The sequence below is a fragment of the Martes martes genome, assembly GCF_963455335.1.
Source record: "Martes martes genome assembly, chromosome: 11".
Taxonomy (NCBI): domain Eukaryota; kingdom Metazoa; phylum Chordata; class Mammalia; order Carnivora; family Mustelidae; genus Martes; species Martes martes.
Genome location: NC_137899.1, coordinates 62,580,958 through 62,717,255, shown reverse-complemented (window position 1 = coordinate 62,717,255; position 136,298 = coordinate 62,580,958). Strand labels below are relative to the sequence as shown.

The window sequence follows — 136,298 nt, the reverse complement described above, 5'->3', positions numbered from 1 at the left end:
TTAAAAAAGGGGGGAGGGGTGGGAGAAAATCCTGTCACTTGCTATTATGAGGATGAGCCTTAAGGACACATGCTAAGTGACATAAGCCAGTCTCAAAAAGGTCTTGTTCAGATGTAGCCTGACAGCATCTGCTCATGGCAAAATGACCATCTCTGATTTTTGCAGCCAGGTACTTAACCTAGCAAGCTCATCTAGGTGAGGACATGACGTTAAGTGAGGATCTGGCAGGAAGAGTTGACTCACTCAAACAAGGTAACTGAGGAGAGTTTAATGAAGGGACCATTAACAGAGATGTAAACAGGTTCAGGGAGTGGCCCCCCTCCACCTGGACCCCACTGAAGTCCCCACCCTTTATATGAACTTATGCCCCAGCCTCTCTCTGCTCCATCCTAGTTCAGGTGGCCCATCTTTAGTCCCTCTGGATGTGGAGGTGTGGGCTCTGCCAGTGGTTGGCAGTCCCAGTGAACAGGAAACTTACCTGGGGAACTTTTAAAATACATTGGTGTCTGGCCCTACCCCCAGAAGTTCTAATTTAATGGGTCTCGGGGGCAGCCTGGGCATTGTTGCTGTTTAAAAGCTCTTGGGAGATTCCAGCAAGCCCACATCAATTATTTCTGACTCTCAGGGGTATAGAACTGGGTACGTCTTTGAATCTCCCCAGTATAGCCAGAGCCAAGAAGCTCTGTTCTGTTTTCTATCAAAATCTCTTGCTTTGGCATAAACTCGGGGCTCAGTTGTCATCAGACCTTCCTTTCAATGTGGATTTCAGAAATAAAATAAATAATTCAGTTTAAAAACTAAGCATTGATTAATTTCATCCTAATAACACTACTGGGGGCATTGTCAGTATCTCTGGCCAGAGCAGAGTCAAAAACAAGGGAGTAGAGAAAAGCAACATCCATATTTCAGAGCAGCATTATGCACAGTAGCCAAAAGGCAGAAACACCCTAAGTGTTCACCGACAAACAAATGGATAAGCAGAGCGTGATATGTGCATAAATGGAATACTACTCAGCCTTGAAAAGGAAAGAGAATCTGACACACGCTACAACATGGATGAGCCTTGAGGACATCACGCTAAGTGACATAAACCAGCCACAGAAGGACAAATACTCTTTGACTCCACTTATATGAGGGACTTAGCATCACCAAATGCCTAGGGACAAAATATAAGAGTGGTGGCCAGGGGCTGGGGAGAGGGGAAAATGGGGGAATTGTTCAATGGGCATAGAGTCTCAGTATTGTAATATGAAAGGAGTTCTAAAGATTGGTTGCACAGCAATGTATTTAATGGCACGCCTAAAAATGATTAGGATGTTAAATTTCATCTGTACATTATCACAATTGAAGAACTTTTTAAAAGCAGGAATATTTAAATAGTTCACATTGTTCCTTCGTACACACAGACGAGAAAAACACCTCAGTCTTCCTCCTGCTCCAGCCCCTGGGCTCACTCAGGATACTGGGAAAGCAAATCTTACCATCTTCCTTCCTAATCCGGCCTGGTGGAAAGACCCCACTGGGCCTAAGAATATGAACTCACTGGAAAAGATAAACAATGCAGACTCCTGCTAATTCACCATGTGGTCAGTGAGGGTGTCCAGAGCGAGGGACTCAGCTGTCCAGAACCAAGCCAACAAGGACTCCATCATGGATGGGACCACCTGGGGCAGGGCTCAATAGAGGAGGAAGAGAAAAGTGGGAGTAAAACTTCTCTGCGTAGTAAGGTAGAAGGAAGCAGGTGTCATTTCCACACATACTACTGTACGAAAGTGTTCTTTGTTAACGTGGATTCCCCACTGGACTGTCTCTGAGCAGTGTGTATCCTGTAAGCTGCATATGAGGGCTTCTGGCCAAGAGTCACCCGCAGCGGGACTGGAGGATCCCAGGGGAAAGGAGGCACTATGAAGTCACCTGGCCCCAGGTGATGAAGTTTTAGAATATAAGTGAGGTTTGGTGGGGTGAGGTCCAGAGCTGAAGACCAAGAAAGAACTCTTGAGATGTCTTTGGTGCAAAATGGTGGTTTATTAAAGCATGGGGACAGGACCCGTGGCCAGAAAGAGTTGCTGCCCCATGATCCCAAGGAGTGGCTTGTTATACACTCAGGAGTTGGGAAAGTGAGGACAAAAGGGGTGTTCAGAAGGGCTGTCATATGGTAAAGAAGACTGTCAGGATACTGGAAGCCTAGTTATTGTCCAGCCAAGCTGTGTTTTGTTTGTTTGTTTTCTCTAATGAGGTACTAACATGAGGACAGTTGGGAGTTTCCTGGTGGAATGTCACATTCCTACTATCACACATCCTTTGTCAATGAGCTTTAGGCTTAGAAGAAATTCAACTTGATTTACATTTCCTTCCACCTCAGCCTCCCTCAATTTTATGGAGGGGAGGCCAATGTTAGGGCTTTAGGAACTGAGTTATGGGTTTCTGGAAGTTAGCCTATTGTAAATCACTAGGACATGTGTAAACTGAGGGAGGTTCCTGTCCTGCAGGACTGTGATCTCTACTAGTGAACCATTTGCTCTTCCTGTAGGGCAGCCAGCAGTTCCTGAGGAATGTCACAGATGTCACAGGGACGTGGGGGTAGGGTGCCAGCTTCTGTTCTGTCCTTAGTTAGCCTTTTGCTCCCACATCACAGGGAAGAGAGCTCACAAGGTCTGAGAGACGGGGAGCAAGCCCACCCTGGGCTCTTCTGTTGGAGCTCTTTGATGACCCGATTCTAAACTAAACTCACCCCCAGAGAAAGGGATTGCTGTGGTTTCCTGTGTTCCACCGGGATATTCAGAGCAACACCGGGCTGTGTATGCTTCCCTGGGTGGCCTACAGAACTGAAGAGGAGGGTTCAATTTGAGAAACCCAAAGTGAGGCTAGAGCTCACCATGCCCATGAGAGGACTCTTATATAGCATTTGATATTTCCCCCCTTTTTAAAATTTACGTATTTTTATTTTTAAAACATTTTTATTTATTTATTTGACAGAGAGAGCACAAGCAGGGGTAGCATCAGAGGGAGGGGGAGAAGCAGGCTCCCTGCTGAGCAGGGAGCCAGAAGTGGGGCTCAATCCCAGGACCCTGAGATCATGACACGACCCAAAAGCAGATGCTTAACCGACTGAGTCACCCAGTTTTCCTCTTCTGATTCTAGGAATAATAGTTAACATCTAGTTTTCAGACGCTTTTTCTGCTGTGAAAATCGACAAAGACCAACAAATGAGATCATTTATTCGGGGCTTGCTACAGCAAAGGAGTCAGCCTCCAGCACACATTTTGGCAGAGACTCAAAGGCAGGCAGAGAAGTGGGAAGGCTTTATCACAGAACGAGGGAAGGGCTGTGGCCGCCGCGACTGGAGGCTGTGGGCATGTGGGAGCTGTAGGCCGCTAAATAGAAGTGGGGTATTTTATGTGAGTGGTCAGGAATGTATATTTGCTTTCTCTGGAAAAATGAGGGGCAAGAATTAGGGAGGCTGTCAGTTACTAATAAAGTGCTGACCCTTTGGACCTGATTGTTCCAGGGGTTATTGCTTGACTTCCAGGACTGGTTGTTGGAGAGAGAGGTCTGACTTCTACAAAGACATAGAGAGTAGACTGGCTCCCTGGGCTGGTTGCTGCAGGGGCGTAGGTTAGAGGTCTCTTGGTATATGTGGTCTGGTCATTGTCCATTTGTATAATCAGTCTCTCGCTGCCAAACCTTGAAGTGTCTCGGCCTGACAGGCTAGTGATGGTGGATCGCAGGAATCCGAAAGGCTGGGCAATCATAGCAAGTGCAGCTTTCTTTGCTTCCCCTCTGCTCAGGCCAGTGTGGCAATGGCCATATCAGATCAAGGGGGCCAGGGGGCCACAAGCTCCAGGCGTGGCCACTACCAAGGCCATAAGCAAGGAGTGGCAGGTAACCACAGGGAAGTCCCCTCCACAGTGTGAACTGGCTCAGGAGTCACGTGAGAACCCTTTCCCAAATCTGTAAGAGGAAGGTCAACTTGACAACAGAAGGAAGCACTCCAGTTCCCCTGTGTGTAGCAGGTAAGGGAATTCCCAGAGAGCACAACCCTTTGATAATATCCCTAGTACCCCTGAGTTGTTATTTCACAGTTTGCCCTTGAAAGTGATGTCAAGCGGCACCTGGGTGACTCAATGTATTAAGTGTCTGCCTGTTCAGCTCAGGTCATGATCCCAGATTCCTGGGATGGAGTCCCGTATCAGGCTCCTTGCTCAGCGGGGGAGCATCTCCCTCTCCCGCTCCCCCTGCTTGTGCTCTCTCTCTGTCAAATAAATAAATAAAATCCTTAAAAAAGAAGCAGAAATATCTACATAAAAAAAGAAAAAGAGGGGCACCTGGGTGGCTCAGTGGGTTAAAGCCTCTGCCTTCGGCTCAGGTCATGATCTCAGGGTCCTGGGATCGAGCCCCGAGTCAGGCTCTCTGCTCAGCGGGGAGTCTGCTTCCCTTCCTCTCTCTGCCTACCTCTCTGCCTACTTGTGATCTCTGTCTGTTAAATAAATAAATAAAATCTTTAAAAAAAAAAGAAAGAAAGAAAGAAAGAAAAAGAAACTGATGTCAATCAATCAATCTGTCCTAGCATCAAATTTATAAATAGCCTCTTTGCCTCCCCTCTCCCACCATCGGCTAGGCCCACGCTCTAACTAGAAATCTTCAGAGGTGTCTCTGAGAATCATTCTCAGGCACCTGAACCCCTAATATTTGGTTTATGATTCTCATATGGCTTCTGGATTACTGTATGGTTTGCTGTATTCATGTTTAGTTCTCTTTTATTTTATTCATTTATTTGACAGACAGAGATCACAAGTAGGCAGAGAAGCAGGCAGAGATAGAGGGGGAGAAGCAGGCTCCCACCGAGCAGAGAGCCCAATGCGGGGCTCGATCCCAGAACCCCGGGACCATGACCTGAGCTGAAGGCAGAGGCTTTAACCCACTGAGCCACCCAGGCGCCCCATGTTTACTTCTCTTAACGTCCCCCAGAATATAAGCTGTCTTCACCACCTGCGGTGCTGGTGCAGGCTGCTGATCCGTGTCTCTGTGATGGATGACACATTCCTTCTCCCATTATGTACTGAGAGGCTTTTTCCTGCCAAAGCAGAAGATAGGTGCTGGAGGACACAAAGACAGGACAGCCACTGCCCACTGGCCTCAGGGTGTGAGAAAAGCAGCCAAGTAATTAAAGACAATGTAGTAAGTGCCAAGCAAAAGAATGGAATAAAGTAGCTTGGGAACACAAATAAAGAAGTGACTTGCTTTGACAAGTAAATTAGGTCTCACTGGAAGACTGAAGACTTAACTGTTTGAAGGGTGAGTGGAGGTTTTCCATGCAGAAAAGGAGTAAGACCTTCAGGTGGAGGGAGAGGTTTGGGAATGTGGAGTAGCCAGCATCTGGGGACGGCGGATGGGTGGATGAGGGCTGGTGGAGATGGAGCTGCTCATGTCCACAGGGACCACACTGTAAAGGGTCTTGTTTGCCGTTTTTTTTTCTTTGAGATTTTTATTTATTTATTTGTCAGAGAGAGAGAGAGAGCACAAACAGGGGAAGTGGCAGGCAGACGGAGAAGCAGGCTTCCCTGCTGAGCAGGGAGCCCAGCGACCCTGTGACTGGCAACCTGAGTCCAGGGCAGACGCTTAACGGACTGAGCCACCCAGGTGTCCCTTGCGTGCCATTTTTATAAGGCATTTGAATTTCATTCTAGTGGCAACATGGAGTCTAGGCAGGCTGCTAAGCAGAGAAATGTGAAACATCTGTGTTCTGTTATAATTTTGGTATCTGTGTGGCAGATGGCTGCGGATGCCCGGTTAAGAGACTACAGACTGTGGGGGCGCCTGGGTGGCTCAGTCAATTGGGTGTCTGCCTTCGACTCAGGTTATGATCCTGGAGTGGGGGGATCGAGCCTGCATCAGGATCCCTGTTCAACAGGAAATCTGCTTCTCCCACTGCCCCTTCCCCCACTCATGTTCTCTCTCTCCTTACTCTCTCTCTCAAATAAACACAATTTTTAAAAAGAGAGAGAGAGATTGAGCCTGCAGATTTTAAGGACCTGAACTAGGACAAATGATGAGGGTAGAAAGGGGGATTGGGTTTAAGTGGTATTAAGAAAGCAGAATTAGTGGGGCTTGGGAAGATGATATAGTTTTGGAATGTTGGTGAGGTCCAGAGCCCACAGCCAAGAAAGAATTCTTGCTCCCTTTTTGGTGCAAAGAGGTGATTTTATGAAAGCATGGGGACAGGATGTGGGCAGAAGAGCTGCACTGGGGTTGTAAGGAATGGCTGATTATATACTTGGGGGGAGTTGGGGGAGGTAAGGAAAAAGGGAGTTTTTAAAAAGGACTTTGAGGGGCACCTGGGTGGTTCAGTGGGTTAAGCCTCTGCCTTCGGCTCAGGTCATGATCTCAGGGTCCTGGGATCGAGCCCTGCGTCGTCGTCGTCGTCGTCGTCGTCGTCGTCGTCGTCGTCGTCGATGTCGGGCTCTCTGCTCAGCAGGGAGCCTGCTTCCTCCTCTCTCTGCCTGCTTCTCTGCCTACTTGTGATCTCCATCTCTCAAATAAATAAACAAAATGTTAAAAAAAAAAAAAAAAAGAAGAAGAAGAAGACCTAAAAAAAAAAAAAAAGGACTTTGATATGCTAAAGAAGACTGTTGGCATCCTGCAGGCCTTGCTGTTGTCAAGCTAAGGTTGTTTTACCTTCTAGCAGGGATTTAACATTAAGACCATCAGGAGCTTCCTGGAGGGACACTATACTCTGCCTGTTTCAAGTATTTGTCCGTGCACTGCAGGTTATAAGGACATTTCCTACGTTTCCTGCTGCCTTTGTTTCCCACATTAGAGAGAGTGAAATAGAAAATTGGGGGTGCTAGACTTTTAGCTTAGACACCCGGATTCGTGATAAGGAATTGAGAGGTTCAGTCCTGGGGCGCCTGGGTGGCTCAGTTGGTTAACAGGGTCTGCCTTCACCTCGGGTCATGATCTCAGGGTCCTGGGATTGAGCCCTGCATCAGGCTCCCAGGTCAGCAGGAAGCCTGCTTCTCCCTGTCTTCCTGCTGCTCCCCTTGCTTGTGCTCTCTAGCTCTCTCTGTCAAATAAAATAAATGAAATCTTAAAAACAATAATAATAATTGAGAGATTCAGTCCTGGCTCGCCATGGACACGCCCAGGGAAGCGTACCAGTGGCCATTACAGAGGAGAGCACACCATGGGCATGCCATAGCCAAAATCACAAGGTGTCTCTGAAAAATCTGTAAGTCACTGAAAATCCCTTCTGCTCCTGAGGTGCAAACAGCTCTCCTTGGTAGTCTTTGGGCAGTCAGCTTGCCAAAAGGCAAAAGGGAAGTCTAACGATATCCCCTCCAGTGTGGTGTTTGCTTTGATATACCCTGCGCTGCCTTTGTTCCGTGATGGTCTGGGCTTGATTGGCCTCCCACATGTATGAGTAAATATTCACTGTGAGAAATGTCTCTCGATTATGCTTTGATAGTTACTTCTGGAATCTCCATCGAGATCAGCCCACCTTTGTTCTCCGCTGGAGCCTATATGTGGCATCTCTTCTGGACACCTTGAATTGATGCTGAATTGTCTCCCCTGAGCCTCTCTGGAGGGCCTCTTTGGGTGGCCGTTAAGATTTGTGACTCTTGCATGCTTAACCCAGTTTCTGAACAATTCTGGCTCCACAGCGGCTGGTTTTTTGTTGTTTTTTCCATTGGTGGAAGAAAAGCTGGTGCTTAAACCTTAATTATCTGATCTCTGTCAAGTGGCAAATGACTGGGAGCCTGGTGTCTCTTTGTCTTTTTTTGTTCCTGTTTTTCTTGAAGATTCTATTTGGGAAACCACTATGTATGCCTTGAGATCACAAGACAATGGTTTAATCAAGCACTTGCCACCCTCAACTATGAAGTTGAAGATTCAGTTATGTCATATCCAACACAGTTGACTTATTGTATTGTTTGACTATTAATAGGATCCTTTGTGTTCTTTGTCTTATGCTCTGTATTTAGTTTTGCCAGTTCTCTGAGTATCTATAAATGAAAAAAGCCTTGCTCCTCCTTGCAAAGGAAGGAAATATTTTCTTCTTTAAGCCGTCTGTTAATAAGTATATTTCCTTTGTATTTGTGGAAATTAAAAAAAAAAAAAAAAGAAATTTTTTTTTAAGCAGTCTCCACTCCTAGAGTAGAGCCCAACATGGGGCTTGAACTCACAACCCTGAGATCAAGACCTGAGCTGGGGGGAAAAAAAAAAAAAAGACCTGAGCTGGGGTCCTAAGTCGGATGTTTAACTGACTGAGCCACCCAGGCAACCCCATGTATTTGTAGAAATCTTTTTAAGCAGCTTTATTGAGAGGTTATTCACATATCATGAACTTCATTCATTTAAAGCATAAAATTGAGTAGGTTTTAGTATAGCCCGAGCTGTGTAGCCAGCCCCACACTTTCAGAAGATATTTATCACCCCAAAAAGAAACCCTATACTCTTTAGCAGTACTCCCGTCTTTCCCCACAACAGCTGTACCCCCCACCCCCACCACAAGTCCTAGGCAACCACTGATCTACTTTCTCTATATATAGATTTCCCTAATCTGGACATTTCCTATAAATGGAATCATGCAATATGTGGTATATCACTGGCATCTTTCACTCAACATAATGTTTTCAGGGTTCATCCATATCGTAACACATATCAGTACTTTATTTCTTTTAATAACCAAACGATGCTCCATTGTATGGATATACCACATTTTGTTTAGTCATTCATCAGTCCATGAGGATTTGGGTTGTTTCCACTTTGGGGCTATTATGAATAATGATGCTATGAACATTTGTATATAAATTTTTCTGTAGACATGTGTTTTCATTTCTCTTGGGAATATGCCAAGGAGTGGAATTGCTGGGTCATATGGTAACTCTATGTTTAACTTTTTTGAGGAACTGCCAAATTGTTTTCTAAAGTGGCTGCACCATTTCCATCTCCATCTGTGGAGTATGAGGGTTCCAATTTCTGCCTATCCTCCTCAATACTTATTACTGTCTTTTTGACAATCCCAGTGCTATGCAGTGGTATCTCATTGTATTTGGCATTTCTCTGATGGCTACCGATGTTGGTCAGATATATGATTAGCAAGTAGTTTCTCCCATTCTTTGGATTTTCTTTTCACTTTCTTGATGGTGTCCTTTGAAAAGCAAAAGGTTTTAATTCTGATGAAATCTATTTTTTTTTCCTTTTCACTTGTCCTTTTGATGTCACATTTAAGGAGGCTTTGCCTAACCTAAAGTAATGAGGACCTGTTCTTATGTTTCTATCTAAGAATGTTAGGGTTTTCACCCTTACATTTAAGTCTTTGACCATTTTGAGGTGATTTTTGTATGTGATGTGAGAAGAGTCTAACTTCATTCTTTTGCATGTGGATATCTAGTTGTTGTAGCACCATTTACTGAAAAGCCTATTCTTTCCCACATTGAATTATCTTGGTACCCTTTGTTGAAAATCAAATAACTATAAGTACAAGCATTTGTTCCTGGACTCTCACTTTATTGATCTGTATGTTTTTCTTTATGCCACAACCACACTGTCATTGCTTTGTAGTAAGTTCTGAAATTGGAATGTGTGAATCCTCTGATTTTATTCCTTTTTTTTTCCCCAAATTGTTTTGGCCATTCACACCAGCATCCCAGAAGTCCCATCAGATAGCTTTTTTTTTTTTTTTGGTTGTTAATTATTAGAGATTAATTAGCCACAAGTTTTTTTTGTCATTTGTGAACACCATAGTTTATATCTAATTCAAACCGGTGTATTTTCTATCAAAGGGAAGGGAAATGTACACAGAGAAAAAAGAAACAATTGAAACTTTTTTCATGACTTAAACAATAAAGATATCTAATTGAGGAGCTCAGTCGGTTAAGCATCTGCCTTCGGCTCAGGTCACAATCCCAGGGTCCTGGGTTTGAGCCCTAAATCAGGCTCTCCCTCTCCCTCTGCCTGCCGCTCTACCTGCTTGTGCGCTCTCTCTCTGTCTCTCTCTCTCTGTCAAGTAAATAAATAAAGTCTTAAAAAAAAAAAAAAGAACTGATAGCAACTGTATAAATATACTGAACGTGTGTTTTGGGAGTGCAGATGGAAGTAGGAATGATTGCGTTTTGGCTTGTCAGAGCTTCATGACATCCCAAGAAATTGTAAAGATTCTGAGTACAAGGCTCTATCTTCTTTCATTCCCCACTGAAAGAAATAGGGAAGTTCAATAGAAATACCTGCAAATGACCAATGTCAAGGTATGAGGGAATTCATATCTCAAAAACTCTTCTAACAGTTATCTAGCCTCCCTGACAGTTTGATAAGATACTTTCAATGTATGGCTATGTGATGATTAATTTTTTTCAATTTACAGGGTGTTTGGGGATGAAATTAACAATTAAATCTGGATTACCCTCCAAAATGTGGGGAGGGCTCACCCATTCCGTGGAAGAACAGAACAGAACAAAAAGACCAGCCTCCTGAGTGAGAAGGAATTCACCAGCAGACTGTCTTTGGGCTTCATCTGCACCATCCGCTCTCCTGGTTCTCCAGCCTTCTGGCCCATACTGAAGATTTGGACTTGCCAGCCTCCATAACAGTGTAAGCCAATTCCTTATAATAAGTCTCTCTCTATATATACACATACCATTGGTTTGTTTCTCTGGAGAACCCTAATGAATAAAAGGTATAAATAATTTGGAAACAAATGGATTGGTATATCTTTGCCTACCTCCAGAGGGAATTTACAGATTGCATTATAAAACACCTTAAAATTAAAGGTGTTTCTGTTTTGATTGGCTTGTAGAAGCTAATTATCTTTTTTATTAAAGTGTAATTTGCATACCATGCTTCGGCTTTGGGAGGGGCAGGGGCTTCCTTCTTAGCTTTCAGTGCCATCTTCGTAAAAGGAGGTCTTTCATCTACTCTGAGTTTATTTTTGTGTATGGTATAAGAAAGTGGCCCAGTTTCTTTTTTCTTTTTTTTTTTTTTGCATGTATCTGTTCAGTTTCCTCACCATCATTTGCTGAAGTGACTGTCTTTTTCCCATTGTATATTCTTGCCTCCTGTGTCATAGATTAATCTACCGTATAAGCATGGGTTTATGTCTGGACTCTCTATCCCGTTCCATTGATCTATGTGTTCATTCTTATGCCAGTACCATAGTGTTTTGATTACTACAGCTACGTGGTATAACTTGAAATCTGGGATCTTTTGTGGTTCCATACAAATTTCAGGATTATTTGTTCTAGTTCTCTGAAAAATGCTATTGGTATTTTGACAGGGATTGCATTAAATCTGTAGATTGCTTTGGGTACTATGGATATTTTAACAAGATTGCTTCTTCCAATCCATGAGCATAGAACCAGAAACTTATATTCTTTCATGTAAATATAGAATTCAAGAAAAGAAAAATATTTCATTCTGTATGCTGTATGTCTACGGACTTGGCTATTTTGATTTTAAAACAGTAATATGGGGGCTTAGTCAGTTAAGCATCTGCCTTCAGCTCAGGTCATGATCCTGGGGCCCTGGGATTGAGTCCCACATCGGGCTTCCTGCTCTGCAGGGAGCCTACTTCTCCCTTTGCCTCTGCCTCCCTCTCTCTGTCTCTCATGAATAAATGAATAAAAAATCTTTAAAAAAATAAAAAAGTAAAAACGGTAGTATGTTTTCTGTTTTTAACAAGGAAAAAAATAATGGTAGCTAATATTCTAACTTTTACAAGACCTGGAAAGTCTTACTAATCTGAACTTCCTAAATCATTTACTAGTCTTGCTCTTCAGATAAACTTATTTACTAATTAATTGACAATATAAAAAGGTTAGGAAATACATATGCCCAGCTACACTGAGTTATATTGGATCTTTTTTAAAGTTTTGTTTTTAAGAATTTTAAACAATGTTAAAACCTGTTTATAATGAATTACTCCACTTCCACTAAAATTCGTAATATCACCTCTCTGACAATATTTGATGGCAACAATGATCGTATTATTCTATAGCCTCAGCTTAAATCATAATACCAAGATCCTAAATTGACTTTGAGATCTTGGACTAATGGAATCAACTAACAAATTGCCTTTCGATGCCCAATTTCTTAACAGATCAAAATTTCAAAAGTAAAGAATATAAAAACAAGCAAGCATAGTTTTAATATATCTGCTGCTGCTTCCTACTTTTATTCTTTAGAGAATGACCATCAGTTAGTAGATTAATAAGTGATATACCAATGCCTTCGGGTCATATTAGCATGCATGATACCATCTGCGACAGTAAGGACTTGCAGAATGAATGAATGTGGAACCTGTGTTTACAGCACACAGCCAGGTGTCCTTGTAGAGCGAGGGTCTGCTAAGCTACTTGAGTATGGCACAGTGTGCCCAGTTACTTCCCTTCCAATTTTCTCTGCACCTGAGAGGGAACAGAAGTTAGTTTCTTTGGTTAAAAGCTCATAAAATGGGGCGCCTGAGTGGCTCAGAGGGTTAAGCCTCTGCCTTTGGCTCAGGTCATGGTCCCAGGGTCCTGGGATCGAGCCCTGCATCGGGCTCTCTGCTCAGTGGGGAGCCTGCTTCTCCCTCTCTCTCTGCCTGCTGCTCTGCCTACTTGTAATCTCTCTCTGTCAAATAAATAAATAAAACCTTTTTAAAAAATTAAAAAAAATAAAAGCTCATAAAATGAGTACCTACATAGTATTTGCAAAGAGATACAAATATGTAAGGTGATGGGTGTGCTTTATTGGGTTTTCAAGGAAATTGCTGTAGTTTTATTATGATGGTAAATTCAATGAGGTGTATGTTTTATCTTGGAAAGCTATAAATTTATCACTTAACTATATGTGTATGTGTAAACATACATATCTAAAGTCATGTGAATTTATAAACAGTTTGCGAAGGATTAAAAAATAGTTCAGAAAAAGATGATCTTTGAATATCCTTTATTTCACTTTTACTATGCTTCAGGATCATTTTTTAAACAAAAGTTCTTCACTTCTGAGAAAGTTAGGATTCTTAGGAATTATCGTTGCTTTTTCCTGTTTTAATTGTAAATTGTCCACCTGACAGAGATTGTTATAATTTTCCTATTTTTAGACACCTATTATTTGTGCTCTTATCTTTAAGTATGTTCGTATCTTATCTGATAACTCTTTTATTTCCCATATTCAAGCTCTAATTCAAAACAGTAACGCTGTTAAGATATCTGCAATCTTGACACTCTTCGGGTGACTACTGAGTCGCACCATCTTTTGTCTCTTTACCTTTTCAAAGAGAGATACTAGAGAAAATCAGAAATGTTTGCCTTTTCTATATTTCTCTTAGCCAAGTCACTACAAGAGCTACCTAAAACACATGTTCTAGAGCCCTCCTTTGAGAACCAGATGTTACATAGGCCTTTTCCTTTCCTGAGCAGAACTATACCAACTTCTGACTTTCGGCAACCTGACCATGCTAAATCATTTGCATTATTTGTACAGAAAAAGCTACACAAAAGCTAAAAACACATTGCAAGCCTAAGGCCCACCTTGGATAGGTTTCTGTACCTTGTTTCTTGGTGTAGCTAAGACAGTTAAACCTCAGCAGGAATTGTTCTAGCTCTATTTCTCACCCACTGCCCTCATCAAATTTGTCCTTCGAATCTAATTGCTTCAAAATAATTCACAACAGTTATCTGGATTTTTTTTTAATTATCTGCATTTTACCTATGACATTTTTTCATTGTCCACTTCCCATGTAATTGTCAAGTACCGCTCCAACCTCAGTAATCCAGTCTAAGGAAACCCATCTAATAACTCCCCCTCTTAATAAAACTGAATCCTGGGGCACCTGGGTGTCTCAGTGGGTCAAAGCCTCCGCCTTCTGCTCAGGTCATGATCCCAGGATCCTGGAATAGAGCCCCACATTGGGCTCTCTGCTCAGCATGGAGCCTGCTTCCTCCTCTCTCTGCCTGCCTCTCTGCCTACTTGTCATCTCTGTCTGTCAAATAAATAAATAAAATCTTTAAAAAAAAAAAAAACTGAATCCCATGACTACTGAAACGCTCTTCAGACTCTTAGCATTCCGCCTCCTGACTGATACTCTCTCGGCCAGTGCGGATGTATTATTTTTTCACAGTTCTGATTTTTTAAATGATCAAAGTACGTTCTGTGCCACATAGATTGTAACTCTCTGCCTCTTAACAAGAACATGCCATCCCTTTAAAGATTTAAGAATTCAAAACACCCTGATAGTAGATATGCCTTTGGATCATTCACGATCTCAGCATGTTTTGAAAGCAATTGGGTTTTCTGACTTCCTTGGGCACCTGAATCAAAGATGGAAAATGAATTAATAACTAACTACAGACAAGATAACCCCTGAAAGAAATATTATTTTTAAGATTCTATTAAAAATACTGCTTAACTATGACTACAAATACATACTAATAACATGTTTGAAGCTAAAGGAAGCGCCCTAGCCATCTTCTATGCAAAACAAACAGCCCTTACTGACTTTTCCCACGATTGTTATTATAGGGAGAGCTACTTAATATGATTTCATCAATCCAGAAGGATTTATTTGAATACAATGATCTGTCTCTAGAGAAGGAAAAAAGATCCTATCAAAACTCTGGGGCAGAGCTTTGGGTGTTGGACTTCCCATTATGGCCACCTGGTGGCTCCCAAGTACACCTGCAAACCTTTATTACATCGGTTACAGGGACACATCTGCAAGGCCAAAGATCAATTTATCTACAATGCAAAAATATGGTTGGGGAAGTTTTACCTGAGGCCCAATAGGTGACTGAAACTTCCTTTGTCTATAAGCATCAAAATCCAGGAAAAACTGTAAAGAAGGGGCAAAGTTCAGAATCCCACCTATAGATTCACTTAAACATTTACAAGTGTATTCATTCTTTTTTTACATTTTATTTTTTTTTCAGATTTTACTTATTTATTTGAGAGAGAGAGAACAGGCTGGGGGTGCTGCAGAGGGAGAAGGAGAAGCAGGCTTCCACAGGGAGCTGGACATGGGGCCTGATCCTACAACCCTGGGATCATGACATGAGCCAAAGGCAGATGCTTAGCTGACTGAGCCACCCAGGTGCCCCACAAGTGGATTCATTCTATTCCCCAAGGGATAAAATTTTAAATATGTTTCAGTAATAGACTTTTCTTTCAATTTTTCTTATTGGGACAAACGCTTTATTCTGCTAAAAGGACAATACTATGATTTAAAAAAAACAAACGGGATTTTGTTTTTTCTACCTGAAAGGAGGAGCTTACAATTTCTATACTTAAGGATCTATGTACAGTCTTCAAATAAAATGGAAACTTTATTGTCCATTTGATCCCCAAAGTTCTAGAAGGGTAAAACTAACTAATGATTTTTAAAATCAAAACTTGAAATTCCTGGAAGAGCTTAACCTTTCTTGACCTTAAAGATTAAGATATAATCTGATAGTAATGTGATGTGCACTACAAAAAACCTCAAACTTTCATCATGGGAAATTCATTTAAGAAGACCCATAAGAGGGGCACCTGGCTCAGTCAGTAGAGTATGTGACTCTTTTTTTTTTTAATTTTTTATTTATTTGAGAGAGAGAGAGAGCGTGAGAGAGAGAGAGAGAGCATGAGAGGGGAGGGGGGTCAGATGAAGAAGCAGACTCCCTGCTGAGCAGGGAGCCTGATGCAGGACTTGATCCTGGGACTCCAGGATCATGACCTGAGCCAAAGGAAGTTGGTTAACCACCTGAGCCACCCAGGCACCCAGCATGTAACTCTTGATCACAGGGGTTGTGAGTTCAAGCCCCACGTTGGGCATAGTTTACTTAAAAAGAAAAAGAAGAATAAGATTGATGAGGCTCAGATTGACTCCTTCTCCAACAGTCTTTGCCATGTTAAAATCCAATCTTGTCAGCTATTGTCAAAACTAATACCATGTACTCAATCACATGCCCAGAAGGTGTGAGCTGCACTTGGAAAATGACAACATCAGATACATTCCTACATGATATAAAACCAGGAAACTGGGTATACTGAGAAGGACACCAAGCCATCAGCCTTGGAGAGGTCATATCACAGACTTTGAACCGCCAGTTGCTCTTAAACTCTAGGGTATAAACTCGTGGATTCATGATTCCCACTGTAAATGTGCTCAGGATTCTACAACCCGGATATCCAGTCCTACTGGAGATATATAGCCCTGAGGCTTAGTAAAAGGCTTTTAGAAGCACGCAACTCTGGAAATAGATAGCTACTCCAAGATTTACAAATCAAAATGATGATATGAGGTGTAGACAGTTTCTACCCAAGGCTTCCAGATTAAGATCTGTGGTTAGGACTCATATTTTGTTATTTGTATCCTCCTTTATTATTTATATGCTCTCCTTAGTGGGGGTCAAAGGGTGAGATTATAAAATAACTGCCATAGTCCTGTTTGCTTTTCCTTCAGATATCTTCTTTTCCATGAACTCTTCGAACGCCCTAATTCACCTATCTCAAACAATTGCAATGGCTGCCAATTTTAATAATGGTTGGATTTGCCAATGGGTTTAGACTCCTCTAATAGGACTCCCTAACATATCTCTATATCTTAACTGAACCCTTAGCCTCTAACCACTAGCGGCTGTTACTGAAATCTACATAAGCCTCAAAGGAATTCAAGGAACAGGAGGGATAATAATAATAATAATAATAATAGACAGGAGACTCATTTGACTGGTTTAGTCTAAGCCCATTAGGAAACTTGGTTACAAACTGGGTTTCAAATGCTTTTTATTTGTGATTGTTCTCATACTTTGTGAGCTCCTCCATGTCTGATATCCAGTTACTTAAATATTAGTCTGAACTATTACCTCAAGGCAACATCCAGTGGGTGATATTGCATCAGGAAGACACTGAAATCTTCATGGTCAGCCATGGTCCTGGGTCTAAGTTTGACCACAAGAAGGGAGTGAGTAATTACAGTGAGAGAAGTGGGACAGTCCTAGCTTAACTATGGTATAGATACCAAAAGAAGGACATCAGCAGCCATTACCAAAAATGAATATACTTCCTACCTAGTCCACAGCTGAAATCTCAGGATTTCTGGGGGGAGAAAAATCACAAATAACAAATTGTCCTGGTAATAATGCAGTCTGCTTGGGTGCAAATTGCCCCCTTGTTTTAGCCAATTAGTATGCTTAAGTTCAAAACAAAACAAAAAGCTTTCTCATTGTTCCACCAACTAAGGGTTCCTGTTTTGCCTCTTTGGTGACAATCTATATATGACTAGATCTCCCCGGTATGAGTAAAGGTCAGCTGTGCTTTAATCTACATGTCTGTGGGGGGAAAAAAAAGAAAAGAAAAAGAAAAGAAATTAAACTGCGTGTCTGTGAGATATTCTTTGGTAGTGATGATGTCAACATCCAAGATAGGCAATAAAAGCAGGACAGATAGAGATGCAAGGCGGTGGGGGGGGTGGGGTTGGGGAGAGGTAGGAAAAGAAAAAATGAAAGATGGGATTGGGAGGGAGACAAACCATAAAAGACTCAATCTCAAGAAACAGACTGAGGGTTGCTGGGGGGAGGGGGGACGGGAGAGGGTGGTGGGGAAATGGACATTGGGGAGGGTATGTGCTATGATGAGTGCTGTGAAATGTGTAAACCTGGCGATTCACAGACCTATACCCCTGGGGATAAAAATACATTATATGTTTATTAAAATAAAAAAATAAAAAAAAAACAGGACAGATAGTCTGGAAAGGGGTTAGGGGTCAGCACATGCAGAGTTTGTGGTACTCGTAAGACACACAGAAGATAAGTAATTAATTAAAAGGGAAGATAAGGCTGGAGAAGAAATAAGGAAGTTTTTTTTAAAAGATTTTATTTATTTATTTGACAGACAGAGATCACAAGTAGACAGAGGGGGGCAAGAAGCAGGCTCCCTGCTGAGTAGAGAACCTGACATGGGGCTTGATCCCAGACCTGAGATCATGACCTGAGCCCAAAGCAGAGGCTTAACCCACTGAGCCACCCAGGCGCCCCAAGAAATTAGGGGTTATTAACATAAAAGTGGTATGGGAGATATTTTAAAGTAGATTACCTGCAATGCAGAAGGAAAAAGTTAATCACAACCAAATTATCTATACTGTCATTTAAGGGTTTATCTGAGGAAGAAGAGTCAATGAAGAAGACTGCATAGAGCTGTCAGAGGGGGAGGATGGAAGCCTGATGTCTGTGGCACAGGAGCAGAAACTTTCCAGAAGGGAATGGGCATGGTATGAAATGTGAAGAAAGGTGAAGAAATTGATTTACCAAATACAAAGTACAATTGACTTTAAGACAACCTGCCCATAGAAATGTGAATGTTATGTGTGTTAGAATGATGAAATACAGCAGAATGTGGGCTGAAAAGAAAGCACTGGATTTGGAAATTAGGAAGGCATCGCTTGCCTTAGAGAAATCCCTTTTGTGAAATTGGTAACTGCAGAACAACGGCTATGAGCTGGCACAAAAGGGAGGTGTAGAAGTAGGGACAGCACGCTGACCGCTATTTTGAGAAATTGTGATGGGAAGATGTGATGAAACTGGAGATAAGGCAGAGTTTAGAGGGCGGTAATGTTTGTATAAGGAGGAATGGAGCCTGTTTGAAAGCAAAGGAGAAAAAGCTGTTGGAGAGGTAGAGATGAAAGTTCCATGCAAGGCAGTGTAGAATAGATTAGTGGAAGGACGCACAGCTATGGAGTCAGTCTGGGCTGGATTTAAATAGTAACTTCTCTATTTACTAGCTGTCTGACATTGGGCATCTCACTTAAGCCTTCTGAGCTGGGGTCTTCTCATTTGTAAAAATGGAGTAATCATTCCCCTACCTCATGTGGTTGTATGTACTAAGTGAGATTACCCACATACAGTGCTTAGCACAGTAGCCAGGAAATAGCAAATGCTCCATAAATGGGATCTACTATTAAGAGATTAAAAGAGAGCATAACTGATTAGTCAAATCCAGATGGGAAATGACAGAATCACACTTACAGGTGGATGAATTAGCCCTGAAAAGGAAGAGGGATCCCTCTGTGCTGGTTCTAAAAGATGGCCACAAATTCTTTGATACCCCTTCCCTCAAAATATAGAGGCTAATTCCCCTCCTCTTGAGTGTAAGTGTACTTAGTAACTCTAATAGAATGAGGTGGAAGTGACAATGTGCAACTTTTGAAAGGAAGTATAAAAGGCATTGCAGTGTTTCCCATACTCATTCTCTTAGATCATTCAATCTGGCAGAAGCCAGCTGATATTTCATGAAAACATGCAAGCAAGCAACCCTGTGGAAAGGCTCACGTGGCCAGGAACCGAGGTTTCCTGCTAACAGCCACATGAAAGATTCATCTGGGAAGTTGGTCCTCCAGACCCAGTCAAGCTTTCAGATGAATGCAGCCCTAGTTGATATTTTGACTGTATGAAAGACCTAAGCCAGACCATCCCAGCTAAGCTGCTTTTAAATTCCTGACTCATGGAAACTGAGATAATGAATGTTTATTCTTTTAAGCTATAAATTTTAAGATTGTTACACAGCAATTTGTTACTACCTCTTTCTCTGAGTCAGAAGGAAATTGAAGAATGACAAGTGAGGACATGCATGATAGGGAAAAGGAGAGAAAGTAGACAGTCTCTCTTTTCTCTGTAAATTAAACTATGAGGGCTGTTACTTGCTGAGCATACAGTGGCTTGACAAGACTGGCAGGAGGTTGAAAGTCATGCAGAAAACAGGAAAGGAAATCAACTAGGAACACATATAAGATTGATGGTTTTCTTTTGTGCTTGTCTTCCTTTATGCCAAACCCAAACACAGAATCACACTTGCTACTGGAACTAAATCAGACTCCACGTAATGACCCTTCATCTCAAGTGTGACATTCAGAGGCATTATAGCCTGTCTGGGCCAGCCCCAGAGACTGCCATGTGGGCAAACTGCTGACAAGCAAGTTCAAGGCTCAGAATGGCTCAGGTTGATCTTGGAAAAATACTCCCTGCTGTCAAGAAAGATTTGCAGCAGCTATGTAGGGCTGAGCACATTATTTATGAAGAGAGAGAAAGAGAGAGTATCAGAGGAAGTATTCTAAGAGAAAAATCAACAAGCGTTATATATTCTGCAATAAGAATATTGCAGTATGGGGAAACACATAGTCTTTTAAAAAATGTCTCATTTGCATTATTCTTTCCTTCTCACTCCAGTGCCTCCACCTCCCTCTTTCTCTCAACCCTAATTATTAGCAGGGGAGCCCTGGGAATTCTCCTCGTTTAGCCAGCCTTCAATCTTATCTAAGGTTATACCATTTTATAGACCTGCTATCTTTAAAACTCTAAGGTCCACTAGGAATGGAGTCACTGGTCTCCTTGCAGAATGATATGTCCTGCTCTCTTTGGGAGCTTAACTTCTCTCTGCACTGATTCTGTTTGCAAATTGGGATGCTAAAACATTCCTGCAGAACTGGTGCCTTTTCTATCATACACGATCGAGTCCATTCATTCATTCATTCATTCATCCTTTCACTCACTCAGTGATTTAGTTATTTAGCAACTCATTGCTGCAAGCCTACTCAATAATGGGACAGGCACTCACTACGTGTTGGGAGTAAAAAGATGAATGTTGCGGTTTTAAGGAGGACCAAAATGGCCTACTGGCCCATACTAAGCACTCTGTAAATAAGTGCTGAATGTGTAATGATTCTCACACTCTGTGGGCATCTAGCCTAGTAGGGGAAAGCATGTTGACAAATGATTGATTAAAATAAAATGGTCATAGTGCAAGAGTAAAGGAATCAATCAAATGTTATAAACACTGAAGATTGAATCTAGCTAGAAGTTAAGGATGGCTTGATACAGGAAACAACCCTAGCTTGATCTTAAAGAACAAATAAGAGTTTTCCAGGAAAGCAGGAAAAGTCTTTGCAGGCAGACTGAAACGCCACACAGGGCTTATTTTTAGTTTCTTTCACTCCAGCCCAATCCTACTTTGCTAATGTAAATATTAACCCATATTTTGCTAGGTTTCAGTCTTTTGACTTTACTTTTGCTTTTGTTCCCTTAGTCAACGATCACTTGGCAAAGTAAGATTCAAAACAGTTCTACAGAAGACACTAATTTTGACAGAGTGAATGAAATTAATTCAAGAAAAGAAGGACGTATTCTAAGTTTCTTCCTGAGAAATATTTTCATTTCTAAGCCAGATGGAAGATACTCTTCTTAAAAATGGTCTCCCTGTTATCTCCAAACCTTCCTCTCTGACACCTGGCTGATGATTCTGGAAGCACCCCTGTTCCACGCCACACCAGTGTTCATTGCCATTTGCTCACTTTGGAGAACATCAGGTATTGTACACACTAAACCGGATTGGCAGATGGACTTGCAGCAGCCAAATGCATTAAATCTAATGTGTCATTATCAATTCATTAGTGATTTTATATATTGAAAAAATCCTTAATTGCATGACAGCTTAGAAAATCATATTACACCAGGGAGTAGAATTTGCTAAGCCAACGGGTTTCTCCAAATGGGAATTTAGAAAGAACTCTTATTTGCAACAGGAAACATGAATCAGTACTGACACTTACTAAAATGTTTTAATGAGTAAGCTCAAGCATTTTGTTTCAAGTAGCTACTGGCCTAACAAGACCTGCCATTGTTATCAATGGTAATTAGGTACATTTCCATGAAGTTGTCTAACCTGTTTTATTAAGCCTGTAAACTTCTTTGACAATCTTCAAGGAACTAAGAAGGAACAAAATAAGAAAGGTGGGAAAGAGAAAGAGCCAAGGAGCTGAATCTTTTTCCAGTCTGAGAATTTTGGACACATCACTTTTGCTTTCAGCCTTGCAATCAAATTCTTATTTTCACCAGCATGCAACTAGCTTTGCATTTAACAGAAGTGGATGGTTGATGGGTATTTTTATACATGACTCTGCAGTTTCAGATTATCAGGTATCTTCAATCTCTCGTTATCAGGTGTCAAGCCAGCAAAGGGATGGACCATTTCCATGAGTCAATCACCCACCAAACCAGGCAGTGGCAAAACAGAACAGTATGAAGATTTAGAATCATCCATTTCTAGCTCACACCATTGCTTATCTTCAATTTTCTGGATGACTTAGGGTTTTATTTAGTATGATTCTTCAAAAACTTAATAGTCATCCTAAACAAATCAAGGTCAGCCTATCAACACAGAGCAGCATTTTCCACACTCTGAGTAATATGCTTTCCACATCCAGGGGGTTCTATGACTCAAGAGGTGTGGGAAAGTCAGGACAAACATGTCACCAGGTTTCTTCATTACAGGCATTGTCAGATTCCTTCATGTGGTAATAGACATCTTGAATCTCTAAGAGGACATACAGAATATACTGTTTTCCAGCTCATTTGACTACAAAGCTGCTTTTGGACGGAGTGCCATCTAATGGGGCCATGTCCCAAGCATCATTCTTTGGGAATTGTTGCTGTTTAAGTATAACTGTTATTCTTGAATACCCCCTTATTGTTAATAGAGCACCAGACACTGTAAGGAGACACCAGGAAAGGGGCAGCATATTAGTAATGATTGATTTTCCCTTCCCACAACTTCCACCAAGCACCTACTGGAGGCAAAGTTTCTGCCATCATCCCTTGAAAATAGTAAGGGTATCACATTCCTTCCGTGAATGTATATGGGAACAGGAATGACCTGTCAGGAGACACATCAAATCTGTTAAACTCCTCACCCTCACCTCAAATCAGAGGAACTCGATGTCCTATTACCCACCAACATTTTTTTTTTTTGCCCCCCATCCCTACTCCTTTATCCACCAACATTCTACTGTCACTTCTCATAGTATCGATAAGAAACCCTGGAAAATAATGGGAGTTTTTTGTTGTTGTTGTTGTATTAAGGTGAAATTAACATAATCTAATATTAACCATCTCAAAGTGAATAACCCAGTGTCATGTAGTACATTCACAATGCTGTGCAACCACCACCTCTTTCCAGTTCCAAGCCATTTTCATCACCGAAATAATACCCTGTACCCATTAAGTAGTCATGCCTCTTCCCCCTAGCCCCTGGTAACCCCCAATCAAATTTCTGTTTCTGTGGGTTTACCAATTCTGGATATTTCATATAAATGGAGTCATACAGTTGTGACCTTTTATGTCAGGCTCCTTTCAGTTACCATAATGGATTTTTTAGGTTCATCCATGGTATAGCACGTTATCAGTACTTTATTCCCTTTTTTATGGCTGAATAATATTCCATTGTATGGATAGACCATCTTTTATTTTTCCATTCACCAGCTGATAGACTTTGGGTTATTTCCATCTCTGGGCTGTCGTGAGTGCTGCTGTGAATATCAGTGCACAAGTATTTGTTTCAGTCCCTGTTTTCAGTTTGTTTGGTTATATACCTAAGAGTGGAATTATTGGATCATGGAAATAAAATTCTAAAGCATATGGATTATTTTTTTAAGATTTTATTTGTTTATTTGACAGAGAAAGACACAGCGAGAGAGGGAACCCAAGGAGGGGGAGTGAGAGAGAGTGAAGCAGGCTCCCCATCGAGCAGGGAGCTACTTGGGGCTCCATCCCAGGACCCTGGAATCATGACCTGAGCTGAAGGCAAAGGACGGGGAGTGAGAGAGAGTGAAGCAGGCTCCCCATCGAGCAGGGGAGCTACTTGGGGCTCCATCCCAGGACCCTGGAATCATGACCTGAGCTGAAGGCAGATGCTTAACAATTAAGCCACCAAGGCACCCTGCGTATGGATTCTAATAAAATTCATATGACTTAGCTAACTTGAGACAGCTTTTAATGCATCTAAAAAAAACATATAAAATGTACTGTCAGGAAGCTTAGAGGATGGCTTGCTGAAGCAAGTTTCTTGTGCACATAGAACATACCTATTTCTGGGGCACCTGGGTGGCTCAGTGGGTTAAAGCCTCTGCCTTCGGCTCAGGTCATGATTCCAGGGTCCTGGGATCGAGCCCCGCATCGGGCTCTCTGCTCAGCAGGGAGCCTGCTCCCCGCTCCCCCACTCTCTGCCTGCCTCTCTGCCTACTTGTGATTTCTGTCTGTCAAATAAATAAATAAAATCTTTAAAAAAAAAAAAAAGAACATACATATTTCTCCCATGAACAACTGTCATTTTCAGTGAGCCATCTGACTTTCTGTTACTCAGCTATCTAGAGTTTCTGTTGTCTTCTCCGCCAGTAAGCGTTTAACAAAGACAATAAATAGAGATGCCTTTTGGGAGCTCTATTATTGGGATGTGTTGTATTCATGTGAAAGCAGAATATAATGAAGAAAAAAGGTTGACACCAGCACTAGATCAGCTATTCTGGAAAGATTTCCAAACATCCAGAGTTGTTTTATAGTCAAGTAAAACACTTCATTTGAGTATATGTCTCTGAGAAGGGTTCATTGTTGATTAAATATTGTTGAATAGACTGAAAACATGAAATCGAAGCGCATTAATTAAACAGAGAATTCAAGTATAGTTCTCACTTTCCATAAATGTTTCCAAATGCTTAGTTAGACTAGGCCTCATTCCAAAGCCATTCTTCCTATGGGGACATGGAGAAAGCCTTGGCTCTCATCTAATTATTATACACAATATTAAGAATTTACTGAGTTTGAATTTCCAGGAAGAAAAGAATGAGGTCTATCACCAAGGGAAATATTGGGATTCTCACTTCAGTAAATCTACACTCTAAAGTGTTATTGCTTATATTACAACTATTATTGGCAGTAGAAACGTGGCAATATTCTTCCTTTATGTTTTAATTATAGTTGAACTTAAGGTGTTATAAATAATATGGACATATAAACAGAGAGATGAATATATTAATTATGATTCTGTTTGTCAGACTTTAACATTAATGGTAGTGAATCTTGGGATTGGTACATCTTGATCTAATGTAGCTATGGTAAATGACATAGAGATAGATGAATTGCTATAGTTCCAGAACCTCCTGGAAGGGACTTAGGGTTGGCAGTAGGATCTAGCAGGTCATTGTCCTCAAATATATGTGTGGCCTTCTCCTAAACCAGACTGGGAAAATATTCTGGGTCTTGTATCTACTGGCATCTCATAGGGCAAAGAAGGACTATCCAGATAGACACACTGAGATTCTGCCCTTGCAGGCCTCTCAGAATGGGGTTGTACCCTTCCACGGAGCAAGCTGACCTGCTCTGGCCTAATTATCTGATGTGTTGAGAGGCAGACCCACTTGGGAATGTGTTCGCTGGGACTGCTTTTATTTTGGACAGCGTATTTAGTCATCACCCTCTTTTTACCCTCCTGACATTACATCTCCAGATATAGCTTAAAATTCCATAGGATATTAATTTAATAATATATGTATTTTTAAATACTAAAAGTAATACAAGAATGCATGCTCAAACATGGGGGGAAAAACATGAAGAATACAGAATGAAGAAAATGAAAGCTCTTTGTCCAACCTGCTCCCCTATTCCCCCCGCCCCAAGTCCCTTTCCCTTCCCACAGTTAGCAGTTTGGTGCCTGCTTTCCAAAGCACTAAAAAACTATTGGAACCACTTTCCAGGGTTAATCTCAAAACAAGAAGACAGATTATCTGTCAAATACCCTGAGAAATTACTGCCTACCAGAATTTTACTCTCTTTTTTCCCCCAGAACACATCTGATTTAATATATTCTGGCATGCTTCTCAGTCATGTGGCCATGAGCTGGGAGAACATATAAATATAAATACCACTATGGCTAATAAAATGTATGCAGAATACTGTATGTTAAAGCACAAGTATGAATTTTTAAATCCTAAATCAGAGTTAAAGGACAAATGCCTCTCAGTAAGTCAAGGAAAGTTGGGGGGGGGGGAATCGTAGAGAAAAAAGGGTTTGGGAGTCTCTGTGAAGGGTAGGGGAGATTTTGACTCTGATTGGATTAATCAGCAAATATTTATCATTCATATATGCTGTGGTAAGCACTGTAGGTGTAAAGAAAGATAAGGTATAGTCCCTGTTTCCAAAGGGCTTAGCATCAGTGGGAAATCAGACTGGCGAAATAGAATGGAATCAGGTAAGAAAAAGCTTTCACAAGTGCTTGAACTTGATAAAGTAATAGACAACAGCCAGCTTCACAAGGTTTCTGCACAAAGGAGTGATATGATAAAAGGAAATTAAAAAAATATGTCTTTGGGGTCACCGGGGTGGCTCAGTCGGTTAAATATCTGCCTCCACCTCGGGTCATGATCCTGGGATCCCAAGGTGCTGGGATTGAGCCCTGTTTCAGCTCCCTGCTGGGCGGGGAGTCTGCTTCTCCCTCTCCCTCTGCCCCCTTCCTCCCTACTCACGTGTGCGCTTGCTCGCTCTCTCTCCCTCTCTCTCTCTCTCTCCCTCTCTTTCAAATAAATAAATAAATAAATAGGAAAAAATATGTCTTTGGGGTGCCTAGGTGACTCAGTCGGTTAAGTGTCCGACTTTTGGTTTTGGCTTGGGTCATGATTTCAGTGTCGTGAGATTGAGCCATGCATCAGGCTCCACACTGAGCAGGGAGTCTTGCTTAAGATTCTCTCTCTCTCTCCCTGTGACTCTCCCCATCCCCCCACCACTCTCCATCCCTTCACTTCCATTCTGTAACTACTGCCTTAGCTCTGACTTTTAGGTCCTAGCCTATTGCAATGAACTTGTGTCAGTACTCAACCATCTCCCCATCCTACTTCCTCCCAGGCCACCCTACTCACAGCCACAAGAATGTTTCTAAAGGTACAAGAGGGCCCCTTTCTGTTCAGAGGTAAAAAATGTCTCCCCTTTGGCCACCAAATAGTCTGAGCTTTTTGGTGCGAAATTCAAGACCCTCCCATAAATTCTGCTGGTCTCCTTCCAGACTTGTCTCCCATTCCCTAATATGAACCTATTACTCCACCAAAATTGGACTACTTACTATTCCCCAAACCCGTTTCTGTGCTGTCCTCATATGATCACCCACCCTTACCCCATCTCCAGAGAAAAGCAGAGTCAGAGAAAATAGCTAGGAGGCTTTTGCAATAATCCACATGTGGGCTGATGCCACCAGGGAGAGGGTAATGAGTGTGAGAATGCACAGGAGAGCTGATGGCAGCAGATCTTCCTTGATTTTTCACAGGGTTTGAAAGAAAAGAGATGAGTCAAAGGTAACTCATTTTAGGTTTGAGGCAGCAAACACAGTTCCTTCTCCATAACTGTTTATTCTTCACTGTTGCAGTTGTTTGAGGTTTGTATTTATTTCATATTGCCTGTGTAAGCTGGGACGACTTATAATTAGATTTCTCTATACTTTAGGTCTAATATATATTTATTTAAAATAATACAGGCAGAGCACAGTACTTTGGGAGCTAGAAGTCTTCAAGACACACTCTAAAATACCGTTGTGGGACTAAATAAGCCACATTTCACATAACCTATGTGCATTGAATAGAATCTTTCACTTCGTTATCAGTGTGGTTTGGAATATAAGGCTTATTATATAAGACTATCTCAAGAAAACGAAAGTGAGAAATTCAGCTGGATCTGGGTAACGGCTGGAGCCAGGCACCTCAATGAGCTCAGGCCTTGGATTTCTCTAGCTCCATTTTCTTCTTAGGTGGGGTCTGCTTTCTTCTCAGTCACTCATTCCCATCCCATCTGACACAGCTCTGAGACCACGAGGCTTTACAATTTGAGAAGTTGGGGAGTCAGTACAGAGGAATGACTCTAGAATCAGAGGGCTTGACTGTTAAACTAGGTTATGTCATTGCTAGCTACATAACCTGGGGCTAGTGAGTTAACCTACTGCAACTCAGTTTCTTCAACTGTAAAATGAGAATAATATTAGTACCTGTCTCCATAGGGCTATTTTCAGGATTAAATGAGTTAATATATATGAGTTAAGATTGGTGCCTGGCATTTGGTTAAGTGCTCAGTGAATGTTAACTATTAACCAAGCTATGGTTAAATTTGGAAGAACAAAGACCCTTGCTGTCTACTGCCTTAGCCAACAGGGGTCAGTACACAGCAAGCTACACAGCTAAATAAAATGCTTAATGGGCATAAAGAGATTTTCAGTTGTCTGAGGAAACATCAGGGCTTCAGAAAATTTTTGTGAAATGGTGTTGAGAAAAATCAGTAACCATAAAATTAGTCAATTAGTGAGAACCATAGGAAGAGAAAGAAAGTCAAAATAATAAAAATAAATACATTTAGAATGTCTAAAAGCAATTTAAAATGCAGAAGGACATTTTAAGTGGGAATGCTCAAAAGCAGAGGCCTTGAGAATTCATGACGCAATAGAACATTATCTTGCCAACAAGAGCAACTTGGTCACTGAAGTAACCAAGTACGTAGTTCAAGTTCTACCTTGATGTTTGAGGGATGGGAGACGTTATAAACATCCTATTTTCTGATTACATAACAACAGTGTTATTGCTTATTGAGTGCTCACTGTATGCCAAGTGCTTTACACACATTACCATACTTCTTTGACTTTTTAACTTGAAAATGTTGAAATATATAGAAGATAGAATAATAAAATGAATATCCATATACACATCAATCAATTGAGCATTGAATACTTCCCATATTTTAATTTTTTCTAAATTAAATATCAGGGGCTCCTGGGTGACTCAGTGGGTTAAAGCCTCTGCCTTCGGCTCAGGTCACGATTCCAAGGTCGTGGAATCAAGCCCTGCATCGGCTCTCTGCTCAGTAGGGAGCCTGCTTCTCCCTCTTTCTCTCTCTACTTGCCTCTCTGCCTACTTGTGATCTGTCTGTCAAATAAATAAATAAAATCTTTAAGAAAAAAAATATAGATATCAAACATTTTACCCCAAAATACATTAATATGTACATCTAAAAATAGAGACATTTTTCAACATCAGCACATGCTATTATCATACCTAATAAAAAAAGCAATTGTTTAATATCATCTCATGCCTTAGTTCATATTCAGATTTAATTGTGCCCCAAATATCTTTTATATCTGGTTTATTGAACCAGAACCAAGGACAAGCCATTGCATGTAGTTACTATGTCTCTCAGGTATCTTTTAATATGGAACAGCCTGCCCTGTCCAGTTTTTTTGTTTGTTTCTTTTCGTTTGTTTGTTTGTTTTGTAACTACACTGACTTAATTTAAGAGACAGCCATTTGTTCTTCATGATGTCCCACCACTTGTTCAGAATTTTTCTGATTGTTTCCTCTTGGTGTCATTTTATTCTATCCTTGTAGTTCCTGCTTGAGCTTAATGATACAGAAGTGAAAGAGTGTGGAGAACAATACTTCACAGACAATACTGGGGCTTCCTCTTATATCATATCAGGAGGCACATAATGTCCGATTGATCCACTTTAGTGATTATAAGATTGATCTAGTTTAAGATGGGAGGGACCAGATTCCTTCACTGTCATATTTTTCTTCTGACTACAGCTAGCAATCCCTGGGGGATAATTTGGCCCTTGGAAAGTATTCTGTTCCCTGTCACCCTTTCATCACACAGTTTCATTGATGATCCTGGCATGAATCAGTTATTTAATTAGGGGCTACAAGATGGTGATATTCGAATTCTACCATTCATCTTACATTATTTAGCTGGCATACTTTTGTAAAGAGAACCACTTCCTCATCAACTGGGGCTATTTGGTTACCTTGAAATACAGCTGTAAGTAGGAGGACAGAATAAATGTTTAATTTATTTTCTTAAATTACAACTTTTCAGGGTAAAGAGTTGCTGTAACAGTCACCATAACAAATGAGGCTTTTAAAAATTGTTTTTTATATATGGTTTACTCTTTTGGTGGGACTTTTATGTTTAACATTTTCAGTCAATTGCAGTCATTATTTTTGGTACTCAAATTGTTCTAAATTTGGCCAGTGGTCATTTCTTCAAGCTGGCTCCCATGTCCTTTTGAAAGGACCTCGTTTTTCTTGGATACTTCCAGGCTTTACTGCCACAAGATGTTCCAAGCGCTCCTAGTCATTCCTAGCTTCTGACCCGGCATAAACCATTTCTCCAAGGAGCCCTGGGCCCTTTTAGTGGAGAGTGGTATTTGGATATCAAAATCTAGGTGCCAGGGATAACCACTCCCCTGAGTTCAAATTAATATTTTCATTTCAAAGTTAACAGTACAAGGTTTTATTTCTTGTTTTTATATTTTCTTATCTCATTTTACATTGGAGTTTTTGTACCTAATAACATTAACAAAATTATTCTTTAAATACTTAAAACCAACCCTATGAGATAGGGGATCATAAGTTATATGACTGTGATCATAATTTATGTTAAAATCGCTTTTTACAAGGAGGAAAGCGATGAGAGGTGCCCGAGCTTACGTGGCTAGTAAATGGCAGCGCCCGGATTTGAAGCCGGCACGCTACTTCATCCGGAGAGTCCCAGTCATTTCGCAGGGTCGTCACCGAGGTGATCAGGGCTGAGGGTGAGAGAACCAGCCTAAGGAGGGAATTGGCCCGTCGTGACCGACTGCTTCAAACCGGGAGGGCAGGGCGGGGGTGCGCTCCCTAACGAACACGAAGCATGAACCACACATGCACCTCCCGAAGATGAGAAAACCTGTTTAGGACCCACGCGGCGCAACCCCCAAAACGAACCCACTGGTCTTGACCCGCCTCCTATGCGTAGTGCCCGCCCACCCGCCAATCATACGGAGCCTTGAGCGTGGGGGCGGGATAACAGGAGCATGTCCAATGAGGAATCGGCTCCCAGTCGCCTCACGACTGAGTATTTCAGAGTCCTAATTGGAGAGCGAAGAGGAGGTGGCGGGATTAGCCAATCATAAGGGGAGACTCAGGGACCGGCAGCCAATCAGAAGAGTGGTCGCAGCCGACTCGCCCAGCCCACGCTTCCCGCCTTTCCGCTAACTCCAGAGACACCCGCTCGTCAGTCGCCGGAGTTAGGACAGTCGCAGTCTTCTCAGAGTCGTACAGCCGACCCCGGGGCCGCGCGGGTGTCGGGTGGAACATGGCGAACTCGGGCTGTGAGGACCTCCGAGGCCAGGAAGAGGAGAGTTTTCTGTACTTCGCCTACGGTAGCAATCTGCTGACCGAGCGGATCCACCTCCGAAACCCGTCGGCCGCGTTCTGCTGCGTGGCCCGCCTGCAGGTCAGTGCTGCCCGCGCGCGGCCCCTGCAGCGGCGGGTCCACCCTGCGGACAGGGGACAGGATTTCGAGAAGTCGCTTTCTCGGGGCCGGGAATGCGCCTCTTGCTGACAGGAGCACGTCGGGCTGTCTTCTCTGTCTGGCTTCTGCCCTCCTGGGCAAGCCCGCCCGGCAGCTATGCGCCCCTGGGCCGCCCTGAGCCCCCTGCTGACTTTCCCCGGGAGACTCGTTCTGCCCAGATCTGGCCACCACTCTTGCCCACCGACTTAGAAGAGAGTCCGTTGCTCTCTCTTCCCTATCACACCTTCGCTGCAAGGCTTGTCAGCTGGAGTCTGAAACTCTGTTCACCTGTTTTTCGCTCCTGATGGGAGAGGTCCTGAAGGCTCCGCGTCGGAATTATAGTAAGGGCCGAGCTCAGTTAAGTCAGACGACTGGATGAACCATAACCCGTCTTGGTAAAAGTCATTGCTCTTCAGGGGCGCCTGGCTGGCTCGGTCGGAGGACCTTGTGACCCTTGGTCTCAGGCCCAGAGTTCGAGCCACACCTTGGGTATAGAGATTACTTAAATAAATAAAAACTTAAAAATAATTGCTCTTCGGTACAATCCGTTCATTACTTTGGTAGATTTTTTTCCATGTAGGTACAGAAGTGATAGACTTAAGTAGGCTGCCTTGAGGACCTGTCCAGGTCTATAGGAGGGACAGCCCCCAAAATGATGTAGAAAACCTTTTGACATTGCTGAATTAGACAGACATGGTCTCTGCTGTCCTTATCAGGGTTCTTAGTTGCAAGCAACAGAAAGTGGCTGATTTAAGCAGGAAATGAATGTGTTGAAAGGCTGTTAGAGGACTCACAGAATGACCACAGAACTGATAAACAGAGGCAATATCACAGACAGAACCAGCCTAGGAGGCCACTGGGGCATCACTGCTGAACTTGGTAAATATGGACACTAAGTTGTGCATTACTGACCCTGCCTTCTCTGGACCTTGCCTGCTACTATCAGTACACCCCTGCAGTTCCTGAAACCGGGATGTAGCCACCACCTCCAGGGTGTAGTTTCTGCTGTCCTTGGGCACTAGCTTCTAATTCGGAGTCCCAGGTGGGTGTCCTGGTTGGCTAACTCTTGGCCACATGCCCATGCCCTGACTGCAAGCAAAGCTGAGAGAACCAACTGCTGGCATTTGAAGCCTCAAAAATGGAGTTGGGGTCTAGCACTTTCTAGACTCCTAAGGTAGGGAATTGCCCAAATGTGGAAAAGAAGTTAGGATGCGTATAGTTGGGACAAGTGGAAGAGCTATCAAGCAAATGATTACTGAGTTTCAGATATGGTGAATTTAAAAAGGAGACATGTTGTACCTTCCTCTCAGTTTTGCTGTGACCCTAAAACTGCTCCAAAAAAAAGTGAAGTCTTGGGGTGCCTGGGTGGCTTGGTTGTTGTTAACTGTCTGTCTTCTGCCCAGGTCATGATCCCAGGGTCCTGGGATCGAGCCTCATATCAAGCTTCCTGCTCAGCGGGGGGCCTGCTTCTCCCTCTCCCACTCCCCCTGCTTGTGCTTGCTCACACTCTCTCTCTCTATGTCAGGTAAATAAATAAAATATTAAAAAAAAAAAAAAAGTGAAGTCTTTACCCCTAAAAAAGAGGAGATCTACAAAGTACTATGGGAATGTATGATTTGGGGTCCTGACTTAAGAGCTTAGTAAAGCTCTTCCTGAAAATAATGACTTTTAAGCTGAGACCTGAATGATTGGGCAGGGGGAGACAAAGAAAAGAGAAGGAACAGCATGTACAAATGACCTCAGGAAAGAAGCTGGATCATCCAGCTGCTGTGGCTGGAGTTTAGTGTTGAGGAGGATATAGCTTGACAACTAAAGAGGTAGTGAAGGACTGCATGCTACAGGACCACAGAAGCCAAAAAAGAGCAATGAAAAGATCCATTGCAGAATTTAAGCAAAGGAAAAATTAGATTTACAACTTTGAAAGCTCATTCTGGTTGCTATGGAAAATGGGTTGGAAGGGAAGACAACAGTGGATGTGGGGAGCTTTTGTAGTAATCCATGCTAAAGATAATGGCACCTTGAAATGGAGTGGTAGCAGTGGAGGGTAGATGGGTTGGGGAGATATTTAGGAAATAACAATGTTAGGCTTTGGTAACTGCTTGTGAAGGGAGGATGAGGTAACAGGGGTGACTAAGGTTTTTGGTGCAATAAGGTGGATGATGGTGATATTTGTAAAAAGAGGAGAATCAGTTTTGGAGGGAAAATCAAGCTCAGCTTAAACATACTGAGTTCGGATGCTTGTTACACATCCAAGTGAGCAGAAAAACATTAGTGAGCATTTATTAAGTACTCACTGTGTGGTAGGTCCTGTTCTAAGCACTTTTGAAGTTTAGGAGAGAGAGCTGGGTTGGATTAAAAGATGATTGAAATATTGGATGATATTTGAAGTCATCGGAGGGGATAGATTGTCTTGAGCAAATTGCTGATGAACAAGAAAAGGGGCCTAAACTAAGCCCTTAGAAACTCTACCATTTAAACACCAGGTATGGTGGAGGAGTTAGAAAGGGAATTGAGATCAGGGAATAGTCTGAAAGTCAGGAAGGAGGCAGATCAAGACAGGGTGGTTAACTATGTCAGAAGAAGGTGAAAAGTGGATCAGGAGGAGGAATGAAAACTGTCTGTTGGATTTAGCAGTAGACAACCAGTACCTCATGTGGTTGTGACTTTTTATCAGCTCTCATGATGTCCTGCCAGGGCTACATGCTCCTAGAATATACAGTATTCTATACTGTATATAGTATACCAATTGAAAATACTGGTCACTCAGACCAACCTTTTTCCTGAAATGTCTGACATTTGAAGAAAATAAAGGTGACAGGGATAAAATATAAACCTTAGATTTAGTATCTAGTCCAACCTTTTTTATTTTATTATTAAGGAAACTAAGCTCTGGAAAGATGGAAAGAAATTTTCTATACCAAATAGCCAAGTAAGGGTTTTTAATCTTCCCCAGGATTCTCTCCTCTGATTACCCATCTCTATAGGGAAGAAGCTAAGCTAGAAATCTGGCTCCGTTATTTATTCATTGAGAGACCTTAGGCAAGTTGCTTAATCTTTATAAGCCACAGTTTTTCTTGTTATTAAATGGGTATAATAAAGTTGTTGACAGGATAAAAATGAGAGTCCATATAAAGCTCATAGTGCAGTTATAGAACCTAGTCATGTACTAGCGTTAGCTGCTCTTATATTTATTATAGATACAATAGTATAATTCATGAATGTTAGATTAACGTTAGTAAGTATACAGATCACCCTCAAATGGTGGCTCCTTGGGGCGCCTGGGTGGCTCAGTGGGTTAAAGCCTCTGCCTTTGGCTCAGTCATGATCCTGGCTGTCCTGGGATCGAGCCCTGCACTGGGCTGTCTGCTCAGCAGGGAGCCTGCTTCCTCCTCTCTCTCTCTGCCTGCCTCTCTGCCTACTTGTGATCTCTGTCAAATAAATAAAATCTTAAAAAAAAAAAAATGGTGGCTCCTTGAGGGCAAACATGGTAATATATGCTAGTAGGATACTCTACATACATAAAAGTAGATTAGGAGTGCCTGGGTGGCTCAGTCGTTAAGAATCTGCCTGCGGCTTATGGGCTCAGGTCATGATCCCAGGATCCTGGGATTGAGCCTGGCATCCGGCTCCCTGCTCAACAGGAAGCCTGCTTTTCCCTCTCCCACTCCCCCTGCTTGTGTTCCCTCTCTCACTGACTCTCTGTCAAATAAAATAAATAAAATCTTAAAAAAAAAAAAAAGGTAGGTCATAACCCCTATGTAGCTACCCAGCTTCAACAACTATGTGTATATACTGTGGTTGCCTCTAAGTTAAAATCTGTGTGAGTAGGTAGACTGCGAAGCAATTTTTAAAAATGAAAATACTTACATTAAGGCATTGGGATTACGGGCTTTTGTAAATCTTGTTTATGGATGCATATTATATATTCAATATACATTTCATTTTTTAAAATATGAAAGAATATAGTCCTTGAGATCTGGGTCGTTGTTTATCTTTGTATTTTTTACAGCTTCTTATTCAGAGAAGGAATTCAAAGTTTATGTCTTAACTACATGGAGTTCAAGGTAAATTTTTTTATTTTGAAGAGGGAAATTTTGGTTCAAGTAGATATTGATCGTATCATTTTGGTTTCCTTTGTAGGATTATAAGCTTGACTTTGGCAATTCCCAAGGCAAAACAAGTGAAACTTGGCATGGAGGTATAGCCACCATTTTTCAAAGTCCTGGCGATGAAGTATGGGGAGTAGTATGGAAAATGAACAAAAGCAATTTGAGTTCTCTGGATAAGTAGGTGGCTTCTAATTATAAATTAAACAATAACTGATTCAGAAAGTGGATCATATGCAAAGATGTGTATATATACGTCTTTCAAGACCATATACTACATTCTTTATACTTCAGAGTTAACATGAAAGGTATAATGTGCATATACTGAGGGGGAAAAAAACCTACGGGTGCCTGACTGGCTCAGTCTGTAGAGCATGCAACTCTTGATCTCAAGGTTGTGAGTTCAAGCCCCACACTGGGCATAGAGCCTATATTTAAAAAAAAAAAAAACACAAAAACAAAACTAGAAGGGTCATATATTCCAGTTGAGATTTGGGGGATGTTTATAATCTCTCCTTTTTGTTCTTTCTTTTTTTTTTTTAAGATTTATTTATTTGACAGAGAGGGAGAGACAGTGAAAGGAAATACAAGCAGGGGAGTGAGAGATGGAGAAGCAGGCTTCCCACTGAGCAGGGAGCCCAACGCGGGGGCTCGAGCCCAGAACCCTGGGATCATGACCTGAGCCAAAGGCAGGTGCTTAACAATTGAGCCACCCAGGTGCCCCTATAATCTCTCCTGTAAGAAAACGGAGTCTTTATTTTTGTTATTTTTTTATTAAAAAAAAAATCTTTGTAGTTTCATATTGTGAAAAGGCATGAAGATGTTTGTAATTGTTGCATCTTTCTGTTGGTTTCAAAAGCAGTTCAGTTTTTATTAGAGTCAGTTTTTAAAAAAATAATTCTTTAAGGCAGCAGTTGAAAAACTAATAATTTGTAAAAACTTTGACAACATGTTAGAAATGTCTTGATACTTTTTAAAACAGAACTCTTAAGATCTGTGTGGCAGAGCATGTATACAAGGAAGTTGGCAGAAAAGAATAGGGCTTGAGAAGAACATATTATCTGATATGTCCCTGGTGAATGAGAGTGAGCCATTCTCTCTACTTATCTCCGGATGGATAGTCTCTTGTTGTCAGAATACATAGTCATTTTTTTTGTAGCCTAGAGAGCAATGTTGAGGGGTACAAAGATTGAAATAACTATATTCAAGCATGGGTTTAAATAGGATAAATACTGAGGTCTATTAGAAGTATACAAGGAATACTAAATCTGAGGCTTTCCAAATGAAATGCTAAGTTTACTTTTGACATGGTAGTATTTATAATATGTTCTACCATATCCCAAAATACATAGGGAGCAAGTACATCCATATATTGTTAAATTTTTTAGCCCAGTAAACTAACTTGGCTAAGTCAAATATGGTTAAAATTTGGCTGTTCTGGTTTCAGGCAAGAAGGGGTTGAAAGTGGAACATACATCCCAATAGAAGTTAATGTTTATACTCAAGAAGGAAAAGGAATAACCTGTCGAAGTTATCAGATGAAAAATTATGAGAGTGCTCCCCCATCTCCCCAGTATAAAAAGGTAAGCAACTTACAAAGACTATTGGTGGTTCCTTTTTAATTTTCACTGAGCTAAACTAAAAACTATCTTGTTTTAAAAAGGCTTAGTGTGCATTAAATTCTACATGAACACTTCAGTCTTTTTTGCCTGCCCTACCCCTTGAACACTTTACTTTAATCAAAGTGTTTTTAATGCAAATATGATAGTTATTTACTAACACGCAAATTGAGAAATGTTCAGATTTATTTGTAATGATAGACCCATGTTCCTAAAGCAGATTTATTTAAAAAGACTCTGGAAATCGGGCGCCTGGGTGGCTCAGTGGGTTAAAGCCTCTGTCTTCAGCTCAGGTCATGATCCCAGAGTCCTGGGATCAAGCCCCGCATCGGGCTCTCTGCTCAGTGGAGAACCTGCTCCCCCCGCGCCGCACCGCCCCTCCCCCCGCCCCCGCTGCCCTCTCTGCCTGTCTCTCTGCCTATTCATGATCTCTGTTTGTGAAATAAATAAATAAAATCTTAAAAAAAAAAAAAAGACTCTGGAAATCTATTTGAGCCATAATTCTAGATATGTGTTTTCTTTCCTCAAGTAGAAAATAACATGTATGCATGCATTTTTAGTGGATTTATTCTTTTTTTTTTATAAACATATAATGTATTTTTATCCCCAGGGGTACAGGTCTGTGAATCGCCAGGTTTACACACTTCATAGCACTCACCATAGCACATACCCTCCCCAATGTCCATAACCCCATTCCCCTCTCCCGACCCCCCTCCCCCCAGCAACCCTCAGTTTGTTTTGTGAGATTAAGAGTCACTTATGGTTTGTCTCCCTCCCGATCCCATCTTGTTTCATTTATTCTTTTCCTACCCCCCAAGCCCCCCATGTTGCATCTTCGTGGATTTATTCTATACATAGGCTTTTGTAATCATTTTTTCTCCACAAGACAGTATTTCATAACACCAAATTCATTTTTATGGGGGAAAAATATATTACCTATTGCTGAAATGTTTTCCATCCCTAGATAGAGGGAAAAGAGTCATGCTGTCTTTCAAAGTCAGAGATACCACTCCCACAAGCATAGGAAAAAGATGTGGGATAGAAACCCCAACATCCCTTTTTAGAAATCCAAATTTAGGTACTTTGGAAGGCCTAATCAGGACATGGCACATGGAGTGGATGACCCAGTTCCTGGGCCAAATTTGGAATTTTTCTAGTATGGAACCTAGAGGAGTTAGCCTAGTATGGGTCTGGGAAGCACCACTGAGCACAGCTGCCATGTATTACCTCATTTCCCATCAGAGGTAGAGTAAACTCCCAGGTTAAACTAAAACTTCTCCCTATAAACTTTACTTTTTTTTTTAAAAGAATGGTGTTTTTTCTTACTAGATCATGCCAGTTCTCTACAATAAGTTTTTGTCTTACTATAAAAAATTTTAAATTAGAATGACTAGAATAAAAAACACAAGAAATAACAAATGTTAGCAAGGATGTGGAGAAAAAGGAACCCTGATGTGATGCCGGTGGGAATGCAAGCTGGTGCAGGCACTGTGAAAAACAGTGTGGAGGAGCCTCAAAAAATTAAAAATAGAGCTACCCTATGATGCAGTAATCACACTACTGGGTATTTACCCAAAGAAAATGAACACATTAATTTGAAAAGGTGTATGCACCCCTATGTTTACTGCAGCATTATATACAACAGCTAAGATATGGAAGCAGCCTAAGTGTCCATCCATAGTTATGGCTAAATAAGATATGGTGTGTGGGTATTTATATACACATACATACATACAATGGAATATTATTCAGCCATAAAAAGAGAATGAGATCTTGCTATTGACAGCAACATGGATGGACCTAGAAGGTATCATAGTAAGTGAAATAAATCAGAAAGGCAAATATCATATGATTTCATTTGTATGTGGAATAATGAACAGACAAAAATAAATGAACAGACAAAAAAATACTTGACTCTTAAATACAGAGAAAAACTGGTGGTTATCAGAGGGAAGGTGAGTGGGAGGGATGAAATAGGTGAAGGGGATTAAGACCACACTTACCATGATGAACACTGAGTAATGTAAAGAATTGTTAAATCATTATATTGCACACCTAAAACTAATATAACACTATGTTAATTATACTTCAATTTTTAAAAATATTTTAAACCATATTATTGAGTAAAATTGATACTCCATGAGAATGTATCATGTGGATTTGAAAACTCTGCACGTTCATGCTCACCATGAGAGGAATGGCTGTCTCTATTTTGTTCTATAATTGTTTATTCTAGAGTTATCTGAAAGCTAACATTTCATGCTTTGATACTGCACATAAAATTGTGGTATATTAATTATGTTCCTAATTAAAAGGTGTTTTTTGTTTATTTTAACCACTTTTAGGTCATTTGCCTGGGTGCAAAAGAAAATGGTTTGCCACTGGAGTATCAGAAGAAGTTAAATGCAATAGAACCAAATGACTACAAAGGAGAAGTCTCAGAAGAAATTGAAGACATTATCAAAAAGGGAGAAACAAAAGCTCATTAGGACATAATATTTTAGACAGAAATATAAATTATAATAGAAAATACAGATACTCTCTGTATGTGCTAATATATTTTTAACATTTAGAAAAGAGATCTGAGGTATCTCTATATTTAATATATTTTCAACAGTGCTCTGAAGGGATATCTTACTTAGGTGACTCCTTGTTTTCAGACTAAAAAGAAACTGGATTAAAAATTAGATAATTGAGGGGTGCCTAGGTGGCTCAGTTAAGCGTCTATCTTCTGCTCAGGTCATGATCCCAGGGTCCTGGGATGGAGCCCAACATTGGGCTTCCTGCTCAACGGAAAGCCTGCTTCTCCCTCTGCCTGCTGCTCTGCCTACTTGTGCACACTCTCGCTCTCTCTCTCTCTGTCAAATAAATATATCAAATCTTAATTAAAAAGAAAAGATAATTGAAAAGGAGGCCATCAGGCATTAGAATGCATGACAAATGGATGAGGACACTCCTTCCGTGGACACTTAAAGTTATTTTCAGGAGTGGAGTGTATTCTTGTTCTGTGACAAAGGAGAGATTTGCAACTTAATGATCATGCTGGTGAGTTGCTCTGCTCTGGGATTTTTTTTAATCAGCGTAAGAGCAAGCAAACTGCAGAGACAGTTGATAATTTTTTTAAATTTAAAAATGGCATACTGTTCTTAGAGAAATAAATGTGTTTGTGGTTTAACCTGTATTCCCTACTAAAGTACTGTATATCACTTTCTTAAGAGACTCCTATCTGAGTCTGGTGTTGACTACACAGTCCGTACTAGAGGATTCTTGCACCGATGCTGGAACCAGACAGCCTTGGATCAGTTGTCAGTTCTACCGCATACTAGCTGAGAGACCTTGGGTTTCCTGAGTTTGTGCCTCAGTTTGCTCATCTATAGAGTGAGGGCAGTTGAAACACCTATGTCTTGGGATTATTTTGAGGAGTAAATACATGTAATAAGCTTAGAACAGAGCCTGGCACATAATAAGTATTAGAAGTCACCAATGTTCTTATTGAAGATTTGAGTTTCTACAGAGCCATCTTAAAGGATCTTAAAATAGAAGAGTTATGATGATGAGGGGAAAATGTTTTATGGAAGCTCCAGTTTGACTCTTGGCTTCTTAAATTTATTTCCTGAACAAATGGAGGAAAGAAGAGTCAAGACTAAAACAGCACCAGTTATCAAAAAATCAGATCTCTGGAATGCAGTGAGAATGCAGAGAGAAAACTGGATTTTAGAAACAGGTTATTGGAATGAAGTGTGCTAGCTACTGAAACATAAAGATTTGGTTTGTTCTCTTGGGAAAAATAACCAAAGAACTTTTCAGCTACAGCTGTTGAAGTGAGACTGAACCATAGACTTCAGGTTAGATCATGTTTTATAGCTGTTACGCCTTACTGTTCTGAGGTACACCCTCTAATATCCTAGTTTTCTCCAGTTACTAACTCCTCCCAAGAAGACCAATTTGTCAGTACCCAGAACTCAGTTACGGTAAGATAGTGAGCAAAGCTCAGTTTAAAAATAGAATATTCTCATAATCTATCTCACCCACCTAAAATGACAACTTTCATTAAGGAATTTAAAACGCTAACAGTAAAACCTTCATGTCTGGCCTTTTAATGAAAATCTGGTAGTCATGAGGAATACTGTTTCTCTAGTCGTGTTCAAGGTAGTACTACCAAATGTCATATGCAGGGAATTTGCATTTCTACTAGGGATTTTAGCCCTATAACCACAATACCACCAACTGGATAAACTGTAACAATTTTATGAAAAGCATTTCTGGGCTTGCAAGAAAATAAGGAAAATCTTCAAGATATACAAGTCCCTTTCCCACAAAAAGAAAAAGATAAATTTCCCAGCACTGGTAAACAAGTGACACCTACATCTTTGGGAACACATGCCAATAATAGCCCTGGAATTTGACTACTCACCCTTGAGCAATCCCACTGCAGGACAGGAAGACAACCTGAAAATTCTGTATGAAACGGACCCTTGAACAGAACCAAAAAGGTCTCTAGTAAGCCTTGTAACTTCCAGCAGAGGCAAATGCAAATTCTCTCTGAAGAAAGCAATCCTAATTTAGGTCTTCAGAATGTCTACCTGAAAATTCAAAAGCTAATAATAAGGAAAATGGTACATCATAACAGAAAAAAAAAAAAAAACCCAAGGTTTTGAGATACTGAAATGATCAAAAACAGTATTCAGTAAGTATATATGGAGACTTTGACTTCTGGAAAGATGGAGTAGGCCTACTCTTATTCCTTCTGTTAACTACAACTAAAATCCCTGAACATTATGTATAAAACAAGACTCTGAAAAGGGAGAAAAAGCAGACTAGCCGGGGACAAGACACAACATGGTACTGAATTCCCTGGGTTTTCTCTTGCCTCCTACATCTCAGACTTGTAGCTGAGAAAGCCAGCAATCTGAAAGCACCAATGAGCACAGACAAGGAAAACCTACTCTGTAGTAAAAGGACTAGGAAATGGACACTCTAGCAAGACAAAACTTACAGAGAATAAGTGTTCTCCACCCAAACACCACAAAGAAAAATTATGGACCTCCCCCCAGCCCCTACATCTACCCATGCTAGGAAAGGTCAAGAGGGGAGCCTAGACTTCCATTCTCACCAGGCTGTAGCAGGGCATCCTAACACTGTCCCCTACCACAACTGTCAGTGCAGTGTCAGAATAGGCTGAGTAAGGAGCCACCCAGCAGTAATCGGCCCTGTCTCTCCCCTGCTCCCCATAGTGTCAGTGGAAACCATGCAAGGACCCTGGTTTAAACTGCCCATCAGTCATTAACAAGGTGCCTCCCCCTCTGCTGGGGTGGTGTCAGAGGTCAAGTCATAAGTCAAACTTGTATCACCACCCAGTGGTAAAAATGCCACCCTTCCCTGTTATATCAGTGGACACCATATAGTGGGCAGTGCTAAGACTTTCCTACTCCTCCTAGGAATGGGGAAAGTACCAGTGGAGGCTTTCTGGGGGGAGAGGGGGTTGTTGGAACTCCCACCTCCACCCAAGTTCCTTGGCAGTAGCTGAGTGGAAACCTGAACTTCTATCCCATTTAGTAATATTAAGGCAATGACCCTTGCTACCTTCTGCTGGAGTGGTTTCAGGTGAAGCTAAAGTAGATTTCAGTAAGATCCAGAGGCTTGTAATTTCCAGAATGTCCAGATTTTAATTGAAAATCACTTAATTCCAAGATCCAGGAAGATCTCAAATGAGAAAAGATCATCAGTAGATGCCAAAATAATTAGATTATGTTAGAAGAAAGAAGCAGTGAACTGGAAGAAAGAATAATAGAAATTGTTCTAGCTAGCCAAGAAAAAACAGACTGAAAAAAAAAAAAAATGAACAGCCTCAAGGACCTGTGGGGCTATAATAGAAGATCTTGCATTTGTGTCATGGGACTCTCAGAAGGAAAGAAGAACAAGAGAAAAAGGGGGGGCGGGAGAAAGGGCAGGCTGAAAATTTACCCAATGAAATAATGGTTTATATGTTCTAAATTTGGCAAAAGACAAACCTGTAGATTCAAGAAGTGGAGTGAAGCCATGACAGTTTCATGTGGTTTAACCTAACACACCTAACTCCCAGGTTTGTGGGTGGAATTAGCAATAGGGTATATAAAATGCCCAGCACAGTGCCTGGTATACAGCTCTTGCCTAGTAAGCTGTGGTTAATGTTAGGAGGAGGAGCTGAGTGAACCCCAAACAAGCCAAAGAAATCCACACCAGACACTTTATAGTCAAACTTGTAAAATCCAACGACAAAAGCTCTTGAGAGTAGCGAATGAGAGATGGCATTTCACGTGATTGCGGGAGAAACAATTCAAATGACACCAGATTTCTCATCAGAAACCATGAAAGCCGAAAGAAAGTGGCACATTTTTCAAGTGTTGAAAGAAAACTCTCAAATCAGACTCCAGTGAAAATATCCTGTGAGACTAAAGGGGAAAATCAAGACATTCTCAGATGAAGGAAAACTAGAAAAATTTGTTGCTAGCAGACGTTCCCTAAAGGAATGGCTGAAGAAAGTTTTCTAGACAGAAAGGAAGAAATAAAGGAACTGGAACATCAGAAAGGAAAGAGTAACGTGGTAAGCAAATACATGGGTAAATACAATAGACTCTTCTCCTGAATTTCTGAAATAATGGTTGAAGCAAAAATTGTAACATTGTGTTTCTAAATATATATAGAAGTAATATTTAATTATAAAAGGATTGGTAAAAATGATGACACCAATAGACTGAAAAATTATATGTATATATTGTAATAGCTAAAGAAACAGCTTAAGAAAGTTATATGAACAAATACACTTAAAAAAACTATAGAGGGGTGCCTGGGTGGCTCAGTCAGTTAAGCACCCAACTCTTGATTTCAGCTCAGGTCATGCATGATCTCAGGATTGTGAGATCAAGACCCACTTTGGGCTCCATGCTAGGTAGATGGGTGAGCCCTGTGATAGGTATTAAGGAGGCACATATTGCATGGAGCACTGGGTGTTATACACAATGAGTCATGGAATGCTACATCAAAAACTAATGATGTACTATATGGTGACTAACAACATAATAAAAAAATAAAAATAAATACTAACACTCGGGGCGCCTGGGTGGCTCAGTGGGTTAAGCCGCTGCCTTCGGCTCAGGTCATGATCTCAGGGTCCTGGGATCGAGTCCCGCATCGGGCTCTCTGCTCAGCGGGGAGCCTGCTTCCCTCTCTCTCTCTGTCTGCCTCTCTGTCTACTTGTGATCTCTCTGTCAAATAAATAAATAAATAAAAATCTTTAAAAAAAAAAAAAAAAAAAAAATAAATAAATAAATACTAACACTCTAAAAAAAAGAAGTTACAATTATAGAAATATACATATATTTTAGGTACACACATTTAGAGAAACTGCAGAATTTTCAAGATGATACAAATGATAAATATACAAATGTACATTAGCACAGCAGTACGTGATTCTGTCTTTGCTGCCCATCATCACCAGGTTATTAAAATCAGTTAAACCTTAAAAAAAAAAAACAACTCTCTCTTCCTCTACCCCTCCCCACTTCTAAAAAACAAACCCACTACAGATAAATAAAAATGGAATTCAAAAAAATGTTCAAGTAACCTATAGAAACTCATTTTAAAAAACAGAGAAATGAAAACCAGGCAAAACAAAAAATAACATGGCACACTTAAACCTTAACATATCAATAATTACACTCAATGTAAATTTCTCAATAGACCAATTAAAAACAGAAATTGGCAGAGTGGATTAAGAATATGATCCAACCTTACTGGATCATATTGATCAGGCATCCACTCAGGGTGCCTGAGTGGAACAGTCAGTTAAGCATCCGACTCTTGGTCATGATCTCAGGATCCCGAGATTGAGGCTTGTGTCAAGCTCCACACTCAGCATGGAGTCCGCTTAAAACCTTCCCTCTGTCCCTCCCCGCTTGAACACTCCCTCTCTCTCTCTCTCAAAATAAACAAATCTTTAAAAAAAATCTTTTTTAAATAATATGATCCAACTTTATGCTGTCTACAAGAAACTCACTTCAACTAAAACAATATAAGCAGTTTGAAAGTAAAGGGATGGAGAAATCTATATGCTGCAAATGTTAATTAAGGGAAAGAATGAGTGGCTATATTAATACCAGATAAAGTAAATTTCAAAGCAAAGCAAAGTATCAGAGATGGAGGGGCATTTTGGTAACCCTTACCAATTCATTTTATGAAGCTAGTATTACCCTGGTACAAAAACCAAAGACAATAGGAGAAAAAGCAAACAAAAATATACCTACAGACAATATCCCTCATGAATATAGATTAAACGTTATAAACTAAATACTCATAATTAGAATTCAGCACTACATAAAAAGAATCATACATCATGACCAAAGAAAGTTTTATTCCAGAGATGTAAGTCTGACTTGATATTTGAAAATCAAAGTAATCCACTGTATTAACAAGCAAAAAAGTAGTCACATGATCATGTCAGTTGTTGCAGAAAAAAGCATTTGGCACAATTCAACACCCGTTCATGATTTAAAAAAAAAAAAAAAAAAAAAAATTCTCAGGGCCCCTGGGTGGCTCAGTCAGTTAAACATCTGACTCTTGGTTTCAGCTCAAGTCATAATCTCATGGGTTGTATAATGGAACCCCCCATTTGGGCTTTCTGCTCAGCAGGGAGTCTGCTTGGAGATTCTATCCCTCTGCCACTCCTCCCACTTGCACATGTGCATGCTCTCTCTCTCTCTCTGAAACAAATAAATAAATCTTTTAAAAAATTATCAGAAAAATAGGAACAGAGGGGAACTTCAACAATATGATAAAGAGCATCTATAAAATACTTATAGCTAACATTATACTTAATTGTAAAAGACTAAACGCTTTCCCCCTAAAACCAGGAAGAAGGTAAGGATATCTGCTCTTATCATTGTTATTCAAGATGGTGCTAGAAGTTCTGGCCAGTGCAATAAGGAAAAAAAAAAAAATGAAAGCTTATAGATTGGAATGGAATAAATGAATCAGTCTCTATTTACAGATGACATGATTGTCCATGCAGAAAATTCCTGGGAATCTGCAAAAATAAGGTATCGTGCTTTCTTTTTTTTTTTTTAAGATTTTATTTATTTATTCGACAGAGATCATAAGTAGGCAGAGAGAGAGGTGGAAGTAGGCTCCCCGCTGAGCAGAGAGCCTGATGTGGGACTTGATCCCAGGACCCTGAGATCATGACCTGAGCCAAAGGCAGAGGCTTAACCCACTGAGCCACATAAGTGTCCTCGTGCTTTTTTTTTCTATCGCTTTTCCTCTAAGATCAGAAACAAGACAAGGATGTCCGGTCTCACCACTTTAATTCAACTTAGTAATAGAAGTCTAAGCCACAACAATCAGACAAGAAAAATAAATAAGAGGGATCAAAATTGGTGAGGAAGAAGTAAAACTTTCACTATTTATAGATGGCATGATATATGTAAAACTCCAAAGACTCCAGCAAAAATACTACTTGAACTGATAAGTGAATTCAGTAGTTGCAGGATAAAAAATAGGTATACAGAAATCTGTTACATTTCTATACACTGATAATGAAGCAGCAGAAAGTGAAATTAAGAAAACAATCCCATTTAAAATTGCACCAAAAATGTTAAAATACCTAAGAATAAACCTAACTGAAGAGGTGAAAGAACTGTACTCTGAAAACTAGAAAACTTTTGATGAAAGAAATTGAAGATGACCTCAAAAAATGGAAAGACATTCCATGCTCATGGACTGGAAGAACAAGTATTGTTAAAATGTCTATACTACCCAAATGAATATACACATTGAATGCAATCCCTATAAAAATATCAACAGCATTTTGAGGCACCTGGGTGACTCCATTGGTTAAGTGGAATTGAGCCCTGCATTAGGCTCCACACTTAGCAGAGAATTGGTTTGAGGATTCTCTCTCTCCCTTTGCCCCTTCCCCTGATCATGCCCTCTCTTTCTCTTTCTAAAATAAATAAATCTTAAAAATATATGTCAATAGCATTCTTCACAAAAATAGAATAATCAATCCTAAAATTTGTATGGAACCACAAAAGACCCTGAACAGCCAAAGCAATCTTGAAAAGGAAAGCCAAAGCTGGAGGCATCATAATTCCAGACTTCAAGTTATATTACAAAGTGGTAGTAATCAAAACAATATGGTACTGGCACAAAAATAAACACATAGATCCAAGAAACAGAATAGTAAACCCAGAAATAAACCCACAATTATATGGTCAATTAATCTTTGATGAAGCAGAAAAAGATATCCAATTGGAAAAAGACAAGTCTCTTCAACAAATGGTGTCTGAGCTTTTGGTTCAGTTTATGATCTCAGGGTCCTGGGATTAAGTCCCTGCATCACATCAGGCTCTCTGCTCTGCAGGAAGCCTGCTTCCCCCTCTCTCTCTGCCTGCCTCTCTGCCTACTTGTGGTCTCTCTCTCTCTCTGTCAAAGAAATAAATAAAATCTTTTAAAAAATAAAATAAACTAAAAAATGATCTATTCTGGAAAATGTTCCACCTACACTTAAAAAGCACGTGTATTCTGCTGTTTTCATACCCATTGCATGATAAATATTTCTCCATCCCTTCATTTTCAATCTTTAGGTCTGAAGTGAGTCTCTTGTAGGCAGCATATAGATGGTCCTTGCTTTTTTATCCATTCCATTACCCTATGTCTTTTGATTGGAGCATTTAATCCATTTACATTCAGAATAATTATTGATGGGTGTGTACTTGTTGCCATTTTGTTACTTGTTTTAGGGTTGTTTTCATAGTTCTCTGTTCCTTTCTTCTCTTGTTCTATTTCCTTGTGGTTTGATGGCTTTCTTTAGTGATGTGCTTGGATTCCTTTCTCTTTATTTTTTGTGTATCTTTTGCAGGTTTTTGATTTGTGGTTACCATCACAATACATATATAACACCTTATGTATATAGCAATCGATATTAAATTGATGGTCACTTAAGTTCAAACCTATTCTAAAAGCATTAAATTTTCACTGCCATCACCCACATTTTGTATATGTGAAATCATACTTGATATGCTTTTATTTTGTGAATCCCTTGACTAATTTTCATAGATATAATTGATTTTACTGATTTTGTCCTTTTACCTCTGTGCTGGTTGTATAAGTGATTAATCTACTACATTTATTATGTTCACAGTTACCTCTGAAATTTTGCCCTTTCATAATTTTCTTATTCCTGATTATGGCCTTTTCTTTCCACTCAAAGAATTCCATTTAGGGGCACCTTGCTGACTCAGTCAGTAGAACATGCAACTCTTGATCTTGGGGTAGTGAGTTCAAGCCCCATGTTGGGTATAGAGATTACTTTTTTAAAAGTTTTTTAAAAATCCATTTAATGTTTGTTGTAGGGCTGGTTTAGTGGTGATGAATTCCTTTAACTTTTGTTTGTTTGGAAAACTATCTCTCCTTCTATTCTGAATGATAGCCTTGATAGGTGGACTATTCTTCATTGCAGGGTTTTTTTTTTTTTTTTCTTTTAGCACTTTGAGTATATCATTCCACTCCCTTGTGGCCTGCAAAGTTCCTGCAGAAAAATCAGCTGATAACCTTATGGTGCTTCCCTTGTATGTGACTGTTTTCTTTTTTCTTGCTGTTTTTTTTTAATTCTCTCTTAATCACTACTTTTTTTCTTTGTCATTATTACATGTCTTGGTATGGACCTCCTAGGGTTGTTTTTTTAAGGGAAAATTTTAGCTATTATTTCTTCAAACAAATTTTCTGCCCCCTTTACTCTCTCTTCTCTACTGGGACGCCTACAATGTGAGTGTTATTACACTTGATGATGTCCCTGGGTTCCCTTAACCTGGTCTCATTTTTTATTATTCTTTTTCTTTTTGCTAGTCAGCTTGGTTATTTTCCATTACTCTGTCCTCCCAGCTGCTGATCCATTCTAATCTACTATTGATTCCCTCTAGTGTATTTTTACTTTCAGTTATTGAGTTCTTCATCTCCAGTTGGCTCTTTTTAATATTTTTAATCTCTTCATTGTGGATCTCATTGACATCCTCCACTTTGTTCTCAAGGCCAGTAAGTTCTTATGACTGTTACTTTGCATTGTTAATCAGGCATACTGCTTATCTCCATTTCATTTGCTCTTTTGCTTTGGTTTTGTCTTGTTCTTTCCTTTGGGACATATTCTTCTGTGTCTTCATTTATGTAACTCTCTGTGTCTGTTTCTACATATTAGGAAAGGCAGTTACATTTCCTGATCTTGAAAGTAGTGACCTTATGAAGAAGTGTTCCCACAGTGCCCTATAACACAAGTCCCCTCTTTACCAGAACCAGGTGCTTCAGGGTGTCTCCGATGTGGATTTCATGTGCTGAGTCTTGTTTGCCTTCAGTGCAACAAGGTGGCTCACTTGGTCTGTTGTGGGCCAGGTTTGATCACTGTGCTGTTAAAGGGCCAGTCTGAGACCGTTGTAGGCTTGTAGTTGGGTGGTGTCAGCAGTTAGACCAGATGCCTGTCTTCAGCCCATTTGCTGGGGCTACAATAACACTAACTTGGAAGGTGCTCTTCTTTCCTCATCCCCTGAGGGGCTTTTGCTGGTGGGTAGGCCTGACACCGGGCCTGACATCAGGAGATGCCTGCTGGGGCTGCAGATGCACTGATCAGCAGGGCACTCTCTCTGCACTGCCACTTAAAAGGTTGGGCCACTGGGGCTGTGTTATCTTTCCTTCTCCCTAGGGCAGGATTTATTTTGGAGTGCCAGTGGTCTTGCAGGGGCTGCTTGCAGGTTGAGCCACTGGCAGGAGCGCCTTTGGAAGCATTCCTTCCTAGGGGAGGTGGGTTGAACAGGGCAGATCTGCAGGAGAATGTGGGGATGGGTCATATGATGTTAGCAAGTAGGTGGAGAGTGCTGGTGCCGTTTCCTGCACGTGTCTGGCTAGCTAGCCTGGGGTGGTTGAGGGGGAGAGAAAATGGCTCCTGCCAGATCTTTGGTTCTTAGAGAAGTCTCCTGAAGATCCCTGCCCCTCCAGCACACATCCCAGGATTAGTAAATCAACCTCCTTCACCCATACCCTAGGCGCTTCTCAAACTACTGCTTCTATGCTGTGTCTCAGTGGGGTTCCTTGTTATACTGTCTCTTTAAGAGTGGGGACTCCATTTTCTATCACTCGCCAGGCTGTTGATTTTTAAAGTATGTGGAGTTAAGCACCGCTGGTTAGGAAAATTCATGAAGTTATAAGCACCACTGGTTTTCAAAGCCAAATGTTATGGGAAGCCATCTTCCCAGGGCAGATTGCTCATGTCTAGGGTGCCTGATGTGGGCCTCCTTCTCCCTTCTTTTGTGCTTCTTTCCTTCTTTCCCTTCTTCATGCTTGTGGTGTCCCTCCTGTTTGTGGTTAGTCTCCTTAGGAGTTTGGTTCCCAACCCCATCTCTGCCCTTCCTGCCCTTTCTGATGTATCCTCCTCTCTGATCAACTGTGGAATGTCTGTTTTGCCAGTCTTCAGGTCATTTTCTGGGTTAGATACACTGATGTGGCTGTTATCTAGGTGTGCCCATGAGACAAGGTGAGTTTAGGACCCCACTAGCCCTGTCTTCCCAGAACTTGAGCATCTCTTTTCTTTAAAAAAAAAAAAAGATTTTATTTATTTATTTGACAGAAAGAGAGACAGTGAGAGAGGGAACACAAGCAGGGGGAGTAGAAGAGGGAGAAGAAGGCTTGCCGCTGAGCAGGGAGTCCAATGTGGGGCTCGATGCCAGGACCCTGGGATCATGACCTGAGCCGAAGGCAGATGCTTAATGGACTGAGCCACTGTTAAAGCACCTCTTTTCAATTATTTTGGGTTTATTCCTGAGAGTGGAATTGTTGGATCATAAGGTAATTCTATGTTTAAACTTTGGAGGAACCACCAAACTATTTCCACATTGGCTGAACCATTTCACATTCTTACCTACGACACATACAATTGCTTTTTTAAGAAAATGCAATACTTAAATGTAAATCTTACAAAGCACGTGTAAGTCTTATATGCTGGAAACTATAAAACACTGATATAAGAAACCAAAGATCTAAATAAATAGGCATACCATGTTTGTGGATTGCAAGGCTCAATACAGTAAAGATGTCAGTTCTCCCCAGTACATGTTTAAAATAATTCCTATAAGATTTCCAGCAAGGGGAACCTGGGTGCCTCAGTCCATTAAGTGTCTGCCTTTGGCTCAGGTCATGATCCCAGGGTCCTGGGATCAAGCCCCAGATTGGGCTCCCTGCTCAGCGGGAAACCTGCTTCTCCATTTCCTTCTGCCTGCTGCTCTGCCCTTCTCTCTCTGTCAAATAAATAATTAAATAAATCTATCTTTTAAAAAAAATCCCAGCAAGATTATTTTTCCAAAATTTATGTTGAAAGTCAAAGGAACTAGAATAGACAAAGCAATTTTTAAAAAAAGTTTTAAAGATTTTTATTCATTTATTTATTTATTAGGGGGTGAGGGAAGAACGGAGGAAGAGGGACAAGCAGACTGAGTGCTGAGCACAGAGCCTAATGCGGGGCTTGATCTGACAACCCTGACCTGAGCTGAAATCAAGAGTCAGACACTCAACTAACTGAGCCACCCAGGCACCCTAGGTAAAGCAACTTTAAAAAAGAAGAAGATGGGAAGAATCTTCCCAATTTCAAGACTGTATGGTATTGGCAAAGGGATACATACATAGACAAGTGGAACAGAACAGAGAACCCTGAAATAGATCCACGCAAGGGTACAAAGGTAATTTAATGGAGTAATGAAGGGAAAATAACCTTTAACAGGTGGTGCTGGAGAAGCAGCTGGACACCCACAGGCCAACAACGAAGAAAGAAAGAAAAAAAGAAAGAAAGAAAAATTAACCTTAACTCAAGTCTCCTACAAAATCTAACTTGAAATGGATCATGGACTTAAATGTCCGACATAAAACCATAAAACTTAGGGAGAAAAACGATAAAAATCTTTGAAATATAGGGCTTGTCAAAGAGTTCTTAGATTTAATACAAAAGCATGATTCATATAAGGAAAAATTGATAAACTGGACTACATCAAAATTAAACCCTCTGTTCTGTGAAGGATCCTATTAAAAGAAGCAAAGACAAGCTAGGAGTGGGAGAAAGTATTTGCAAACCACATATCTGACAACCACACATCTGGAATCTAGAATACATAAAGAATTCTCAAAACTGGATAGTAGAAAAGCAAACAATCCTTTTAGAAAATGAACAGAAGATGTGAAGAGACATTTCACCCGAGAAGAGATAACAGATAGCAAATAAAGCACATGAAAAGATGTCCAACATCATTAGCAGATTAAAACCACAATGGTATATCACTATCACAACCCACCTATCAGCGTGGCTAAAATAAGACATTGTGACAACATCAAATGCTGATAAGGGTGTTATGAAGCCGGATCATTTACACATTGTTGCCAGGAATGTAAAATGGTACATCTACTCTGGAAAACAATTTGGCAGTTTCTTAAGAAACTAAACATGTGGGGGCATCAGGGTGACTCAGTCTTTGGACCATTGGACTCTTGGTTTTGGGTTAGGTCATGATCACATGGGTAATGAGATGAAACCCTGCATGCGGGGGAGGGAGGTCCTGTGCTCAGTGGGGAGTCTGCTTGAGGGGCAGAGGGAGAATCAGACTCTCCATTGAGCAGGGAGCCTGACATAGGGATCAATCCCAGGACCCTGGGATCATGACCTGAGCCAATGTCAGTCGATTAACCAACTGAGCCACCTAGGGGCCCTTGATTTTTTATTTTGGCTCAGGTCCTGATCTCACTGTTGGGAGCCTGAGCTCTGTGGGGCTGGGCACTGGGCATGGAGTCTGCTTAAGATTCTCTCTCTCGCTCTCCCTTTGCCCCTCCCCCACCTTTCTCCCTGTCTTAAAAAAGAGAAAAAAAGAAAGAAAAAAAGAAGCAGCTAAACATGTAATTACAGTAAGACCCAGCAGTTGCCCTCCTGGACACTGTTATGTTCAGGAGGGCAACTGCTGGGTCTTACTGTAATTACTATTGATACATGTCATGACCTTGATATCCAGGGAATTATGCTAAGTAAATAAAACCAATCCCCAAATGTTACATACATATATCCTGTTACATATATGTTACCATACCAATCCCCAAATGTTACATACATACATCCTGTATGCTTCTATTTATATAACATTCTTCAAATGACAAATTATAGAAATGGGGAACAGATTAGTGGTTGCCAGTGACTAAAGGGGAAGCACTGTGGTGTAAAAGGGCAACAGGAGGGATCTTGGTGATGATGCAAATGTTCTGTATCTTGACTATATCAGGGCCAACAGCCTGGTTGTGATCTTACTTACTCTGTGGTTCTGGAATATGTTCTCACTGGGAGAAATTGTATTAAGGGTGAATGGATCTCTCTGCATTATTTCTTCCAGCTGCATGTGAATTTGTAATTATTGCAAAGAGTTGAAGGAAAAACAAAGAATAACTGTGAATTTTTTAAAGTGATGGAATTAGCAAGGAACAGGAGACTGTTCAAAATGACCAAGAAAACTAGAAATAGAACCAAAATTCTTAGAAAGGAAATACATTGTTAAAATTAAGAACTTGAGTGGATAGTGTATTGTTTCCTAGTGCCACTGGAACAAGTTACCACAAGTTTAGTGGCTGAAAACAACAAGAATTTATTTTCTGACATTTCTGGAGGTCAGGAATCTGAAATGTCTCACTGTGCTAAAATCAAACTGTCAATAAGACCGTTCCTTTGGAGGCTCTATGGAAGAATCCATTTTGTTGCCTTTTCATCTTCTAGAAACGCCCTTGGCTCAGAACCCTGTTCCTCCATCTTCAAAGCCAGCAACATCAGGCCAAATTCTTCTCTGCTTATCACCTCTTCGATTCTTCTTTTTCTGCCTCCCTCTTCCATGTATAAGGACCCCTCTGACTACATTGGACTCACCTGGTTAATCCACCATAATTTTCCCATTTTAAGGTTAGCTGATTAACACCCTTAGTTCCATCTACCACCTCCATTCTGCTTTTGCCATATTCACAGTTCCCAAGTATAGGCCATGGACATGGAAGGCGTTGGGGCTGGGGGTGGGATGGGGTGTAGGTATTACTCTGCCTACCACAGATGGGTTAAAGAGCTGATTCAAATACTTGCAAAATAATTGCTGAATGGAAAGACAGGAATGAGGAGGTTACTCGGAATGCAGCCAGAGAAACAGGATATGGAAAATAGGAGAGTTAAAAGCCATGAAAGATAAAAATTCAGAATCCTAGGAGGAAAGAGAATTTTTTTTTATGATTATTTATTTATTTATTTATTTAACTGAGAGAGAGAGAGAGAGAGATCATAAGTACATAAGTAGGCAGAGAGGCAGGCAGAGAGAGGGGGGGAGACAGGCTCCCTGCTCAACAAGGAGCCCAATGTGGGGGGGGGCGGGGGTTGTTGGGGGGGGGGGCTCAATCCCAGGACCCTGAGACCATGACCTGAGCTGAAGGCAGAGGCTTAACCCACTGAGTCACCCAGACACCCGGGAAAGATAATTTTTGTAATTTTTCTATCAGAGGTTAATATAAGGGTAAACTGAAAGAATTAGTGTCTTTATTATCTTCATTTTGGTGTTTACAAGTTGCCCTTTGTATCCCATCAATTTTACATTTGCAAAGTTTTACTTTTGAGTTATTAAGTACTTTCTCAGAAGGCAGCCTTTGGTAGGAACTTAAATATTCAAGAGCATTTGTGGTTACAAGACTGAACGCATTTTAGTGTGAATGACATCTTATAGAATCAGTGTGCCTTGTGCAGACCTTCCCTTTCTAAACGTTAAAAATTAAAACGTTTAAAAATATTTTATTGGGGAAATTTATTAAAATTTATTTTATTGGGGAAATCACTGATTAATGTATACAGTATAAAATGTACAATACCAAGAAAAGATTTAAGAACAGGAAGAAAGCCTTAGATTTTTAAAAGTATAAATCGAAGTAAATGCTCTGTTGTAAAGTTTGATTACTTTGAGCTCCTTTTTATCCAGGCGCACGTGTCCCACTTTAACAAGTTGCACCGTGGCGCCCACGCTCCGCCTCTGGTTGCAGGATCGGGGGTGGTACTTTTAAGGGGACTGGCTGGCCTGCTGGGCTTCTGGCCACCATGGCCCAACTGGCGCCTTGAGTTCCCAGGCGTGTCACCCCTGAGCGAAGGCTCCTGCCCGCTCACTGGGCGGTGGTCGGCTGCTCATGCTCCGGCGGGGAGCGCCCCTTGGGACTGCTCCCGGCCACTTTCCGCGCGCCGCGTCTCCCGGCTGCCCGCGAGTCGGCGGCCCCAGCGCCGACCCCGCCTCGTCCGCCCGCACCGCCTCCGCCCCTCGGCGCTGCCAGCCCAGGCGAGAGGGCACAGCAGGCAATGCCCTCCCGGCCAGTTCCCGTTCCGGGCCGGGGCGCGGCCGCTCCAGCTCCCAGGCTCCCGCAGCTGCCAGTGCCGTGAGCTCCCTGGGCCTCGGCGCTGCCCCGGGCCTCGGTGCTCCTAGGTCCCCGCGCTCTCGGGCCTCCGTGCTCCTCGGTCCCCGCGCTCTCTCGGGCCTCCGTGCTCTCTCGGGCCTCGGTGCTCCTAGGTCTCCGCGCTCTCGGGTCTCGGTGCTCCTCGGTCCCCGCGCTCTCGGGCCTCCGTGCTCCTCGGTCCCCGCGGTCCTCGGTCCCCGCGCTCTCTCGGGCCTCGGTGCTCCTAGGTCTCTGCGCTCTCGGGTCTCGGTGCTCCTCGGTCCCCGCGCTCTCGGGCCTCGGTGCTCCCGAGGTGCTCCGCTCGCTCTGGTTCCCAGCTGCTGCGAGGTCTGCACACGTGGAGCCCAAGTAAGTTCCAGCGACGGGGGATGGTCGCACCGGGAAGAAGTTTCCTGGGGTCCTGGGCGCTACTAGCGGGGAGGGGCAGAGAGGAGGGATCCTGTTTGTGGACGGAATGCAATATTCCCCCTGGAAGAGACCCGGGTGGGACAAGGAGGAGAAAGGCAGTTTGAGGAATGCAGGAAAAGTTCAAACGGATGAACTTCGGCGTCTGCGGAATCACTGCTCCCTCGTTAGGGGATTTCTAAATTCGGCCTGCAATTTAGAATGCCCCGTCCACATCCCAGACCAGTTACATCAGAATTCCTTGTGGTAGGACCCAGGCGTCTAGAACGTTTGAACTCCCCAGGTGATTCCAGTGTGCAGCCAGGGTTGGGAAAAACCAATCCCCAAATAAAGGATGGCTGCCAAGGAAGGTGGAAAGACGGCAGGCAGGGACGGCAGGCAGGGACGTTGACGGAGTCCAGCTGCAACGGATCCCGCTGCACCCGTGTCCTGCGTGGTCTTGGGGACCTGGCAGCGGGCTTCCGTCCGGCTTTCTGAGCCGCAGAAAGGGGAATGAGACTGCTTGGCAGGGTGAATAGCGTGTTCAAAAGAACCGTGTATTCGCACAGTCTTTTGGCCCATTGTGAAAAAAAGGACTGCCGGATCCTTATGATTCCCCCCCTGGTTCTGCATTCCGGAAGATGACACCATTGTTGCATTGACATGAAATTGGGGGAAACCGTATACTCATGGCCTCGACAGCTTCTGGGTGATCTGCTTTAAGGGGGAGGCCAGGTGGGTTTGCCACAAGGTTTTCCTTCTGAAAGCCTTGCATGTGGGTTATACCATATCCAGCGAAGGGTAATCCTACTGTGAATATGAGAGGATTGGATTTCCTAGGATGGACCCTTCCTCATCCGGGGGAGGGGGGAGATGTTGGGGCCAAGTAGCTATAATCCAGAAGCAAGGCCATTGGACAAGACACAGACTTCTACCGCTTGTGCAGGGCAGATTTAAAAAAAAAAAATGGATTTGCAAGAAACGACAGCCCAAAGGTAGAAGAAAGGACTTTTAAACGTTTTAAGAAGAGTACTTTTAATTTTCGTGGAGTGGAGAAAGAGGTTCAGCGCTTTGGAGTCCATCCAACCTGGACCCAAATTCAGATTCTGTCACTTCTGTGATATGTGCCCCTAGGTAAATTACCGGAAAACTGGGGATAAAAATAGTAACACTGTCCTGGAACTAATATAGTTAAATGAGATAATGTGTAGCAAATGGCAGGTGCTCTGTGAGCTGTGGTTATTTGTGTTTGACACCTGTTTTCTTAATGCAGCCATGAAGGGGAGTGGGGAGATATTTGTCCAGAAATTGTCTCCCTCAACATTCCTCAGTTCTTCTCCTGCCCTGCTAAGGGGAGGGTTTCTTCCCCCTTGGACCTCGGTGTGCTCTGAGGTCTGGAATCTCAAGCCAGCAGTTCCCCCCCACCCTTTGCCTCCAGGGCTAATTGGTGGCTCTGGAATAGAGCTTTACTCCATGCAAAGGGAATGAGTTTCTTGACAAAAGAAAGCAGTCCTTAATCTTGAGACTTTTCCACTCAGCTGCTGCAGAGACAAAAAATGGGCTCCTGAGAAAGCTGGGCTTTCTGTAGGGTTTCAGACACACTCGTGGGCACATACATGTGGCTCTCCTGTTGGCAGCGGCCCCACGCAACATGCAGGCTTCTCCTGTTTTTCCTCTGATTCTTGGCCTAGGGACAGTGAATTGTTCTTCAGTGACCAAGAACAGTCAGGAATTTTGAGAAGGGGAACCCAGATCCTACAATGGTCATTGCCAACATCCGGCTGGACCTTTCACCCTGGGACCTGCTGTGTGTGTCACCATCAGGATCACTTACAGTAACAGAAGCACTGTTTAGACGTCAGTAATATAAACAGTGATGTCATGTAAAAATTAAGATCAAGTGTTTTTGCAGTATATGCAATCGCTGATTTTTGCTTAAATATGAATATCAAATTCTTGTCTCTTTTTATCCGAAGAAAAGAGTTCATTATTTCTTCAAACTCTAAGTCTAGGATTTGAGGTCTAAGTTACCAATTTATTTTACGATTCTCTTTTGGGAGGATTTTAGGCAAGATGAAATTAGAAAAGCTAAAATTTGTCCTTGTGCTGAACTTGTGTCATGCAGAAGCTGTAGATATTTGGCTCGTTTCTAGAAGTCCTGGGCAAGGTCAAGTTGGGCAAAGTCCCACACAAAGGGCCTCCTTTCATCCATCCACAAAGTCTGAATTTGTTTGGAGGAAAAGTCTTTGATGCATCAAATGCTCATTGAGGGCAAGTGTTTTTTCCAAACTTGCCTCTTCTAGTAAGCAGTGAACAGTCACTGCCATTTCAATTAACTTATGGTTTTCACCCAGTGCTGTAAAGTGTGTCAAAGCAAGACTTCCTGGCTGTAATTCCTATTCTTGTGTTTTATCTAGAATGGCCACAGACCAAACTGTGGGCAGAGCTTATGTCGCAGAGATGGTCAAGCAAGTCACGCCACCACTCCTGCCTTTGCTTTGCCCTGGCCTCTGATGCCAGCCACATCTGGGGGGCTGACAGTCTGAGGGCATCCTGGTGCTCTAGTGCCCTCGCAGGGACCAACTGCTGTAAAGCCAGCAAGGAAATTTTGTGCTGCACTTCATTAAAATCCAAAGGATAGTCTAGTAAACTGCCATTTTGGACTTTGTTAGGCCGGGTAGTCCTTTTTCTCAAAATTAGAGAAAACTATACTTTAAAGGACTAATAAAGAGGTCATCCTAAGGGCCCCGGTAACTGCAAAGTGAGCACCAGATTAGCTTCAGGTTTTAGTAGGTCCATATTTTATTTATTCATTCATTATTCGTTCATTCATTCAATCAAAGTAGGCTCCGTGCCCAGCATGGCATAGGGGCTTGAACACACAACTCCCAAGATCAAGACCTGAGCTGTTATCAAGAGTCAGACCTTTATTTGTTTATTTTTTTGAAATTTTATTTACCTAGAGTAAGAGAGAAAACACAAGCAGGGGGGAGGGATAGAGGGAGAAGCAGACTCCCCGATGAGCTGGGATCCCGACATGGGACTGGATCCCAGGACCCCGGGATCATGACCTGAGCCGAAGGTAGAAGCTTCACTGACTGAGCCACCCAGGTGCCCTAGTATGTTGGTATTCTAGTGAAACATGAAAAGTCACTACATTCTGTTTTGGTATGTTGGTAGTTGCCCTCTTTCTGTGTCTTTGTCATCAGGCAGGTGAGGGGCAGAATACAGTTGGGAGGATTGTAGATATTTTCAGAGCCACATGCAGCTGGGTAGGGCAGTCATGCATCGCTGGGGAAAATCCTTCCATGGCAGAAGAGCTGTGAGCAGATGACGATTTACTGGAAAAAAGCAGCTGTGTTGTTCTAATTACCAAAAGGTTAATTTGTCTCATGACTAAGAACTCCCCATGCTTGATTATAACATATCCCCCAGTTGTTCCTTATGACTCCCAAACCAAACCTTCTAGAAGGAAGTCGGTGGAAAGCTAGGCTTTTCTTTGGGGATGTCCTTACTTCGTACAGTTCATGACAGTGGGCTCTTTCATTAGGATGGAGCTACTCAGGGACCCCATTTATCAAGGAAGTGTTTTACAGTTAATAGGGATTCAGGCACATCGATGGTTTCAATTAGAGGTATGCCACCTGGAACAAATACAGGCAGGACAGAAATGGAGAAAAACTATGGAACTCATAGCTCAAGCCCCTGCTTTGTTCCTTAACTGTGTGACCTCAGCCAAGATATTGAACCTCTCCAACCCTGTGTGTCCTCCTTTGTCAAATAGTTACAAGCAATCTTTCTTTACAGAGGTTTTGAGTATTTGATGAGCTAATGGATGTACAGTGCTTAGCAAACCACCTGGCTTTCAGGAAATGGCAATTATTATGATACCGACGATGAAGATTGTTTGGGTTGGAGCGCTGGTCTTGCCCTGTTTAAGCTGTGTGGCTTTGGATAAGGTACCGAGCCTCCGTGTTTGTCTCTGTAAAGTGGGGAAAGCTCTACCTACCTGATAGGATTGATTTGGGCTTGATGAAATGGCGATACACCTGATTCAGTAGACTCTAAGTAGTGCTAACACTTACACAGATTTACTTACATGGATTTACTGTGCGCAACCCTGATCCCCCAACCCTCTGGGTTAGTTATCATTTCCCTCATTTTACAGAGGAGATTGCTAAGGCACAATGAGATGAAATAACTAGCTTGAAGTCAACAGATAGTAAACACTGCACCTGGGATTTGAAGCAGGACCCTGTTACCACCCCTGCCACCCCCCACACTACCCCCCCACCAAGCAGAACTCCGAGAGCGCCCCTCCCTCTGCTCCCCTCCTCCACTTCCCCATGCTCGCCTCCTGTCCTTGAACTCTGTTTCTCACACAGGGCCCCAGCTCCCAGACAACTGCCTGCTTATGAAGTGAAAGTAGGACTCCTTCCCCACCCCGGATCTGCAGTTTTTAAATCTCACCCATTGCTTCCGCTGGCAGAGCTGAGATCCACCGGGTGTGATGGGGCTTGGGGGGCCCTGATACTCGCCTGGACTGTTCTTTGAATGGGTTATGGTGTTCATTTGGAGAAACCCGTCCTCTCTGTGCACGGAGATCGTTGGCCTGGGTGCGATAAAACCTACCTTCCCCCAGACCGGTGTGCGGGGTACTTGGAGAGACAGAAACCAGGCCTGGAAGTTCCAGATGGAGCTGAGGTGGGCACAGCAGTATGCAAAGGCCATCCTGTTGAAAGTGCAGGGCCTGTTCCCAGTAGATTGCCTTTTCAGACGTTTCTGACTTGTCTTCCCTCTTCTGTACCCTCTTCTGGCAATCTTCCAGATTCCCCAAATCTGGCCTGAGCCAGCACAGCATGGGCCCAGATAAGCAGGTTCTCTGTCGAGGGCATTGTGGACACTTTGACCTTTCAGAGAATGAGGTGGCAGCTGTTTCTCTGGCTTTCCTCTGGGTGTGAAGTGCTTTGCTGACCCCCCAGCCTGGTGTTGAGGGCTGTTAGAAAGCTCTTTGTAGCTCCTGGTTCCTTCTGGCTCATGGGGCCTTCAATTCTTCAACACATTAATTCAACAGATATTATCACAAGACCTTGCCAGTGCCAGGAGTCTCGGAAAATGTTTGGGAGACAGTAGTGAATGAAACAGCCCCAGCGCCTGGCCAAAGGGAGTTCGCAGGCTAGCAGAGGAGGAAGGGGTGGGACATCCGTGCATAGTTCAGGAACTGGGCTAAGTGCTGTAAGTGAAAACAACAGCATGTCAGGAGACAGAAGAGCAGAACTGGACTAGGATTCAGGAAGTCTGGGATATGCCTTTCCAAGAAAAAGCCTTTTCGACCAGGACTTAGGATGAAAAGAAGTTAGAGCGTCCCAGACACAGGGAACGGTGTGTTTGAAGGCTTGGAGGCTGGAAAGCATCAGGTGTGCTGGGGAACGTGCAGAGAGAGCTAAAGAATGAACCGAACTCAGGCCAACCAGAGCTTTCTGGGCTGGAAAGGATTTGGGATTTTATTCTAAAAGACAGTCGGAGGCCTCGAGGAGATCGTCTCTCCCCCTGCCTTTTCTGTTCATAATCTACAAGAAAAAGATCATTAGCAACCCATATTGGTTAAGCTTTATGAACCTTGTCTTAATGTGTGAGACAATTCTGGAGACAGAAATGATGGTTTTCAGTATCTAGATGAACCAACAAAAGCTCAGAATAAAGTCAAAGAGGGCTGAGCCAGTAATCGGAGCACCAGCTCTGTGGTTCTCTGGGGCCGACGTGTAAATGCATGTGGACCTCCTAGGCCCCAGCATCCTTCAGCAGGAGCCTCTGTGGGTGGGTGCTGGTGGATTCCAGTCCTTTCTAGCTCCTCAGAAACAGGAACAAAAGGCCTCGAGGAGCAGAGGCTCTTCAGGATGGTGGTTGTCCGAGCATCCACGTCTGCAGGAGCAAAACGCTGGGAATCCCATCCCCCCGGCCAAGGGCAGTTTTTCGTGCTGGTCTGCTGTCCCTCAGGCTTTTGCCCAAAAGTCCTGAAAGAGGTGCCTTCTCCACCTGTTCATCAAACTAGGAAAATGGTATACACGTGAAAGGCACAGGGTTTGGAAAAAAATTCTTCCTTTGGAGCTTTCAGGTCACAGAAAAAGCCTCCAAACCCGAAGGGGCCGAGACCTCACCATGGCATGCCAGCTTGCTTTGGGGGGTCCGCACTGTCCCCTTTCTCCATACTCCTGTGACGCTGTCATGAGGTCACAGAGTGAGGGACCATGGCAGGTCAGGTGTATTTCGGCTGGTGGGTGGGCCTGTTCCCTAAGATAGGACACACTGGGTAAGGCCTCTGGAGGTCCCAGGCCCTGAGTGTTGCTGCCTCTTGGGGGAACTTGGCATCTTCCCAACCTCTCAGCACCCCTCAGGGCCACCATGCACACATCCCAGATACCCTGTGTCTGGGCTCCGGGTCGATTTGTGTTCCAGGTGGTTCTGACTGTGGCCGCACGTTCAAGTGGGGTGAGTAAGAGTCTCGAGCTAAGTGTTTTGGCCAGAAGTCAACAGTGTTTGTTTACGCAAGGTCAAGTTTCAACTCAAGCCTCTGAGGTGACGAACATATTCTGTTCTGACAGAGTGCCTTTCCTTTGAGAAGCCCCAGACACCTTCTGTGTTGGCTCCCAATGCCATCTCCAGATGTCCTGGGGCTTCCGGACTGGACACCTTCTTCCACCTACGGACTCAAACCCACTTAACAGAGTTCCAGATCTGCGTCTCTGATTCGAGGCTCTGTTGGCTGTCTTTATTGAGATATTTCTGTTCACTGGCCCCTCAGAGATGAATACCAAGCAGGGGGGTGGTTTGGAACTTTGGTGTTCAACACCTGGATAACACTAGGAAAATACCCATCAACACTTGCACATCAGCCCCATAAGGCATTGTGGGGGACATTGTCACAAAGCATAGGTGATTTTGTGCCGAGATTATGCATAGACAATGCCCTGAAGTTGCGAGCTGAGCTCTGATTGACGTTTTTAAGGCAGCAGCTCATATAAATGCCTTTAAGCAAGAGAAAGTACTGGTGCCTGCAAATCTGAGTTTACCTGCTAATAAACTTAGCAAGTGACCTCCCCTAAGTGAGAGTGTGGACTCTGGAAATCCACAGTCATTCAGTGCGTGTTAACAAAGCCCCAGATCTAAGCTGGGCTTTGTGCCCATTTCATTCACTCCATTCCGTTCTCTGGCAGCCTCTGTGTTCTAGAGCTTCGGTGATGAACCAGATAGGCACCATCCCTCACAGTCAGATGCTGGGCCTCGAGGGTGAGCCAGACTGGAGTCCTAGCCTAGTCTCCCTTCTTGGCCGTGATAAGTGCTTATGGTGGGACCAGTGCTCCTCTGAACACCGTGCGTACGTTCACTCATTGAACCCTCTCAGTGGTCTTGGGCCGTGGGAGCTATTATCATCTGCACCTTGCAGGTAAGAACACTGAAGCTCAGAAGGGTGGTGTGGTGTCCTTTGTCCAAATCACACAGCTGGTGATGCAAATCAGATAAGCTGGGTTTAGAGTCTTGGCCCTTCCCTGTCACCATCAATCACTGTGAAGGGAGAAGTCAGGAAAGGGAAAACACCTGTGCTCTGAGAGAAATGGGAATGAAGTACTGTAGGAGTTCCCAGCAGGAACTGCTTGGGGGCGAACAGGGTGAAGGGGCCTTACCCTTCCCCATTTGGACAGGTGTCCGTCCCTGCTGGGGAGTGTGGTGGGAGAGGGGATGAACTGCTGCAGCCCAGGCAGCTCTTCTGACCAGAAGTACACGGAAGAAGCATTTGCCTCCTTGCCAGGAGACCTGGGTTCTGGTTCTGGTTGATCCACCCTGCCCTGGGCCTCCGTTTCCTCATCTCTAAAATAGGGACATTGACCAACATTATGTTCCAGTTTGGAAGTCTGTGGTTCCAGCAGACAAGGGAGGGGCGGGCTCTGTGTGCATTCCCCACAGGGTTTCTTGACCAGAAGGTTTGACTCTGAGGCATGTGTGTCAGACATTTGACTTCCCAGAAAGTCCGGACAGTGTGATGGGATGTCTGCATTTCATCAGCGTCCCTCCCATCCCGAGTGCTTACATCAGCTGGGGCTGCATTCCTTCCTTTGTAGGCAGCGATTCCTGTCTGTATCTGGAATCCTGTGGCGCTTTCACAAGAAAGGAAGATAGAAACCCGAATAGATGGAAGGAGAGGAGGAGGGAGGAAGAGACGGGAGATTAGGAGACACTGACTTCTGCATCTGCTTTGAAATTCTGAGGGATTAAGGGCTTTCAGATACTTACAGTAAGTGAGTGTTAATGGAGCTCAGTCGCTTCAAAGAACTGTAGCCTCATCCATCTGCTCCATTTTTCTCCAGAGACAACTGTCAGTAGTTTTCTGGTATGACAGAGGCAAACAGGAGTCGGCTTGTTTTCCAGGATTAAAAATTAAAAATAAAGAAGAAAAATGAAAAGAAACAACAGCAAACCCGAGAGAGAGAGAGATGTAGATCCATTAAAGAATGGCAGCTTGTGTTTCTCTCCTGTCAGAAGCCTGGGAGCGTGGCTGAACTCATGTTTTTTGGATCATGCAGCAGGGAAAGTGGGAGCCAATTTGAGCTGACCCATTGCGTGTGTCCTCTGCACTGCTCTACCGATCTTGTGTGGAAATATGCAGGGCACTCGCTTTCTGTGAGATTGCCGTTGGGATGGGTGAGTCCTCCCACTTGTCATGCACCTTGAGTATTCAGGTGCTTCAAGCCAACACACACAGTATATTGATCTTCATCATTTTAAAACTGGTCTGAGGAAGCTGTGGATCCTAGTCACCAAAATGAATCTCAATCCAAGAGAGGAGAGGTTTCCTTGAGGAAATCCAGATCTGACCCTCCCTGCTCATGGGCATGAGGGACAGGGTTCAGGCTTTGCTGGGGCTTCCCATCAGGTTGTCGGGGTCTATTCTGATTGATGTTTTATAATCCGGGTAATATCTCTGGAGTAGGCAGGGAATGGTGACTTCACTGAACTCCTCTTAAATCTGAATTCAATAAATAACTACCAGTTGTCTGTTACCTTACGTCAGTGACTGACCTCTGTCGTCCAGGTCTGTGGCAGTGAGAGTTTTAGACACCCATATTGTGCATGGCAGCCTGGGGCTTTGCCGGAGATGGTGTTCGCTGCTTAGACCTTCATGGTCAGAAAGAATCTAAAATTTCGTTGGTAATGATACCTTTTGGGTGGGAAGCAGATATTGGGTGGGAAAATGTGAGGTCCTTTTGGCATCGTCCTTCAAAGCGGAAGTATCACTCGGAGTCAAAGCACTCCCCAGAAGGGACTTGAGCTGGTATTTTAAACTGTGCGAAGGTTTGTGCTACATGAAAGGAAGGGGAAAAGACTAAAGGAAATGAAGTATTTAGTAATCATGGAGCATTTCTTCAATAAGGTATTGCTTGAGGTCCTAAGATTGAAAAAAATCTACCTGAAAGTCAGTTTTGCTGATTGTTTTGCTCTGTAATTTTTGTGTGAGGATTATTGATATTTTCACTTTAGATTCCTCCTTTCAAACCAGACTTAGTGGCAATACCGTGAGTGGAGAGCCTCCTACCAAACGGAAGGCAAAATAAAACTGTTTCCACCCACAGACCTGTCAGCTTGGCTGTGATATTTCACCAAACTAGAAGGAGCATTTCATTTATTCACAGGTGCACAGAAAGAGTTGTACTGTCCCATCTGAATTCGTTTGGTTTCAACGAAGTGTCATTTCATTTCATGGGGATGGGGCCTTTCTGTGTAGGGGGATGGGCTTTTTGAGTTGAAAGTCAAAGTTCCTTCAGACAAAGTGATTGCTGAGAATGTTTCACTGACCTGTCTCAAAACAGCCTGAGATACTCTGATGAGTAACAAGGCTCTAAAGTGGGGCTCCTGGGTGGCTTAGTCAGTTTAGCATCTGACTCTTGGTTTCAGCTCGGGTCGTGATCTCAGGGTCATGGGATCAAGCCCCACATCAGGCCCCATGCTCAGCCCAGAGTTGCCTTGGGTTTCTCTTTCTCCCTCTCCCTTTGCCCCTCCCCGCCACATGCATGGATGCACATTCTCTCTCTCTAAAACAAATAAGTAAATCTTTAAAAAAATAAGATGAAAAGACTCTAAATTAACTTAAATTATGCAAGTTTATATATTCTTTTTCTGTAAAGTTAAAACATTACAAATAAAAGTACTTTGAAATCCTGGTGCCCTCTTCCCTGTCCAGAAGTAATCTCTATTCTCATAGTGTGTCCTCTCCCAGGTAGTTTTCTTTGCATTTATGTTTATAGATGTATGCTAGTAGAAAATATAGTGTTTTGTGTGTCTCTAGGGCAGGTGATATGGGTGAGTTACATAAACGTTACATCTCTATTTCTGTCAGCAACTTGCATTTTTCAAGGAATGCTATGTCTTGAAGATCGTCCTGTGTTAGTACATATAGCTCCGTCATACTCTTTTTCATCACTGATGACGGTTCATACCCGGCCATCCTGACCATTGGGGTGACGGTGGCCGGGGCTGAGGTCCAGTGGTTCTGGGGCTGGTAGGATGACAGGGTGTGGGACTGCAGCAAGCAGATGCGGCCGCCTCAGCCCCAATCAAGAGTATGTGTGACTTCCTTGTGTGTCTTTTCCCCTTTTAATACATTAGTATTTTTTTTTTAAATAAGTGACTGTAAGCCAGAGGCAAGCAGAGAATGGTGTGTTATTTTAACTAAACTCTTAACTCAATAAGTGGAGTCCATGTTATGGTTCCTGAAAAATGACTGTAGCGGCTTATCTTGGCTTATCTTTACTATAGATGGTCTTTAATGTCACGGGATTTTGTCTTAGAGAAACTAGTGTCTCGTGAAGGGAGGGCAAGGGCCGTGGTGTGCCTCCTCTCCACCTCCAGCCAGCTGTCTAGCCTGTGACGACTCACTGCACCCCTCTGGGCCTCAGTTTCCTAACTTGCTGTATCCTTTTCTTGCCCAAAAGCATTGTATCTGTCAGGCTGGGCTCGGATACAGATAATCTCCAGATCTCAGCAGCTCAGACCACAGAGGTCTGTGTCTTGCTCGCACTGTGCCCATCCTCATTGCCGTGACTTCTGGGCCCAGGCGGACGGAGCAGCTGCCATCTTGAAGGAGCTGGTCAGAGCGTCAGAGGAAGACGAGTGGCAGGCTGATGCCCGCTGCCCCTAGGCCGGGAGCTTCCTGCCCAGAGTAACTCCTTCCACTTCTGTTCACATTTCATGAGTCCAAGCAAGGGACTTCAAGGGGGAACGGAAGTGTAACCCTGCCTAGTACCTAGGAAGAGAGTCCAAACCGTTTGGTTTTAAAAGATTTTATTTATTTATAAAAAATTTTATTTATTTTTGTGAGAGAGAGCAAGTGAGCACGAGCAGGGGTGAAGGGCAGAGGGAGAAGCAGACTCATCCCTGAGCAGGGATCCCGACAGGAGGCTCGATCCCAGGACACTGGGATCATGACCTGAGTGGAAGGCAGATGCTTAACTGACTGAGCCACCCAGGTGCCCTAAAGATTTCATTTTTAATTAATCTCTACACCCAACGTGGGGCTTGAACTCACAACCCCAACATTAGGAGTCGCATACTCTGCTGGACAGAACCAGCCAGGCGCCCATGAGTCCAAACTATTTAGTGAGCCACCTACTTCTGTCACTGTGCTGTTTTTCGAGGAAGCAGGAGGAGAGTCTGAAACCGTTCCATGGTCCATGAAATCCTATCCCACTGATCCTCTTTCTCTATGTACAAAACCATTGACCTTTTTGTTCCGGTAGCCTCCCAGGTTTCCAGAGAGCAGCAGCCTATTTGGGAAACTCACATTTTGAGAAATGAACAGAACTTGGCAGTAGGGGGACAGGGGAGGGCAGTGGCAGGTGGCGAGGGGGTCAGCCTAAGTGCAGAGGCTCGGAGCCCTGGCCAGATTCCAGAGCACCTGGTGCCAGCCAAGCTGGCTTTGGTTTTGCTCGTGTTTGTATTTGTTTCCGGTCTCCATGTGGCAAGTGTCCGCAGCAGAAATGCTTGCAGAATGGCAGAATGGCCTGACTCCACAGAGCTCACCCTTGAGAACACTCTGGGCTATAACGCTAAATTAGCCTCTGCCGCATTGTTCAAGAATGCTTGAGGGACTAGGCCTCAGATCTGTTAAGGGTCTTGTATTGCAACACCAATTTGTGGAAAGCTGTGTCCTTTACTCTGAAATTGTTCTCTTTCAGGCCCAGGATGAATGATGATTCCCAGCAACTGGGGGTCTAAGAAAAGAGAGAAATCGTGAGGTCATTATAGAGGACGGGAAATGATTTTCTTGAGGTTTTTGTTCTTGATCTAGGTCGTGTCAGTAGGGATGGAAGCCAGATTCTCTCTGCTCATCCTGGGGGTTGACATTCATAGCTCTACTCTGGGCTGGGTGACTTCTGCACCCCGGCTTGGCTGGGTGATTCTGCACAGAGCAGAGCTGCTGCTGAGTGGACGTGTTTACCAGCATCTAACTCAGTGTCTCAGAGATAACACTGAGGCTCTCTCTGTTCAGAGAGGTTTATTATAAAGATGTACGGGAGAAGGGGTGGTACCCCTGGGTGGCTGAGGAGACTGGGTCCCTCAGCAGTGGGCTGCCTGGACCGAGCGCTCGTGTGCTGGGGGTTATTGGGACTCAGTGCATCTCACATTCCAAGCAAATGACGCTGAGGTCTCCACTCTCGGGCAGGCCTGCTCCTAAGAGACAGGGGCTCTAAGCACTTGTCCTGGTCACCTGCAGCCACAGAGGGCTCTGGGTGGGCAGAAGGAAGCCCGATGGGGAGATGCAGCCTGGTGTTCTGGCTTCGTTGCTCTCTCTTCGTTGTGCTCACCACATTTGAAATCTCTTGCTCTGTCCATCTGTCCTTCCAGATTACAAACTCTGTGACTTTGGGAAGATAGTTAACCTCATGTGTCTCCGTTTCCTCATTTGTAAATCAGCAGTAACAATGACCTCTGCTACCTAGTGTTGTCCCTAAGAACTGAGTGAGGTAATAGAGAAGATTAAATCAGATGATCATTACTGAGTATTTACTTGATGCCCAGTCCAGGCACTCTGAATATGAACTCAGTCCTTCCAGCAACACTTTGAGACAGGGACTGTCCCTGTGAGGAAACTGAGGCACAGAGAGGCTGGCTAACTTGCTGATGAGCGCTGGGCCCCTCAGCCTGGCTGGCTCCAGAGACCACCTCTAGCCCTGCGTTACTGTATCTCTCACAGGGAGTGGAAAGCATCAGCTGTATGCGGGTCCCCCAGTAAAGGGCTCACTCAGTGTTAGTGACGATCCTTCTGGATCCTGCTGGGGCCACCTCGCAGAGGAGGTCTTGACACCAGACCTCTGCAGAAGGACGCAGGAGGCCGGCCTCCTGGAGTCTTCCCAGTGCCCCACCCTGTCCCCCGTGGTCCTCCCGTGGGTCCCGTCGGTGATAGCACATGGTCCTGCCACTGGACTGGCCTCAGATGGGGGCAGCTGGATTTGCAGAGGGGCTTCAGGCAGCCAGGCTGACCCAGGCCAGAGATGGTGTTGCCACTGGGCGTCATCTTTGATCCTCCAGTTTGGCAGTAGAATTTCTCAGAGGGCTTTAAAAGATCAAAGAGTGGCATGTGGTTCTTACTCTCCTTTATAAAATAAAAACCCAGTACAAAAAGTGTCTGTCAGAAACTAGCTTCTGCAACTCCAAAGAGGACCTTGCCAGTTACCTAGAAACACAAGGGAATGGTAAGGGTACAGCAGATGTATATGGTGTGATTGCCAGCAAGCAAAAGATCGGTGTAGGCATAACTGCACATAGAGAAAAGCAGAAAGGGAATACTCCAGAATGGTAACAGCATTTCCCGACGTTTCCACAGTAAAGGGATAAATTGCGTTTATACTTGAGGGAAGTTATTAAAACATAAAAAGGCACATCTATGGAGATGAACATCTTTATAAAGTGCTTTTTATCTTAGCATCTCCATTACAAAGAGTGAACATTTACTTTCAGGGTCCCTGGGGATAGTGGAGAAGGAAGAAAGCAGCAGCACGGGGCAAAATCCTTTAGAAAGTGAAACTGAGTGTGGGGGAAGGGCCCCGCCAAGGTGCTGGGACTGAAAGGGGAACAGGAGCCAGTCAGTCTCCGCATAGGAGCCCCGGTTGCTCTGTTCCCAGATGGGACTCCTTTCTAAGTGAATCCTTTGCCCTATGTGTCCCTGTGAGCTCTTCACAAGCATTGTGACCATGGGTCAACCACAGTGCCCCACTAAGCCCCCGGGACTCCCCACCGGCCACCCCCAGACTTCTGGCTAATGCAGACCTCCCACCATTCTTGGGTTCCAAGCTCACCCTAGGCAGAAGTCTTTGCTTGGTCTCCTCCATTTTCCAGTTGTTTTGTCCTCCTTGCATTTGGTGTTCTGCCAGGTTTCTGTTGATGTTGTCTGCCTTGTCCGTGTGCCCCCTGGTGGCAGGGGGACAGTGGCCTTTATGCACAAGGGGTATAAATGAACAAATGAATGATGCTCAGGTCTCGGCTCTCGGGCAGGCCTGCTCCCCTTCACCATGCTCTTCGGCTGGGAGGGCGCCCATAAGACTGTCTTGCAGTGGTACTCCCTGGAAGGTGTGGCTTCCTACTACAGCTCACCTACACCCCCTCCAGCTTCTCCTGGCAGCTGGCCAGAGAAGGAGAGATTGGGGGCAGCCAGAGGACACAGGGACCTGCACTGACCATGTGCTTATTCTAAATAAATTCCTGATCTGAGAGGAAAAGCTCTCAGTTTTGCACCATGGAGTACGACGTTCGCTGCGGGGTTTTCATATATGGTCTTTATTATGTTGATATATGTTCCCTCCAAACCCACTTTGTTGAGAGAAATTTTTTTGGAGGGGGAAGAAAACAGGTGGGGGAGGGGCAGAGGGAGAGAGAGAGAGAGAGAGAGAGAGAGAGAGAGAGGCTTAAGCAGGCTTAAGCAGGCTCCACGCCGAGTGTGGAGCCAGATGCAGGGCTTGATCGTGACCTGAGCTGAAATCAAGAGCTGGACCCTTAACTGATTGAACCACCCAGGCAGCCCTATTTTTCTTTTCTTTTTTCCTTAAGGTTTTTACTTATTTATTTGAGAGAGAGAGTACAAGCAGGGGGAGCAGCAGGCAGTGGGAGAAGCAGACTCCCCACTGAGCAGGGAGCCTGATGTGGATCTCAATCCCAGGACCCTGGGATCCTGACCTGAGCAGAAGGCAGATGCTTAACTGACTGAGCCACCCAGGCACCCCTGTTTTTCTTTTCTAATGTATGTGTATAAGTCTATAAGTTTCTATGGTTTCTTTAACTATATCCCACAAATGTTGATACGTTGTATTTTCATTATTGTACTGTTCAAAATATTTTCTGACTTCTATTTCTTCTTTGACCAGTTGTTTGGGGATTTTCTAGGTATCTTTTTATTTTTTTTTATTTTAAAAGATTTTATTTATTTATTTGACAGACAGAGATCACAAGTAGGCAGAGAGGCAGGGAGAGAGAGATGAGGAACCAGGCTCCCTGCTGAGCAGAGAGCCCCATGCGGGACTTGATCCCAAGACCCTGAGATCAGGACCTGAGCCGAAGACAGAGGCTTTAACCCACTGAGCCACCCAGGCGCCCCCCTTTTATTTTTTATTTCTGCTTGATTCTACTATGATCAGAGAATATATTCTGAATTATTTCAGTCCTTTAAAATGTGTTAAAAGGGGCACCTGGGTGGCTCAGTCATTAAGAGTCTGCCTTCGGCTCAGGTCACCATCCCAGGATTTTGGGATCAAGCCCCACATCGGGCTCCCTGCTCAGCGGGAGGCCTGCTTCTCCCTCTCCCACTCCCCCTGCTTGTGTTCCCTCTCTCACTGTCTCTCTCTCTCTCTGTCAAATAAATAAATAAAATCTTTTTAAAAACGTGTTAAGAACTGGCGTTATTTCAGTTTGGACTAATATTACACGTGCACTTAAAATGCTAGGCATTCTGTTGCTGTTGGGTTTGTGTTCTATAGATGTCAGTTGGGAGAATTATTATTCTGTTCAGATTCTCCATATCATTACTGTTTGCTAATTTTTTGTTCTTTTCTTTTAGTTACTCTGAGTCACGTATTAAACCCCTCCCCCATTGTGATTGTGGATTTGTCTAGTTCTCTTACGATTGTCAATTTTTGCTTTGTTTTGACAATGTTACTAGGTGCATACAAACTAAAATATTTGTATCATCTTATAGGATTGATCATTTTATCATTCTGAAATGTTTTTCTCTCTACTAACATTTCTTCCCTTAAATTCTCTATTTTTAATATAGCTATGCCAGCTTTGCTTTTTTTGGTGAGGGCATACCTTATATTTCTTTTCCTTTTGGGGGAAATGAATGAATGAATTACACCCCATTATTTTATTTAAGATATGTCTCTCTAGGCAGCATGTAGTATTTTTCTATCAAGTCTGCCAAGCTAAGTTTTATAATTGGAGTTTTTAGTACATTTACATGTAATGGAATTATTAATACATTTGGATTTGTATCTGTTGTCTGGTTTCTATTTGTCTTGGCTTTTTTTTTTTTACACCTTTTTATCTCACTCTCTTTTTTTAAAATTAAGTGTATTTATTATTCCATTTCCTTCTTCTATTGTCTTGTATATGTTTCTTTTACTGCTTTTTTAGTGGTGATCTTAGAGATAATAATCTGACCTTTGAATTATTACTGTCTAAAACAAAGTAATACTGGGTCATCCAGCTGGCTCAGTCACTGGAATATGTGACTCAATCTCAGGGTCATGGGTTCAAGTCCCATGCTGGGCATAGAGCTTACTTAAAAGAACAAATAAAATAAAACAAAGTCATATTTTTGCCTAGAACCAGAAAGTGCTTTGAGCTTAGAACACTTTAAGTCCATTTATTCCCCTCCACCTTTTGAGTTATTACTGTTACATATGCTAATTCTGCGTATATTTTAGACTCAACAGGATATTGGTATTGTTTTGTTCAGTCAATACACATTTCTATTTACTCACATTAAACTTTCTGTTGCTCTCATTTTGTTTTTGTCTTAGGATCATTTTTCTTCTACCTGAAAATCTCATTTCTATATATGTACACACTATATGTGACCTATATATAGCACTTCAGTCAAGATAAAGGGTATTTCTATCTCCCCAGAAATTTCTTTTATCTCCCTATGGAGTCTGTTTCTCCTGTCTTCTCCCTTCCCTACCCCAGGAAACCACTGTTCTGATTTCAGGGTCAGATTTCTAGAATTATATGAATGGAATCCTATATTATGTACTCTCTTGAGTCTGGTTTCTCTTATGCAGCATAATATCTGTGATATTCATGTTTTATTTCCTTCATATTTCTTATCGAAGAGTGCTCTACTGTATGAATGTACCCCAATTTGTTGATCAGTTCACCTATCGTTGGCCTCTGTAGAAGTCGTAAACTACTGTATCACAACTAGAAATAGAAGAAAGTTGTTTAAAAAAAAACAAAACAAAAGCAAAACTGTCAGAACCTCTGAATCTTTTCAGAAGGCGGATTTCTAGAATGGGAAATATTTGCAGAAGGCAGATTTCTAGAATGGGAAGTTACGAAATCGAACTTTTCACAGGCTCTTGATATATACCGTTAAATGGGGTCCCAGATGGTCTTCTCCAGGATACAGTCCTACCCACGGTGTACGAAAGTCCTGGTCTCACAGTACCATCAATGGCATTTTTGACAAAGATACTTTGACAAGAAATCGTTCTTTTTAATCTTTTCAAATGTGCAAAGCTTGAATTTGTTATCTAATAGTTGAAAGTAATTGTACGCTGACTATAAACCAGTAGGTGCCAAGCGTCTTTCCTTCCTAAGTTAACAGAACAGTCTGTGATCTCACCTCTTTAACTGCCTGCCTCATTGACTTTCTGAGAAACCAATCTGAGAAGCCAATTCAGAGTCCTTCCTGGCATTGGTCTGCTAGATGGCGGTGGGGACAGGGCAGGAGCTCCAATGTCTTCCTGCCCCAGCTTCCAGTGGTGGCTCAGGAGGTACACGGTCCAACACAGTAGCCACTGGCCACAGGTGGCTTTTGAGCCCTTGATGTGCGGTTGGTCCAAGCTGAGATGTGCTGTTAAGTGTAAAATGGACACCGGATTTCAGAGCCTTAGTATGAAAAAAAATGAATATAAGATGTTTCATTTAGTTCTATACTCCTTACATATTGAAGTACGATATTTAATTTATGGGTTAAATGAAACATGAAAAAAATTTCATTTCTTTTTTACTTTTACTAATGTGGCTACTAGGAAATCTTGGATTACACATATAGCTTGCATTTTCTTTCTTTCTTTTTTTTTTTAAGATTTTATTTATTTATTTGTTAGAGAACAAGCATGAACAAGGAGAGGAGCAAAGGGAGGGAGAGAGAGAAGCAGACTCCCCACTGAGCAGGGAACCCAATGTGGGGCTCAATCCCAGGACCCTGTGATTGTGACCTGAGCTGAAGGCAGACGCTTAACAACTGAGCCACCCAGGTGCCCCTTGCATTTTATTTCTATTCAACAATGTGTTCTATAGTCTTACAGAGACTCTCTCCTGTCTCTACTTTTTTCCTTGGAATGCCTGTCCACTGGCTTTGTTTTCTTCAGAGAGGCTTCCCTAAGCCTTTTTTGAAGGCTCTGCAGACTTTATATTTAGTTCAGAGGATCGAATTGCAAGATGGAACCTGGGCACAGATCTCCATAAGGAGCCTAAGGTGGTGGATTGACCCTGAGATTTGTTACCTGGGAACTAAACCTCTCTGAGGGCAGATCAGAAAGCCAGGAAGAAGAGGAGGGGTTGGAGGTACCATCTAACCCCTCAGCTCCCAAAGGGCTCCCTGACCTGACCACCAATAGGCTGTACCCTCACTTGCCTTTGTCTCAAGAGAATGCTATAGGTGGTAGACCAGCCCTCCCCTGACCTTTTCTGCTTCATTTCTCTGCTTTATCTTCTTTCATTCTGTGATGGGTCTTGTTTTCTGGCCATCTTCATTGGCTTAATGGGGTTTTTTTTGGTTGTTTCCTGGCCCTTCCTCACCAGGATCTCCACCTTCAGTCCTCTCCACTCTATACCACTGCCCTGGGAGAGCCCCCATCACTGGAGCAGGTCCAGCTCACCAAACCTGATTCCGGCCCAGCACTGGCCTTCTCTTTGCCTGGACATGACAACTTGACCGTCCTCACTAGCTAGACCTACCTTTTACTAGTTGAAGACTGTAATGGAGCCCCTGTCAGGGCCAGGAGGATCCCTGGCTCTGTTTGGTATTTTGGTAACCAGATGTCCATGAAGTGAATTTCTCTACGGTGCCCCAGGATGTAGATTTGATCTATCCTAGGATTCTGTTTACTGGGTCAAGTTCAGCTTTCTGTTCCCTTTTTCATCATCCATACCTTAAGTTCCTGCTGAATTGAGCGAATTCTGCAAATCTGATTAAATCTCAAACTGGGACTTTGGAAACTATAGAGCAACAGCCTCCTTGCCAGTAGACTGATGTGCGATTTGTTGCTCTGCTTAGGTAGCTGTAAATCGGGAGACTGAGGTTTCTGCCTTGGATGGCAAGAGCTGGAGAAGTCTGCGAGGTTACCATGGGCAGGCAGAGGGGCGAAATCACTGATTTTTGTGGGAGTCACAGGCTCAGAAGAGACGAGCTGTGAGTAGAACAGGACGGATGTGGATTAGGTTTGAACAGATGAAACATTAACACCCATTCCAAGCTTTCTTCCGGCTCGGCAGCCGTGCCTGCAAGACATGGACTCATGAAGTAGGTGGGCAGTTCCCTTTCTAGTTCTTGCAGATGAAGGATCAGTGCAAAGAAAGTCTCGGTTTTGTGCTATTATGTCTTTAACATCCTCAGATGCTTCTGTGAGCAAGCAGGCCTCAGACCTTGGATCTTCCCAGGCAGTGCTGTTGAGGTGGGATACAATAGCAGGGTTTTATTTCCAGTGAATTTACTTTGGTGTTGCTTTCTATTTATTAAAAATGATGGGCAAAATATTTCCTTAAAAATTAATCTGAGTTTTAAAAATAGTCCATTTATGGGGACGAAGGGGGTACAGTTGCTGTGATGGGCATGGGTGATGTACAGAATTGCTGAATCGCTGTAGTGTCTCTCTGAAACGAATATAACATTGTGGGTTAACTATACTGCAACTGAAACAAATGAAAAAACAAAAATAAATAAAATAGTCCACCTAGAGCACAAAGTAAAGCAAATAAAGTGCAGGTAGGACTCAATTATGGCCAAAAAAATATATGTGAACATGTTGCCCAACTGACATTTAGAAAACATTGTCCTAAAGGAGGAAGGTACAGAGAAGACCAACATCCTAGAGTTCTGGATTTAAAACTATACCGTCATCAATTTCATTTGTTCATTTACTATAAATTACAATAGTGTTTTCATAGAAAACTGTCTCTCTTTTTTTTTCCCGATTTTGCAGATTCCAGAAAGAAATTGGAAATTGAAGATTTCAGAAGAGGAAGTTGTTTTAAAATATTTTGATTTACTTCAAAGAATAATGCTGAAAAGTTAAAAAGGTATCATTAACCTTAATTTAAATGTAATATTATCCACTGGTAGCCCTTCGGGGAACCAGTTTTCTAAAGCTTTGGATTCTAAAATAGGTCATATAATTGACCCCAGTGGAAAAGTCTGAATTAACATCTAAGAGGCAAGCATACGTCTAGTAGTAGTAACTAACCAGTCATTTCCATCCCTGAAAGTTCTTTCCGGTAAAGATGTCTTGCTTTCTTCTTGCTTAGAATGTTAAATTGTATTGTCTCTTGCTCGGTCGCTCGGGTTATAAAAGGAAAGTAATTGTGTGGGGTCCCACTGAGAAATTTCTGTAAGGCTTGCAATGTTTAGCAATGGATAGATTTAAAAAGGGAAAAATGGATGTGTGCAAAAGACCAGGAGACTCATGTGTGACTTGGGGGGAAAATTCCAGAACCTGTGGACTTGACTGTTAACAGATGTGGGCTTGTAAGAGCTAATAACAGTAATGACACTGACAGGGTTTAGAAGTCAATCATTTTGGGGGCAGTGGGGCTCAACAAAAAAGTTTAAGAAGTATCTCTCTGGGGTGTGTGAATTTTCCTACCAAAATGAGGGACAAAGTGGTCAGTTCAAGGCCTTTCTACTTCCAAGATAATGACCCATTTTATATACATAAGGATGAGTGGAGAAGTGGCTGAAGGATCTTAATGGTACAAGAAAGGAAATCAGTGCAATTTGGGGGTAGTGCAGATGAACTCAAGTTAGTTTTTAATACCTAAATAAAGTGGCTTGGGTCCCCGTTTCTACCTAGACAGGAAGTTCAGCAGGTACATGAGGTTTTCAAGGATTTCCAGGAAGATGGCTTTTCCTGATCATCTGCCACTTGGAAGTCCACGTCCTCTTCCCTCCTGCCCTCCCTCTGTCCTGCTTCACTCCACATGTGGCATTGTTCCTCCTAAATTCCCCAGGGTCTTAGTATATGGCAGACTTTGCTGGAGGTGTGAGGATAGCAGTGAGGGGTATAGGACGGCTACAGCACAACCCGGAACGGGCAAGAGTGACAGAAACGTCCCTGTTCCCAGGTTCCTGGGCTCTGGCTACCACAGGAGACTTCTTGCTGACTGTCTCCCTCCTCGGGCCATTTTGAGCTCAGACCCTCTCTCCCACCAAGCCTCAATTCCCCCACAACCAACCGTGGTTTCTCTGCTCCCAATTTTGGATGCGCCCAGTTTTTTATGGAAGATAATATACCTTTATCTCTATCCCAGGCTGGGATGAAGGCACACTTTTATTTCTTATTATTTAAAAGATATTAAGTTTTGCTGTATGAAAGGGTTGTCTACCTCTGGCCACACTCCACCATCCCTAGGCATGTAACCCACAAGCAGAAATGATTCAATTATGATTTTTTCTTTACTATGTCTCAGATCACCACCTTTCTTTATATTTATTTTTTAAATTTTTTGTTTTAGAATGAGCAAGATGCACATGAGTTGGGGGGGGGGAGGGAGAGAGAGAATCTCAAGCAAACTCTATTGTAAGCACAGAGCCTGAAGTGGGGCTTGATCTCACGATGGCAAGATCATGACCTGAGCCTAAGTCAAGAGTCTCATGCTTAACTGACTGAGCGATGGCAGTGCCCCTCAGATCGCCATCTTAAGCGTGACTCCTCCTGCTTGAAGTACAGAAATTCCAGGACCAAAGGGGGTGGGGGAGCTTTCCCATGGCTTTTGCTTCCTTGGTGATTTTGTTTGTCTCTTCAGGGGCAGCACGAGAGCGAGGAGGGTGTCCTGGCTCCTGATTGGCCTCTGCCAGGAAGACACCTGTAGCCAAAGATGAGTTTGGGCAAAGCAGTCGCTTGTTCCTTCAGCCATGGAAAAGCAGGGCCACAGTGAGGTGGAAATAATCTCATCTGAGTCTCACTCCCACGTTAAATTGTTGAAAATCCATCGGGAACTTCTGGTCACCCACATCCGCAACACCCAGTGTCTGGTGGACAACTTGCTGAAGAATGACTACTTCTCTTCTGAAGATGCGGAGATCGTGGGTGCCTGCCCCACGCAGCCTGACAAGGTGCCAAGAACAGGGGCTGGCCTTGGCGGGCTGTGTGTCTTGGTTGCCGGAAGGGGCTTCTCCCGGGGGGCCTGAGTGAGGACCTCTGGGCATTTAGCACATTGGCGGGATTTCCCGCTGGGGTCATTTATAGGACAGAGACACCTGAGTCATCAGCTTATGACACAATGACATATTCTACTTCTGCGTTCTCGTGGATAGCAGACTCCGCTTACCTTGCTGCTCTCCTTGCTATGTGTATCGCTTCCCAAGCCACTTGTTTTCAGTCCATTTTTGATTGGGAGGAGGGAAAAATTAAATGACCTTCGAACACTAGCAGTGATGTTCATTCAGTGCCTTTAAACTCCAGGGAGTTGCTCAAGGCTGGGTGAGACTCTGAGAACGACTTTGTCTCTGGCTTGGGAGCAAACGCCTCCCCGGCTGGGTCCACAGTAAAGACTTTTGCACCCGCCACTGTGGGACGCCCTAACAGCCCTTAGTTTCCTTTTAGCTTTGTGTCCTCTCCTGAAAAATGGAATTGGTAAGACCCAAACCTGTTTGGCTGGAGGGGTGACAGAACTTGTCTGTAATGTGATCCTGCCAGCCTCCGGGGAAACTAGAGGGTTTCTGGGGTATGGGGGGAGCACAGTAACTGACTTGTGTGATTTTTTTCCCCTGCATTTTTAATAATACAAAAAGGCCTTTTAGGATCTAACTTACATCATGGGGGCCTGTTAGTCCCTTGCTGTGTGGCCCAGCACACGCCTCCCCCAACCTCATTTCACCTGTGCAGTAACTGTCCCAGCAGCACTCATTTTCGGCCAGTAGTAGTGTTGGCTCGGGAGTGACAGGAGACCGGAGAATTCCAGGGGTGGACGCAGCTCTCGTTTGTGTGAGTCTGACCTTTTTACTTGGAGGTTCGTGGAAGCCTCCAGCTTCTTAGAGCTGTATGGTTTAATTTCCTACTATGGGGGGAGTCCCCTTCACAGATTCTAGACCTTCAACAGCATCTCACACCGCTGGGGGGACGGTCAAGCTTGAGGCTGTTGTAGGAACTTGGAGCCCTGCATGTGAGCCTTTCTGGTAGGGGGACTCCCCAGGCACTTGTTCACCCCCTCATGCTTATGTTACCACTAGGTCCGCAAAATTCTGGACCTGGCACAGAGCAAGGGCGAGGAGGTGTCTGAGTTCCTCCTCTACGTGCTCCAGCAACTCGCAGATGCTTACGTGGATCTCAGGCCTTGGCTGTCGGAGACTGGCTTTTCCCCCTCAGAGCTCATTCAGAGCAAAGTTGTCGTCAACACCGACCCAGGTATGAGTCCGCTCCCCCAGGGTAGGACTGCAGACACCAGGCCGGCAAAGCCCTGGGGTTTGGAAATGCTGTGGTGTGTGGGCTCAGCGGGGCATGAAGGCATGGTCCAACATGGTTGGCTCTGCCCTCCACATTGGGCAGTGGGCCCAGGTGCTATGTTCCCCGTCATCCAAGTGCCGCCTGACCACAAGTAGTTGGTCTGACTTAGAGGCCTGTGGAAGTATGGGAATGGCCTCTCTTCTGACTTTCTACTTGCTTCCCTTTTGGACACATAGAGACATTTTAATGGTGGCACGAATTCCTTTTTAAAAATCTTTCCAAAATTTATCCTAGGCAAAGTATTCTTCTCTCACCCCTAGTGGACAGTCCAAAAGCCAGTGAAAAACCAATAGGAAGCCAGTCCAAAAACCAATAGCCAAAAGTGGCCATTTCCAGAGCACAGCGGGGCTGCATCGGCTAATTGATTCGTTCAACAAGTATTGATCATATCCCCACCACGTGCCAAGACACTGTGCTGGATGCCAGGGGTATGACGGGGAGCAGACCAGATACGGTTCCGGCTCTCAGGGAGCTTGGAGGCCAGTGCGGAGGCCCAGCTGTAGGCGGTCATACAAACGTGTGATTGCACATGGTGACAAGGACGAGAACAGTTCAGGCTGCTGTGAGCGCACGTAATTGGGGCCATGATCTGGTCTGGGGATGGGGAGACTTCTTTGCATGTCTCTGTGCTCACTAGTTTGAGACATTTGTTGGCTGTATAACTGTATAACACCAAGCACCAAGGACCCCAACTCCAGTATTTAAAGAATCCAGTGTGACCTTGAACACAGAAACAGGACAGTGTCCCAGACTCTCAGGGGCATGTTTGGGGGAAACCAGGCCTACCATCAGGGTCAGGGCCCAGCCCTTCTGCAGCCGGCCTGTGGATACCTGTGATACCTGTGGCCGCTGTTAGCTTCTTACTCCTCCTGCCCCTTCCCACTTCCTTCTGCTTCCTTCCCCAGGAGCAAAGGAAAATGCTTCTGCCTGTGATCATTCTCTCAAAAGACGTCTCCACCGGTTCCTTTAGCCAACTACTTCGGTAGCTTTTAAAGTATAAGTCACTCTACAGAGCTAGATGTGAACTACATCTTGTGTGATTCTATTTATACAAAACAGCCAGAAAAGGCAAATTAATAGAGCTAGAAAGCAGATTGGCCACTGCCTAGGGCCAGGGGCAGAGATTCCCTAGAAGTGGGCTTAGGATGGAGAGGTTTTAGAACTGGAGCGTAGTGACGTTTGCATAACTTCATAAATTTACTAAAAATCATTGAGTAGTACACGATGCCTATTGTAAAATATGTGAATTTATGGTATGTAAGTTATGTCTTACTAAAGATGTAAAAGATAAAATTCACAAATTTTAAGCAGACAACCAAGTTGGACTGAGTTGATGGGAAGAGGTTATAGATGAATTTGGAAATGGGCATGTGTGTCTCGTTTTTGTTAACTGGATTATAATCAAAATCCCAGAAGTATTTTAAAGGAATTTATGGAACAGCCTTTGGTCTGGGGAAGGATCACCTCCGTCTGGTGTAAGCCTGGCCTCTAGCTCAGGTTTGCTGAGCTCCCTACCCATGTGAGCATGTTACCCGTCTGCTCCCCTGTGAGCAGGTGCTAAGTCAGTGACCCCCAGGTGTCGGCTGGGGACCTGGGGCTGGCATGCTCTGCGTCGTTGAACAGGGTAGTTTTTCTCTTAGTTTACTCTCTTTGTGCTTTGGCCCATCTCGTTTGTAATCCAGACTGACGTGGACTGTTCTGTCTTCTCACTCAAAGTTTTCGCATTTAGTGTTGAGGCTTCCCCTTGTTTTCAGAGCACTGTGATCAGCAAAAGAAAGTTAGAGCAATTTCTTCCTCAGCCACGGGAGTTTCCAACACCTGGCCGCCCCAGTCTCAGGAGCCTGTGGCTCTTGATCTGGGGGTGGTGAGTTCAAGCTCCGTGCTGGGTGTACAGATAACCTTAAAGGAATACATATGCTTAAAAAAAAAAAGTCTCACTGGGAACTGGCTGTCTTCCCTCCCCCACTGTCCAGTGAGCAGGTACACGGAGAAGCTGCGACAGCAACTGGCCCGTGATTCCAAGTTCGTTCTGTGCTATGCCCAGAAGGAGGAGCTGCTGCTAGAGGAGATGTACACCGACACCATCGTGGAGCTGGTGGGCTTCAGCAACGAGAGCCTGGGCCCGCTGGCCAGCCTGGGCTGCCTCCTGGACCACCGCACTGGGGTCCTCAGCGAGCAGGGCGAGACCATCTTCATCTGCGGGGATGCGGGCGTGGGCAAGTCCATGCTGCTGCAGCAGCTGCAGAGCCTGTGGGCCGCGGGGCGGCTGGACACCGAGTTCAAGTTCTTCTTCCACTTCCGCTGCCGTATGTTCAGCTGCTTCAAGGAGGGCGACACGCTGTGCCTGCGGGACCTGCTCTTCAAGCATTACTGCTACCCGGAGCAGGACCCCGAGGAGGTGTTCGCTTTCCTGCTGCGCTTCCCCCAGATGGCCCTTTTCACCTTCGACGGCCTGGACGAGCTGCACTCGGACTTCGACCTGAGCAGTGCAGTGGACACCTGCTCCCCCTGGGAGCCCGCCCACCCCCTGGTCCTGCTGACCAACCTCCTCAGTGGGAAGCTGCTCAAGGGGGCCGGCAAGCTCCTTACGGCCCGCACGGGCGTGGAGATCCCGCGCCAGCTCCTCCGCAAGAAGGTGCTCCTGCGGGGCTTCTCCCCTAGCCACCTGCGCGCCTACACGAAGAGGATGTTCCCTGAGCGCGCCGTGCAGGAGCGCCTGCTGGCCCAGCTGGAGGCCAACCCCAACCTCTGCAGCCTGTGTGCCGTGCCCCTCTTCTGCTGGATCATCTTCCGCTGTTTCCAGCACTTCCACAGTGTTTGGGAGGGCTCTGCGCAGCTGCCCGACTGCACGGTGACCCTGACCGATGTTTTCCTGCTGGTCACCGAGGTGCACCTGAACAGGACGCAGCCCACCAGCCTGGTGCAGCGGAACACGCGCGGCCAGACCGAGACATTCCTCGCCGGCCGGGGCACCTTGCGCTCGCTCGGGCAGGTGGCCCATGGTGGCATGGAGAAGAGCCTCTTTGTGTTCCGCCAGGAGGAGGTGCAGGCAGCCGGGATGCAGGAGGGGGAGCTGCAGCTGGGCTTCCTGCGGGCCGTGCCGGAGCAGGGCCTGGGTGGGGACCATCAGTCCTACGAGTTTTTCCACATCACCCTCCAGGCCTTCTTTACTGCCTTCTTTCTTGTGGTGGACGACAAGGTGGACACTGGGCAGCTGCTCAGGTTCTTCCAGGAGTGGGCTCCTGCTGGGGGGGCGGGAGCCGAATCCTGCTATCCCCCCTGTCTCCCCTTCCCGTGCCTGAAGGGCGGTGGCCTGGCAGGGGAGGACCCCTTCAAGAACAAGGATCACTTTCAGTTCACTAACCTCTTCCTGTGCGGGCTGTTGTCTAAGGCCAAACAGAAACTCCTGCGGCACCTGGTGCCCGCCGCTGCCTTGCGGAGAAAGCGCAAGGCTCTCTGGGCACACCTGTTTGCCAGCCTGCGGGCTCACCTGCAGAACCTGCCCCGAGTGAAGTCTGGGTCCTTCAACCAGGTGCAGGCCATGCCCACCTTTGTCTGGATGCTGCGTTGCATCTACGAGACGCAGAGCGAGAAGGTGGGGCAACTGGCGGCCAAGGGCATCTGCGCCAACTACCTCAAGCTGACCTTCTGCAACGTGTGCTCGGCGGACTGCAGCGCCCTCTCCTTCGTCCTGCACCATCTCCGCAAGCGGCTTGCCCTTGACCTGGACAACAACAATCTCAACGACTACGGCGTGCAGGAGCTGCAGCCTTGTTTCAGCCGCCTCACCGTCATCAGGTGAGGCCGAGGGGGCCCAGGGAGCAGCTGGTGGGGCCAGGGCGGGCCAGACTCCGGAGATGCGAGAACCAGCCTTTAAGGGGTAGGAGCTCCTGACTTACCCTGGTACTCATGACCACGGGTCCTGGAACACCCAGACCTCTTCTGTTTCAGCGTGACAGAGGGCAAAGAGCACAACTTCCGTGGCGGGCAGCTCTGTCTGGGTGTCCTTGAGTGAGTTGCTTAACATCTCTGATTTCCTCATCTGGAAAAGGGAGATGCTGGTAGCCTAGCAGTTACAGTGATAACAACCAGCATTTATTGAGAATGGGTGAAGTGCGTTACAAATTTTACATGATTGACTCTTCCACCCTCTAAGGTAGGAGGTACTCTTCTCTTCATTCTGGCAAATGAGGAAGTGGAGGTACAGAGATGGTCTCAAGGTCACACATCAGGGCCACGATGGAGCCAGATTCATAAAGATTTATGAGATTTATTGAGATTCATGAGAGGCTCAGAGATAGCCCGTGGATGGTTTTTGACACATGGGAGCTTTTGTGATTGCAGAAAAAGCAGACTCTGTGTGCTTATCGGCCTCGGTTACTTTCCATGATCAAAGCCAGCAGCTTGCCAGGGATCTTAGCACAGAAAGCTGACTCATGAGTGGTTTCCTGTGTGATGGTTTAGAGGAAAGTTAGGCCAGTCTGCTTTCTTCCGTTAGCATTTCTTCTATAAAATACACCTTGTAAATCTCTATGAGGGTTTCAGATCTTGTAACTTGGCTTGTGCATTCCAGAGGAGCAGAGGGGATTTGGAACTCATCCTGGGTACCTGTTACACCAGTGCCACAGTGTGCATTATGTGGGGACAGTGGGGTGCAGGGAGCCCGATGCTGCCCTGGCTTGTTCTCTGTGCTCTCAGCCTGGGGCATGCTCACACTCCAGGCGCTTCCCCACCACCACCCCCCAACCAAGATGGGACACACCAGAATGGTACTTCTGCCCCAGGCAGCTGTCCTGGGGTAAAGTTTTCCTCCACACCAGTAAAGGAGAGAGCAGGAGGAAATGGGCAACTCCAGGGAAGCATTTTGAGCTCCCCGAGACCATCAGTGAGGGTTAACGTTGAGAGTTAATGAGTGCTTAGATAGGTTACAAGCTTGTTTCTCATGGAAAAGTCCAGAGGAGGGCAGTTCAGGGCTGCTGTGGTGCCTCCACGACCCGCAGGAGCCCAGGCTCTCTTCTGTGTTGCTACAGCCCTGATGCCCTCACTACTTGATTTCCACCTCTTGGCCCAAGATGGCTGCTCATTTCCAGCTATTCAGTCAACATTCTAGCCACCAGGAAGAAGAAAGGGCAAAGAAGGATGCACCTCATTCTTTTAAGAAGACCTCTCAACAGTTGCTAATGAGACTTCTGCTTAGATTTCATGGGGTAGAACTTAATCCCACATGCCCAGTTAAAGAAATGGGGGATTCTTTTTTTTTTTTTTTTAAGATTTTATGTATTTATTTATTTGAGAGAGAGAGAGAGAGAGAGCATGAGAAGGGGGAGGGTCAAAGGGAGAAGCAGACTCCCTGCCGAGCGGGGAGCCTGATGTGGGACTGGATCCTGTGACTCCAGGATCATGACCTGAGCTGAAGGCAGTCGCTTAACCAACTGAGCCACCTAGGTGTCCCCGAAATGGGGGATTCTATTGTTAAAAAAGCATAGATATTGGAAGTGACTAGTAGCCTCTGGCACCCTGAGATGGCCATGCAGTGTGTGTATGTCCTGTACCCCACCACCAAAGTCGGCACCATGGGAGGAGGGGTCCTGAGAATGTGACCTGATCATTGTGATGTGGCCTGAAAATCAAACTTTTACTTGTTCAGCCTTTCACTTATTACAGAGAGGTCAGGTTGTGGGCCCAGTTTGGCCCAGGGCTTCTGTTTGTAAATAAAGTTTTATTGGAACACAGCCACACCCATTTGTTTACATATCGGCTGCTTCACACTGCAGAGTGGAGTAGTTGCAACAGAAACCACACAGCCCGCAGACCTTAAAATATTTGCGCTCTGGCCCTTTAGAGAGAAAGTTTGCTGACCCTTGGATTATCATTTGCCCCACCCAATACCTCACTGTCATCCAGCGCTAAGCCTTACTCTGTCCTTCAGCCTCACTTAAATGGTGGGGTGGAAGATTGAAAAAAATCACGATAGTTTGTTACATAGATTATTTGGTAGTTAAAAAAAATAGTATTTCACATTTTAGCCACATCAAAATATCCTGTTGGTATAGGGATTGTGCAGACAATTCCAGTGAGTGGCTGTTCCTTGCACAGGAGACAGCTATCATCCTGAAGGCTCTCTTTTCCTGGCCCCCTCCATGAACGGGACTTCTGGATGGGGAGGCTGTCGGCATCGTGGGTGAGACTGTTCTGTGTTCCATCTTTTGAAGGGCACTGACTATCTCTGGCACCTGCAAGACGGGGGAAGAGTTCCCTCATCTCTAGAATAGCTCCCTGGGGTTCCAAATGCCATGGCCCCTGCTTGCAGTGAGAACCACAAAGAGGGCCTGGCTGACACAGAGGCCACCCACAAATGATGGATGTTAGAGCTGGCTGGCCTCACGCGTCCTTTATGTGTCCCTCGTAGCCCTCCTGTTGGGTCGGGGCTGTGCGGTGGCCTTGATGACCGGCGGGTTCTGGGCAGGTTTATTGGCCCTACCACGGTGGGGCTTTTTAGGAGCTATTTGGCTGAGTGCTCTGGCCACCCTCTCAGGGTGCTTATAGCTGGGAAAACTCCGGGACCTACAGGCTTCCGCATCCTTGTGACATTTATGCGGCTACTTAGTGAGCAGCTACTGTGATTTCTAACTTTCTTTGCTGTTTCTTTTTTTTTTTTTTTTTTTTTTCAGACTCAGTGTAAACCAGATCACAGACAGTGGGGTGAAGGTGTTGTATGAAGAGCTAACCAAATACAAAATCCTGACCTTCTTAGGGTATGTACTCCTGAACAGTGCCAGGCCAGGGATGTAGCAATAATACAGAGGAGTGGGGAACCGCCATTTGTGGACGGTTGGGATGACGGCTGAGGCATCAGGAAGATCCCCGACGGGGAGCCAGGAGTCCTGGGTCCTACTCTGGGCTCGGCCGGCAGCCCCCTCTTTGAGCAAGTCAGGAAATGGGCCAGAACTATAGCCTTTTCACTTGTGTATTGGGATCCTAATATAGGCAAGTGCTTTATGAGTGGTGATTGGGGGTTGCTGAGGGAATAGCTGGGGATATGGTGGTGATGTTTTTTTTTAAGGTTTATTTATTTTAGAGAGAGAGTGAGCTGAGTAGAGGGAGGGGCAGAGGGAAGGAGAGACTCTTGAGCAGACTCCCTGCGGAGCATAGAGCTGGACTCTTGGGGCTTGATCCCGGGACCCTGAGATCATGAGCTGAGCCGAAATCAGGAGTCAGATGCTTAACCAAAGCACCACCCAGGCGCCCCTGGGGATAGGTTTTATAAATGTTAGGTACAGGTTATGCATTAGATTATGGGCCCATGATCCCTCACCCAGAAACCGGAGGGCAAGACCATCAGAGTTCAGTGTACATGCTGTGGGGTGGTGATATGACCGGTGAGGTCAAGGGCACTATCCTGGTTTCAGATACTTTAATATTTCTGCAGCAAAAGTTCTGAGTATTCAAAGCAGCTAGGATAAAGACCACAAATGGTGCCACATCAGTGGCCAGAATGGTTGTGAAAAGTTGGGGTTTTCAGAGCCTCTGGGATTTGGAGTGGAAGCGCTGGCGGGCCAGTCCAGCTGGCCTCTGGCCGGTCCTGGCGGAGATGCAGATTGTCGTCTGCCCCCGAGGGCTCCCCTTCCTCCTTGGTGGAGTGGGGCCCCCGGAAGCACACACTCCCAGGCTGCCTTTCGGCTCAGGAGCTTTGTGGGGCTGTGGAACACTGGAAACCCATCTAGTTATCACTTGCAGCTTCTCTCTGCCTTCTTATTAATTGCTGTCGGGTGGCAAAATGACTAAGAGGGAGCAGTGAGGTTCCAACATTCAAACATCTTCCCCTCACGATGCTGCTTGTCATCTTGATGGAACAACATCCACCATCTGCCGCCGGTTGCACCCTTGGGCATATGGGCTTGGAGGGATCGCGGCTTGGAGGGATCGCAAGCTGTGGTCGTAAGGCCCCTGTGAGGGAAGTGTGAGTCCTGCTCCTTATTATAGATGCAGGATCAGAGGCTGGGCCATGGCAGAGCTGGTCTGAACCCCGCCTGTGAGACCCCAGGGCCCCGAACTGCTCTCTGGGTGTCTCTCCTCTCTCCTTCCAGCCCAGACCAGAAATCAGCAGCCAGCACGTAGTCACTTTAGAAATGGGCTCATTATGATGACACTGACACACGGGAATAAAAGGCACAATATAAGGAATATAGTCAGTGATATTTTATTTCAATGAAATAATATTTTATTTCAATATTTTATTTTATTTCAATGAAATATTTTATTTCAATGAAAATATTTTAAAACTTGAATTCAAAACCCCAACAGCCCTCAGTTTATTTCCTCCACCCCAGCAGCAGGATTTCATTTCTTTTTTTTTTTTAAAGATTTAATTTATTTATTTGACAGACAGAGATCACAAGTAGACAGAGAGGCAGGCAGAGAGAGAGGAGGAAGCAGGCTCCCTGCTGAGCAGAGAGCCCGATGCGGGGCTCGATCCCAGGACTCTGGGATCATGACCTGAGCTGAAGGCAGAGGCTTAACCCACTGAGCCACCCAGGTGCCCCGGATTTCATTTCTTTTGATGGCTGCATAGTATTCCATTGTATATATATACCACTTCTTCTTTATCCATTCATCTGTCGATGGACATGTAGGTTCTTTCCATAGTTTGGCTATTGTGGACATTGCTGCTATAAACATTGGGGTGCATGTGCCCCTTCAGATCACTACGTTTGTACCTTTGGGGTAAATATCCAGTAGTGCGATTGCTGGGCTGTAGGACAGCTCAATTTTCACTTTTTGAGGAACCTCCATACTGTTTCCCAGAGTGGCTGCCCCAGCTTGCATTCCCACCAACAGTGTAGGAGGGTTCCCCCTAGTCAGTGACATTGAGAGAGCATCATCTGGTGACAGATGGTGGCTACAATTGTGGAGAACATAGCATAACTTATTATTCACTTATGGATTCACTATGTTGTACACCTGAAATTAATGTAACGCTGTGTCAACTATACTTTAAAAAAAAAAAAAAGCCAAGATTGGGGTCCTGAAGTCTCATGCGGTGTTTTCTCTCGAAGCCTATACAACAACCAGATCACTGATGTGGGAGCCAGGTACATTGCCAGGATCCTGGACGAGTGCAAAGGCCTCACGCACCTCAAGTAAGTGGGGTGTGCAGCAGGTTATTCAGTAGCCTGTGTATCACCGCTTCATTATCCAAACAAAGTGTACAGATCCCCATAAAGAGCGCTCGCCCTAACGCTTGCCCAGAGCCACACTGGTCAGATGAAGAGGCCGGTGTGTGGAAGGTAAGCTGCACGCATGGAGGAATCCTGGCCCGACAGGGAGGCTCGGGTTTCCACAGGGCCAGGTGAGGGTCTGGCTTCTGGTTCACGGACGGGGCTTTTCGGCTGTGTCCTCACACGGTGGAAAGGGAGGCAGGGGAGCTCTGTGGGGCCTCTTATAAATCCCTCATCCCATTCATGACAGCTCTGTCCTCGTGACCTCGTCGCCTCCAAGAGCCCTGCCTCCTATTACCATCTCCTGAGGGCTTAGAGTTTCAGTGTGTAGATTTTGGGGGGACCCAGACCTTCAGACATGGCACCCACCTAGTTGCCAGTATGAGCTTGGTCCTTGGCCCTGTCACACACATGCTCTGCCAGAGGTGACCAGGCACTGGGCTCAGAGGAGCCCCTGGTGGTCCCCTGGTGAGGGGGATGCACACCTGGCCACTTGCAGCGGAGATGGGACGCCCCCCACGCTCTGCTGATGGAAGTGAGTGACACTCTGAAGGCCGCTTAAAGAACCACCCCAGGAAAGCTTGGGTCCCTAAGTTTCGGCAGAGACAGTGACCACCTTCTGGAGAGGAGTCCGATGGCTCTCTCTAGGGCAGTGGGTCGCTCCTTGAGAGGAAGCCGGGGGCATGGGCACTGTGGGTCCCAGAAGAATGGGGGCAGAAAGGGCCCTGTGCACGAGATGAGGGTGCTGACGGCGGAGTCCCCCCACCGCTGGGCGCTGACCCGTGCGTGGCTCTCTCTGCAGACTGGGGGAGAACAAAATAACGAGTGAAGGAGGAAAGTGCCTGGCCGTGGCTGTGAAGAACAGCAAATCAATCTTTGAAATCGGGTGAGTGCAGGCAAATGCGTGCGTGTGTGTGTGTTACACACGCTGTTCTGTGTATGAGTGTGCCAGCTGCTGTTCACGGACATGAATATACCAAAAGTCCAAGGACAGACTGCACCTTCCCTTGCACACACTTTTATTACATTAATGTGGAAGTCCGTTATTCTCACTGCCAGCAAACAGAGGGAGCCATCTGGTCCTATGTGGGAACTTTCCACAGGCACACGGTCTTCTATTTGGCAATGTTCTATAGTCCCTGGAGGCTTTTTTTTTTTTTTTTTAAGATTTTATTTATTTGACAGAGCACAAACAGGGAGAGGGGCAGAGGCAGAGGGAGAAGCAGACTCCCTGCTGAGCAGGGAGCCCAATGTGAGTTTTGATTCCAGAACCCAGGGATCATGACCTGAGCCGAACAAAAGTAGGTGCTTAACTGATGGAGCCACCCAGGTGCTGAGGTCTTTTTTTTTTTTTAATTCAGTTTTTTATTGTGATAAAATGGGTAAAATATATATAACAGTTACCATTTAACCATTTGTAGGGGTTCAGTTCAGGGACATTACGTATCCTCATGATTGTGCGACCTTCACCTCCGTCCATCCCACAGCTCTTTTCATCTTGCAAAAAAGCTCTCTACCCATTACACCCTGACACCCTTCTCCCTTCCCTCCAGCCCCCTCCCGCCTCCCTCTGACTTTCTGTCCTGGTGACTTTGACTTCCATGGGTACCTCACAGAAGTGAAGCCATACAGTATTTGTGTCTGTTGTGACTGGCTTACTTCACTCGACCCAGGGTTCTCAAAGCTCATCCACATGGTTGCTTGCGTTGAATTTCCTTTCTGAGTAGCAGTCCACTGTATGGACGTGCCACATTTTGTCTGTCCATCTGTCAGTGGACACTTGGGTGGCTTCTGCATTTTGGCTCTCATGAGCCATGTTAGGAACATGGGTGTACAAGGGTCTCTTTGATTTCTTTTGGCTGTATACCCAGAAGTGGAGTTGTTGGATCAGCCGGTAATTCTGTTTTGGGTTTTTTGAGGAAGTGCCACCCTGTTTCCCACAGCCATGCACAAGGGTTCCAGATTGTCCACATCCTGGCCAGCACTTGTTATTCTCTGTTCATTTGATAGTAACCATCCTAACAGGTATGGGGTGGTATCTCACTGTGGTTTGGATCCTGGAGCCTTCTTAAACCTTTTTATATTGTTATAATTTTTATATGATTATAAAAGAAACACAAATAATTTTATCTGTAAACTATGAAAAATATGCTAAAATCATCTCAGAAATATTGTCAACATTTGAGGTCAGCTAAGCTTTCTTGCTCTCACATGCAGGTGTGTGCTCTTTTTTTTAATATAGCAAAGGTCAAAGCATATGTACAGAATTTTACTTTTTCTTTTATTAATTATTTTTATTAACATATAATGTATTATTTGCCCCAGGGGTACAGGTCTGTAAATTGTCAGGCTTACACATTTCACAGCACTCACCATAGCACATACCTTCCCCAATGCCCATAACCCAACCACCCTCTCTATACCCGCCTCCCCCCAGCAACCCTTGGTCTGTTTTGTAAGATTAAGAGTCTCTTATGGTTTGTCTCCCTGCCAATCCCATCTTGTTTCATTTTTTCCTTCCCTACCACCAAGCCCCCCACTTTGCCTCTCAAATTCCTTATATCAGGGAGATCATATGATAATTGTCTTTCTCTGATTGACTTATTTTGCTCAGCATAATACTCTCTAGTTCCATTTATGTCATTGCAAATACTAAGATTTTATTTCTTTTGATGGCTGCATAGTATTCCATTGTATATATATACACCACCTCTTCTTTATCCATTCATCTCTTGATGGACATCTAGGTTCTTTCCATAGTCTGGCTGTTGTGGACATTGCTGCTATAAACATTCGGGTGCACGTGCCCCTTCGGATCATTACATTTGTATCTTTAGGATAAATACCCAGTAGTGGGATTGCTGGATCATAGGGTAGCTCTATTCTCAACTTTTTGAGGAACCTCCATACTGTTTTCCAGAGTGGCTGCACCAGCTTGCATTCCCACCAACAGTGTAGGAGGGTTCCCCTTTCTCCATATCCTCTCCAACATCTGTCATTTCCTGACTAATTTTAGCCATTCTGACTTGTGTGAGGTGGTATCTCACTGTGGTTTCAATTTGTATGTCCCTGATGCCATGATATAAGGATTGCCACCCCAGCTTTCTTTTGATGTCCATTAGCATGGTAAATTGTTTTCCACCCCCTCACTTAAGTCTGGAGGTGTCTTTGGGTCTAAAATGAGTTTCTTGTAGGCAGCATATTGATTTTGTTTTTTTAATCCATTCTGATACTCTGTGTCTTTTGATTGGGGTATTTAGCCCATTTACATTCAGTATAACTACTGAAAGATATGAATTTAGTGCCATTGTATTGCCTGTACAGTGACTGTTACTGTATATTGTCTCTGTTCCTTTCTGGCCTACTACTTTCAGGCTCTCTCTTTGTTTAGAGGACCCCTTTCATATTTCCTATAGGGCTGGTTTGGTGTTTGCAAATTCTTTTAATTTTTATTTGTCCTGGAAGATTTTTCTCTCTCCTTCTATTTTCAATGATAGACTAGCTGGATATAGTATTCTTGGCTGCATATTTTTCTCATTTAGTGCTCTGAATGTATCATGCCAGTTCTTCCTAGCCTGCCAGGTCTCTGTGGATAAGTCTGCTGCCAATCTAATATTTCTACCACTGTATGTTACAGACTTCTTCTCCTGAGCTGCTTTCAGGATTTTCTCTTTGTTTTATTATTAGATGACGGGGTGTGGACCTATTTTTATTGATTTTGAGAAGGGTTCTCTGTGCCTCCTAGATTTTGATGCTTGTTCCCTTTGCCAGATTAGGGAAATTCTCTACAATAATTCTCTCCAATATACCTTCTGCCCCTATCTCTCTTTCTTCTTCTTCTGGAATCCCAATTATTCTAATATTGTTTCATCTTATGGTATCACTTACGTCTCGAATTCTCCCTTCATGGTCCAGTAGTTGTTTGTCTCTTTCTGTTCAGCTTCTTTATTCTCTGCATTTGGTCTTCTATATCACTAATTCTCTCTTCTGCCTCTTTTATCCTAGCAGTAAGAGCCTCCATTTTTTATTGCACCTCATTAATATTTTTTTGTTTGTTTGTTTCAAATGGGTTAGATTTTAGTTCTTTTATTTCTCCAGAAAGGGATTTTATTTCTCCAGAAAGGGTTTCCCTAATAATTTTACCCTTTTTCATTCAGTCTCCTATCACGAGTAGTTTTCCACTCTTTTAAAATTTGATACCATTCAGTTGTATAGTACACATACTTTTCTTTTTTTTTTAATTTAAATTCCAATTAACATATAGTATATTATTAGTTTCGGGAAAGAATTTAGTGGGTCATCACTTACATCCTATACCCAGTACTCATCGCAAGTGCCCTCCTTAATGCCCATCACCCATCCAGTCCATCCCCCCCAACTCCCTCCTACCCACCTCCTTCCAGCAAACTAAGGTTTGTTCTCTGTAGTTAAGAGTGTCTCATGGCTTGCCTCTCTTCCCCTGCCCATGTTCATTTGTTTTGTTTCTTAAATTCCACATGAGTGAAATCATATGGTATGTCTTTCTCTGACTTATTTCACCTTGCATTATACTCATTAGTTCCATCCACATTGTTACAAATGACTAAGTTTCATTCTTTCCAATGGCTGAGTAATATTCCTGTGTGTGTGTGTGTGTGTGTGCGTGCGTGTGTGTACGTACGTGTACACACCACATCTTCTTTATCCATTCTTCAGTCGATGGACATTTGGGCTCTCTCCGTAGTTTGGCCATTGTTGATGATGCTGCTATAAACATCGGGACACATGTACCCCTTTGAATCAGTATTTTGTATCCTTTGGATAAAAACCTAGTAGTGCAACTGCTGGACCAGAGGGTAGTTCTACTTCTTTTTCTTTTTTTTTTTTAAAGATTTTATTTATTTAAAAAAAATATTTTATTTATTTATTTGACAGAGCACAAGCAGGGGGAGTGGCAGGAAAAGGGAGAGGGAGAAGCAGGCTCCCTGCAGAGCAGGGAGAGCCTGATATGGCCCTCGATCCCAGGATCCTGGGGTCATGACCTGACCCAAAGGCAGTGGCTTAACCAACTGAGCCACCCAGGCGCCCCTATTTTTAACTTTTTGAGGAACCTCCACCCTGTTCTCCAGAGTGGCTGCACCAGCCTGCATTGCCACCAAGAGTGGCACATCCTCCCCACATCCTCCTCAAATACACATGCTTTTTATGCAAAACACTGAGAACTCATTGCAGGGCTCTAGTGTCTCCAGTCCCCTGTCTCCCGGGAGGGATGGTAGGGATGGTGGCGGGTGGCTGGTGCAGTGACAGCCTGTTGCCTAGGCAGCCCCAGGTCTGCTGTGCGTGGGCCTGGCGCACAGTGCTCTCAGCCTAATAAAAACAGCTGTTCCTTGCTGTAGGCCAGGTGCTCTTCTGTGTGCTTTGCATATAGTCACTAACTTAATCCCCACAACAGCTCTAGGAGGAAATGTTTTTATTAGCCCTATTCTACAGATGTAGGAGACAAAGTTCCAAGAGATCATGTAATTCACATAATCTTAAATCCAGATAAAATCCAGTTAAAATGGGAGCCCAGCATCCTGCCTCGCAGAGCCTTGCAGGTTATCTGCACTGGGGAGGGAGGGCATGGGGCTTCATCACTGCAGTTCCCTGCCCGGACCCCCAGACCACAACAGCCCACTAGCATGCTGGAGCAGGGTCCTCTTCACCTAGAAGCCACATTGGTAGTGAGGGTTCTGAGGGTGCTTCCTGATCTTTGCTTCTTGGAAGACTGACCACATCCTCACGAATGTCTCGGACCCCTGCAGAGGATCAGATGGATGCTGGTGGTTGGCACCCCTACAAGCTCCCTTTTAGGCTGCCGCCAACCCGTATCCTCTGTGGGGGAGTTTCTGGGACAGTCGTGTGCTCAGGCCCTTTGATGGCTCTCCGAAAGCCCACGGGGATCTTAGTCTTCTAATTGGGCAACTACCTGATGGGCTTCTGTTCCCAAGGCTTCTGCTGCTCTTATCCCTACATTTCCCTTCGCATTTGAAACCTAGAGCAGCTTCGCTAAGGGTCTTCTGTGGGAATCTTCTCCAGGCCAGAGCTCCCGGGACAGAGCAAAGACCTCTGCCTGGGACTAGACAGCAAGTGTGGCCACCAGCAGAAAGTCAGGGGTGTGCACGAGCTCACGTTCACGGTCTTGCCTCTTCCCTCAGGATGTGGGGCAACAGAATTGGTGATGAAGGAGCAAAGGCCTTCGCGGAGGCTCTGAGGGACCACCCCAGCCTGACGAACCTGAGGTAACTCCTGCTTTCTGAGACCCGTTGGCCCCGGGGTCCAACCTGGGCAGTCCACTTGCCTCCTGCTTTGCCAGCTGGAGAAACCAAGGGGAGGAAGATGGTTGGCTTTGCAAATGAAAAAGGTATTTGTGTCTGTGATTTTTCTTCTGTAAACAGTTCTGTGGACATGTAAGAGGCGCGTAGCACATTACTGTTCAGCTCGGCCACTTGTCATGTGTACACAGCAATGTAACCGCCACCTGGACCGAGACTGAGGACTTTGCCAGCCCCTCAGTGGTCTCTCCAGGCTCCTTGGCAGTGGGGAAGTGGGGAGGCATTCTCAAGTCCACATAACCTTCCTCATTCCCAGGACGGTGCTGAGACACAGGGAAACCTTCATCTCTGTGAAGACCTACTCCTCCCTGTCCTTCTTTCGTCCTCTGGCCGAGTCTCAGAGCCTCGGGCGTCTCCCTATTGCCCGGGTTCTTCCTAACACTGAGAAAGAAATCCCAGATAGTGGCGGCAATAGCAGTTTCTTCTTCAGGAGAACAGAGGACACTTCTCCAGGTCTCGCTCATGGGAAGAAGGGTCAGCCGCCTGTAGCAGAGCCCTCCCAGCCCCTGCTGTGCTTGCGACCCACTGGTTCCACTTCCTGTCTGGCCTCTCCATGAGCAGTCTTGTGCCAGTCCTCATGCTCAGAGTGTGGGCTCTGGAGCAACAAAGCTGAAGCCACTGCTGGCCAGGCGGAGCACTTCTGCTTCCTTCGTGGGCAGGGGCCACCTCCAGGCAGCATCTTCCGCGTGTTTCCGTTGCTGAAGCCAAAGCCATATGTAGACATGTCTCTAATGATTGACCCCGCATGTTTTCCTTCCTAGTCTTGCATTCAACGGCATCTCCAGAGAAGGAGGAAAGAGCCTCGCACAGGCCCTGGAGCAGAACACCTCTCTGAGAATATTCTGGTAATAACCAGAGTCCTCTTGAAAGGTTGGGTCTCAGGGATTATTCCAAAGCCTGGAATCTTAACTGAAAAGCTGCCTTTTAATTAAAAAGGTTCTAGGTCTTTCCTCAGTGTTGCGTCAATAATTTAATTTCCTCCTAGAAGAAAAAAAAAAGCCATTCCTAGCAGCACAGACAAGTACAGAAGGGGGAAGCGGGCCCCAGGAGCATGGGTTTGACCTTAGCCTTCTTTGCCAACCTAGACCTCAGGAAAACCCGAAGGCTGGTCATTCTGGCAGGATTATCCTCAGAGCACCTTCAGATAGCATTTGCAGAGTCCAGCTTTGATGCACTTGGCTCAAACTCATCTCCCTTCCTCCTTGTAAGCTGCCTTCCTCCCTATGCAGCCCCATCACAGTCTGGCCCTTCATTGCCCAGCTCACCAGTCACCAGAAGCCCACATTCCTTACTCCCTCTCTGTCCTCCAGGGGTAATAATTTAGAATATGTTGCCTTCTGACAGGGCTTTTTAAATTTTGTTTTTGCCTTTCTTTTTGTCATTTACTCTTTTATTTATTTGAACTTTTATTTGCTTGCCAGTATCATAAATTCCTTATGGGTGAGGGAATTGTATTAGGGCTCAGGGCACCTGAGGTAATCAGCTGAGTTCATTAATATTGACAATATCATCATTTTGAGAGTTCTACTAGACCTGCTGGCCAGTAAGTACATTTTCAGTTCTTTTCCTCTAAAAATAAAATCTTTAAAAAATACTTTGAAATATTTTTAAAAACACTGTAAGGAAGTCAAAAAGTAGGAAGTGAAAGAACTTCCTCCCTCGTGTTTTCCAGATATAACATTTTCCTTCTAGCCTTTGAATGTATATTCTAGCCTTCTAGCATTTGAATGAATATTCATATACATATATATAGATATATATTTTTTCTTACAAAATAGAATAGTATTTAGCAAGTGGCTTTTACAAAATATCTTATGGGGCATCTGGGTGGCTCAGTCAGTTAAGCGCTCAACTCTTGATTTTGGCTTAGGTCATGATCCCAGGGTTGTGAGATAGAGCCCTGTGTGAGGCTCTGCATTTAGTGAGGAGTCTGCTCGAGACTCTCTCCTCTCCTCTGCCCCTCCCCCCCGTGTGTGTGATCTCTCTCTCTCTCTCTCTCTCAAATAAATCTTTAAAAAAAAAATCTTAACGATGTATTGTCTGCATTTTACATGTTCTTTCTTGTCAGGATCTCTCAGTCTCAACACTGTTGACATTTTGGTCCAAATCCCTCTTGTGAGGAGCTGTCCTGTTCATTACAGGATGTTTAGCAGAATCCTGGGCACCCACCCTTTAGATACCTGCAGTACCCTCCAACTGTGGTGATCAAAAATGTCTCCAGATGTTGATAAATGTCCCCTAGACAAAAGTACCCTGTTGAGAACCACTGCTCTACGTGGACAGTAGTAATGTTAGAACCAAGCATCTCTCGAGTGCTGAAGTACTGAATGTATGCCATGCATTCTTCTCACCCTTTTATTATTTGTTTGTTTGCTTGTTTGTTTTTTGAGAGAGAGTAGGGGAGAGAGAGTGTGTGAGTAGGGTGGGGGGGCAGAGGAGGAGAGAGAGAGAGAATCTTAAGCAGGGTCCACGCTCCGTGCACAGCCTGACGCGGGGCTCAACGTCATAACCCTGAGATCGTGACCTGAGCCAAAATTGAGAGACACTTAACCGACTGAGCCACCCAGGCACCCCTATTCTCAGCCTTTTATATGTGTTCCCTCACCCTCACAGCCCCCCCATAATGTCTATACTGTGACTGTTCACCCTTATTTCTCTGGTGAGAAAACTCTGGTGCAGAGAAGTTCAACCACCAGCCCGAGGTTGTCCTGCTAGTGTGTGACACACATGGGACATGTCTGGCTCCAGAGGACTCTTAAATATGTTCTTCTGCCTCATTTTCTCTACCTCATTCCCTCTAAAGGCTGCATGACATCCCACTGAATGGATGTTTGCCACTTAGAGGCCCAGCAGCCTCGGCTGATGTTGACTGGCGCTCACACTTCACGTTCCGGCCGATCCCGCTGTGGGCGACACTGTGTCCACAGATCCTCGTGTGCACCTCTTTGCACACTGCAGGGTCAGTGTCCAGAAGTGCCACTGTGGGCTCAAAGTACCACACACTTAAAATTCAGATAGACGCTGCCAAATTGCCCTTTGAGAGATGATTTTTTCAAAGTTCTGTTTCATTCTTCTTCCTTCCTTATTCTTCCATCCACTGGCACAACAGGGTCCAATCCCGTTTACATCTGGGAGCTTCTAGTCCTCCATGCTTTGTCCAGACCACTTCTGGTTTTAACAAGAGCTGAGAGACTTCCTGAACTTTGAGTTCCTGAGTTTGGGTCCTTCACGGCGGGTGTCAGAACAGAGCTGCTGAGCACCTTTTAACGTGTAGATGACAGGCTTTTCGGAGTCTTCCTACGACTGGCCTTGGGAACAGGCTCTCAGTGGTGTCTGGGGCTGGAAGAAGCCTGGGAAGTGGGCACTGACCCCTATCTTACGTGGGATCTGAGGCCCCAGCAAAGATGGGGAGGGAGCATGGGTTCCGTAGAGCAGCAGAGCGAAGAAGTAGGAGCATCCTACTTCTGGGTACAGGATTTGCACAAGAAACGAATCCCCCTTTATTGTCTATGGGGCTCAGAGGCTGGGATTGGGACCTGGCTGTTTGCTCAGTTCAGCAAATGATGAGCAGCCTAAGCTGGAGAGATCCGGGCTGGGATCCCACTTCTGAGAACTCATTTTACAAATGTGTGCCAGATAGGGCTCTCCTGAGTAAACGCTTATTTCTTTTCTAGGCTCACCAAAAATGAACTGGATGACGAAGTGGCAGAGAGCCTGGCAGAGATGTTGAAAGTCAACCAGACGTTGAAACATTTATGGTAACTCAGCAAACCTCAGAATTTCAGGCTGTGCTACTTTTAGAGCCTGTTTTTTGAGATGAGGCGCCTGGCTGGCACAGTCAGTAAAGCATGAGACTCCTGTCTTGGGGTTGTAAGTTCAGGCCCCGTGTTGGGTGTAAAGCTTACTTATAAAATCTTGAAAAAAATACAGGTCAGTGGTCTTTGGTGTACTCACAGGTTGCACAACCAACACGAAGATCTAATTATAGGACAGTTTTGCCCCAAGATGGAGTACACCCCTGTTCATTAAGCATAACCTCCCTGTCCTTGACTGGACTTTTTGTCTCTATGGATTTGCCTATTCTAGGCATTTCATGGAAATGGAGTCCTATATGTGACTTTTTGTCTGCCTTCCTTCACTGGCATGAGTTTTCAAGATTCGTTGACATTCTAGCATGTGTCAGAACCTCATGGCTCTGTGTGGCCAATATTCCTCTGTGTGGATCGTTCACAATCTGTCCATTCGTCGGTTGGTAGGCATTGGGGTTGTTTCTACCTTTTGACTGTTGTGAATGTGCGTGGACATGTGTTTTCATTTCTCCTGGGTATACACTTAGGAGTAGAATTGCTGGGTTGTGTGGCCACTCTGTTGTTAACTTTTTTTTTAAAGATTTTATTTATTTATTAGCACGAGCAGAAGGGAGAGGGGGAGGGGGAAGGAGGCTCCCCACTGAGGACCGAGCCCAATGTAGGACTTGATCCCAGGACCCTGAGATCATGACCTGAGCCAAAAGCAGAGGCTTAACTGACTGAGCCACCCAGGTGCCCCTCTAGGTGACTTTCTGAGGAGCCACCAAAGTATTTTCTGAAGTGGCTGCTTTACTCTACCTTCTCACCAGCAATGTGGGGAGGCTCCCAGTTCTCACATCCTCACCAACAACACTGGTCGTTGTCCATCTTTTTGAATCTTGTCACTCTGGTGGGTGGGAAGTGTCATCTCATTGTGGTTTTGATCTGCGTTTCCCTGCTGACTAACACTGGGCATCCTTTCATGGGCTTGTTGGCCTTTGTGTATCTTTAAAGAAATGTCTCTACATCCTTCCCCCAAATTTAATTTAAATGTTAATAAATTTAATTTATTTGCCTTTTTATTGCTGTGTTGTTAGATTCTTTATATATTCAGGGTACTAGACACTAGGTGGACAGTCTGTAACTATTTCCTCTGTGGGGTTTTTTAATTTTCTTGTTAGTGATCTTTGAAGCACAAAAGTGTTTAATGGAAGTCCAGTTTTTTTTCTTTGGTGGTTCATGCTTTAGGTGTCTTGCTAAGGAACTGTTGTGTAATCCAAGGTCACAAAGATTTACGCCCAAGTTTTCCTTTAAGTGTTGGAGTTTGGCTCTTGCATTGAGGTCTGTGATCCTAAATGCTAATTTCTGGAGTTAATTATTGTGTGTGGTCTGAGGCATGGGGCCCAAATTCATTCTTTGGCATGTGGCTATCCAGCTGTCCCAGCACCTCCTGTTGAAAAGACTATCTTTCCCTTTTAGATGGCTCTGACGCTTTTGCCAAAAATCAATTGACCGTAAATGTATGGGTGTATTTCTGGACTTTCTATTCTAGTTCATTGATCTGTTTATCCTTACGTCAGGATCACACTGTCCTGATTATTCTCACTCTGTAGTACGTTTTGAAATCAGGCAGTGTGAGTCTTCCAACTTTGTTCTTCTCAAGACCGTTTGGGCTCTTCTGGGTCCCTTGTATTTCCATATGAATTTCAGCTCACCTTGTCAGTTTCTGTAAAGCAGCCAGTCTGTGCTTTTACATCTGTTTTGTTGTTGTTTTTCTGGCCTGTAGACTTTCTTCTCTCCCGCTCCTGGTGCTAGGCCGGCCCCTACAGGGAGCTCCAAGCTGGACTGAGGCTAGAGAGCGAGTCTCGGCGGCTTAATGGGTGCACAGACCACACTGGCCCTTGTGAAGAAGGCCCCGGGGAGCATGTGGCCCTGAGTGCTGCCACACTTTTTGGCTCTTTCACTACCTGGTGTCTTGCCAGCTCTTGGCTGGAAGGAGCTCTCCCGGTAAGGTGGAGGTGATGAGGAAGCAGCAATTTAACCCAATGCGTGGTTCTGGGTCCACTTCCAGATTCTATCTTTGCTCCTTTTGCCAAAATGTCCAAGTTGTGGTCGTCCTTAACAGTGGGTCATCACCTCTGCCACTGAGCCCAGGGGTCCCACTTTGGGAGATGTGGTTGGGAGACTGGGACATGGTCCTATGAGCTGGGGCAGCGATGGTGACGAAAGCGCCCCGGCCCCTGGACACTGGAGCAGAAACTGTGAGAACTTCCTTCATACACATCCTCCCACTGAGACCTTACACCCAGGGGAGGGAGCATTCTCTTGCTCCCATTTTACAGATCAGGCCACTGAGGCATCGAAAAGCGTGAGCTTATTTCTTCAAGCCTCTGCGGCTGAGAAGTGGGGAGTGGGTGTGTGTGTGTGGAGGACGGGAGCTTTGAATGCTGTGCTGTCCTGCCTCTTCAGGGGGTTGGCCCCTTCTTGCTTAATTTCTATAATCCCATCAATCACGAAGATGAAGCCCTCATCTTGCTGGTAGGGCTGCCTTCTTGGGTCAGGGCCCAGGATTTCTTAGGGTCAAGTTCAGTAGTAGCCTTACTCTACAAAGAGCCAAAGGAGTGGGTCTGTGATGAGGCACAGACACATCAGTGCCTTGTGCGGCGTGAAGCTCTTGGTTGGGTTGGAAGCCCAGCTGTCCAGGGGAGCACTGAGAAATTGTCCAGGCTCCCAGCTGTATCAGAAGCCTTTGTTTCATTTGGATCACTGCTACTGACCTAATGGGGTACACTCCTCGAGGCCCCATTATTGATGCTTTCCTACTGGGACCCATGAGCAGCGGCAGGAGAACCTCTCTCTTCCCTACCTCCCCCCGCCCTCCACCACGGAGAGGACATGGTGCATTCTTAGAAGCCTTTGTTTCCCCAAAGTGGTGAACGGCCATTTGGCAGCTACTAAACCTTAAAAACTGCCTTGCCTTCCCCAGCCAGCTGGAAAGCCACCAGACTCTCTCTCCCCTGGGTGTTTCTTAGAATTTGTTGTTCAGATTGCTAGCCGCCAAACATTTTTGATTGGGCACCCCTGCTGCGAGAAATGCCGACACACACATAAATGTCTTCATGTATTAAATTATCTATGTATGAATACACAGATATATTATGCCCACTCTAAAAATATACCAAAAAATTAAACATTTTAAAGGATGTCCTTTATCCTGGTAGGTCTGATCAAGATAGTCTGAGCCAGTTGAAAAGACGCACGGACACAGTTCTTCCCCTGACCCCGCCTCATTCCCACCACACCCTTACAACTCCCTAATGGAGGGGGCAGTGTTATTCCGGTATTAAGGGATCTGCTACAAGATACGTTCTTCTTTCAGGCTTATCCAGAACCAGATCACAGCCAAGGGGATTGCCCAGCTGGCAGATGCCTTACAGAGGAACACTGGCATCATGGAGATCTGGTAAGACATATCTGCCCCTGGTCCTAACAATGGTTAACAGTGCTTACTGACTCAGCACCACCGACTGGGTGCCCGGCACAATGGGGAGCCCTTTGCACTTACCCCTCATCGTTCCCATTATCTAGTAAAGTAGCTGATATTATTTCCACTTCACAGATGTAGAAACCGAGGCCCAGTGACGTAAAACTTGCCCAAGGTGCCGCCCAAGAGGAGAAGCTGGAATCTGGTCCAGATTGCCTGACTCTGCGGTCAGCATGCTCCTCCCAGGCCCCGTGTCCTCCTCTACCTTCCTGGGGTCGCATGGGGCAAACAGCCCCAGAAAGGATCCCCGCTGGAAGTGAATCACTCAGGGACTCAGGAGGCTGAGAGACGAATGTGCTAGCTGGAGTTTGGGGCCCATTCTTCTCCTCTTCGGGGCTTCCTGGCCTTGAGGAAATACTTCCATGCTGGATTTGAGCTGACCTGTGCTTTCCCTCAACCTCCTATTTCTGTTTGGAGGAGTTGTTTTATGGGGCTAGTGGGACAGAGCCAAATTATTTGCTTTCTGCAACACTGAGCCCCATTCCACTCCGTTATTGCCTCACATGACACATTCCCCACCCCCCACACATTTGAGGCATTTGGGTCTGGGCCTGTAGAATGTGCCAGGCCATAAGCGGGGTTGGGGGAGTTCCCATTAGTAACGGTTGCAGCCATGGTTTGGGTGCTGGGGAAATGGCAGTTAGCCAGACTGAAAGAACCCTGATTGCTTAAGAGTCTGGGTTTCCCAGAGCTGAGAGCAGGGGGCTGAACTCCTAAGTACTCTGGAGTTTGTCCTGCACCTGGGGTGGGGGGGCACAGCCCTGCAGAGCAACCCTGTGGAGGACCCAGCAGGGGGCAGAGCCAGACCTCCCTTAAGGACACGGATGGGGAGAAGAGTTCCAGCTCTCATTGTGGCCTCTCTGAGATCCAAGGAGCAGCCTCACTGAGAACTCAAATCCTCAGCTCAAAGGGCAGTTACTCATTAACGACTTTACTTCTTCAAGACTGGAGAGAATTTCCCAGCCAAAAAAGTATATCGCGGTATAGCCCCTTGACCTCGGCTCTGAGTACAGTGCTTATTAAACTTTGCCTTGGAACTTGTCAGAGGATCATAAAACGAGTTTGGTGGGTTGTGACCAGCATTATTTAAAAAATGAACTTGAGCAGAGTATGGGAAAGCGCTGTCCATAGTATGAAGTATGATTTTATACTTGTTTCAGGTATGTGTATGTGTGTATGGACAGATGCTGGTTCACAATGGAAAATGTAGTTCTTGGTTGGGTCATGGTTGAAAAAAGTGCTTGGAAAACACTGAGAGAAGAGAGCCCAGCTCCGGCCAGACCGACCAAGGCGCTGTGGTCTGTGTGGCTTCCCCCACTCATCTGTCTGGAAGGCCTGTGACAGCCCCTGGGACTTGAGTTTGCACTCATCTCCATGTGTGATGTCATGATCTGGGTTCTGCAAAGTCCTGTCCATGGTTGGGAGTGGGGAGGGAGCCACACTGTCTGCGATCATCAGCAGCTCAATGGCTCGCTCTTTCGGACTGACGACTAGTTCTCCCTTGCCCTGGCCCCGAAGAGCTTGCAGCCCCAGCTCCCACCCTGGGTTCTGCTGCTAAGACAGGAGGCTGCGTGTTCTGGGACCTGACATTGTACGGCGTTGGAGCACACCTGTTGGTCTTGCGAGGTGGTGTACTCCAGACTGTGAGCTCTTTGAGGTGTGGGGCCTGGGTCATGGTGTTAAAAAAAACAAGGTTCAACTGAGTAATTGGAAGGTCTAATTGGCTTTATTAAACAATTCAGGAGTTGGGCAGCATCCCACCTAGCACGTCCCGGGGAGGGGGGGGGGCAGGGGGGATGGGAGATGCTGAGCCAAAGGAGAGAAAGGTTCTTAAAGGCAGAGGGCATGAACAAAGACGAATGCCCTAGCAGGGAATGCATTGTTCTAGCCAAGGCTGCCCCTCCTAAGGGGAGCTGAAGGGGCCTCAGTCAATTTCCTGGGATTGACCAGGAAATTCTATGTTGACTGACTAAAGGTTACCTTCTTTTCTCTCAGCTGCTCCTCTGTAGTTCTCAAAGCCTCTGTTGATCTTCGGCATTCTCGGGTCACGACGTTTTGGCTTTATCTCCGTGGCATTCGCAGGTTATGAGTTCAGATTTATATTCCTTTAAGTCGGTTGTCCTCTTCGTACCTTTGTGTTGGTCCAGTCTGGGGAGACCGTTTGCTTGGTGGGTAGCAGCTGCAAACAGGCATTTAAAATTTTTGAGAGAAGGTAATGCACCAGGGAGATATGATTATGGTAAGATAATGTGCCATGTTTGCAGGGCACTTTGAAGCCAGGGTCTCCAATCCAGTCAAAATCAAATAAATCAAAGACCCCATGGAAGGAGTCATCTTTTTAAGACAAGCGGCTTGTTTTGTGAGTTGACCCGAGTTTCCACTTTCCCAGAAGGGTGAATCCAGGCGTAGCAGGTGGTACTGGGTCCACCAGGCAGTGCCTTGCTCGATAATCAAGGGCTCTTCTATTACCAGGAACAACTCTGGACAGAGAGTCTAGGGATCTGTGTGGGTAGTTCTTGCTTTAGTGGCAATTAGGCAAACATTTCAAGAATTAAGAAGTTCCTGATTATAGCCTCATTTATATTTATCCCTGGAAGTAAGGATCTGCCAAAAGGAGAGTCCTGAATCATGAAAGCCTCCCTGTAGTTCCCTTCTAACTCCTGATGTAAATTTACAGGAGTTGGCCCGTGTTAAAGGTGCGATTTTTCTCCTAGCCTGAGATAGGAGGTGGCTCTGAATTCCCGAGGTTGCCCCCTGAGCAGTGACCCGGGAGAGAAAGACAAGGGCGTTATCTCCCCGAGCCAGTGCCAGAGGGGAGGGAAGGAAAAGGGCAGATGCTCAGTCCCAGGGCGAAGTCTGGAGCCCGCGTCGTGGGCGGGGGCAATCTATGGGGGCAGCTGTTTCTCCCCGTGGTCGGGGTGATGGTAGCTCTCCAGCGTCTGTCCAGGCCCAGGCCTCGGGTGGAGCCTCCGTCGGCTGTGCCACGGGGTCTCAAGGCTCCGTGCCTCCCAGCTGTGCAGCGATGTCGGTGGTCAGGAGCATTCCGTAAAGTCCCAAGAGCTGTTCTCCTCTGGTGATGTTTCCAGAATCCCTAATCAGCACCTGGCTCTAGACTGTGACCAAAGGACCCTTTGAATTGGGATCGCAGGTGGCTTCTTGAAGCTGTTCGTAACAGGCTGGAGCGTAAGACAACAAAAGACTCCAAGTGGCTGGTCAGACTGGCATGAAACAAAGGATCAGCTGAAGGTTGTACACGGACGGAGTTCCAGGAAATCTGCAAGGTTCTTGTTGAGTGAAGAGGGTGCCTCGATCCCTGGAGATTATACAAGGTATACCCCACGTGGGAAACACTTTTAATAGTTTTATTTTTTTAATTTCCCACTGTGAGGACAACAGTCTTGCGGGATGGAAAGGCTTCAATCCTTCCAGAAAACACACACGCACTACTGGTGACCTGGACCAGAGGCGGTTGAATTCAGTGCCGCTACAGGTATTTAAAAGGGCCAGAGGAGGAAGTCTGAGGCCTCTGGGGACAAAAACAGTTTTTTTCAGGATTGTGGACCTGACCAGTCACACCGCTGCAAGACTGTTTTTGCAATTTTATAGATGTTTCCCCACTAACGTCTATTTATGATTTGAGTCCTCTTGAATGCACTGTCATGGGTGCAGGAGGGCAAAAACCAAAAATGGGGTTTGTCAGGGAGCAAGGAAGAATCAAGCAGCCGTCCTGGGTTTCCCATAGCCCGACTGTTAGTTTCTCTGATTCTGGAGCAGAACTTTGCTATGTTATAAGGACATCAGGATGGCAAAAATCTGGCACTGAGGGGCCATTTTCTGCAGAAAGAGAATGGAGTTAGTCCACATCTTTATAGATTCTACTGCTGCTGCCTTGCACGAAAAGTCACCTTGAGTCCCATATCACCATTTCTTTCCAAAGATTTCTTTTCAACAAACCTTCCAGAACTTTTTTTTTTTTTTTTACATTCAAATTTTGTCCTAAGTTTTCCCTTGTTAAATAACTAGTCTCACTTTAGGACAAAATCACTTTTCCATCAAAGATGTATTTTTCTTTTTCATTTTTTTCTCACCAAAAACACACATCCTTCTTTCCTTACATAGTTATTTCTGTTACTTCCAGTAGCCTTAATTACATTAGAATTTTTTTTTAAGTTTTATTAATTTAAGTAATCTCTAAACACAACATGGGGCTCTCCAACGTATGACCCTAAGAGTAAGAGCTGCATGCTCTTCTGACTAAGCCAGCCTGGTGCCCCGTTATGAGAATTTTTAGCTCTTAAAACCCTTAATTTTCAGTGAACACTAATAAGTAAGCAATTGTGAACTGCTTTGCCAGCATTCTTTAGATTTTCAGATTTATGAGTATGTTTCATAATTTCTAGAAGTATGTGCCTTTTTCAGTTTCCCAAAGTAGCACTAACGTATCAAAATATCTTTTAGTTTCTCTGTAATAAGTAATCGAACACAGATAAACCTGTGTTTGGTTACTGTTTTAGTATTTTAAGAGATAAAGTTTCCTTAAATCTGGAAAAAACATTTTTTAAGTCAGCGATGTTTTAAACAAAAAGTTACAAAAATTCTCCTCCTTAGTTAATCGCATGTTTTTCTTGTTCTGCTTGAATTTAGTTCTTCCATTAGTTCTGGAAATTCCTACCCAGTTTAGTTTTATGAGCTGAAGATGATCAGAGACCTGTACTGAGAGGTCTTTCCATGAGTCGCATGGAAGACAAAATACATTTGCAGGAGGCTTTCGTAAAAGCATCTGAGTAAAAATGGCCATGGTTAAAGATGTGACTAGAGTTTATTACAATGCAAGTGACAGGAAATTTGGTTATTTCTGTGACATAGAACACTTTAATAACATGCCAGGACATACCAGATTGTGAAGTTTCATGTAATTTTTAGAACACTTTGATAACGGACATCTGTACAAATATAAAGTTTGGTGGCACTTATTTGACAGTGTTGTCTGTGGGATTAAACACAACACACAAACCTAAGGAGTTTAATTACTCATGAGATCTGTGAAATGTGCAAGAGGTCCTCTGGAAAATTTCAGTTAGATTGTGGTTGGAAAGACTTCATTTTAGAATTTGATTGTGGGAAGTATATGAAAAAATATGAAAAGGTTTGGACATTTGGTTAAATAGGATCATGAATCATCATAAAACAATAATTATCCATTTAACCAAAGTGATAATAAAAGATTATAAAGGCCAATACAGAAGGTTACACAGTTGTAAGCAAAATTTAGCCCTTTTAATATTAAGACTCTGGTTTTTTAAGTAATCAAAGACCTAATAAACACAGGAAATTATTTTGGCAAAACACAGAATCCTTGTTTTTTAGACAGATAACTTTACTTTTATTTTTTTAAAAGATTTTATTAGAGAGAGAGAGAGCACAAGCTGGGGGAGAGGCAGAGGGAGAGAGAGAAGCAGGCTCCCTGTGCAGAGCTTGATCCCAGAACCCCGGATCACGACCTGAGCCAAAGGCAGATGCTTAACCAACCGAGCTGCCTAGGCACCCCTAGGAAGATAACTTTAAAGGTAAAGAAAAACTTTTGTTTATAATTTCTTACTAAGAGCAGACCAAGAAAATTTTCAAGAAAACTTTAATCTTTTAACAAGGAGAAAACAACTCTAATTGTGCACCAGTATACTTTTGATAATAAAACTCATTTACTTAAATTTATCCTCCTCTTACCCAGTACTGGCCACACAGAAAATTTCTTTCCAAAGATTTCTGTAAACCTTCTACAATTTTTTTTTTTTTACACATCTGAATGAACTTATTTTTTTCTTCAACAAAAATTTATTTCGGGGCACCTGGGTGGCTCAGTGGGTTAGAGCCTCTGCCTTGGCTCGGGTCATGATCCCAGGGTCCTGGGATTAAGCCCTGCATAAGGCTCTCTGCTCAGCAGGGAGCCTGCTTCCCCTCTCACTCTCTGCCTGCCTCTCTGCCTACTTGTGATCTCTCTCTGTGTCAAATAAATAAATGAAATCTCTTAAAAAAAAAAAAAAAAGGTATTCCTTATATTTTTTTCTAACCCAAAACACATACCTTGGTCTCTTCTTTTCAGTAGGCTTAATTATATTTATTAGAATTTGTTACTCTTAGAAACCTTAATTTCTAGTGAAAACTAAGTAGTAAGCAGCTGTGAACTGTTACACCAGAATTCTTTAGATTGGCAAATTTTTTTTTTTAATTTTTATTTTTTTAAGTAAGCTCTGTGCCTACTGTGGGACTTGAATTCATGATCCCAAGATCAAGAGTCACATGGTCTACTGACTGAGCCAGTCAGGTGCCCCTAGATTGGCAAACTTATGAATATAGCTCATAATTTAGAAACATGCGTTTCTTCATAGTATAATAGCACAAAAGAGGTTTTGCTAACAGACCCAAATTTGTCTTATACAGAGAAACTAAAGGTAGAGGTAGATAAATCTATATTAATACCTAATGTGATATTACTTTTTCTTACTTGGAGATGATTTAGATACTCAATGCTTTTTTTTTTTAAGATTTTATTTATTTGAGAGCGAGCGAGCGAGCAAGTGAGAGAGAGGCAGAGGGAGAAGCAGACTCCCCGCTGAGCAGGGAGCCCGACTTGGGGCTTTATCCTGGGACCCTGGGATCATGACCTGAGCTGATGGCAGATGCTTAACTGACTGAGCCACCCAGGTGCCTCTAAATACTCAGTGAATTTAACAACTCATTTAATTTTGCAAAACTTTAAAGCTTCTTTGCTTAAAAACAAAACAAAACAAAACTTTAAAGTTTTTAAATTTCTGGGTTACCACCAGAAAGATTTTGGAAGCTATTTAGAAGTTTACCTGGAGGGGCACCTGGGTGGCTCAGTCAGTTAAGCATCTGTCTTTGGCTCGGATCATGATCCCAGAGTCCTGGGATCGAACCCCACATTTCGGGCTCTAGCCCCACATCGGGCTTCCTGCTCAGTGAGAAGTCTGCTTCTCCATCTGTCTCTGCCCCCAACTCGTGCTCACTCAAATAAATAAATGAAATCTTAAAAAAAAAAAAAAAAGTTTACCTAGAAACCTTTTAATCTTATTTACATGTATTTAATTTACTTATTCTTAGTTATATTTGGACTACCCATAATACTTTATGAGACGTTAGACAGACTCAACCACTATTCTGTTTTGGTTTTTTTTCTGACAGATTTTACAACAGAGAGAACATGAAGCTCATTTGTCTTTCAGTAAACACAGGCAGGATAAAAGTTTTATATTTAATGCTGATAACTCTAAAGACAGGTCTGTTTTAATTAAACCAATAATCTCAAGTAAGCTTTAATACCAAATATTTTCCCAGATCATATGGATTTAATTTTAGAGAGAACTCTGGGGCTGGCAGTTGGCAGGGACAGAGGAAAGAGAATCTCAAGCAGACTCCCCTGTGAGCACGGAGCCCAGCCCAGAGCTCCTTCTCACAACTCCGAGAGCATGACCTGAGCTGAAATCAAGAGTTGGATGCTTAACCGAGTGAGCCACCCAGGCATGCCCCGAGCTTTGAGTTTTAGAATGCCGAATTCTTACCAGTGCTTGCCTTCAGACAAACCAAATTGAGCTCTGTTACAAATTAATTTTAGCCATACCATCCAGAAGTACAGAAAATATCTCACATTTACAACATACGTGGATACTCATACAAACACACAGACCAGAGGCAAACAAAATCTTCCAGCTTCTGGTTCTACTTGTGTCTGTAGAGAGATTACAGGCCCAATTTCCAAGTATCTCCCTCTCTTTTTTTTTTTTTTTTTAAGATTTTTAAAAAAATTTGTTCGACAGACAGAGATCACAAGTATGCAGAGAGGCAGGCAGAGAGGGGGGGGAAGCAGGCTCCTCGTCAAGCAGAGAGCCCGATGCGGGGCTTGATCCCAGGACCCTGAAATCATGACCTGAGCCGCAGGCAGAGGCTTAACCCACTGAGCTGCCCAGGTGCCCCCCTCTCTCTTTTTTCTAATGAAAAATTTCCCTCTCAAGTTTGCATTTCAAAGAATGGTTCTTACCTAGGTCCTAGAGAAGATGGGGGTAGAAAATGTACAGGGAAAAGTATGAAGTTTTGTCCAGGGTGGCGATTTGGAGCATTATCTGCCTATCATCAGAGGTGCTCCAGTGGGCACAAGAGCTCTGTTACTGGGTTGTATTTTAAAAAGGTCTCTTCCCCTCCCATTTTTCCTTCAGCCTCAGGCAATGGTGGGCTCCATTCATGTTTCAAAGACATCAGATTTACGATTTAAAGGGACAAAGAAAGAATGCAAAAAGTTTTTTTTCCTAAGAGTTTTGGGGTAGTTGTGACTTAAAACTGACCTTTTTTTGACCTGTCGGCTGGGGCAGTCTTCCTTCCTAGCCATGGAAGAGCACATTCTTGTTTACTGGCAAAGCCGTCACCATTTAACGGGCATTAGATTCTGACTTGCACAAGTAACCTCTTCGCTTTTGGAAACATGGAGGGTGCTGGGTTTCTGGGTACATATCTAGCTATTGTTCAAATGCTTCTAGGAAGCTCAGTTGTTCTGCTGGGTAACGGAACACAGGACAAGATATTCAGAAATTAAGAGTAATGTGGGTGGAGGCTTATTTATTTAGTGCCCTGTGGTACATTGCCAAACATGATTTTAAATCTCTGTGGCTTGGGTCCTAAATGGTGAATAATGTTCTGGAAATTAGGAGGGGAGTATTTTCAATATACGCCTGAATACTATTTCTGCTTAAATATGGCATTCAAGGAGAGAATAAGTTGAGTGCTTCCTTGTTATAATTAAATAAAATGCTTGATTGATTTGGGGAAAAAGAAATGACCTTTTCTTCCCTCAAATGCAGGGCAATTTTGTTCCAATATACTGACCTTTGATAACATCCACAAATATTTTGAGAGGAATGGCTGAGGTTTGGAGATTGGTAAGGATAAGTAGATTTTTTACTTAATTCCCCCCAAAGAACTGGATTCCAGCCTGAATATCAAGGGACTGGTTTACCTTTTTAACTAAATTTGCTTCTTTGTATCAAAGGGAATTTTACCTTTTGTACAGTCTGTATAAAGCTTTTTAACAAAAGCCTTCCCCTTCTGTTAGCCCCTCAGCATCAGCCTTCCTCTGATCACTGAGGAGGGCCTAGGAGAGAGTTCATCGGTTATCTCTTTCCCCTGTGAAGGGGAGGTTGTGTCTTTTTAATGTTTCTCTAAGCTTGGTAGGATCTTCTGAAAATGGAGGGAAAAGGGCTTTATAGAAGATCTGCGGCTGTTTGGGGGACATGAATTTTTGGCAGGAGGGGGCGTGGTCCAGGATACACCTGGCAAAGGTGAGCATATAGAAATGGCTGAGGCTGACAGAGGTTGATTACGGTAAACCAAACCGTCCTGTTTGTCCTGGGTGCTTCTGTTAAATTCACTTTCTGGCTTCCAGCATTTATAAGAGTAGCCTGTATACTTTGAACCTAGAGGTTGGGCTGGATTTTAAGAAGGGGAATTTCCATGGGATGTAGATATTTATCTGTCTTAAGTCTAATGTTTGTTCTTTTAGCTTGTCAAGGGAATCCCTAAGACTAGCCATTATACCAATAAGACAACTGAGGGCTCTTTATAGGTAATTTTTCTCTTTCAAGTAGCCAATTTAAAGGGTCTAATGTCTGGCCATTGAGCAAATGGATCCTATTAATTTCAACCGTGACTCAAAGTCATAAGCCTTTTAATGGCTTAATCCAAGACTTAAGAGGTATCCCTAGAGAAAGCATAGATGATGCAGCCCCCGTGATCCAAAAACCTACTCCCGGGAACAGTCTGGGAGAGCAACCACCCTCTTGTACAGGCCGTGAGAATGGTCTCTGGACCATTCTCTGTGCCTCTGGTCTACATGCCTCTGGTCTCCCAGAGGATGCCTGGGATGCATCTAGTACAGACCTACTGATCTGTGACACAAGGCAGGTGCTACTGGAATGAGATTTCTCCAGCACTAAGGAGCAACAGGGGTCTCTCCCTTAGGGGCTGGGACCTCTTATGACAAACTTCCCTGAAAGCTGGCATGGCCAGACAGAGCACACTGCTTGTAACTGTGTATCTCGGGTCCCCCGCCTATTAGACTGGCCACCAAGATGCTCCCCAGTAAGCGTGCTCTTCCAAGTGGTGGAGACTAGCGAAAATATGACCACGGGTCACAAAGCCAAGCTCTTAGGACACAGAACTAGACAAAAGGAAGACTCTTATATTCAGATTAACAGCCCTGCCTAAGTCTTGGGTCTCTGGGGGCCAAACCAATATCTAGAAGGGCCATGCCTTGAGTTTGGGGACTGTGTAGTGTTTATTGCATACCCTGGTGCAGGGACATTTTCTTGAGGCTGGCGGGGGACTGAGCGTCAATCTAATACGTTCCATGACCAGGTTATCCTGACCGGGGGTCTTTGAGTTAGATGACAAGCACTGTAACAGCTTCTAAGTGTTGACGCGTGACCACCAATTTTGCAGCTTGGGCTTCCAAGATGTTTCTTTAGCAACAGCCTTTACCTCATGTGCGTATTAACCTACCGCAAAGTTTGTCTAAAGAGACCCTGGTTTGAGGAGAACCATGACCTCACCAGTCCATGAGGCCGGCTACACAGTAGGCTTATAGGACTGAAGCCTGCATTCTGTCCTGTGAGAATTCCTTCCTGTGACCCTCAACACAAAAGACACAGATGAAAGAAAACCGTGACCATCTCTGGGAGGAAATGATCAGTCACCCACGAGTACTCTACCAATTTTTGCCAAAAGTTGCTCAGCGCAAGGAACTAGTTATACAGTATTTTCTCCTGCTAACTGAATTTAGAGAAAGAAAGAGTCTTAGCACTCATTCCACCAGACCCTGCAGACAGAGAAGCTGGGAGGCTGGTGTGGTCAGAAACCTTACCTTCTGCTGGCTGTGCGTGTGTCAGCTGTCCCAGATCTCTGTGCGACGACGACGACAGCCCCAGGGCGAGCAGCTGGCTCTGAGAATGAGTATTCACCAACTACACCAGCCAGAGGGAAGGAAAAATTCTTCCTCTACCCTTCAGTTTCTTCCAGCTGGATTAAGAGCTACATTTACATAAAACAGATTAACCAGAGGAAAAAAACACAAAGTTTGAGACCTAAAGAGACGACCAAGGCAGGCAGTTTTTAGAGACAAGGAGTAAATTCATGAGGAATTGACAGGACAAAGAAAACTTTGGGAGCTCCAATTCGTAAGGAATTCTAGGCAGAATTTGGGGTATGATATTAAATCAGTAGACATTAACAAGCGTTGTCTATACATTTTTCTTGGCTCTAAATTTCCTATGTCTGGTGAAAAGAATGTCTGTACCTCCCTGGCACAGGGAGGGTGCCTTTCACATGGGAGATATTTCTTCTGCTTTCAGGGGGACAGAGGGGGGTCTGAGGATCCTTCTTGTACATTTCAAATAAATACCATTTTATTTAAAATAATCAGTAAGCCACAGTGGAGCAGCCTGCCCTTAGCCCCTGCAAAACCAATTCACTAGAGCTCTTTTACAAGTTGATTTTAGTAATACCACCCAGAAACAATATCTCACATTTATGACATACATACATACAAATACACAGAGGCAGTTGGTTAAGCATCTGCCTTCAGCTCAGGTCATGATCTTGGGGTCCTGGGATGGAGCCTGACATCTATGGGGTTCTCTGCTCAGCAGGGAGCCTGCTTCTCCCTCTCCGTTTGTGTTCTCTCTCTCTCTCAAATAAAATCTTAAAAATACACACAGAGGCAAAGACCCTATGGTTACTAATATTTGTGAATTTTTAAAATAAGACTTTTATTTGTGCCTGGAATCAAGCTTAAGGAGGCTGTACTGGACTTTGAGCACAAGAGCCCTTTTTAGCAATCTGTACTATAAAAAGGCCTCTTTTCCCCCCCTCTGTCTCAGGTGATTGTGGGCTGTGTTTACATTTCAAAGACATGAAGAATGTATAACTTCAAGGGACAGAGAAAGAATGTTAAGTTCCTCCAAGAAGGACTGGGGTTTCCCAAGTCTTTGAGATAAATGAGGGAAGTTTCAGAATAGGTAAATGAATAGGTGAATTTTGAGTTGTGCCTAGAACGGACTTTCATTTTTGGGGTTGAAGGGAAAGGTAAGATAAGGACAGTTGCTCCCAATTTCTCAAATTGGGCTGTAACTTGAATGACACCCTAGACCGGCACCTATCCCAGCTACATTATCTTCAGTTCATTTCTTTCCCTCTGGGTACATAGTTGAACTTCAGAGATTTCTGGCAGTACTGAATAACCCTTGGGTTATTGGGTGTTAAGATGGGTTCCCAAAAGAGGGTACGAAGCATATTACCTTCCCCAAATCCAGAGTCCCTCCCACAGACAGCCAAAAGAACAACCTGCACGTCCCAGGCCAGCAGAAAGCCAAGACTGGTTACGCGAAATGAGACAAGGAAGAGGGTGACAGCTGCCCCCTGGGAGAGAGGGCATCAGTGAACGATGGGTTTGGATTTGGGAAGAAAAGGGCAACGTACGGTTTATCTTTTCCCTTCTCTACTGGGCACTGCAGGCTCCTTCAGAAGTGATTCTGATAAGCATTTTCACCCTGTGCTGGCTTATGCCAGTTTTTCCAGGGTCCCCTGTGCAGGCTCTGCTATCTGCTGGAGGTTCCCATTAGCTATTTGTTTTTTTAAGCTAGTATTTATTTGAGAGAGAGGGAGAATGAGCAGTAGCGGAGGGAGCAGCAGGACAAGCAGGCTCCCTGTTGAGCAGAGCACAATCCCAGGACACGCCCCCAACCCTGCCCCCAATCCCAGATTGAAACCCGAGCCATTGAAGGCAGATGCTTAACTGACTGAGCCACCCAGGCGCCAACAGTTTACCAAAAAATTTTTCTTCTGTGAACTCAGAGGGGCCAGTATTGGGGGCGAGGTTTCCTGTAAGGCCCGTGCCTTCCCAATTTTGTTTCTGGTGGTGGTTTCAGAGGAGGAAAGGCAATGCAGACAGAGAATTAGCAGTGTGAGTGCTCAGAGGACAAAGAGGGCAACAGGAGTTTCTTCTGACTTCCTTAGGTCCCTCTTATACCTTTAATTTTTGTGAGGCTTTTGTTAAATCTTTTAATTCATTTTTTAATGACACTAGTTCAAAATTTTGAAACCTTTTGGAGTTTCTGCTTGCCCATGTAAACACGCATTCTGTTTGCTTTGGGAACCGGGGCTGTCCATGGCGCTTCTCAAAGACTTTGTCTACTGGGAACACTCCCCATTGTGGCTGGTGTACTGCTAGGGTGTTTTTAGTACAGTTTTGCCATTTCTGGAAATATTCCCAGCTCCCAGCACCATGGGTTTTAGACGTAAATGAGCAGGTGTGCTGGAAGGTGGCATGTTTGACTCTTTAGAATTTAGGGATCCTCTTAGCTAAGCCTTGGTTTATACAAAACAAGACAAACATGTGCACTTTAACACACCAGCAGTAACCAACCACAGGGTGCTTCCCTGGACTGGAAGAGAGAAGGCCGTGCCCAGCACAGGCAGTTCCCTGCGTGGACTGACCCAGTGGCCTCCACAGTAGGGACTGTGGACTGGAAATGGGGAATGGACTCAAGCAGCAAAAGCCCAGTAAATGAGGACTGCAAGTGGGAGCTGGGAAGGGATTCCAGCGTGGACTGGTGGGCTGAACCCAGGGCTAAGGATGGGTGCTCCCTGAGAGCACCCCCAATCCCGGTCACCTTGGATTGGAAAGCCAATTAGGTTGGTTATCTCGAAGGCAAAAAGGGGAGGAGAAACCAAGAGGACTCACTGGCGGTGGCACCTGGGCAAGGGCAAGAAAGACAGGAACGGGGAAGGGCTCGCGGGACACAGTACCTGTGATTCTCCCCATCCCTGCAGGGCCGTCAGGAGCTCGCTGTGGACCCCAGGGCCGCCACCACGGCTGTGAAACAAAATTCAGCCGCGTAAATTGGAAGGTCTGATGGGCTTTATTTAAATAATTCACCAATCAGGCGGCATGCTGTCTAGCAAGCAGATAGAGCTCTGCTGAGCCCAACAAGAGAAAGGTTTTGGAAAGGCAGAGAAGGCATTCAAAAGGGGGCATTTACTAGCCAGGGATGCACTGTGTAGACCAGGTTGCGCTCCTAAGGAGCAGAAAGGGCTCAGAAAGTTTCCTGGTCAGGTTGCCCGGCTAAAGGCTGTATTCCTGGGGCAGTGGAACTGCAGTTTGATTAGGTAGTGAGTTCGGTTTACAGACCTGGGGCCTTTACCTCAGTGACAACACTCGGGGCCTGCGGGTTGTTTCTTAACAACAACAACACAATCAGTGGTCACTGCTGTGTCCCCAGGCCTTAGTGTTGAATCTTCATTTGCTGACTAACAGGGCTGGAGGGCCAGGCACGGTGCTAGCACCATCCAGGGGTGACCCCAATAGACCTGCCCTCATCCATGGCTTTACCCCTAGTGAGCGAGACGCACAGTGAAGGGAAAAATCATTCAAGCAATTCATTACGAGTGTTGTACAGGAGAGAGCTAAGAAGGGAACCAAACACAGATGAGGTTTCAGGGAACTTCTCCCTAAGGAAGTGGCATTGAGGCTAAGCCAGCAAGAATGAGTAGGAGTCAGTCAGCTGTGGGGAGGGGAGAGTGTTCCAGGGAGAGGGAACAGCATATACAAAGGCTGTGAGGCAGGAAGGAGGAGCACGGTACCCTTGAAGAACAGCAAGATGTCGCTGTGCCCCTGGGGTTCAGATACTATAGAACGGACAATGGGAGGCAGAGGAGTTGGGGCGTACTAGACCATAAGAGATCTGTGGGTCATATTACATATTCTGGTCTTTATCCTAAAAGCAATGGAAAATCCTAGAGGGGTTTGAGGCAGAGGAGGATATGATCAGATTTGCTTTATAAAAAGACCACTCTGGCTCCTCCAGGAAAACGGATATGAAGAGGCCAGACGGTACTGCCGTGATCCAGAAAAGCGATGGTGGAGCTCAGACCACCATGGTGGCAGTAAAGATATGGAGAAGCTTCCGGGAGGCATGCTGGGGATGTTTAGAGAGTAAGACAGAACTCTGGGATAGACAGAGTATGAAGAGGAGGAGGAAGGAAGGGGTCAAGGCTGATCCCCAGGTCACTGGCTTACACAGCTGGACGAAGAGTGGTTCGACACTGAGCCGGGGGCCTGGGCCGCCGTGGCCCCCTTGAGGTGCCTGGGAGGCATCGAAGTGCAGGTGTTCAGTAAGTGGAGGCACACAGGAGCGGTCTGGGCTGCAAGCCCACTGATGTAGGGATGAGGTCGCCAGGGGCAGTGATGGGCCCTTCCCCCAGCCTGAAGGAAATCCATTATTCACGGAGGCCGAGGGCAAGACAGCCAAACGCCTTTGAAGGAGAAGATGACCAGGCCTGAGAGATGTCATTAAGTTCAGGTTCCTAAAGGCTATTGGTGACCTTAGTGAGAGCCAGTTCAGAGAGTGACAACAGCTGGAAAGGAGTAATATTATCACACAAGTATCCGAACAGAGCAGGTGCCTTAACTTCAGGGCCGCACGACGAACGGGAGTGTATCAGGAACACACACTGGCAAGGCCCCCACAAGTTCCTACCATTTTACTTATGTTGTTTGTTTTTCTCTAACAGCCTAAATGGGAATTTGATAAAGCCAGAGGAGGCCAAAGTCTTTGAAGACGAGAAGCGGATCATCTGCTTCTGAGAGGCCGCTTCCACGTGCGGGGTCCTCGCCCCAGGGAGGAGCCTCCCTGCGCAGCTGTTACCATTTTGCAGGGCACACGTGCGCCTGGTGAGCCGTCTGATTGACTGTAACTACGCCACGAAGGGACATGACGCATATCCAGGGTATTTTTATCGGACGTGAGAGGAATAAGACTGAGCTCAGAACCGGCCCTCAGGACCAGGGAAGCGAGTTGGTCATGCTGTCCCCATGACAGAGTTGAGGACATGGTAGAGAGTTAGTGCCAAGCTTCTGGCAGAAAAGGTGCTCAACAAACGTTTTTTTTTTTTTTTTAACCTGGAACCTTCTCTTCCTCCTCAGTACCTCCCCACAGGTTGACGGCCTGCCCACCTTTCACATCTACAGATTAACTGAGATACGCACAGGGTCGGGATATGACGCATCCAAGGTTTTGTCAAAGGCTCCTTGTAGACTTCTGTTTTAGCCCTTGGGTCTCAGTATCTGTTGACGGAGATCCTGGGGTGCTCTCTTAGCAGGTCTAAGAGAACGGGTGGGGTCTTTGTGATGCTGAGTTTCTGCTTGGGGCCTTCTCATGCTGGGCTGACCTCCTCAGGAAGGCTGATAAGGGTGGGCCCAAGTGCTCTGCACCAGGAGGAAGAACCCGTGCCCATCCTCCAAAAGGAGTAAGGCCTGGCTTCTCTTTGTGGCCCTGGGGTCCAAACTGAATCTTCTGTCTCTTGCCCTCCTGAGGAAGGGAAGTGTCTCTCTCCCTGCCCCGGAGCAGTTGTGAGGATGACTGAACTGGACTTAAGGCTGAGGGAGTTGCTGAGAACCCGGCCAAGAGACCATGTTGCACGGACCATCGTGGCAGGCACGTTCTGGACGTTACATGGGGGAGAGGGTGGTGATATTACCAGATAACTTGTTCTTTTGCCAAGTCATTTAATAAAGTACTGAAAACATTTCTAATTAGAATTTTCTAATTTCTAATTAGAAATTTCTAATTTCTAAAGGAAATTTTGCCTGAGAAGCATGGTAGGCTCCCTGGACTCCATGCCTTGACTCCCTTCAGAGATACTCACTGTGCTGGGTGGCGCCCTGGCGTGGGGTGCTGTGTCGAGCCTGCTGAAGGCAGGCCAGAGGCGTCATCATTATGGTCCTTTGCAGGCCTCTCCACCTACCAAGGGATCAAAAAAAGCCAAGGAAGCAACTGAGGCCTTTTCTTCTACCTGACCTCTGAACCCATACAGCTGGCTTCTCAGAGGAGCAGACTCAGTCAGGGGTGGCTGGGACCAGGATATGCTGCATGGGCCAAATTCCACAGTCCTCACCACCATGCCATGGTAGGCCCTGGTGGCCAGGCTCGATGTCCACTACCTTCTGTGGCAGTTCACAGCTGAGTGGACCTGTCACCCACTGTGGCAAGAGGCACCAAGCCAATAAGGACCAAACATGAGAGGGAAAGGGATGGGGGGAGGCTTCCAACAGTACCTTTGAGTTCTCAGAGGTCCAGTCTGGTTTTGTGCAGCAGTCCCTGTCAGAAAATGGCAATTGAGGAAGTTAGCTCTGAAAATCCTGTACAGTCATTCAGCCACATGGTGGCTGTTCCCCTAAGGGGCCGCTTTGGTAGCTCTGAGCCAATCCTCCCCTCACCCCAGATCTGAGTGTTCACCTAACACCAATCCTCCCCTCACTCCAGATCTGAGTATTCACCTAACACCAATCCTCCCCTCACCCCAGATCTGAGTATTCACCTACACCAATCCTCCCCTCACCCCAGATCTGAGTATTCACCTAACACCAATCCTCCCCTCACCCCAGATCTGAGTATTCACCTAACAGTCACCCCCTGAGGCAGCAACTCTCTCCCTACCAGAGATTCTAGGCAATAGGTCTGGAAGGAACGTGGTGAGCTGAAGGCTAGGGGTGCTTAGGGCAGACTTCAGACTTCCTCAGTAAAAGAACTATACTTCTCAGTGGACAGATTCAGACTTCATTAAACCACTAAAGCTAAACTTTTGGGAGACTAAAGTTTACTTAGGAACTACCAAATGTATTGCTTTTACAGATTATCAAGATTAAAACTGCTGCCTCTAAGGATATTAGAATTTGTGCAGTGTTGGCTTAAGTTCTGTTTGGAAATACTTCTGGTCTTCTAGATGGTGAACGACAGAGTTTCTGTTTCTTCCAAATTTGTTGGAAGGGCTCTCCATTATTCACTGGTGAGCTTCTGTGCAGAGAGGTGGAGACTTTTCCTCATCAAGAAGACCACTGAGAGTTGAAAAAAAAAATTAAAAATTCCACAACGTAGGATAGGACTGTTTCTTTCCACAGGACACCCTGGTTGGTTTTGGGAAAGAAACGACATCTCCTCTATTTCAGACCTGCAACCACGGCATGTCTGAGCTGATTTGGAACCTACCCAAACAAAACAAAACAAAACAAAACACAACAACAACGTGGAGTCACCAGGTGGCTTTGGGCCGGGTGCTAAGACTTAGAATCTCAATCTGTGTCTTAAAAGCTGGGCCTCCTAGGGATGTCCCCACACCTCCCAGGGCAGCTGTAAGGATCAGACACAGTGATGCGGGAAAGCGGGGTTGCCACTCAGTACAGGTCGCTAGCCACCGTGAAACCAACGCTGCTCGTTTCCACTCATGAGGCAATGCCCAGGTGGTTCTCTTCTCAGCTCCGAGGCTTAGGGAACTTCCTGACAAGGTCACCTATGGGCCCGAAGTTCTCAAAGTCAGGTCCAAGAATATTCCACCTCAAGCAGCTTGGAACAGTCTAGCTTCGCCAGCGAAAGGCACAGCCATCAGCCTTCATCATTGTCACCCAAGAGCCCTACCGCTGCAGTGGGACTCACCCAACAGAGGGATGTGAGGCCGCGCCGTGGGCCGTAGAACAGAGCAGGAGCCCACGAGCCTCCGCTGGGTGTCCCCCTCTGCTCCTCCACTGGGTGCAGGGGGCTTACAGATCTTTCGGTCAAATTCCAGGTGTGCCACGTCTATTTCCGGGAACTAACTTTCCCTTACAGGAAAAAAAAGACGCTCGCCCTGGAGCTGAAAGGCAAAACCGAGATCATTAACCCAGGTCCAGAAAGGGCGATGTTAATGAAAATGGAATTTGCTGGCGAGGTGGCACAGGTCACGTTACCATAGAGATGTGCTTGTAACAGCACCGCTGTGTCCCAGGGGCCATCCCTGCCTGATTCTCTCAGCCTTAAAACACAACTGACTGCATGCAAGAGGAGCTTAAAACTTTTCCAGGCACTTAACACTGAAAAGGTTATGGGCCCCCAATGATCTGTAATAAAATTTTTTTAAACAATAGTAAATGATAGAGCAAGTGCAAGGATGTTAGGCAAGTTTTTCTCATGACTATGTGGGTGGTTTTTTGTTTTTTGGGTTTTTTTTGAAAATAACAAATATCAAAAGATCTCAACATTTTTTCCTTGACTTTTTCTGTTAGTGCTTTTGTTATAAAAGCAGTAATCACAATATTAAAGGAAATTTTTAAAATAATGCTTATAAATTACACAATACTAAGTTACTTTAATTTTTACGTGTCATCTTCCCATGTTCTGCCTACTTTGTGACATTTTCCCCAACTTTTTTTTATTGTGGTTAAATACACAAAAAATTTACCATCTTAACTATGTTTAAGTATACAGTTCAACGGTATTAAATACATCCATACTGTTGTGCCACGAACACCACAATCCAGCTCCAGAATTTTCTTAGAACCCTAAAACTCTAGGTTCATTAAGGAACTCCCCATTCTCCACCCTCCCCAGCCCTTGGCAACCACCCTTTCTGTCTCTAGGATTTTAACTACTCTAAGTACCTCATTAAGTAGAATCACACGGTATTTGTGTTTGTGGGTTTTTTGGTTTTTTTTTTTTGTAACTAGCTTATTTCATCTACCATGATGTCCTCAGGTTCACTTTCCACATTGTTATATAGGCTTTATAAGGATCCTCTGTATTCTGTTGGTTTGCTTAATTATGCTAGAAATCCAGTCTTCCAGATTGGTTGTGGTGGTGATTATTTCATACAACGTTTCTGTGGAAGTAGAAAATTCTTTAGGACTATTTCTTTGGAGTAGGATTATTAAGTCAAAGATTCTTGCTATGAAATTTTCTTTTTCAACTTATGTCAGTGCATAAAGTCTAGGGGTATACCAAATGATTTAGAAGCAGATGAAAGTTACAGGACAATGTAATGTGAAGCCAGCAATGTCTCCTATGACCCTGTCCTGGACCCCGACCCTCAACAGTGTTTAGGCCCCTTTTCCTGCCCCTGTTCCCCCCACCCTACAGATTATAGCTACAGACTGGCACCGGTGACCGCTACAACTTCTGGGAAGAATGAATCATCCACAAATCATCTGTTTGAAACTGGAACTGTGCAAGGTAATAATTCATTAGTGTGGGTATCAGTATCTTCAAAATCAGTTTTCCTTACTTAAAAAAAAAATTTATGTATGTGTATACATGTCCTTGCTTTGCCAAACAGACCTAATGTGACTAGACCCATTATACTGACTCAAATGGAAACCACCTCTTCCAAACAATCCTACGAAATAGGAATTACTTCATGAATGAGGGAAACTGAGAACCCATGACTATGGGTGTAGGTCTTCGTACTAATCAAGGTGTGTATAAAAATGTGTGCGTGGTGGACGGAGGGAGCAAAACCCTTCAGGAAAGGGGTTTTGGCAAATGTAGAAAGCCACACCTGGCAACACCTGAGAATCTGAGCTCAGATCAATTCTCTCACTCTACCACCCCGGAGACTGGTGTTGGAGCAAAAGCGACTTGCCTAAGGTCGCACAGTGTATTACTGGTAGAGCACAGCTAGTACACAGGCCTGTCTGTTTTCATTCTGCAACTGACCTTCTTCCTGCTAAGTCTGGTAAATCTGGTCCCAATCCACTAGGGCAACTTAAACAAAAAAAACGCTCACCCTAAGAACACAGATAGGGTCTCTTTAGTGTCCCTGGTGCTAAGAGTTATAGGACTCTGGAGTCATATTTTCAAACCTCACTGAGAGTCACAAGGCAAGGAAGACCCTGGAGAAGTTTCGGTGACATGAGTCTGACTCTATAGAGCCAACAACTTCCTCGTTGGCCACTCATCCTCCATTCCCAACCACGGATCTGGGCCAAAGGAAGTAAGTGGGGGCATTCCAGAGAGCTAGAGAAGATCCTGTTTGGATGGTTTTCATCACAAGAGGGCAGCATGTGTCCAGCAAGTAATTAATCCATTGTGCCAGTGGCTCCCAAGGATCCAGAGGTGCTGGGGGCCTGGTGACATTGTTCTTTAAGACCCCATACCAAGTACATAATGTTAAAAGCAAGTTCATTTTAAGCCCATTCACCCTTGTGTCCAAAGACATTGGAAGGCAGAGAGTCGGCCCCCAGGCTCCGTGAAGAACAGTACTGCAAGTCTCTGGGTGGTGAGGATTTAGGTTCACATCTCAGTGCCATCAGGAGTTGTGTGACCCTGGACAAGCAACTTAGCCTTTCTGTGCTTGGGCTTCCTGCTGTAATACTAGTACTAGAGGGGTGTCGGGTTAGAGGAGTAAATTAATTTATGTAAAGCACTTAAGACAGTAACTGACAAGTAGGATGGGCTCCAGAAGCAGTAACTCTTATTATCTGATCAGAACCTTTTCCTTCCAGCATGGCCTTAACGAGCACCAGGGATAAGGCAAGAGAAAGAGGGGCCTGTGCTGGGCCATCCTTCCCGTCCTGCAGAGCCCCTTGAAAACAGTATCTCCATATTCAGACCGATTGCTAGTTCTTGACTTTTAAGCAGCCTAGGGCCAGAAGCCATTTCCAAGGCTGAACACCTATGGGATCAGAACCATTCCTTATACTTGACGCTGTCTTTTTTACTTTGTTCAGGGACCGCATATCCCTATCATATCCAGAAACACGGATTAGGGAGGCCAAAAGTCTATTTACATTTTGATTTGAGTGTCTTCTCTGGCCTTCCCCACTACAGTCATAAGGCTGAAGGTCATTTCTTTGATGTCAGTGTGTGGTTCTCTGTTTCTAGCATTCTTTACTTTCGCTCGTTAACATTGCTACTGATTCCCCAGCCTGTTGAAGAAATGAATGATGGGAGTCTTGAGAGCAGAGGGAGGAGAGTAGCAGGGGAGGTAGAGAAGGGAATAAAGCAAATTGAGTCGGTGAACTCCTGACTCCTGACTTGCACCCAGCTTTGGCCACTCCTATCACCTTGTCCGGGAACCAGCCCGGCGTCCTGGCGGCTGATGTCTATGGTGACAGCAGCTCATCATCTAGTGAGCAGCTGTGGGGAATATACCGGCCGCCCACTGCTGCTTTCATATTTCCCAGTGGGTTTGATTTTCTATTCCCCACATTCCTAGGCAATGTGTAAGGTCTTTTTCCTTCCGTCAAGATAATGCACTTATTTCTAATTCATTTTCCCAGGAGGACCCACTGGTGATCAACAACATTCTTCCATCTGAATCATCTAGGCCAGTGTTTCTTAACTTTTGCTCATCATTGCCCCTTCAAGGAGACTTTTTAGACATTTTTTTCCCCTAATCCCTCTTCCCACCATGAAATTCTAACACCACAGTTATACTGTATTTCTCTTTGTGGCCCCCTGGGCACACACCATTGAATACCCAAGGTTTTTTTGGTCCCACATGAACCAATTTTCACCGTCTTAGGGGTGATATCCTCCCGGTTGAGAATGCTTGATCCAGTCAAATCCTCGATAATTCTCATGACCCTCGCCATCCCCAAGAACCCCACTGTCACCCTAAAGACCATTTGCCTTTATACACATTATTCAGCTTCCAATCCAATAAATTTTAGTAGTTACAACATTCTTATTCTTTCCTTCACTCTTTTAACTGTCTTGAATCAAGTTTAATCATTGTGCAAAAACACTGCTCGTGTTGTTTAAAAAAGTGCCAAGTGTCAAAGGGGGAACAGGTCGTCCTCACAGGAACTTTTCCTACCTGAAGCATTCTGGTACCAGCAGCTTCAGAGCTGGGTTTCGGAGACTGCCACCAGGCCTTCGGGCAGAACCTAAGGCTGACCAAATCTGCCTTTGCTCTTGTTCCACTTCCCTTTCTCACTTCCTAATTCCCTTACCCTCACAGCCCACCCAAGAGATCCACAGAACCCAAGCCCCTGCCCACCCCAGGGCGCTTACTTTCTATGTTAGCTCCTCCTGCTCAGCCATCGTCCTCACAACCCCAGAAAAATTCCAGAACACATCTGGCTCTTTTGAAAGGATTTGATCCCTGCAACATCTTAAGCAGAGCTGAGAAGGCTCATCCGTCCATCCACCCCTTCCTTCCCTCCCTACCTCCCTCCCCCTCTCCTCCCTCTCACAGATAAATACTGAATACCAGACTTTATCCCAGGCATTCGGGGTGGGGGGTGGTGGTAAGAATACAATGGCTATGTCTGGTCTTTGATTTTACCCTGTTTACAAGTTAACCAATTAGACTGTTTCACGGATGCTGGCATGACACGTGAGACTCCTGGGTCAGAGACGCAAGACTTTACCATCCACAGAACAGCAGAGAGCTGATGGCCAATAAAATGGTTTCAATAAGGGTATCAGTCAACACGGAATGTTTCTGTAAGGTCAAAGTGAGATTAGTCCTGAAAAATGCCCATGGATTTACGGACATGGAGGTTAAAGATCACCTTGGTAACAGCCATCTTGGTAAGCTGACGGCAGGGAAGCCAGACTGGAATGGGGCGAGAAGTAACTGAATTAAGGGTATCTTTCAAGAAATATATGAAAGAGAGAAGACTGGTGCTCCAAGGGGATATGGAATCTAGGGAGGGTTACTTCATCTGAAGTAAGACCAGTTAAATAAGTGTTAGTTGGGAGGGAGAGACAGGTATATATATATACACACAGAGAGAGAGGTGGTGACTGAGAACTGGAGACTCCTGAGGTGAGCTGGACCAGGGCCTGCAGCACAGATGAGACACAGAGGCTCTCACGCCAAGCAGGGCCTGGCCAGGGTGAGGTGCAGAGTGATGGGTGTGTGAGGCTAGGAGGAGGATGCTGGCACACTGTCAACATCCAAGGTGAACACTGGACTCTGTGAAACAATCATCTCTTCAGAAGAAAGGGAACCAAAAACAGAGTAGAGTAGAATGTATTTCTTCTAAATGTGGAAACGTTTTTCAGGACAATTTTTGCCCCTTTTGATTCCTTTTGTTTCTGAAAGACAAAAAGAAAGATAGTAAGCAGCACTTATAGTCTTCCCCTCACTGTCCTTCTTCAGCAGGAAGACTCCATCCAGCCTACCATCACTGAACATCACTGAAGGAAAGAGGTCAAGGATACCAAGAGTTTACTGGAATTGTGGCAGACTCCCTTCTATGGGTCTCACAATATGTCAGACCCTGTTCTAATCACTTATATATACTCCTTCCCCCCCCCCCCAACTCCTCACAGTAACCCTATGAAGTCAAAGAAACTGAGCTATGGAGAGATGAAAGTAACTCGCCCAGAGATCACATAGTGAGATGGCAGACCTTCCAACACAGGCGGTCTAGCTCCAGTTGGTGTGTTCACCCACATACACCAAGCTGCTATTACTGAGGACCCAGTAAAGAGTAATCCAGAGAGGAATAGAAGCAGAGGCTCCAGAGGGAGAGATGAGGAGACAGTGATCCATTAAATCTCAGGTACAACGGGCCCCCTTAATTTGGACCATAAGCTAAAACATCATCACTACAGTGGTTTAAACAAATGATTAAGACTCGTTTATTTAAATGCCAATTCTACTCAACTACATTTATCATGTATCAGTAAATATTTCATTTTTATAAATATGCCTGAAATGTAATTGTGAAACTAAATCAATATGATTTTTATTCTAACCAACAGTGATATCAGAACTTGATTCAGGTTATGAAAACAGCCTCATAGTGGACTAGATAATCAAGTAAGTAACCAGGGTGTTACAGATACCTGAATAATTTGCCCAACTTGTGCACTATTACTATGATATGTATGGTAGATTCTTAGGGCAAATGCTCCTCAATAAACCACATTTCCCCCTACCTATGTGACTTGCAGCGGGTCACGAAATGATACACCAGCAAACACATGCAAGCAGGAGCCTGAAAGGGGCTTGCAGATGGGAGCTTGTCCTCCCTTGCTGCTAGGAAGTCTCCCATTGCCACGTGAATAATCTCAAGCAAAGCTGCCAGAGACACGTGGGCCAGCCAGCAGCCAGCCAGCACTTACCTCCAGACATGCTCAACTAAGGCAATGCTTCCAGCTGCCCCAGCTGCTGGCTGGAGCCCCGTGAACAAGTCTAGATGACAGCCTGCATTTCTGAATCTCAGGACAGGAAATTTAATAAGGCTGTGCTTTTAAGCTACTAAATGTTGGGGTGGTTTGTTACTCAGTGAAGGATAATTGAAACAATATATAAAAATTAAGGAAGGTGAGCTGCTGTGCTTAAATGACCCCCAAATGCACAATGGCTTAAATACAATAGAAATTTACCATTCCTAGAAACAGTTCAAGAAGGTTTCAGATGGGTGGGAAGGGCGGCTCTGCTAAACACAGTCACTCAGGGACCCAGGCTGTCAGTTTTTGCCATCTTCGATGTGTGGCTGCCAAGGTCACCTAGGCACCATAAACCAGAGAGCAGACACAGAGAGAGCATGGAGGGCAGCACATGGGAAGCTTTATGGACCCATTCAAGAAACAGGGCACATCTCTTCTATTTGCATTTCAAAGGTAGAACCCAATCACATGGCCAACCCTAACTGCAATGAAGGAGTCTAGTTCTGTGCCTGGGAAGGTGAGGAACAGCCTGATGAACTCAGTTTGATGCTATAGACTTTTATTAGCTTTTTAGGCACATCGAGAACACAGGGAACCTAATCCATGTAAATCTTCATTTCTTAATCTACAACACAGGGAAATAATTGTTTTTGCTAGGTTGTTATAAAGATTAAATGTAAAGTACTCAGTAAGAGTGTCTGGTACATTCAATAAATAGTAACAGTAATAAAGCTAATAGCTACCAAGTTGAATGGTGTGAGAAATCAAAGTATGAAGAGAAGTAGTTACACTAAGCTATCCAGAGAGCAGAACCATTAGTAGACATTATTATTAGACATTATTAGACATTACATGTCCAAGTGCAATCACGAAAGTCTAACTCAAACCAGTGTTATCCAAAAAGGAGGGGATTTATTAGGACAGAAAGACAGGGTCTAGCTCCTCATGTCAAAGAAGACCTGCCAAACTAGAACCTTCTCCAAGACTTCAGAGGTTGGAGCTCTTTTCCCTTCTCATGTTATACGCCACATACATAGATCTTTGCTTCATTCTCATCTTCATTCTCCATCCCCACTGCATGTTTCAACAGGCTCCAGAATTTTTCTGATTTTCAAATATATGATAATACTGTTGATGTTGTATTTTTCAAGAGTGTCTGTTGGCCATGAGTTGGTAACTGCTAAAGTTAGGAGATGGGGACATGGGAGCTCACGACACTGTTCTCTCTACTTTTGTAAACATTTGAAAGTTTCCACTAAACAAACAAACAAAAGAAAACAAAAGCACAAGACTGATCTAATCTTGACAGAGATTCAAGAAGAAGGGATGCACTTGATGGCCCATCTCACATCACATTTGAGACAGTGATTTTCTGCTTTGGTGCAAACTCTGTGCTACAAGGGAAATGCTGCCACCATGATCAGCATTATCATCTGTTTGGCTGTGGTTTCTCTGGATTTTGAGAGAAATGGCTAAAGTGATCTACAGACAACAGGGTTTGACAGGGTTGGATGAACTCAACTATGACCTTGTCTTGACCCGACTGCTAGAACACATTCGCCACTTTCCTCACATCTTATCACCTTAAGAAAGGTAGAGATGGGGCGCCTGGGTGGCTCAATGGGTTAAGCCTCTGCCTTCGGCTCAGGTCATGGTCTCAGGGTCCTGGGATTGAGCCCCGCATTGGACTCTCTGCTCAGCAGGGAGCATCCTTCCCTGCCCCGCTCTCTGCCTGCCTCTCTGCCTACTTGTGATCTGTCAAGTAAATAAAATCTTTTTTAAAAAATTAAAAGAAATGTAGAGCTATTTTGGCAGTACTTTCCTTAAGCACCTTCATATTTAATAGTCTCAGGAGAGAACAGAGCAGAGAAAAAAACACAAGAACTACAAAAACTACAGATCTACTTTCTAGTGATGAGGACAACAAACTCAGGGTAGTCAAGTATGTATTAAGGGTATCTAATCAGAATAGCCAATACTCTAGTCAGCAGCAGGAAAAAAAAAAAAAAAGTTGAAAACAGAGAGCTACTACTCTTTCTAGTTAAGATTTTTTTTCCCCCAAGTAGCCAAGTGATCAGGAATGAGTATTCGCTTCGTTTCAGGCCAGTCCCGAAAGGTAACTGCCATCATTTCACTACAGGATGTATTTTCTGAGGGAAAAAAAAATCAATTTCTCTGTCTTAAATTCTTCGTAATCATGTCCTACGAACTGGTTGATCTCATCTATTACACTGACCACATAAAAAATAAGGGCTTAGGGTAAAGATGCTGATAATCTCAGAAAAAATTCTAAGGATATAGGAAGCCTCTGTCCAAAAAGAAAGATCATATTGGAACATAAGTTTTACAATTAAAATCTGCTAATCAGTCTTGATATTCAAATCATTTTGTATCCAAGTCAGATTTCTTTATTTTCACAAAGGTGGTAGACTCCTTTCCAAAGATAGATATCACAACATGTTCAATCCCAATTTTTTTTTTTTTTTAACTATGTAATGTTAACATTCCTTCCACTGGGTGGTAGTGTCTATGTCTTCTCCCTGTGAACCCGGGAAGAACTTGTGTCCCCCTCAACCAATAGAGTACAATGGAAGTGACTCTACATGACTTCGAGACAAACTCACAAGGAGGTCATGCACTTCTGCCTTGCCCTCTTGGGGCAACTGTTCTTGGAATCGAACCACTGCACTATGAGGAAGTCATGCAACTACAGGGACATGTCACGTGTAGGTGTGCCGGCAAATGTGCCCCACTGAGGCCCCAACCAACCCCTAACATCGGTCACTAAGTGTGAGACATTGAGCCTTCAGCTGACTCTGGCCCTGACCCACTGAGTGACTGCCCACTCTAGCTGATCACGCATGGGGCAGAGCTGAGCTATCCCTGCAATCCCAGCCCAAATCGCAAGCCTGGGAATAAAATAAGTGACTGTGGTTGTCCTTAGCCACTAAGTTAGAGGTGACTTCAAAAATAACTGAAAGAATAAATATGACATTATTAAATTAGTAAAACTTTTGTCTTTTGTATATGGCAGAATAAATTGTTGAATGAGTACGAGTAAGTGGAGTATTTTGAAGCAGTCAGGAGGGATGCATCAGATTTACAGGTAGCCGCATAAATAGATCTCAAAAAATATAGTGAAAAAATGAATAATCCAAATAATATGTATACAACAAACATTTACATGCACTTTAAAAACATACTCAAAGCAATCATATATATTTTTCAGAGATTTATAAAATCTAATTAATATATAGAGAGAAGGTAAATCAGAAAGACATATATTAAATATATTAGGGTGTAGGTGTATGGGAATGGGAATGGGGACAAAGGAAGAAAATAATTTAAAAGAAACCACCGCGAAAAACCCAAACAGTGAATGTTGCTGTGTAATTATAAAACTTAATTGACATTTCTTCTGAGAACACGCTAAAATCTACTTTCCAGGGGCACCTGGGTGGCTCAGTGGGTTAAAGCCTCTGCCTTCTGCTCAGGTCATGATCCCAGGGTCTTGGGATCGAGCCCCGCATCAGGCTCCCTGCTGCTTCCCTTCCTCTTTCTCTGCCTGCCTCTCTGCCTACTTGTGATCTCTGTCAAATAAATAAATAAAAATCTTTAATAAAATAAAATCTACTTTCCAGCCTCTTGTGCATTTAAGTGTGGGCACATGATTGCATTTTAGCCAACAGAATGTAGGCAGAAGTGATATATGCTATTTCTAGGCCCTTAGAAAGGGCAAAATGGCCTTGACAACTTAATAAAAGGCTGTAACATTCCCACTGGAATATAAACAATGATCATAATATGTCAATGACAAGGCAACTCTGTGAACACAAGTGACCGACACAGAGCACAGCCACTGTGAGAGCAAGTCTGAAACAAGAAACTGAAAAAACACAGCAACTACAAATAATCACACACCTCCACTCTTCTAACATTTTGTTTTTTGGCAATGATGACTCTAGCTCAGCTTTAAGTATACTGAGTATACTGCCTTCTTAGATAAAATCACCAAGTTCAGGGGCACCTGGGTGGCTCAGTGGGTTAAGCCTCTGCCTTCGGCTCAGGTCATGATCTCAGGGTCCTGGGATCGAGCCCCACGTCAGGCTCTCTGCTTAGCAGGGCGCCTGTTTCCTCCTCTCTCTGCCTGCTGCTCTGCCTACTTGTGATCTCATTCTCTCTGTGAAAAATAAATAAATAAAATCTTTAAAAAAAGAAAAAATCACCAAGTTCACAGTCAAGTAGCCCCAACAGAATTCATCTCTATTGGTCTCCACTTCTGTTAACCCTTTCTGAATCATCCTGGACAAGTTCAAACCTACAAGCTGGTCCAATTCCCTTACAAGGACGCCCCTGGGTTCCTCAGCTAGCTCAAGAAACCTCACTTCCTTCGACCTCGGTTGTGTGCCGGGGTGGTGTCCGGCTGGGGAGCTTTCATGAAAGTGGAGGCTCTGGAGATCTGGTTTCGACCCTTCCCCGTCCAAACTGTGACCCCCTGAACTGGAAATGGTGTATACACTTCAAATTACTTGAATCTCCATATTCTTACGGCTGCCTTTTCTGAGACAACAGAAGCTGAGTACAAGCTCCAAATAATCTATAAACCCCTTCAGTGTTCCTGAAACCTTCCCTTCCCAGTGTTTCCTGGGACTTTTGAATTCTGATCAGTTTGTACTGTTCTTCAGTGAAATTTTGCTTCTAAGCATTTAACTCAGCATTCCTATTATCTGTCTGGTTGTCCACAGTCTTAACTGTCACTCATCTATAAGAGAAAAGCCTATAGGGAGGGACACAGACCAGATAACCTCAGTGAGGCTGGTCCTGATGGCTGATGAGTTCAGGACATTTCATCTCATCAGCCCTGCATCTTTGGAACAGACTTTGCCTTGGGTCATTGTTAGTTTGCTAGGGTTGTCACAACAAATTCAACAAACTAGGTGGCTTAAAACTATAGATACTGGGGTGCCTGGGTGGCTTAGTCAGTTAAGTGTCTGCCTTCAGCTCAAGTCACCATCCCAGGGTCCTAGGATCGAATCCCACATGCAGAGCAGGGAGTCTGCTTCTCCTTTTGCCTCTCTCTCTGTCTCTCATGAATAAATAAATAAAATCTTTTTTTTTTTTTAAGATTTTTTATTTATTATTCGGCAGAGAGACACAGCAAGAGAGGGAACACAAGCAGGGGGAGTGGGAAAGGGAGAAGCAGCCTTCTCTGCTGAGCAGAGAGCCTGATGCAGGGCTGGATCCCAGGACTCTGGAATCGTTACCTGAGTCGAAGGCAGACAATTAACAACTGAGCCACCGAGGCACTCCTAAATAAATAAAATCTTAAAAACAAACAAACAAACCCAAAAGATACCAATTCTCTTATAATTCTGAAGATGAGAAGTCCAAAATAAAGGTGGCAGCAGAGCCATGCCCACTTTAAGGCTGCAGGGAAAAACCTTTGCTAGCTTCCGGTGGTCACTGTAATCTGTAGCCTTCTTTGGCTTACACCAGCAGTGCTCCAATCTCTGCTGCTGTCATTACATGGCCCACTTCCCTCCTTGTGTGTCCCTGCATCTCCAAAGCTCCCTCTCCTGATAAAGACATCAGTCACTGGACTTAGCGTCCACCATGATCCAGTAGGACCTCATCTTAACTTGACCCTATTTCCAAATAATGTCACATTCCCAGGTAGCTGGGTTTTAGACTTCAACATGATATTTTGAAAAAACAATTCAACCCACAACAATCACCTTTCAAGATATTTTAAGAATTACTCTTTTTAATTAAAAAAAAAAAGAGCTTAAAAAAAAGCTCTGTTTTGTTTTTACATGAGTTCTCCAATGGCAAGAGCTGGTCCTTGGCCAGATGCTGGAGACACATAGTTGCACAAACACATAATCAGTGCAGTAATGCTCATGAGGTCTTTGTATTCGAAGTCTGCATTCAACTTCAGATCAAATACCTTTTCCTTCATGATATCCTGTTATATTGATAAATCATGGATACAACTTTCCAAGTTGCCCAACTGCATCAAGGATAATCAGGTACTACAGTGGTCACTTGGGGGAAATCTGACATGAGCCAATTGTTCACTTGGCATCTTGGCACAAAAAGGAAACAAAATCCCAACTATAAAATGGTATGCTTCTAGATTCTATCTGAAATGGTATCATGTTGATAATGGTAAACTGTGATAAGTCACTTAAGCAAATGTAACCACTATCAAAATTATACAAAGAAATAGACTTAAAATACTATAAATAAATCTAAATGAAATACTGAAAAACGTTCAGGTGACCCACAGAAGACGGCAAAGATCAAAGAGGAACAGAAGAAAGAAACAGAAAAATAAAAGACTTAAATCCTAACATACCAATAATTGCATTAAATATAAACAGTTTACATACATGAATTAAAAGAGATGGACACAATGGATAAAAAAGTATTTTAGTACCTAAAAGGAAGAGAAGAGAATTGCCAACATCAGGAATGAGAAAGGAGATGTCAGCAGATATTACAGACTCAATGGACAGTAAGAGAATATTACAAACAACTCTAAACACATAAATTCAACAACTCAGATGAAACTGACCAATTCCTCAAAAGCTACAAACTTACCCCAAAGGAAAGATAACTTGAATAGTCTAACAACTACTAAAGAAATTGAATCAACAGTTTAGAACCTTTTGTTAAGATATCTCTAGGCTAAATGATTTTAGTCCTGAATTGTACCAAACATTAAAAGTGTAAGTAACAGCAATTTTACCCAATTTCTTCCAGGAAACAGAATAGAAGGAAACACTTATAATTGAATTTTGAAGGGTCACAAGAAGATTCACATACAAAAATCAATTGTATTTCTGTATACCAGCAACAAACATATCAAAACTGAAATTAAGACCCACAAAACCACTTATAATTGCTTCCACTAAAAAAGAAATACTTCAGTCTAAATCTTTTTTTCTTTTAAATTCAGTTAGCCAACATACAGTACATCATTAGTTTTTGGCATAGTGTTCAGTGATTCATTAGTTGCATTTAACACCCGGTGTGCATCATTATCACGTGCCCTCCTTAATGCCCATCACCCAGTTACCCCATCTCCCCACCTCTTCCCACAAACCTCAGTTTGTTTCCTGGAGCCAAGAGTCTCTCATGGTCTGGCTCCCTCTCTGGTATCCAAGATCTATAAGGAACTTACCAAACTCAACACTCAAAAAACAAATAATCCAGTCAAAAACATGAGCAGAAAACATGAACGGACACACTTCTACAAAGACGACATGCAAATGGAAAAAATGCTCCACATCACTTGCCATCAGGGCAGTACAAATCAAAACCATAATGAGATACCACCTTACACCAGTTAGAATGGCTAAAATTAACAAGACAGGAAACTTCAGTCTAAATCTAATAAAATATATACAGGATTTATATGGAGAAAGCTGCAAAACTCTGATAAAAACATTTTTAGAAGACCTTAATAAAATAGAGAAACTTACTATGTTTAAGTTTTGAAATTCAACAAACTAAAGACACCAACTATCCCCAAACTGAATTATAGGCTTACTGCAACTTTATGAAATCTCAGGGTTTTTGTTTTTGTTTTTGGTAGTTCTAGAGAAACTGTTTCTCAATACAAAAACAGACAAAAAAATTAAAAAAGGAAAGAAGGAAGAGTTGGTAGAGTCACACTACCCAATTTTCAAACAGTTACTATACAGCTACAATAATCAAGGCAATGTGCTCACGTGGATTACACAGATCAATAGAAAAAAGTGCCAGAAATAACCTACCCAATATACCCAATATAGCCAACTGATGTGGACAAAAAGGCAAAAGCAAGTTGAAGGAGAAAGGATGCTTTTTTCCTAACAAATGCTGTTAACTGTACATTCCTAGATATAAATGGGAAACCTGACTTAGACCCACACCTGATACAAAACTTTACCCCAAATGGATCATAAGCCTACATGTAAAAGTGAAACCACGAATCTTTTAGAAAACAACATAGAAGAAAATCTTATGAGTTAAGTGGAGTTCTTAGACATGACATCAAAATCATGACCCATAAAAGAAAAATACCAATAAACTGGACTTTATCAAAACCAGATTCTTTTGCTCTGAGCAAGACCCTGTTAAGAGAAAGATAGAGACGTGGAGAAATATTTGCAATTCACAATTCTGACATGAGATCTATATTCAGAATATATAAAGAACCCTCTAAGTGCAACAATAAGAAAATAAAGAATTCAATTAGAAAATGAGCAAGACTTGGCATTTCACCAAAGAGGATATTTAAGTGGTAAATGGTATTTAATGGTATATAAGCACATGTAAGATATTCAACATCATTGCCCACTACAAAAATGCAAATTAAAGGCAAAATGATACATCACTATACACCTACTAGAATGGCATAAAAAAATTCCACAATACCAACTGCTAGTGAGGATATAGAGCAACTAGATCTCCCATACATAGTTGGTAGGAATATCAAGTGGTACAGCTACTCTGGAAAAGGGTGTGGCAGTTCCTTATTAAGTTAAACATACAGACTTACCGTGAGACTTGGCAATCATACTGCTGAGTATTTATCCTAGAGAAATGAAAATACACATCCACATAAAAATCTGTACATGAATGTTTATAGCAGCTTTATTTGCAGTAGCTGAAAAC

General features: G+C 44.2%; 2 protein-coding genes across 4 annotated transcripts; both read left to right on the top strand.

The window, feature by feature from the left end:
* The first annotated feature begins 30,831 nt into the window (after positions 1 to 30,831).
* GGCT (gamma-glutamylcyclotransferase) lies at positions 30,832 to 41,166 on the top strand. Of its 2 annotated transcripts, XM_080818318.1 has the most exons (4): positions 30,832 to 31,073; positions 35,271 to 35,416; positions 36,684 to 36,819; positions 39,201 to 41,166. In XM_080818318.1, exons 1-4 carry the CDS (start codon positions 30,933 to 30,935, stop codon positions 39,342 to 39,344), a joined length of 567 nt encoding a protein of 188 aa, XP_080674444.1. In that variant the 5' UTR covers positions 30,832 to 30,932; the 3' UTR covers positions 39,345 to 41,166. The 2 variants fall into 2 exon arrangements, with proteins under 2 accessions (XP_080674444.1, XP_080674445.1); XM_080818319.1 differs by lacking the exon at positions 36,684 to 36,819 and having other exon boundaries at positions 30,864 to 31,073; positions 39,201 to 40,022.
* A 14,433-nt stretch (positions 41,167 to 55,599) lies between these two features.
* On the top strand, positions 55,600 to 119,292 carry NOD1 (nucleotide binding oligomerization domain containing 1). Of its 2 annotated transcripts, none has more exons than XM_080818307.1 (13): positions 55,600 to 55,710; positions 76,218 to 76,314; positions 78,037 to 78,346; positions 79,463 to 79,637; positions 81,710 to 83,534; positions 86,408 to 86,491; positions 88,793 to 88,876; positions 89,757 to 89,840; positions 95,131 to 95,214; positions 96,069 to 96,152; positions 98,982 to 99,065; positions 102,475 to 102,558; positions 118,270 to 119,292. In XM_080818307.1, the coding sequence occupies exons 3-13, from the start codon at positions 78,146 to 78,148 to the stop codon at positions 118,340 to 118,342; spliced, it is 2,862 nt and encodes a 953-aa protein (XP_080674433.1). In that variant the 5' UTR covers positions 55,600 to 55,710; positions 76,218 to 76,314; positions 78,037 to 78,145; the 3' UTR covers positions 118,343 to 119,292. The 2 variants fall into 2 exon arrangements, with proteins under 2 accessions (XP_080674433.1, XP_080674434.1); XM_080818308.1 differs by lacking the exon at positions 118,270 to 119,292 and adding an exon at positions 102,715 to 103,690.
* Positions 119,293 to 136,298: the final 17,006 nt, after the last annotated feature.

Excerpts from the sequence above, each read along its gene's own strand:
- GGCT (XM_080818318.1), top strand. The coding sequence starts at position 30,933 with ATGGCGAACTCGGGCTGTGAGGACCTCCGAGGCCAGGAAGAGGAGAGT. Across the intron at positions 31,074-35,270 it reads GCTGCGTGGCCCGCCTGCAG|GATTATAAGCTTGACTTTGG; the intron begins GTCAGTGCTGCC and ends TTTCCTTTGTAG. Across the intron at positions 35,417-36,683 it reads AATTTGAGTTCTCTGGATAA|GCAAGAAGGGGTTGAAAGTG; the intron begins GTAGGTGGCTTC and ends TTCTGGTTTCAG.
- NOD1 (XM_080818307.1), top strand. The coding sequence starts at position 78,146 with ATGGAAAAGCAGGGCCACAGTGAGGTGGAAATAATCTCATCTGAGTCT. Across the intron at positions 96,153-98,981 it reads ACCTCTCTGAGAATATTCTG|GCTCACCAAAAATGAACTGG; the intron begins GTAATAACCAGA and ends TTTCTTTTCTAG. Across the intron at positions 102,559-118,269 it reads ACTGGCATCATGGAGATCTG|CCTAAATGGGAATTTGATAA; the intron begins GTAAGACATATC and ends TTTCTCTAACAG.